General features: G+C 43.9%; 8 protein-coding genes across 14 annotated transcripts; 4 read left to right on the top strand and 4 right to left on the bottom strand.

The window, feature by feature from the left end:
- Positions 1–57727: 57727 nt before the first annotated feature.
- On the bottom strand, positions 57728–61798 carry oard1 (O-acyl-ADP-ribose deacylase 1). 2 transcript variants are annotated; one of them, XM_084462095.1, is made up of 11 exons: positions 61741–61798; positions 61359–61466; positions 61068–61233; positions 60924–60982; positions 60405–60517; positions 60182–60298; positions 59757–59967; positions 59461–59626; positions 59317–59375; positions 58493–58605; positions 57728–58384 (listed from the first exon to the last, which is right to left on the bottom strand). In XM_084462095.1, exons 1-11 carry the CDS (start codon positions 61765–61767, stop codon positions 58273–58275), a joined length of 1251 nt encoding a protein of 416 aa, XP_084318221.1. In that variant the 5' UTR covers positions 61768–61798; the 3' UTR covers positions 57728–58272. The 2 variants fall into 2 exon arrangements, with proteins under 2 accessions (XP_084318221.1, XP_084318222.1); XM_084462096.1 differs by having other exon boundaries at positions 59757–59946.
- A 1233-nt stretch (positions 61799–63031) lies between these two features.
- On the bottom strand, positions 63032–64561 carry guca1b (guanylate cyclase activator 1B; the record flags this gene model as incomplete). Its single annotated transcript, XM_084436044.1, has 4 exons — positions 63032–63156; positions 63656–63770; positions 64088–64237; positions 64364–64561. 4 exons carry the CDS (start codon positions 64559–64561, stop codon positions 63032–63034), a joined length of 588 nt encoding a protein of 195 aa, XP_084292170.1.
- Positions 64562–67925: 3364 nt separating this feature from the next.
- On the bottom strand, positions 67926–72353 carry LOC311330111 (serine/threonine-protein phosphatase 4 regulatory subunit 2-A-like). 6 transcript variants are annotated; one of them, XM_084462089.1, is made up of 10 exons: positions 72278–72353; positions 71958–72039; positions 71180–71350; positions 71002–71095; positions 70734–70771; positions 70290–70364; positions 70117–70191; positions 69697–69837; positions 69225–69526; positions 67926–69063 (listed from the first exon to the last, which is right to left on the bottom strand). In XM_084462089.1, exons 1-10 carry the CDS (start codon positions 72309–72311, stop codon positions 68702–68704), a joined length of 1374 nt encoding a protein of 457 aa, XP_084318215.1. In that variant the 5' UTR covers positions 72312–72353; the 3' UTR covers positions 67926–68701. The 6 variants fall into 6 exon arrangements, with proteins under 6 accessions (XP_084318215.1, XP_084318216.1, XP_084318218.1 ...); XM_084462090.1 differs by having other exon boundaries at positions 69697–69834; XM_084462092.1 differs by lacking the exon at positions 70117–70191.
- A 712-nt stretch (positions 72354–73065) lies between these two features.
- LOC311330115 (eukaryotic translation initiation factor 4E type 3-like) lies at positions 73066–77061 on the top strand. The gene is made up of 7 exons (XM_084462099.1): positions 73066–73445; positions 74226–74298; positions 74386–74480; positions 74632–74692; positions 74790–74856; positions 75094–75249; positions 75357–77061. The coding sequence occupies exons 1-7, from the start codon at positions 73264–73266 to the stop codon at positions 75401–75403; spliced, it is 681 nt and encodes a 226-aa protein (XP_084318225.1). The 5' UTR covers positions 73066–73263; the 3' UTR covers positions 75404–77061.
- A 249-nt stretch (positions 77062–77310) lies between these two features.
- Positions 77311–92588, top strand: LOC311330109 (forkhead box protein P1-like). Its single transcript, XM_084462087.1, has 16 exons — positions 77311–77442; positions 78756–78907; positions 86462–86599; positions 86785–86874; positions 87978–88122; positions 88258–88390; positions 89134–89241; positions 89722–89809; positions 89989–90066; positions 90269–90473; positions 90578–90654; positions 90780–90881; positions 91010–91137; positions 91273–91318; positions 91534–91685; positions 91796–92588. The coding sequence occupies exons 2-16, from the start codon at positions 78770–78772 to the stop codon at positions 91956–91958; spliced, it is 1791 nt and encodes a 596-aa protein (XP_084318213.1). The 5' UTR covers positions 77311–77442; positions 78756–78769; the 3' UTR covers positions 91959–92588.
- A 1483-nt stretch (positions 92589–94071) lies between these two features.
- On the top strand, positions 94072–94873 carry LOC311307246 (myoD family inhibitor domain-containing protein 2-like; the record flags this gene model as incomplete). The annotated part of the gene is made up of 2 exons (XM_084436043.1): positions 94072–94279; positions 94533–94873. The coding sequence occupies 2 exons, from the start codon at positions 94072–94074 to the stop codon at positions 94811–94813; spliced, it is 489 nt and encodes a 162-aa protein (XP_084292169.1). The 3' UTR covers positions 94814–94873.
- A 9973-nt stretch (positions 94874–104846) lies between these two features.
- Positions 104847–111365, top strand: LOC311307245 (2-epi-5-epi-valiolone synthase-like; the record flags this gene model as incomplete). Its single annotated transcript, XM_084436042.1, has 6 exons — positions 104847–104952; positions 105140–105182; positions 109245–109869; positions 110057–110308; positions 110701–110953; positions 111292–111365. The coding sequence occupies 6 exons, from the start codon at positions 104847–104849 to the stop codon at positions 111363–111365; spliced, it is 1353 nt and encodes a 450-aa protein (XP_084292168.1).
- A 290-nt stretch (positions 111366–111655) lies between these two features.
- Positions 111656–135347, bottom strand: mitfb (melanocyte inducing transcription factor b). Its single transcript, XM_084436423.1, has 10 exons — positions 135181–135347; positions 126253–126499; positions 117949–118164; positions 117700–117795; positions 117415–117532; positions 116598–116690; positions 116047–116103; positions 115797–115872; positions 115213–115360; positions 111656–114968 (listed from the first exon to the last, which is right to left on the bottom strand). Exons 1-10 carry the CDS (start codon positions 135282–135284, stop codon positions 114537–114539), a joined length of 1587 nt encoding a protein of 528 aa, XP_084292549.1. The 5' UTR covers positions 135285–135347; the 3' UTR covers positions 111656–114536.
- Positions 135348–144179: the final 8832 nt, after the last annotated feature.

Raw genomic sequence — 144179 nt, 5'->3', positions numbered from 1 at the left:
AGAAGAATGTTGTTCTTACAACCAAGATTGAGCTCCACAGACAGGGAACAGGGAACAAATATGAACAGGTGTGATGTTTCAGTTTCAGTTCATGATTGATGTATGTGTATGTAAATAAATTGTCCTTGCTCTTTTTATGCTTATTGCTTCTACTGTATGTATATTCTGTATTCTGCATTTCCAATCTTTTGCTGTAATTTCCCACTGCTGAAACACCAAATTTCCTCCTACTGTACGCTCATATCTATCTCTGTATGTTTCAGAGGGTTAGGGCTTCAAAGCCATGCTATTCCACTAAGCTACAGCCGCAGACATACAGTCAGACACTATCGGACATACTGTACACTAGACATACACTATCAGACATACAGACATACTGTAGACTAGACAGACACTATCAGACATACTGTACAGACAGACACTAATAGACACATGCTGACTGTGGACCTTGCCATCAGTCGGGAGCAGGTGGATGTGTTCTGATTTCTTTAACATGGGCTACAACTGTGTTAAAGAGCAATCCCACCTGGAAACCTGCCATTGACTGTCAGCAAAACACTGGTCTTCGACCACATCATGAAATATAAAACCTACAGATGGAGACTGCTGTGATCTATGGGTTCCTCCACTCCTCCTGGATACTATTCAGAGAGCATACCAGTTCCCCATTCTACCCTTTCATACACGAGGAACAAAACGCCCTGAATTCAGACTTCAATAATGTATTACCTCCACTCAATACTTCTTCCAGCTCTGACTATACAGGCTGACACATGCTTTGGTTTAAAGTTCACGCAAAAGTATGCCATTCGTTTAAATGACAGTTGCAATATTACTGTAGGTTTACCTGGTGAATCATGTGTTTCCTGAGCTTAAGATCTGGGCCTGTTGGTTATATCTCTTCCAGCACGTTGACATGCCTTTGTTAAAGGCCACAGCGTCCCTCAGACTCCTGAGCTGCAGTAATTATAATAGGTTTTAAAGCACCAGATAAGAATTTCATTTCACCTTGAATTTCAGAATGCGTATTAATTCATCTTCTTGCCAAATTGAACTGGGTGACCCTGGGGTCCTGGATTTGCAATAACTTTGATGACTTCACTATCCCCACAGCACAATGACTGTAATTTGCTTTTGGTAGCCTATAACTGATAAAGGAAAAATGTCTGGGCCCTGTAGTCATTCTGAACATTATAACATTACGAAAGCCTGTCCATATATGTTTGTTTGGAGACTACTAGCCACTGGATCTGAGGATGACTAGGTGATGATGTCACGGATGAGGAAGTCCATGACAATCCTCATGTTGGTGATGATCTGCAATCCAGGCTGTCAAACTCAATCCTCTATGTTGTCATTCACATGACAAGAGAACGGCCAGTTGAATGATTGGGGCAAAACACTCAGCTGATGATGTTACAAGACCCCTACTGCAGGCTCCATATTACAGAAAAACACATGGTAGTTCTGCGTCAGCTTATAGGCAGGCGTAGAATAGAGAACTTTCAGGCAGACAAGCAGACGTCCTAATACACTGTCATATTCTCCTCTGTTTGTATTGTGAAAGATCGGGGAAGCAGAGCAGAGATGTGCTAACCTTTCAGCAGTACGCTGAAGGAACAGACCCTTCCCAGGAGCCAACACTGCGGCTCCACTTCACACTTTACTGTCCCCTTTCTCAAAGATTTTACATCCAGGAAGTGATGAGTTCAACGGCCAAAGGAGAAAGGCCCAGAGCACGGAAACCACGTGAAGGTCAGTAGAACGGCGAAAATGGAAGAATTCATCAGGAAACTGAAGCATTACAGCATTGTAATAACAAAAAGAATTCCAAAAATTAAACTTCTGAAGAAGATTAATCATGATGGCATAACCTAGGAGAAATTCTTATTGGCCAGCAAATACCAGTAAGATCACCGTTCCATATAGATCTGGGTTCACTTGACTGATCTCTGCAGAAGAAACCCTCAGAAGGAAGAGAGGGTGGGCTAGTAAGGACTTGGTGCCTAATTCTGTCTCACTTTGGTAAGCTGTTCTTTGTCATGCTGATATTACACTACTGCATGCTATTACCCTAACCCCCACATAAGAAATCAAAAGAAGTGCATTTTAAAGAGATAGAATAGCCATGAAATGTAATGAGTAGTTTCAAACAAATTATTGGAATCCACAATGGTAAATAATGGGATAAATAATGGTTTGGAAAATAGATTAGCTACTAATAACAAAGAATGTGCATATCACATGATGTAAAGGTTCGAATCATAACCTCCATGGGATTCCACTTCATGTTCTAAAATTAAACCCAGCGACTAATCTTTCATTCATGGTTGCCATGTGAATGCAGGATTTTCTCCATCGGGGGAACGTTGTGGCATTAATAATCTCGATGGCTGTTCCCACAGAAACCATAGAAACTACTGTGATGCTGAGCATGGTGAACGATGCGACGTCAGGTAGGCTAGGTGATATCCATAACCAAGGAGGAGGAGTATAGCCTTGTTAGGGATGCAAGGGTGCTGCTCTACCCTGGCAGTTACATGAATCCAGTCACACACACACATATGGACACACACACACACACAAACAAATGCATGTTCGAAATGTTTGTATGAAATCAAGCGAGCCCCGCATATTCCATGTTTTATGCGCGGAGTTCAGTGATTATCGCGGTGAAAATGCGCTCTTTCTAAAATTATGTGACCCTTGCATAATCATAATCATTTTCCCTTTAAACTCTAAATGAGTAGTAAAGGGAAAATGCATGTTTAGCCCTGTTTTAAGGTTACTTATGATCATATACAATGGTTCATATCAAAACGTTGACAAAACTAGCGCTTTTGAGAAAGTCTGATAATTGCTCTACCACCGTTTTGGTCCAGCCTGGTCTCACCCGGCAGACGTCAGAATTCGACATTTGTCCATCGCCTCCAAACGTCATTTCTTGACAGCATCATACAGTTATAAACGGCGGCAGACGACGTGGGATATGCCTAAGTTTTTGATTGGTTGTTGTCAGAGTTTTGTGGTTGGTTGTTCACATTGGAACACGTGATGGAAGAGGGGTATACATTTGCGAGCGCTTTTGGGGGTGGGTTGAGTGGATCAAACAACTTTGGTGAGACAACACCGAGTGCAAAACTAGCTGGCGAAACTAGCAAACAACAACAACGTTTTACAAGCAACTAGCAAACAACACTAGCCTACTAGCTAGCCAACTAGCTCACATTCTTACTGTCATTATTATTAGCTAGCATTAGCTACTGTTCTTATAGCTCGTGTTCTAACGTGGACACAGGGATCAGGCAAATTTACGAAACTGGACCCAGGAGTGGAGCTACTCGGATGGCGCTTAGTGGGCGCGCTCCGCATATCGCAATACCCCTGCGCGGGCACGCACGCCTATTCTTAGAATAGAACTATTTAGTCGCAGCACATACGTGTGTAAACGTCCCCAAACTAGGTAGCCTAGCAACATAAACAATAACAATAGCTACCGTAAGTAGTTCCGCTTCCTGAATCCCCTCTGCGGATTGATCTACATATCTACAACGGTCGCATCAATACAAGTCAATGGATTCTATAAAATGATCAATAAAACCCTACAGGATTCATACTTTGCGGCAAATTTGATGTCAGAACACCAACGGACACCAATTACCCCCTCGGTGAGCTTCTTGTCTTTGAAATTTAGAGTTTAACATGTTTTTGAAAGATTTCAAAGGTGCCCACCCACATCCATTGTATGACCAAAACGGTGGTAGAGCAATTATCAGACTTTCTCAAAAGTGCTAGTTTTGTCTACGTTTTGATCTGAACCATTGTATATGATCATACGTAACCTTAAAACAGGGCTAAATATGCATTTTCCCTTTACTACTCCTTTAAGATCATGTCAATAGTTTATAGACCTTATTGGGCCGATATTCAAGTTGCTGGTACAAAGCTTAGGTTTACTCCAAATCTCTTCTATCCAGTTATATTTGACCTTATGGCACACTTTCTCCCTCAATGTAGCTACATCTATTTTCTCAGCATTCCCAATAACATATTTACAGAGCATGTCACTCATTTCTACTATCCAGGGTCCATTCTGTTGTCTATCCCATTCAAATATTATTTTGGTTAGCCTTCTACCATTCATCTCAAGTAACCTGTCCCATAACAGGGAAGTACAGATCGCCCCCCCTACCTCACAGGACTCTCACCCCCCCATGTCTCCTGTCACAGCTGGGATCGCTGCATTTTTATGAACACCCAAAAAATACCGAAGGGCCTGGGAATGTACAGATACACTGTTAGGGTAACTCTTGTGACCCCATACCCCTGCACTATAATCAAGGACTGGACAGACAGACACAGGCTTGGTAAAGTTTAGTGCAAGTCAAAAGCCCAATATCCTTAATTGTCTTAATTTTCTCACTAACTTCCCCTAATGCTCTGCCTGCAGACTCAGACCGGACTTAAGTGCCTTTCATGAAATGTATTTGCTCATCAACATAAAAACCTAAGTGCTTATGATTTTACAAAATTTATATTTTTCTCACCAGAATAAAATTGATAGTTACCAAGACGACCTTGTGAGCTTCGAAAATGTATTATTTCTGTCTTCTCATTTATAGTCAACCTCCATTTTTTACACCAGTCATTTGCAAAAGTCAACATTTTTAGCATATCCTTCTTGTGTTCAGCCATCAACACAATATCATCAGCATATAACAAAATGCTTATCATATCTTGTCCACACTGTATACCACACCTTATGGACTTGATTGTAGGCCTACATGCCAAATCATTTATATAAATAGTAACCAATGTGGGAGAATCCCTTTGTTTCACTCCCAATGGGGTCGGGAGCCAATCAGTGCGAAACTCATTTACTCTAACACATGCTACAGGAGCACTGTAAAGAGATTGTATAGACTTACAGAACTTCCCATTCACTCCCTGTTCCATTAGTCTATACAGTAGAAGATCTCTATTTACAGCCCAGTTCACATACAAGAACTGGATTCGCAGGTCGGCTGAAGCCAGCTGATTGAGTCTCAAGAGATTCGACTTGTCCAATTGCAAGCAACAAGTTTTAGAATGTACCATAGTGTCAGGGCCATTGTTATGATTTTCTAACCAATCAGCGACTGAACAATTTGTGCTCGTGTGCTGGCGTGAGCGTGTACACAACAATGTGTCAGGCTCTCTGGGTTCACGCGAGGGCTAGGCTACCAGTTAGTTAGTAACCAGTAACGGCTAGTTCACGTTAACGAGAGGCTACTGTACATTGATTTTAGAACAGAAAAGGCAGACGAGCGCGGAATATACTAAACAAATGCAGACAAAATATAATAATAACGGATTGCTGGAAAAGGATGAGTGACAAGAGCCGTTGTTATGGAAATGGTAAACAGTCTCCGCTCGTTGCTTTGATGTGAATAGTTCAGTTTTAGAATGTTGCAAAGCACAGTTTTGGGTTACTGTTACAGGTGGTTGCAAGTTGCAACCAGTCTCGTTGCGAATCTTGTATGTGAACTGGGCTTACAAAATCAAAAGTTTTTCTAAAATCAATAAAGCAGGTAAAAGTGGGATTATTCTGTACTATTCTAGTCTTGGCTATTGAGCACAGGGTATAAATATGATTGATGCATGCCCTTTCTTTGCGGAACCCCTTTTGTTCATCCACAAGAAGATGCCTTTTCTCCAAATATGACATTAGTATAACATTTAGTATAGACGAGTATATCTTACACACCGTAAGTGGGTCATCACTCTGGTTTGGGGGAAGCGGATTAATAATTGACTTAAACCAGGCTGAAGGTATTTTACCAGTTTCCCAGCATTTCACAAATAAATCATTCAAAACACGATAGAGCATTGGAGCTTTAGAACTTCATTTGGCAGATTTTCTACACCTACAGCCTGGCCTACTTTATCCTTAGTAATGGCCAGCTGGACCTCTTCTAGGGTCATCTACTGTAGAACTTGAGGTCTACATTATTGGCATGAAGGCCAGCTGCCATTTCACTCTCCAGCACATATTTCCTGATAGAATACATTGTCAAAACTTTGTGTCATTATAGAAAATATCTTTGAAATCTATCTCCCATGTGACAGCTCCTTTACCTGGTTACCGTCATGCCCTCCATAGGAATTATTTTTATCCTTTTTGGACCCATCTTGTAAATTTCATTCCAGAACAGTTGTGGATCAGTGGTATTAATCTTTTCAAAATCTTGATTTTATCTTTATATCTTTGATATCTTCTTTTATATTTTCGGTATGTTTTATCAAATATATGCTATTTTTAAAAGTTTTCAGGTGGTCAATTTGATCAAGCCTAGTACCTTTATATTTCAGAAACGAATATTCGGCCATAGGACTTGCAATTCTCTATTCCAATAGGGTTTTGTTGGATATATAGTTTTCTTCCTCAGCATAGTTGTGACTACTTATCTTATCTTTACTTACTTCTTCATGCTTAAGGTTTCTGAATTACAATGTGCTCCAGTTTCATTAAGCTGTATGGAGAAGGCAGATGTGAATGTTGGAGATTAAAGGTAGGCACTGGATGAAACACAATGCCTGTAAAGAGGGGTGTTAAGGCTTTCACTATTCACTTATGTCCTTGAATTACTTTTTGTCCCCTTATGCTGTTTATAGTAACTATGAAATATATATTTTACTTGCTTAACAGTCAGACAACTGTTCTTAATTGCAAACTCTTGACAAGTGACTCAGACAGTCTGAGAGCTGGGCTTTGTAAATAACATGACATTCAGAAGATAGAGTAATAGCAAGCCTTCATCTAGTCTCATTCAGAGGGTTAGGGCAGCATGCATACAAAAGGCAGACAAGGCTTCCCTTGGAAAACACTGAAATAATTTGGCGAAAAGTTGAGTTATGAAAGAGTCAATCAATACAGTACACTGAGCATGGTGTCACCACCTGAGAGGCTGGTTCTCATTAGCAGCAGGTATCAGGAGATGGACGTCTACCCAAGGAGGGGGGGGGGGGGCTAGGAAGCTCACCAGTATGATACTGTCATATCAATGTTAAAGACTTCTCCAAGCTGGCTAGACAAACACAATCTTTAAACCATGTCCTAGAAAATAAATATATCAGGATATTCATGTGTCTACCTAAACATTCTCATTTAAGTACAAGATAGGTTCATTCATGATCTATTAGTAAGATTTTATCAAGACCTAATATTAATTACTTTCAGCAATATCAATATCCAACCATGGGGACAAGAGATGAAAAGCCCTCTTTTGGATAATTTGATAATTGTAGGACATTTACAACAATGTTTATTAATGTGCTGTACGTCTGCTAAAGAAATCAATAGAATAAAAAGTAGTTCTGCAGAGTTCAAATGAACCCCAGCTGCTCATCCCAGACCAGACACTTTTATGTCAGTCGTGAAGAAACATGACCTGCCACTCACACTTGTTTATCCAAGACACCAAAATTAAACCCAACATCAAAGATTGGCAACATCATATTTTGTGAATATAGCACACGTGTTATTGTATGAAAAATAAAATAAAATGCATAGAAATGGCCAATTATCATCTTTGGTCAGCCTGGTCTCACTTGGCAGACTTCAGAATTCGACGTTTGTCCATCGCCTCCAAACGTCATTTCTAGACGAAATCATTAAAGCATTATGGAAAGAGAAGCAGTGCGATGGCACGGATATCGCCACGGCTAGTGGGAGTGGTTAGGCACGACGCCCTGCTAGCCGTGGCGATATCCGTGCCATCCCACGGCTTCGAGTTCCATAATGCTTTTATACAACGGTTGCCACATTTATCCGTCAATATTTCAAAAAGAAAGACAATACGAACTTTAAATACATTTATTTTTAATGGAACTATTTGTTAATACCCCTGTGCGGGCACGCATATACGTTATTTTCATCATAGCCTACTGTAACTGTGATGTTGTATGATGCCGTCTAGAAATGACGTTTGGAGGCGATGGACAAATGTTGAATTCTGAAGTCTGCCAAGTGAGACCAGGTTGCTTTGGTACACGCAGAGCTTGTTAGTGTCTTCCTTCTAAAAGCAGTGGTAGGACGATAGCATTAATGGCCCCCACAGGATGTACTCTGTATGCCTTGTCCTTCGTCTGCACAATGGCCTCCAAAACTCGCAAAGCAACCTTGAAGTCGAACACCCACTCAGTCACTAAAGGTGTGATTCACCTCTCTCTCTCTCTCTCTCTCTCACACACACATATTCTCTCTCTCGTCTTCCTCTCTTTAGAACTCTCCTCACATCCGTCTACTCTTAGTGTTAGTGTTTCTTTAATCAAGCAGATATCCCAGAGGACAGGGGCTTCTACTAGACAGACCAGAGCAAGACAATTCGATCACATCAGCAAGTGCTGATAACTAAGACACATTTGCAGGAAGAGAACAAAGACAGCATTTGCTACAAGAGGTTTGTTACAATCTGTATCCTTTAAAAAAAAAAAATGTTTAAAGACATTGACATAAGCACCACTCACATATTGAGATGGGCAGGACTCGTAACCTGGTAACAATAGAATCTGGCAACTGTGTTCCAGCATGGCCAAGAAAAGCTCATGAGAATGAGCCAAAAACACGAGCCAGAATATCTCTGTATCTCTAAGATACTGGGAAATGTATCCAAACAGCAATGACTTGTTTTGTAAGCATGGGCAGACAACCTCAGCCAACATGCAGTGTGTGTGTGTGCCAAATGCCCTTTGGAGAAGCTTTTAGAGACATTTTCTGTTGTTACCAGGACATCAGGCTCATCATAACACCTTTATATCTCTGTTCACCTGAATCTTGTCTTCTGTGTTGAGGCATCTTTGGTGATCTGCCATACAGGTGCCAGCAAGGCAAGGGGAGGGAGTAAGATATCCATTCCCAAAGCCTCGTTGGATTAAGTGATATGGGGTGCACTTCTCTCTCTCAGACCACTTGTACCATTCTGCGGGATTCATCACTACACCACTGTGTATATCAGCATCCTCTCTCTCTTGTACATGTATCTGGTAACGCTGGAGTTGTAATTGAAGTCAGCTCCAGCTCTCGGGAGAGTAGAGTCAGATTGCAAACATTACAAGCCTCCCGGCTGTGCTCAGGGGGGCTTGGAGGAGACGCCGGGCACATTTCAAGCGCCTGTGTGTTTTCCCTTTGCTCTCATGAAGACGGACGAACACAGGCCCCCGCTAGCCAACAGCAGCAGGCAGATATCTTACAGGAGGGCCGGCACAGTGTAAAGTGTTCACAGTGGATAGGTCTGATTATGATGGGATTGCTATGAGAGCACTCGGCCTCCTTCATTATTATTGTTCTCACTCTGGACTGAGAATATAAACAGCGGAGGCCCCCACACACCCCCCCGAACACAAGCCGTCCGTATTTGCTTTTTAGTGTCTTCTGTTTCATTTTCATCAAGTCTCCCACATATAAAACAGTGCAAGCGGAGGACTGGGTGAGTTGTGTTAGAATGGATGAGATGCAGAGAGACAGCGATGGCTATATTGATGTGAATGGAGGCTCAGGGTGATGAGTGATGAGTCAAGTCAAGGTCATACACATCATACACATCATACAGGTACAATGAGCTGGGAAATGTTTTATCATCAACTACCAGTGTACACGTTGAACCACAAAAGTATGTTCAACAGAGATACATGGCCTTCACGTGAAACAATGCAGTTTTTAAACCACAATAATATGTACAACAGTGCAATAATGCAGTTTAGTGGTCAGATGTAGATACATGGCCTTCGTAAGGACGTGTCATGATATGGATGGACACACACACACACTGAAACATACCTTGACTACTTTCACCCCCCCCCCCCCCCCCACACACACACACACACTCACCCACACACAAACAAACACACTTTGACCCCCCTCCCACACACACACACACACACACACATACATCTGTACAGTAAGTACTAATGCCAACCAGCATGCATAGCTGATGAGAGCCTCTACTGCAGGGAAACAGTGGTTAAAAATAACACTGAAGACAGGAGCGGCAGCTGAGGAAGATTTTCCTGTGTGTGTGTGTGTCAGAGAGAGAGAGAGATGAAAGGCAGCCTCCAAACTCTGTCTCTTATTATGCATAAACACATGCCCACAATCCACTCACATAAGCCAGTGATCCCTGTCACCATCTCAAGATGCAGAGAGCACTGACTGAGAAACACCTCAACATGCAATGGGATGATTAGCATAACCTTGAAACAAACAAACAAACAAGCAAACAAACAACCAGAAACTCCGCCTATATCACTGCCCTGTTGAGAGGTCATTTTGCAGCAGGGTGGGTGATTTCAGCTGGGCTCAGGGTGATTGGCCGTGGGGGCCTGCAGACCAGATGGGACGAGGACGGGGGGCTGGAACGGACGGCTGAGCGGGCTTCCTCTGAATATTCATCTGAGTATACATCCTCCTTCCCTCCCCCCGTCTGTCTGGGTGAACATGTCGGACAGAAACACGTTGGCTCGGGGCCACACTCGCGTTCGCAGCAGAAAGAAAAGGTTCTGGTATTCTGCTCGGTGCTCGGTGTGCCTTCCTAACAGGCATTTCACACGAGAATAGGCTGGCTCTGTTCCAGATCTATTACTGGTCCTGCCTCCACTGCCTCCCTCAGACCCGGTTGGCCCCGCCTCCGGCTCCGCCCCTTCCTCCTCCCCCACCGTATTAATTATGCAGCTCAATGCAGCACTCCGAGTCCCTGCTGCAGCTCGCGCCCGACCACACATCACTACGATGCACACAAGCCACACACACACGCATGCATGGGCGCACACATACACTCGCACACTCGCACACACGCGGCCGCCATTGTAAATAAGAATTTGTTCTTAATGACTTGCCTGATGAAATAAAGGTTAAATAAAACACACACGCCCCTCTCACACAACACTTTCTCTCACTCGTTCTCTCTTTACTACAGCTCACCCATGCTGCTGTACACTCCCGCTCTATTGCACACTATGTATGGCCCTCATTTATCAATCAAACGTAGAAACCAGCGCAGACCCGAGCGCGGAAGTCATGGTATGACAGGGTTCACGTGTGATTTGTGAAACCATTTGCATCTCGCCAATGATGTATGAATGATCAGGCGTTGATAAATGTGGTGGCTGAAAACAATCATTTAAATGTCATGCATGTTCTCAGTTCAGAGGCCTCACCCATGGATGTATTAAAACAACTCGATGCGGCATTTAAAGATGGCCACCCATTTATTAGGGGTTGGGCAGCCAGCTCTTGTATTTCCCATCTGAATCTGAATCTTCCTAGGAAGTCTGACTTCCCATGTATGAAAAATCAACAAACTTTGCACATAGGTCCAGTCCTATGCCAGAAGTCCTCAACTGGAATTATGGGCCAATAGTCCAGATGGTGGCACTACAGCAACCGTCTAAAGTGTAAAACGTAAAAAAAACATAACAATTCAGCCGTACGTGCTATCACTTTGAAACTACCTCCAAAATGTAGGCCAGAATTTTAAGTCTGTCCCCTCAAACTACTGCTGTTCATGCAGGAAAAAATACACTACCCACAATCATATAGTGCAACAGCAATGTCTCCACCAATCAGAGATGTTGTTGGCAACCCCGCCCCAATAGCAGACCCTAGGACTACAACTGGCTAAATTGACTGAGAGGACACCTGTGCCACTGATTGTTTGATAGGTTTCCACCTGTCTTGTTAGTCTGTGTATATATAGCCTACATGTAGCTCCCCTTTTGTTCTTTGTCTGTTTATTATTTGCTGTAGCTGTGCATTGTGCTTGGTGTTGTCCTGTGTCAAAGTATGTAAGCTTTTTCTTTCACTCTCCACTTGTGGAGTGTATACTGTACCTGGGTTTTATTGTTTAGTCTTTGCCCCTCGTGGTGCCTTAATTTTAATAAACATTTTGTGGAAACTGCTGAAACCTCCATGTTACATGCACCTGTGACATTTACATGCAACCCTTGTGATTGTGATGTTTAAGTCGGTGTGAAACCATCTATGGCTTCTCACATGGCCGGTAAGCTCAACAAGAGTTCAAGCCCAGGGAGAAGCAGAATAAAAATGCTAATGCATACTCCATTGTGCTGTGTGACATGATATTTTAATTTGTAGTGGTTACTGTTTCTTTTGTTAATTTTGTTTGCATCTCGTCATCTGACCAGTCTTGTCTCAATCAGTCCCACTTGTGTTCAATCCAATCAAATCAGTCAAATCAGTCAATCTGGCATTGTACTGTTTGAATTTCAGACACGATTTTCAAGATATTTTAATTTAAGTCTTAAAGAGACACTTTCCTCTTCCTTCTCAAAACGCCCGGCCTTGATCCAGTGCTGCGCCACAGCTGTATTCTTCCTAGGAAGTCTGACTTCCCATGCATGAAAAATCACTAAACTTGGCACATAGATCCAGTCCTATACCAGACGTCCTCAACTGGCATGGTGGGCCAATAGTCTTGATGGTGGCTCTGCAAATCATAAATTAGCCGTGCATGCTATCACTTTGCAACCACCACCAAAATGTAGGCCCAAGTGAGCACAAAGTTCCTTATGCTTTGAGCTGGCAGGAATTAAGTCCATCACTCTGTTTTTCTCAAACTGCAAAATCTATCAAACCCTACTTCCCACATTTTTGGTCAATTGATACCCCTATTTCTACACTACATCTTCAGACTGTCCTTCACAAATGATCTTCAGATTTTTGAAATATCAAAAAATTAAGCCCACAGTGCATCAAAATGTTTCACTGTAAACAGTACTGTATGGAGCTACTGCAAATACTTGCTCAATAAAAGTTCAATGTTCATGAAAAAAATGACAATTTTCATGACATGGTAGATGGTACTGTAGGTGAAATTTTGGCAGGTAGCCCAAGATTTCAAGCCCAGGAAAATGCTGAATAAAAATGCTAATGCATAATCCATTGTGCTGTGACTGATTGTTTTAAGGATATTTTTTTTTAATTTGTAGCTGTTACTGTTTCTTGTTTGCATCTCATCTGACCAGTCTTGTGTCTGCTTACATCTCAATCAGTCCCACCTGTGTTCAATCCAAACCAATTAATCAGTGAATCCATGCTCAGTCCAGAGTGCCACAACACATTCCCATCACAGTATGTAGGCCTACTAATACGTTCATGCAGGATTTCTACGGTGTAAATAGCTATGACATTCATACTTTTTTTAAGGTCAAAATGCCAGTTTCTCACTTGGCTCAAACAAGAACATGACCTTCCCTTGATGTCTAGTTGTGAGTTCCAGCCCTGGGTGATGCAGAATAAACATGCCAATGCCTACTCAGGCATTGTACTGTTTGGATTTCAGACACATGATTTTTAAGATTTTTTTAATTTAAGAAGTTTTAGTTTAGTTTCCTGTATTTGTCACCTTCCTCTTCCTCCTCTAAACGGGCCCTGATCCAGTGCTGTGCAGCAGCTGTAGTTCCAGTTGAATGTTGCTCACCCAGTGCATAAAGCAAATTGAATGTGAGATTTTTACTTCCTGTAGGCCACTGCACATGTGCAGTAGTGTTTTCCTTGGCTCTGTGGCCCACAGCGCCTCTGTAGTAGCGCTTTCTGTCCGTTGTTCCTAGGAATGTAACAATAACCGGTTTAAGGAAAAAAACGCAATAACATTTGATTAAATTTATCATGATAAACATTTTATTACATTTATTGCAATAAAATTATCATTAAAACCGTGTTTGATAACAGCACTTTGACAAACTCACTGCACAGTAGCCACTCGTCACTCTCCATGAAGAGATCCCTGCGGTCCCGGGAGCATGAGGTACAGAGCCAGACCAGCCATCGCTGAGATTTGATAACTGTCAAAGCTCTGGTTTAAATAAGTGACGGAATCTATAATACTGCAAATCCGTTACCTTTTTGAATTACTTTTAATAATGTCACAAGTAGCCTCTCAAAATGAAAGCAAAAATTGAAACAACCTATTTATGTTAGGCACACATGGTCGAGGCCTTTACAAAATATATTTTACAAAATATGTGATGTGATGAATATGTGGCTGCATATGCTAAAAATCTCATTAAAAATGGCAGCCTAGCATACAGTAACTCAATGAGTATGTCCTGCAAATGCATAGTACAGTAAGTAGGCCGTTACCAGCAGACTGTTCACACTTAAGTATACAGCTAAGTATCCCAGAATGCATTTCACAACATTGCCGCCATTTGGTGTGTAGTCCAAATCCCTATGGGAAAAGTGAATGAGATTTGCGACTCCCAAAATAGTGTTTTGTTCTAAAAGTTATTTTCTCTCTCTCTCTCTCTCTCATTGTGAACAAGAGGCAAGACCATGCACTCCCATAGACTAACACAATTTCACTTACTACACACAACACACACTCATTGTCACACACATTGCTCATCACTTGGCAGACAGCATTACATATTGCAGATGATGCTAACCGTAGCCTATTTCTTTTGGGGAATTTTCTATCTTAAGAATGCTCCAGAACTCACAGCACTGATGTGCATTGTTGTGTAAGACATCATTTATTACAGAGCCACTCCACGACAGAATAATTACACACATGGCTAGCCAAAACATAAGTGGGCTAGCGCTGATAACTGTCATTTTATTCTTTCTGCCCTCCAATTAATTTGAGGAGGTTAAAGAGCAGCGCTTGACACACAGAAGGCATGTAAGTCGTACACCCATGACACTGCATCAACTTCAAGGCTTCAATCCAAAGCTTTATCCTAATATTAGATGCAAAATAATTGGAATAAGACCTGCTCATTGCTATGTAAATCTGAGACAAAACATTCCTCCGAAATGAGAAGCTTAGCCCGGCGTGGTGCGAACACCCGCCCAGCTGGGCATAGCTGACTCCACAAACAACCGCTGACTGAACACGAGGGCCTGGGACGGACGACTCTGTCAACACAAACCCAGCAGCAGCCCCATGCCAGAAATGGAAGGAGGGAGAAACTGACAGATGGAAAGAGAGCCCTCTCCATACCTCAGCCACAGCCCCCACCCCCCCGGGAGAGGCAATGGGACGGTAACGAAACAACTGTTTACGGAGGCAGACGCGCTTGGGTCCTCCATTTCCCGGAGCAGAGCCCTCACGTGACCATTACAGTTGAGCTCGGCCCTCTGTTTTCACGCTAGCTTGGCCTAGGCGGCAGAATTACATTCAAAAGGAGCTTTGGGCTACTGACGAATCTCTCTGTATCTGATGCATCATACAGTGTGTACCTACACAGTGTGTATGAAAATCGCAGTCACAGTTAGTCACTGTTTTCATCCACGCTCATTCTGTAATTGTAAGGTGGGAGCTAGTCACTGGTGTCTAGAGTGAAAACTGGAGCCACACAAAGAGCATCAACAAACCATCATGCACACAGCACACAAACGCATCAGGGCTCGTGTTGTTGACCAATCCCTTATTGTAGTCATGTCAGCATGTTAATTATATTGTAGGAGGAGGAGCTGTCTGTGTTTACTATGGCTTTACCACTGGCACGAACGCACGGGACTGGGGCAGGTGTTCCCTCCCAGGGAGCAGAACCATGGGACATACAGCGGTGCACATGGTGGCTCTAAGTGTCTGAAAGCTAAATCTGCTCCAGGACAGCTAGATCTCTCTACACCAGGGGTCTCAAACTCCCGGCCCACGGGCCATTTCCGGCCCGCCCCACCCCTCCATCCAGACCGGGACATGATGTCAGAAATATAATGTAATCCGACCCGCAAAATAATTTCTTGTACACGGCGCCGGCAGGCAGGCCTACAATGCGAAATTCAAGTTGTTCAAACGTGGGGCGAAATGCTGTTATTGTTTGAAGAAAGATGGACATTGCAGTATTTTTTGTGGAGTTCAATGGAAATGCTACCTGCCTGATATGCGAGAAAAAAGTCACTGTTCTAAAGGAATATAATGACAAGCATTATTCAATACTAAACATGGAGAACAGTGTGAGTCGTAAGGAGACGAGAGGAAAAAACGAGCCACACAGCTGAGAGGGCTAACGCCTCAGCAGTCTTTCAAGATAAGTGTCTGGCAAGAAATAGAATAGTAGCCTACAAATGTATTCAAGTGTCTGGCAAGAAATGGAAACAAACTTGAACTTTAATAAATGCAAGTACAGGTCCAGGGCAGGCTGACAGTAGTGATGCATCTTGCAGCTAAAATAGAATGAATATAGAATCCGGTTTGAATTTGTATGATGAAAATGTTAGTTATGGAATAGTCTCACAACATTTAAAGACTGACTTGTCAGTCTAATTATGGAAATGAAAAATTACATTTTCAGAAATATTGCACTCTCTTTATAGTTAGTAGTACTTGAATTTGACATTGAAGTGGCCCTCCTATTAGTTGACGATACCAACAGTGGCCCCAAGCCAACATGAGCTTGAGACCCCTGCTCTACACCATATACAGTACCTTTATCCAATCACACTCCAGGACAGTTAGATCTCTCTACACCATGCATATAACCTTTATCCAATCACACTTCGGGACAGCTAGATCTCTCTACACCATATACAGTACCTTTATCCAATCACACTACAGGACAGATAGATCTCTCTACATCATATACAGTACCTTTATCCAATCACACTACAGGACAGATAGATCTCTCTACATCATATACAGTACCTTTATCCAATCACACTACAGGGCAGCTAGATCTATCTACACCATATACAGTACCTTTATCCAATCACACTATAGGACAGCTAGATCTCTCTACACCATATACAGTACCTTCATCCAATCCCACTCCAGGACAGCTAGATCTCTCTACACCATGCATATAACCTTTATCCAATCACACTACAGGACAGCTAGATCTCTCTACACCAGGGGTCTGCAACCTGCGGCTCTGGAGCCTCATGCGGATCTTTAGCCCCTCTACAGTGGCTCACTGGCTTTGACAAACATTATATGGAAATGAATAACTAAATAAATATATTACTATTAAATAAATGTATTTATTACTAAAATAAATTATCATGTTGGCATTCAAGTTAGCTAACTAGCTAGATAGCAGCTAGCCCCGTGAGACCATCCTGATTTTGTGAGCTCACATTCTGTTTCTTTTGCAAATCAGTCTGGATACTCTCCATAAAGATCCGTTTGTGCCAGATCAGAAAACGATCTCGCCAATCAGCGTTGGTTGTGAGGAATTTGAAATACAAACAGGCAGGGTGGGTTTAAGTGTGACGACAGTGAGGAGCGGTTGAAGTTAGCGCATGATAGATGGTGATACACAGATGGTTCATCCAATCACCTGCCAAGTAATTTTGAAAGTGTCTGCCCTTTTCCAAACAATACCAAAGGAGATTTCCCAGATGATTATGTGCAGCAAACTATCTGGCACGTCAGGTTAGATAGCAGCAGACTGCATAGAAATTCAGCAGAATGCCGGAAATGTAGTGTTTGGTGCTAAAGATTTCCCCCTTGGACCCCCAGACACCCCTGCCCCCCTTTATATGTCCCCCCTGGGTGCATATACCACCATGCCTGAAAATAAATCTAAGGGGAAGCATTACCTTCATTTTAAGCTCAAATATGTTTTGTGGCTCCAGTCAGATTTTGTATCCATTTTTTGGCCAAAAATAGCTTTTGATAGTAAAGGTTGCCGACCCCTGATCTACACCATATACAGTACCTTTATCCAATGAAACTGCAGGAGAGCTAGATCTATCTACACCATATATCTTTATCTAGCTCCTCAATTTGCCACTTTTGAATACGGCAGGCCAGTTCAAGTTCCCTATAGCTGACAATCTGATCTGAGGATAGATCACTACCGCGTGGACAGGAGTGTTCATTAGCAGCGGCCTTGTGTGTGTGTGTGTGTGTGTGTGTGTGTGTGTGTGTGTGTGCGTGTGTGTGTGTGCATGCTGCTGGTGGTGCTGCAGGGTTCTTCTCGGTGCATGGAGCCGGATGGTGCATGTGCAGAACAGAGCAGAGAAGAACAGAACAGAGCATACAGCGGCGCAGTGTTCTGCAGTGCTCGCAGCCCAGCTCTGCACACTCACTCCATCATATCCCCTCTTGTCACTCTCTCTCTCTCTCTCTCTCTCTCTCTCTCCCCCTCCATCTTGCTCACTCCTGCTTTCTCTCTTTATCTCTCTCACGATCACTCCTGTTTTCTCTCTTTCTCCCTCTCATGCTCACTGTCTCTCTCTCCTTTTCTCTCCCTCTCTCCCTCCCTCTCCCTTCCTCTCTCTCCCCCTCTCGTGCCATCACCCTTGCATCATCTGGATTATTTTTTCTTTACCTTCTCCACTGTCCTCTATCATTTTGGCCTCAATCCCTACAATCCTCCCTACAATCCTCCTCTTCTGTGCAGAACCTCTCTTCTCTCTGTCTTACACACACACACACACACACACACACACACACACACACATACACACATACAGTACCCTAGATCAAAAGAGTGTGTGATGAACTGCCTTGGTATGGAACACCTGCACTGCAGAGTCCGGTTAATTAGTCATGGTGTCACTGCTCCACCTTCATCATCACGTCCTAGATTCTTGACATCTCCTGCATACAATACCCTGAACTTCAGAGCTCCACCTGGGCTCTGGGCTGCTATTGCTGCCTTCCTTTTTGGCTGGGAAGTGGTGGAGTGGGAGAGACGGAGAGCGACGTCACCCACAAGGTAACCGCGTTACAGTAGATACCGACAAGCTCGGAACATAGATGGATGTTAGCTAGCTTTGTTTGCCAGACCAGTAGGCACTATACGCTGTATTTTGTGTGTATAAAAGAGGTAGCGAACATGTCCTCGGATAACAGTCGGGGAATACTGTGTGTACGACTGATTTAATGACACACAAATAAGGCAGAATTAAGCAAAAAACGCTTAAAAGCTCATGAACACACCAAAATCGAATAAAAAACAACTTCACAGCTCGGGAAATTGAACCATCCGAAGAGCAAACAGTGCTGCACCGGCCCCACGCGGGTATTGGATGGGCAGCGCGGGCTCGGGCCAGCCCGTATATCAAATCCACATATACCCATTGCAGAGGAGCATGCAGAAGGGTTGCGATGCCTCTTAGGCCTTTGTGTTTTGATTGTTGCTATTGTCAGGATTTCCCATGTTCAACTTCCAGACTTAAAGTGAGTTACCTGGGCCATCATCATCATCTTCCCATCCTCTGGTCTCCACATGAAAGCTGTCTTCAATGTATCACTTTCTTATAGTTGCAGCCAGTCAGTCTCCAAAATCCTGGTTGCGCTGCCTAGTCTCAAACTCAAACCTGGTATGTTATTTTGGACTTAAAGCGGCAAAACGTGATTTCCTACCACTCGATGGCAGTAAGCAACTATGAAAGGTTCACAAATGAAAGGCCTAAAAGGTATAATACTGTTGTATGTTTAAGGCACGAAGGCGGAGCAAAGTTACGGGGCGTAATTTGACAACACAGGCAGAAATTCTGGAATAATGTGTTCCGTTTGTATCGGAGTTCGGGTTTTGGTGCCCGGGACGATGTCACATCCCAATTGAATGCCTTCCAGAAACAAAACGTGAAAACCCCACTTTCGCCCCATCTTTGTAGTTCTATTAGCAAGTTAGCTATAGTCTCTCTCCAGACAATATTACGTTGAATCGCTGTGCTCCGCATACTACATAATAGAGTCTGTGCCACTGTGCCACCGCCCAAGCTGGTATTCTGAGGGCGTGTCGACAGTTCAAAATTGAAAGAGTTTGACAATGAGACAAATAATACAGAAGTGCAAATAAACAGTCTTATTACAGCTTTCACTTATTGTTGATGCGCAGTAGCCATCCTGATTGACGTCAGCAGCTGACATTGATGAAGTCGGGGTAGATTTTTTTATTCCAAGTAAAATGGAGGAAATCCTGAGTTCCCGATCAAAATGTGGGCTGACTTTGGGTTCAATTAGGGCAGCCCTAAACAGTTGTGGTTCTGCCCACAGTATACCCACAGTGGGCCAATGGCACACTAACTTCCAAAACTCAATCAGGCCAATATGGGCAGTCCATGCGCAGCCCTGTGGGCTAATGTGGGTTGCCCGGATTGGGCCCTCATTGGCCCGACATATAGGCCTGTTTGCTAATAAAACAGTTTAACTTAGTTACACAGGGAGCTGCCATCTTGTTCACGACTTCCAGAGCGAACTGGGGGTAGGGTCGAGTGGTACGAGTACACGAGTGGATAAAACAAGTGGACAGGGGTGTTCCAATTAAATCTCCGCCGACAAATGCAACACAGCATAGCATATCTAGCACCCACACAGGCTTTGACATTTTCTTCTTTCTTCACTGTGTACTTTCTTCAGTAAACATTTGTCTACTTTCTTCACCCAGTAGCAGTGATTAGAGTTTGGTGTGTGTTTGGTGGTGGGGCTCACTGTGTTCCAGTGGCAGTGAGTAGAGTTAGAAGTGTGTTTGGTGGTGGGTGACTCACTGCGCCTCGTCCTTCTGCTTCTGACGTGTCGTTTGGGCCTACCGCTATGGCGCTGACGCCGTACGTTACTGGGGTGCTCTAAACGCCCGTGTCACACAATCTGGGACAGAGGGTGTCACAGCGAGGGGAGGAGCGATGACAAGGCGCATGTGTGCCCCTCCCTCCCTGGGCACCTACACACTCAAGAGTAGTGTGTGCACCACCACCATACCTGCAGAGGCGCAAGCAATATGCCAAGCACAGCTCAAACGTTCTCATTGAAATTGATTCTAGTATATTTGGTTTGTAATACTGATAGGGTTAAAGTAATCCACTTTAGATTCCAAATCTAATTGTGGTGTGATAGAAAAGACTGCTGAATAAACTCCAATAAATAAATCCCTATTAAATCTAATATTCCTCAGATGCATGATTCGATCACACATTACCTGTCTCTTCGAAAAGAATGATTAGATGGAGTCTGACATTGTATTATATTTCAATTAACAGGTTGGTTGCCCCAGCTCTACTAATACAATGGCTGTAATATCCTCACTGCTTTTCTGATGATTGTGCCAGCAGCAAGAAAGATATCATCTGTATAAGTCTGCCACTCCAACTCACGATTAGGACTCTCATCTCCCTCAGATTTCTCTGCCTTTGTGACTCCAGCTAATACGAGGGTCATTTGGGCCTGGATGATTCTCTCTACCTCATACTGAACATGAATGCGAAGAGACATTAGTAGAGAACAAAACCGCTTTAACATGCATATAAGAGCAGCTCCAAACTATGCAGGTCATTTGATTTAGTGCAGGGACGTTACACTCAATCCAAATCACCCCCTACAGTGAGTATCTCCAGGTCCACCATGTTGCCAAAGTATGTTCTGAGTGCTGCTTGTGGTGCTGACTGAGTTCATTATGTGATTTCATTGTGGCCTCAAACTGGTATCATAAGAAAACTAGGAGACTAACCAAAACCAGAGCAGGCAGTGAGCGGATGGAAAGCAAAACTCTGATTTGAAAGGTTTGGCAGAAGAGGAGTGGTGCTCCTTGGCGTTGAGAGAAAAACTAGTCCCCGCCATGTTCTAGAAAGGGAGAGGCCATGAATAATGAAAAGCCTTTTCTCTCTGGTCTTCCAGCCGCCGGAGTGAGGCAGAACAGTCTGCCAAGATGCTGCACACATGTACCAGGGACATCAGGAACACCCAGTCCACGGCAGGTCCAGGGTCTAGGGTGGCCAAGGAAATTACACTCTATTCACTGTCTTCCCCAAGTGTGACTCTGAAGATGCAATACTTGTGCGGATACACCTGATACAATAGTAGATGTGGTACACAGGCCAGGGCTGCCATATTTGAACTCACCATACTGTACTATCCTGAACATTAAGGCAGATATGAGTGTACAGCTGCACTCCATCTTCCCAAGCTGCTCAGTAATGGCCGACAATATGAATAATGTAAAATATCCGCCACAATGATCTCCCAAAATAAGAAGCTCCCTTCTCCCTCAGTCAGGCTGAAGACTAATGTAGAAAGCTGAGTTATACATCCTCAAAATTCAAAGTGCATTAAAAGATCATCAATCCACCACCCTTATTTAGAGGGAATAAAATAATTTCATTTCAGCTTTTCACCTATAAGCTCTCGTTCACAGAGCTCAGGTTCACAGCTGAAAAGAGTGCCCACTGCTGGCCAGTGTCCATTTTTCAAACAGGAGAAGTGAAGGTCAGAATACTAATGAAAGGATATTATAGCCCCCCCTCCCCCGCATATCTACCAGTATCTATCTATCTATCTATCTATCTATCTATCTATCTATCTATCTATCTATCTATCTGTCTGTCTGTCTGTCTGTCTGTCTGTCTGTCTGTCTGTCCATCTAGAATCCCATAAAATACCCACATTGAATGACACAGAACATTCCAGAATGCCATGTGTCCTTACAAGCGTCATGTTGTGAGAACGCTTAGCTTTCACTTCATGCTGCTTGGTTCATGCATGTGACCCTGGGGGGTGGAGGGTGTCCCCCTTTTCCCCGCCCCCCCCGGACAGCCAGGACAGCTGAGGACCTAATCCAGACTCCTCACTCCCATCCAGCCAATCAAACCAATATCCGGGCACCTCATGTGAGCTTACGTGTTAGGGAGTGTGAACCCCTGTCAGTGTCCCACACTGAACTCGTCCTTTAACAACAGTGAAACTGTCCCATTCTCAGCAGATACGAAGCATATTTACTGTGCCAAAATCCCAGTGCTGTATATGTGGGTGTAGTTCCAGAGTGTGTAGTCAGTCACCCAGACAATTGCAAGTTTGTCCTGAACCAGGACGCCCACGGCCTGGGCTCTGTCCGCGTGCCCAGGACGGTGTAGTAAGGGGGGGCCAGGACGGGTGGGCCCAGGACGGTGTAGTAAGGGGGGGCCAGGACGGGTGGGCCCAGGACGGTGTAGTAAGGGGGGGCCAGGACGGGTGGGCCCAGGACGGTGTAGTAAGGGTGGATCTCGGGGCAGCATGGCGACGGAGCTGGGATGTAATGAGATACTGCAGCACTACAGAACCGTGTGCAGCACAGAAACTTGCCTGGAAGCATCAGGGAGTCCCGCTCTCACCCTCTTCCCCCCTCCATCACTCCCTCTCTCTCTCCTCCCTCTCCTCTCTCTCCTCCCTCTCCCTCTCCTCTCTCTGCTTATCCCGTTCCTATCCCTCCCTCATAGCGCTCAACTGCATAAAAAGATACAATGATATAAATTATATATTTTAAATTATATACATTATATACAATGATATAAATTATATATTTGGAAATTGAGTATTGGAGTTTATCTGTATTGAGCATAATCTTGGAGCTTGCAGCAACATTTCACTGTGACTGTACACCGTACATTACATGTGCCAAATAAAATGAATCTCTCTTTATATAATATGTAAATCTCATCTTATAATTAGTTTCTATTTTAAAGAAATAGAAAATCATATATTATGATAGAAAAATTAACATAACTTCAAAAGCATCCACCAGCCCAAGAGTAGATCAAGACGAACAGCTGCTTACCGTGTATGTGCGGTGTTTCCCTCAGGAGTAACTTCTCCGGTGGCTTCAGGACACTTTGAGATAAAGAGAGAAATAATCAATCCCTTAGAATTACTTTCCCTTTTTCTTCTTAGAATGAATGAGCCTGGACTACAGCATAGTCATATAGACACACCTTTACACCTCAGTCCTTCTGTTCACTCTGTCTCTCCTAGACTCTCTTTCTCACACACATCCGCATGCACATGCACCCCAAGACCGGAGCAGCAAATTGATAAGCATCAGCTCTGGGGAGGGATTGAAACTACACACACACACACTCACACAGACACTGCAGATTTTTTTTCTTTCCCTCTGGTCCACTCGCTCTGCCTCCTTTCTCCTGCTGTATCTCGCTGTGCTGCCTGCTCATTGGCTGAAGCTGCTCTTTAGTAACATGAGCGCTCTTCTTTAATTGGGAGGGGGCAGTTTTGTGGTGCATGAGAACCCCTCCCATCCAGGTCCTCTCTGCTCTGTTTTTTCGCTCCTCTGTTTTTCTTAAGTGCCCATAGAGAAGAATGCTGAGCTCTGCAATTTCATACGCATCGCGTAAAAAAAACAGAAGAGGAAATGGGAATCTGGATATGGAGGGAGGAGGGAGGGAGGAGGAGGGGAAAAAGAGAGAATGAGTGCAAGGAGGGAGAGGGAGAGCCGATAAGGAAGGAGATCAATGAGTTATAGGACGAAACAGGACAAAGCAGGACGAAACGACGGGACGGCAGTCGGGCAGAGGGTGGACAGGTGGCGCTGCAGGGGGAGGGGGCTGGACGGAGATCTGAGGCACGGTCAGGTGACGGAGCCCCGGCACGGTGAGGCGATAGAGCGGGTCAGACTACGGAATTATTGGGAGATCTCCCCGGCCGCAGAACTGATGAGCAGCTAGGACGCGCGCAGCAGAGCTATCTATCTAATGGCCAGGCAAGGGGGGCGGATGCAAAGATTCCGAAAGCCCAGTCTTCCAGACAGGAATACGGACGGAGGGAGGCAGGCAGCCGCATTGCGCGTAGCAGCTAATGCTTTTTCCTCATGAATTATTGAAGGTGCCCCAAGGGGGAGGCATGGAGAGTGGGCGGGGGCGTCGTGAAAGAGGCAGCAGACTCCAAGGCTCAGAACTAGGAGCACTCACTCAGGGGCAGTGGACTGGTCTCGCTGGCCGGGCGTGTGTCGATCACCATAATAATCACATAGCCTATTTTCGGTTCCTTTGCCCTTTTCAAGTGTCGTTCTAAAAGGCAACGTCATCAACGCTAGGCTGGCTGGATTTGGCGCATCTCTAGTTGTGCGGGTAATAATATAGCCTACAGAAGGCATTTTCCCATACAGCAGATGGATGAGCGAGTTTGACTTTGCGGTGTCAGATTCCGCCGCCCCGCCTTCCCCTCCCTTACATCTGCTCGGCCTCCATTGTCTCTCGGAGCACAAAGCGGCTTGAGATCAATATTACATCATAGGCTACAGTACCTCCACCATATCTGCAGCAGCTGCTTACAGGAGTTGGACGGCCGCAGCGTAATGGAGACCCATGATGGATTGCTTACAGAATCAGGAGCTTCAACTAACAAATGAAAAAAAAAACTGATTTGCACTGCTTTTAAGGCAGCCCAGTTCAGAGACGTCAGATGAAGTATGTTTCCCAGCCTATTACCAGGGCTGTGATAAAATGGCCAAATGTGAAAACACAATGTGACACCTTCACTGAATTATCGTGCAAAGTGCCCGTTCAAAATGCACTTGTCATGACATAGCTGAAACCCCTCTTCCATTAGCCTAGACCTAGAGTAGGCCTATGATGATTTATATGTGCTTGAAAGAATCTTGACAACAAAGTCCCCTGTTGCATTTCAAACTTGAAGTAGCTAGTGCTAGAAGTAGCTAGATGGCGGGGGCTGAATCCTGTCCGCCTGTTAAGGCTGTTGGTCTTCAGATCCAGTGAATATATTAAAAATAACTCTATTTCAGCCAATCAAACGTGAGTATGCATACATTTAAAAAAAAAAAAAAAAAAATACTGGATGGACAAATTACTTTGCATTTTATCAGTAGATGTCTGAGTTCTGGTCCAGCTCATGTCCAGGTAGTGTCTGGGGGACTGGGTCACATCTGGGTTCTGATCCAACTCGTGTAAGAGAGGGGTCAGCATATGGTACTGGTCCACCTTCATAAGGCTCTTGTCTTTATACCTCACAAACAGTGCCATAGGCTACCAGTTGTTTGCGTTCAAACGACACTCCTGCTGTCGGTCACTAAGACTGAATACTGATCTTCTATAATTATACTTCTTAAAGGAGTAGTAAAGGGAAAATGCATGTTTAGCCATGTTTTAAGGTTACTTCTGATCATATAGATGGGTTCGCCGCCTACGTCACAGCAGAGTGGGCACGCAGTCTCTAGGCAAAAAGCAAACAAACTCGCTAGCCACAGTAGCCAGGAGCTCCGTTTCATGTACAGTAGGACCCCACTCATCCTATTTGCATTTAAATCTGTCATAATAAACACGTACTGTATCCTACTGTGAATAAAAACAGACCTACTGTATGTAGACCTACATGTTGCCTGTAGGCTGTAGCCTACTGTCACGTTTAATTTCTTTGTTACTTTAATGTCGAGCGCAAAACGCAAACGAGTCTGCTGCGCGAGAGCTGCATTCCTTGGTATCCAGAAAGCGCGTCAGCAACCTGAAGCAGAGGAGTATCGAGTCATTTTTCGTTCCCAGTTAATGGACTTCAGGAACACAGACGTGTTGTAAGCATGTAGATTAGCCTACAGTATTTGTTAAATAATAGCCTACAGCCTAGGCCACGTTAGCCTACATCGGTTGTTTAGGCTGCAATAGCCTAAGACACGACAACTTGTCTGTCATTTCATTTATTTATTTATTTATTATCATTTGCTGTAATTATTCTAATGTTGGGTTGTTTTTAGGCTATACCATTTTGTTCTGCGAATACAATAGCCTATCGATGCAGCGTAGGCTAGGCCTCATTTGAGAATAAAGTACTGTATTTGATCAAAACATGCACTCAAGTGGAAATTCGTTTATTTTATTCTAGGCTACTGCCTATTATAGGCTAGGCTGTATGAGTTTAGTTGGCTATTTGATTGCAATTTTGATGTATTTTCACAAGTAATTAAGGGTATTTATGTCTATTATGAGTCTATATAAAACAAGTATACCACTTATTGAATTTGGTGCATTTTAACATAAGTTTCAGTCATCCGGACATTTCAGAGATACGAACGACATTCGGTCCCGTTGGGTTCGGATAAGTGGGGTCCTACTGTAGCTAATTATGCCTCAAAACTGCTGTGCTGTGAACTGTACAAACAGAATAGGACAAGATGATGGCCTCAGATTCTTCAGCATCCCCTCGAGATGTCACCCTTTTTAGAGAAACCGCCGAAAGCTGTGGCTTAAAGCCATAAAGAGAGCAGATTGGGGACCCGATGGTCCAACAAACACTCACACTTTTTTGTGGTGCTCACTTCATCTCTGGTAAGTTATCTAGCTAACGTCACCTCGGGGGGGGGTTCTCAGCAAATTACATTGATTTGACTGTTGGTTTAGCTATTTATTTGTTTACTTACCGGTAATATAAGATTTAAATATTCACATCTAGGACCCAGCTGGCACACGACCGACCTTCAACTTTGAAATATAGTTGGATTAATGTCAGTCGTCGTTTCAACCTTGACACAATATTGAATGCTCAATTGTTGAAAAAGGTTGATATAATACTTATAAATCAATTACATTTATAAATTTAATATATATTATTATTGATTTATAAATATAAATCAAATTCTGTTGAAGATCTGTACGTTGATGTACAACAACGTCAACATGATGTCTTCAACCTGCCTTATAGCCCTTAAATGCACAATATGGGTAAAAAGTGGCCCAACTAAGGTTTTGCTTTATATATCTTTGCAATAAATTAATTTTATTGGTCACAAATCCTTATTTTGCGCTTCCACAAAGACGTAAATGAGATTCGAACTTCCTTTCGTGGACATCCGAGGATGTCCTATTATGGACACCGTAGTTTCTTTGGAAATTTTGGTGCGGTGCATCATGCGTAATGTTTGTCTCGCACTAGCTGGACGTAGCTAGTATATACAAGCTGAGCAATGTGCCAGTCATTCCCTTGTTGTCCAACTTTTGCTGCTACTTGTAGATTGTAAGGTTAATATATTGTTTAGCTTGCTAGCTAAGTTGGTTTTGCTTTCGCGTTTTAACATAGGCTACATACTGGGTCGTATTGTGCTGCAGAGGTTGTCTGTTTAGAAAGCTAAAAGCTGTTACCAGCCGGCAGATTAACTGTGAGTGCCTTTTTCTGTAGCATTGCTCTATAGAAGTATGTCACAAAATGTGTTTGTGTGTGTGCATGCCAGTGCCACAAACACTTATTTTTCACATTATTGTTGGATTGATGTTGTTGCTATTTGCACAGTTGTCAGTGTTGCAACCCCATTCACTGCTGTTGTAGACCTACATGTGCATCTTGATTCTAATGTAAAATAAAATTGTATTGTATCTTTGTTCTCTGTGGCTACATGATTGAAAAGTAATCAGTTGAAACAAAGTTGCAGTTTCAACAGTGATGCAAAGTTGACTCAAAGACCTTAATTTGCCCATGTTGAAAAGTAAGCCGTTGAAACAAAGTTGGGATTTCAAAGTTGATTCACCTTTCAAATTCAACACATATTCAGCAGTGATTGTAAGACCTTAATTCACCCATGTTGAAGAGTAAGATATCAACGTTAATTCACCTTTAAAAATCAAAACCTAATCCAACGTTGATTCACATAGTCACATGACGTTGAATCACCCGTGAATCAATGTTGAAATGCCAGCTGGGGAGCCAGTTGAAATTAGTTAGTAACGTAGCTACCTACTAATCTATCAGCTAGCACTAGCTAGCGCAGCTGAACGTTAGCTAGCCCTAACGTTTACTATCTGACACCAATTGCAGTGTTTGTTTCCAGTTTCTCTGAATTAGCTAATGTTAGTGTACATTCTTGTGAAGCCCCTTCTCATGACCCACCACTGGTTTTCTTGTCAGGAGAACCATCTGTGAAAGTCCAGATAGATTTTGTCCCTTCTAGATTTTCTTATGCCACCAACAGTGAGCCGTTCTATGCAAGGTAGACATCTATAATGTATATCAAGTTGTGAAATGTTTTTTGCATTTGGGCAATTGGGTTAGCTTGTAGACTATAGTCAAAATTAAATACTAATTTCTGGTTGTGGTGTATTTAGATATGTCAGAAAGCGCACACAGGAAAACCTGGACTCACATGAGCCAAGATGCAACCCTGGAGGTTGATGGTCCTCCTGAAAATCATGAATGTAAGTTTTACTGTCCATATTAGAGGAAACTGTAATGTGTGTCTCTCTCTCTCCCTCTCTCATTCTCCCTCCTCTCTCTCTCTCTCCCACTCTCTCTCCCCAGTCCAGATCCCAGTATATGATGATGATGATATGAGGGTATATATTTACTGGGTATATTACTGTAGTAAATGAGTGTGAAGATCAAAGCCTGGTATGCTGACTTCTGATCTGCTGTGTGTGTGTGCGCGAGCATATACTCGCCTCATCAATTACCTTGACTGTTAGGCCTACATGTTGTAGATATAGCTTACTTGTCCCCATTTGAACTCAGATGTACAGTTAGTCAGCATTTTGTGCACATATGTGAATGATATAATGGAATAGGAATGATGTAAATAAATAAATAAGTATGTGTTGCAGATGAAAACACTGATGTGCATAGAGAACTACAGCAACTACACATGGTCTTGCTCTTCTGAAGCTGTGTCAGTGTCAGAGTCTGCGGTGGCTATGCTGGTTAAAACTGCAGCTTTTGGGAAAATCCCTCGCAACGCCTGGATGTCTTTGAGTGTGATAACTGTAACATTGTAAATAAAACCATCAAAGAAGGCCTATATATTACATTAACTTTCACAATTTCACTCAGAGTTCTGTTTGAACTTTAAGCCTTATCTGCACAGATGATTCAGTTACAGTGAAGTGTTTCAATTACATTGCATGGTACCTATAGATTATTAAAACCATGTTACCTTTTATTAATAAAAGCATAATTATACTTGACAGGTTTTGGACATTTGTAAGAGGTTGATCTGGTAAGGATGTTGCATTTTTAATAAGGCTGAAAACGTTTATGAAGGTGATAGGTCTATTCACCTTATTCACCATGGCAGCCATATTGGTCAGTCTGGGGTGCGGATGCGGAAGTGCCCGTTGACTTAAATGTAAAAGGTTCGCTGTAAAAACACCACTTCAAGAACCAAAATAGTCAAAATAACAGGCTGAATACACTACCGGGATTACAAACTCATCATTACCAGACTCTGTTTTTCACTGCCGTTGTTTTCGCGTTTGGAAATATATGGAGGTGAATGAGCCATAGTTGCATTCAATCACATGAAGCCAACCTACAGGATACATTAGTAAGGTGGCTTTTCATTGTTGTACTTAATTATCTTAGACCAACACTAGCCTACTCTGTCACTTACCCAGCCATACATGTGCAGTTGGCTGTCAGGATCCAGCCAATGTATTTGTGTACAAATTCGCCGCAAAGTATGAATCCTGTAGGGTTTTATTGATCATTTTATGAAATCCATTGACTTGTATTGAAGCGACCGTTGTAGATGTGTAGATCAATCCGCAGAGGGGATTCAGGAAGCGGAACTACTTAAGGTAGCTATTGTTATTGTTTATGTTGCTAGGCTACCTAGTTTGTGGAAGTTTACACACATATGTGCTGCGACTAAATAGTTATATGCTAAATATTTAAAAAAGCCTTTCCAGATGAACTAGAATCTTACTTTATGGTGAATTATATGTCTGAAAGCCAACTAACACCTCGGTGAGTTTCTTGTCTTTGAAATTGAGAGTTTACCATGTTTTTTGAATGATTTTTCAAGGTGCCCACCCACATCCATTGTATGACCAAAATGGTGGTAGAGCAATTATCAGACTTTCTCAAAAGTGCTAGTTTAATCAACGTTTTGATCTGAAACATTGTATATGATCATAAGTAACCTTAAAACAGGGCTAAACATGCATTTTCCCTTTACTACTCCTTTAAAGTCGCACAGAAATGAAAAAAGCATTCTGTCCCATTTTGGTTCATAATTGGTCATAGTGTTCCCCTATTCAACAATGTTTGCCAAAAAAAATTACAAAATTCTACTTTTGTTGTAATCTTATATCAAAGTATATAATTTCTTACTTCCTGGAAAACGGTAGGTCACGTGCAATTACGACACCAGGTACCTTCGATTTTAGGCAAATAATCTCACGACATCCACCCTGTCAATCAAAACGGATGTTCACGGATGTTCATGTCTCCTGCTTGAACAGCTACTGTTTATTGACAGAAGTCAGTTTCAAACATTCCCAATGAAAGTGTGTTTTGTAATAAAACAACAGCCACAAAAATTAAGCAGAAATACTTTTAATAAATAAAACAAATGAAAGGAAAGAAAAAAACAATTGGAAAAAAATGATAAGGAGAACTACGGTAAGGGCGGGGAATGTAAGGAGTTAATTTTGTGCCAAAATAATTTTTGCGCATGAAGGTAGATTTTTGAGTGCATGGCCCCTGACCTGCTGGTTCCACACGTCTGCTCTGTGTGTTCTTGGTGTCTCAAAGCTCTACCTCTGCTAGCAAGGGGACAAAGCTGCAGAAAACATGGCTGACCTCCACAAGAGGTACCTTCACAGTTGACAGGAAATCGTGTGATCTCAGCAACGTAAGTTGGCGTTCCTCGTGTCATTTTTGTGTGAATCTGCATTGCGCATGTAAAATCTAAACTAGAAAGTACATTCCCTGCAGAAAAAGTGAGGTAGGCTAGCTGACGCAGCCAGACTTACAAATTACTGCAAGTAGTACTACTGTATAACTAATAAGAACTATAAATATAAAAACTACTATGCATATTACTGCTACTAACTAACTACTAATACAACTTCTGATAGTTCTACTATATAAAACTACTACTATAAATACTACTGCTAGTACTACTATAGCTACTAATACAACTATTGCTAGCACTACTATAACTACTAACTACTATTAATTTAAAAACTACTATGAACTACTATAAATACTGCTAGTACTATTATAACTACGAATACAACTACTGATAGTACTACTATAAATAGAAACTACTCCAAACTACAAATGCTTGTACTACTACTAATACTACTTCTGATGGTACTAACTACTATAAATATAAAAACTACTATAAATACTACTGCTAGTATAACTAATACTACTCCACTGGATACTGAATATTGAATATATATATATATATATTAAACTCAGCTATTATGTTAAAATCAAATGTTGTGTTGGGTTGTTTTGATTAAATGGGTAGTGTGTTATTTTGGATATTTAGCCTTATTTGTGGTCTGTCTACCATGAACCCGAAACATAGAGACCATCATTTCACTGATCGTTACAGTATTGAGCTAGCTGCAGTTTCTATGCAGGCTCTCAATGGGCTGGGTTAGGGTTAGACTAAGATAGAGAGAAGATGGAGAGATGTGGAGTGGAGGGTAAGACTGAGATATAGAGCAGATGAAGAGTGTGTTGCTGTCTGTCTGCTCCGTTATCAGCCATGCCTCAACAAAACTCCCAGCTTCGCCTGGCCAAGATCCAGTCTGGGAGACGCAAACGCACGCATGCAAAATACACACACAGACACATGCACACACAGAGACACATGCACACATACATGTGCACACACACAAACACACACATACACACATACACACAGATATGACCAAATTTAACACAGTGATACACACCTCTACTATTCCTATCTATATTACCTTGACAGTATTGTACCTAAATCTATGGGCTTGACACATCTGAGAGCCAGTCATGTAGGAGTATCTGCTCCAAGTCTGGCCTCCTGACTGGGTTTGGAGCTAGGCACCACCTAATCAGTTCCTTGCAAGCTACAGGATCAGACATTAGAGAGATGATGTTTGAAACCAACATGGGATTGCCCGATTTTCAGTTCTATGATATACTATCTGTATTGATACAACGTAAGCTTGGCATTTGCTTAGTTTACGCTGTTCCATACTGTTCAAAAAGAGACATCTAAGCTCTCCTTCAAGCAACTCTTACATTTGGACACCCCTTTCTGGAAGCTCAGGCGTCCAGCCACAATCCCGCCCTTAGTCTTGAATGGCAGATCCCCACACACCAGGTGAAAAAGCAGGACTCCCAGGGACCAGACAGTGGCTTTGCGGCCATCAGTCCAACACCGTTCAGTCTCCTGCTTCCCTCACCCCAAAACTCTCGGTAGAGTCCATGCTTCAGCCGATCCCCGCAGCCAAAGTCAATGAGCTTGACCTTCATGGTGTCGATGTTTATGAGGATGTTCTCTTTCTTCACGTCCCGGTGGAGGACACGGCGGTCACGGCAGTGACGCACCGCCAGCACCACCTGCTTCATGATGGTCTTGGCGAGGTGTTCGTCCACCTGGCCCCCTGTCTGCTTGGTGTACTCAGACAGGTCCATGCATGGGATCGGCCTCTCCAGGACCAGGATGAACATCTTGGGCTCCTCGAACCACTCGATGAGTTCCAGCATGTTCTCACAGCTGGGAGGCTCACTCACGATCTGCATTAGGGCCACCTCAAGGGGCAGCCTGCGTGATGCTCCAGGCTACCGGGGGGGGTGGGGGGTGACAGGTGAGCGGGGAGTAGGGGTGACAGGTGAGGGGGGAGGTGGAGGGACAGTTGAGAGGAGGTGGTGGACCAGGTGAGGGGTGAGGAGATGGGAGGTGGGGGTCTACTTATGGATCGATAGAAGCTAGTGTGCATTTCAAGATGTATGGGTGGAACCTACTTCTCTAGGTGGAACTCCAGCATATATATGCTTGGAGAATTTAAATTGGCAACAGGTACTTATGGTGCTGTACGCAAAAATATACTGTACAGTGACCATACTTACAATTCTGATGTAGCGCTCCGATCTCTGCTTACGGACGTACTTAATAGCCACCTGGTTGAGGGGAGGAGGAGGGGCACATATTTGAATATTCAGCCCAATTCTAATGAGCCATACTGACCAGTTAATAACTTAAAAATAATAACTTTATTTGTATAGCGTCTTTCTTAACATAGTTACAAGGTGCTTTTACAGAATAAAATCCAAATAACAATTTAAAAGCAGCAAACAGAATATTGACAATACCTGAACCACAATAATCAAAAAGGAGAGCAAAGGCAACAGTAATAGAATAAATACAAGTACAATTACAAAGTGTAAAAAGCCAGTTGCCCAGTAGGGACTCTTTTACATTTCTGCTGACTTCTTTATTCAGGACAGGACATACTAGATGTACGGTATTTCCAGGCATGTTAATTCATGAAACAACTACTTTGCAAAGGGACTAAATATGTTGCTATTTAGCAAATGGATTTGACACTTGGAGGCCTGGTTTAAACACAAAAGCCGTGGTGTGGTGTGAATGAGGCAGGGGGGTGAGCAGACATGCAGAGGAGGAGGAGAGGGTGAACCTGTTTGCCGTCTGCCGTGCGCGTTCCTGCGTAGACGGATCCAAACCCGCCTTCGCCCAGCAGCTTCCCCACAGAGTAGCGGGAGGTGAACCAGTCTGCAAGACACACCTCCCAGGTTCACTCAATCTCCCCTTCAACCACTGTCATGTGACCTCACATTGATCATCTCCTCATGGAGAGACCAGGATGGATGAGTCTCTCAACATGTGAGGGTGATGGATGGTTGAGGTCCTACCTGTGCATGGAGGGTTGCGCTGGGCCTGGGATGGCTGGTCTGAGGAGCTGGGATCTGAGCTCTGGTTTGTGGGGGCAGGGCCTCTCTTTCCCTTTTTGGAATATTTAAGGGGTTTGTTCTCCTCCTCCCTGGCCCTCTTTTGACCTCTCTTGGCCTGGTTCTCCCTGAGGGGAGGCAGGATGGTCTGGTTCTCCCTGAGGGGAGGCAGGATGGTCTGGTTCTCCCTGAGGGGACGCTGCGGAAGCCTGCGCTGGATCATGGCCATTGCTCTGGTCTGCACAGGTATATTTTAATGTTTGTTTTAATTAAAACAAAAATAAATATACACGTTAGTGTTGATACTTCAGTTTTATATTTGTTCAGTATTATATTTGTTGATCATGTAATTAGCGTAGCATATTACACATTTTAATTTCCTTTTCAATACTATTAATCAAATTGACTCCTCTGACTGATAATACATATTTGCTTTACATACAGACTCACTTTGAATTTAATCAACCTACGCCGGATACAGTGTCCAAGTTCCTTCAGCTTCCTAGCTACGGGCCAGTCAGGGCAAGCCTCTGTCTCTGTTATCCGAGCCTTTTTAGATGGACCTTCACCATCATCCTTTAATTGAGCTCTGCGCTTTCTGTTCATCCTGAACTATTCTACATTCATTAAAACAGACATGATTTTCAATAACATTCTGATGCCATGTTAGATCTGTCATTTGCCATTTCACACTAAGGCTGATCATCAAACATTTTAATTCAAGGTAGACTAAAGGAGTCTACAATTAAGTATTTCTGCAATTTCATATTTTCTTTAGTAGTCTGTTATTATTCATCCCAGACATTTCCTCATATCACTAGTATGTTTTTCTTTCTGATTTACTGATGTCTTATTCAAATACATAGAGAACCTACCATGAGCGCTGTAGATCTGAGAGGTAATATGATCATAATGTGTGCATGTCAAGTTAGACCATCATCATGGAATGTCCACTATTATGACGTCATAATACCCATGCAGCAACATGATCATAATGTGTGCATGTTAAGTTAGAGTAGTAGACCATGATCATGGAATGTCCACTATTATGATGTCATAATAGCCATGCAGTTTGCGTCACCAGTGTCAATCAATAGGCCTACCTGATGTTGATAACGGTTTGGCTTAGCCTAGTCTGTAAATCTGTATGCACCATTAATTTAATTTAATTGAAATAACGGGTAACACAAAAAAAAAGTCACTCTATGTTGAAACATTTCAACCCTATTACCCTGCAGAATTGCTACCAAAAAAAAAAAAAATGTATTTGATGCAAGTTAGCTAATCTCGCGATACCTTATCACAGATCTCCGACCAAGCATCTGAAACTCTTTATGGACGGCTATGCTCTTCTGAACAATGGGTCAAATGACCCAGTCATGGACGAAAGAGTAGGCTGTATCTATGGTGACATGTAGATCATTTCATGAATGTTAATATTTCCTAAAACATCTTCAACATCACAATGCAGACATGTGCAAAGGCCCCATCTGTGCATCGATAAGCGGAAACGTCCGACGCCGGTCCGGAGGCGATCAAGCCTCACCCACGCCGGTCTGGGTAAGTCCATCCCGGGAGGGGAAGGACCGGCAGCCGGGATGAAATCACAGAGTCTGGAGGTGTTTGCCTCCCACTCCGCATACCAGATGTGGTCCGCCCATCCTGTCTCGCTGATGCCTGCATTGCTGCAGGAGATCCCGTGCGGCAGGCACAAAAGTTTGTCTCGACTTGAGATGCCGGGGAGGCTCCGCTGTTGCAGTGACCCTGTCGTGGAGCAGGAGGTTCGGCAGGCAAGACGTGCTGTGGTTCCTGTGCAGCGGAGGCCAGCGGGCTGGATGCCTGCGAGGATGGGAAGGTTCTTCTGCTTCTACTTCTGTTGTGTTCCTCTCTCTCTAAGCTGCTGCTGTTCCTCCACTCTCTCTAGGCTGTTGTGCTTCTTCACTCTCTCCAGACTGCTGCTGTTTTTCCTACATAACAATGATTTAAGTAAAATTTTGATTTTCTCCTGTAAGTAGGCTACCGGCAAGTAGGCCTACCCCATAGGCTAATTACCTGTACAAACACCTACGCTGTCGTGCACTCCACAATACGTCCCCTCTGCACCGTAAGTAACCCGTACCTACCTGTAAGTACCGGGCAGGCTACTTACCTGTACCGGGTAGATTAAGTAGCCTACTAGTAAGTACCCCGTACTTACCTGTAGCCTAAGTACCGGTATACCCCGTACTTACCTTTAAGTACCGGGTAAGTACCGGTACCCCGTAGCCTACTTACCTGTAAGTACCGGGTAAGTACTGGGAAAGTACCCCGTAAGTACGGGGTAAGTACCCCGTACTTACCTGTACACGGTAAGTACCCCGTAAGACACTGATAAGTTATAGTTATAGAGCGCTTTAAAAACAACCACGGCTGCAACAAAGTGCTGTAGTCTACATGAGTAATCATAAATACAATACAAACAGTAACAAAACAATGAAACAATAAAAGACAGTAGGGCAATTAAAACAGGAGCAAATAAGTCTCATGCCAGGTTGAAAGCCAAGGAATAAAAATTGGTTTTAAGACTAGTTTTAAAAATGGACGGTAATGAAGCCTGTCGAATGTGCAGGGGTAGGTCATTCCATAGCTTGGGAGAAGCGACTGAAAAGGCTCTATCTCCCCTGAGCTTCCGCTTTGACCTCGGTACCTCCAGGAGCAGCTGGTCAGCTGACCGGAGGCATCGGGCAGGAGCATGAGGATGGAGCAGCTCAGAGAGGTAGGACGGGGCGAGACCATTTAAAGATTTAAAAACAAATAAAAGAATCTTAAAATGAACTCTAAAGTGCACAGGCAGCCAGTGGAGAGAGGCCAAAATTGGTATTATGTGCTCCCTCTTTCGTGTACCAGTTAAAAGACGGGCAGCAGTATTCTGAACCATCTGGAGACGTGCAAGAGAGGCCTGACTCCAATATAAAGTGTGTTACAGTAATCCAGCCGAGATGTGATGAAGGCATGGATTACTGTTTCAAAGTTCTGACGTGCAAGAATGGGCTTGACCTTTGCCAACTGCCTCAAATGAAAGAAGCTGGACTTGACTACTGTAATGATTTGGCGATCCAGTTTAAAATCAGTGTCCATCTTAAAACCCAAGTTCGAGACTGTTGGCTTTATATACTGCGCCAGGGGGCCCAGGTCAACAGGGGAGAGTTCACGTGCGCCGTTGGGACCAAACACCATCACTTTAGTTTTATTTTCATTAAAACTTAAAAGTGTAGGACCATCCAGGCTTTAATATCCTTGAGACATGACAGAAGAGGTTGTATTGCTGAGGCGTCTTTCTTCTTCAGTGGCACATATATTTGACTGTCATCAGCGTAGCAATGGAAAGAAATACCATGCTTCCTGAGAATGGAACCCAGTGGCAGCAGATACAGAGAGAAGAGCAGGGGCCCTAAAATTGAGCCCTGTGGAACCCTTTATGACAGAGGAGCAGAGGAGGATTCTGATCCAGCAAGGCTGACACACATTGTTCTATCTGCCAGATAGGACCTGAATAGTGTTTCAGGTGGGATCCTGGGAATCCCGGGTAGGGCACCTGTCATTTCCCTCCCGGGAAATGGCACGGGACCAGCCTTCCCGGAGGTTGTTTTTTTGGGCTGGAAATTAACCTAAAACAATTAATAAACACTCAATATATTGTGTGAAATGTATTATTTTATTCTTAGATAAGTGGGCATATGAGCTATGTTTATTTTATTTTTTAAAGTTATGCGCGCAGATTCAAAGAAAAAGAAGCACCGGTTAGTTTAAGCCCTGCTACAACGGTGGATCATAGGCATCAGCAACTACAGCGGTGGATCAGAGGCAAACATGCACTGCATAGTGTGCAGTGTCACTGTCTCACGTAGGCTAATAATAATAATAATAATAATAATGTAGGCTAGCCTATTATAATTGCTGTAGCATATTAACCATGATCTAATAATACAATAACAACAATAATAGTCTACCAATAGCCTGCTTATGAATACAGCAGAGGAGGCTCGTCCATTGAGGCAGGGGAGGACAGTCCTCCTCAGTTTTTGGAGAGAAGAGAGGGATTAAAATATAAATATATGCATTTATTTATTTATAATTCATATTTAATATTGTCTCAGTTTTGTTCATACATCAGGTTTTCCCTATGGATAAAAACCCATTATTGAAATTCTAAAGCTCCAACACTGACATCTATAACATGCAGATGGAGCTTCCATAGATATCTATGGAAGGGAGGCTAGCCTGCCTTAGGGCGGGTTCTTTTCTCTTAAATCAATGTAATGCAATTTTTTCATGCTAATTTGTGATTGGCCAAAACGCTGAAAAATTACCGCAAGGGAGGCTAGTACTCCGGCCCTGAACAGGATTGAGATATTGACATTTTGTTAGTCCAATCACATTCCCGATTCCAGATTTACCACAGTGAAGGCCGCCGATTGAGTCGGCGTGTTTCTCTTCCTTGTGCCATTGGAGACTTTTTGTGTGTTCGTAGCTCCATAATATAATACATCCGAAAGTATTATGGGACATATTATACATCAAACTGTTCGTCTATATGTCTTGATTCTAGCCATCTAAATATCTAAGCTGATATAAATACTTTTTGAGGTAGAGCCGTCTGAACACGACAGTTCCACTGGCAGGCTACAGCCGGTAACGTTAGCTACGATGTGCACGTCAGGCTAACTGTCGGCAACTCATCCAAAACATTTCTAGAGACTGGTATCATATCCACATTCAACCGCTGAAACCGGAATTGTCCAAAAACCTCACCCTGGACTCCGGTTTCAAACAAACATGGTTTCAGGGGCCCGAAAGCGCGGTTGCATGTGGACGAACAGTGCAACCGCGAAGACAAATACACGGTTGCAAAAGTACACGGGCTCGTGTGGACAGGGCCTGGGTCGCAACACCGGATCGGAGAAATGCACTGAACAGCCTGGCTCCTGCTTGCGTGAGAATTGATCGCTTTGTGGTGCTTATTCCTCATCTGTGTTCTGATAATTGTAGGCTATAGAAACATAAGAGTGGCAGCTTTGACAGCAACCCAAATGAGCTAATCCCATAGTTATACCATTGCTAGCCATGAGCAACTATTGGATACTGCATTTGCTGTGCAACGTATTCCATTGTCCAGTTGTCATATCTATTTGCCAACAAAGAGCCAGCCAGGCCCCCAGGATTCGAAATCTAAAGTGAAGCCCTATTGAACCGCGCCATCTTGGCAAATTTTTAGTAATTTGGCTATTTCCGGTGACTTTTGTACTTGCACAGTTGTGCTTTTCTGTCCTACGCGCGTCCACAAACAAGTTCACGTTTATGTGAAATGCAATGAAATGAAAACCGGTTTGCATATTAACCTGTTTTTGTCAAATATATCCATTGGAGACATTATTTTTTTTAATCCAGGCATCTTAGTTTTAACAGGTTAATTATAGCTGAACATGTTTTGTTTGCTAGTAGATGGTATTCATTCCGTTCGCAATAACGTTATTGCAGCCAGGCTAAATTCCTCCAGGGAGCCAGTGACAGGCGAGTTGAAAAGCCTCACTCCCCACCAGCAGGAGCTTTGGCCGATCTCGGATAACCCCCTGAGTTTGTGGCTGCTATTTCACACTCGCCCTTGATCAATCCCAATACCGATCCATGGTAATCCATATTGATTCATTATTACCATGGATCGGTATAGGGATTGATCAAGGGCGAATAGCAGCCACGAACTCAGCGGGTTATCCGAGATGCGGTAGCAGCGGCCAAAGCTCCTGCTAATGCTAATCTTTATTAGCATTTTCCATCCATACAACGACAATACAATAAAACAAAAAACACAATAAAAACTAACAATAACAGCTTATGGGTACTTCCATCAAGTCACAATGCAGCTATTTTCTCTTACTCAAATATTTCAATTTCAGTATTAGTGGTATCATCACACTTCCTTCTATAATCCATCCATTTTTCCATCTCCCTCAAACTTTCCTTCCTGCATCCTCAATGCATGCGTGAACTTCTCCATAACATAAATCTCCTCCACAACACCCAGCCACTGCTCCTTGTTTGGGCGTTCCATCTTATACCAAGCCCTCGTTATTGTCTTTTTACTAGCAACCAATAGTACTTTCACTAGGTATCTGTCCCCTCCTTATACATCATCATGTGTTATGTTTGCCAAGATACATATTCAAAGCTGATAAGAATGAGAACCAGTCAAGACCCCACCACAAAATGAGGACCCAAGCCCTCAGCCCCCTCCCCGTCATGAGGGTTACCAGCGGGGCCAAAGCGCCCGCGCTGAGGTCATGCACCAGCTATGAAGACACAAACAAGTAAGGTTCACATTGTTACCATTTTATTGTCTGTTGGTGAGTGACTGTGTGAGGTGTGTGAGTGCGTTTGTGAGTGAATGTGTGAGGTCCGTGAGTGTGGTAGTGAGTGACTGTGTGAGATCCGTGACAGCATGTGTGAGGGAATGAAGTGCACTGAGGATGTCCTGTTGGCTCTGGTGGTGTAGTGTGGTGACCTCCACCAACTGCTGCACAACTGCCCCAATCCTTTCTGCCATGTCCCTCTGGGCCCCTAGGGTCCCTGTATGGGCCTCCAGCACAGCGTCTGAGAGGAAGCCCAGACGGTTTCCCTCAGGGACCCTTGAGGCAGGGACGCTGGCAGCCGGAGGTGGAGGCGTGGGCGGTGGAAACGGAGGTGCTGGAAGTGGAGATGGCACTGGAGGTTGTGGCGCTGGAGGTGGAGGCTGCAACCGGCTGGGTCACGACCGTCAGGTCAAGGACCACTGCAGACTCCCCCTTCTCTGAGTCCCACCCCACATCAGTGTCATTTTCTTTGAGTTTGTCAGTAAACTTTATTTTCCATTAAACATTTCATTATGTAGCCATATTCATTTGATATGTTTTTCTGTTGGCAGCCAAATAAATGCTTAAGTGTGATTTACCGGGTGATTTAGATGAGAGTCTAAAAAGAATTTCCCAGAGGGGAAAATGTTTAGTGTGGTCTAACATTATGAAGTGATCATCTGTGTTATCGTTCCCTGTTTTTGGTCCTAAATCAATCATAGCCTACCACAGAATGTTTGGAATGTTTGCTTTCCTCACAACCACATAATACAGAATGTCCGTTCAGCTGCTACCTCACCACCTATATAACCCTGTTTGTTCCTGTCTTCTGTGCCTTGTGCCATTCGTTTGTGTGTGCTGCATTTAGTATTGACCCTTTGTTAAATTAGTTGACTGTTTGTTAATCTTAGCCAGTAGCCACACTATCCTTTGTTGTCTTAGTTGTTTGTCTATGTTATGGTCCTTATACTTGTATATTAGTTTTCTGTTAAGTTTGTTAATTATTCCTTGGTTTCGTAACCCGCCCAGGGGGCAGGGGACAGGCAAGCTACCCATGGGTATACACAGCTCACGTAGTTTACATCCTGTAATGTACACCAGGTTAGGAGCGTGTGCCACCTTTGTAAGTTTTCATAGTTAGGGAAGGTTTTTGGTTAGGCAGGTTAGGGAAGTGGATTTTACTGTGTTCTTTTGTTTGCCACCGTTCTTAGTCCCTTTGTTCCCTGTGGAGTAGGTATTTTGTGTTAGTAATAAATATAATTTTTATATATTTATTCTGTCTACTGCCTCCTGTGTCCTGCCTCACTACGCCTAGCACACCACGCCTTCTAGGGGGCGTAACACTTCCGAAGATTTTTTTTTTTCCTTGCGTGGACCTCACCAACAAGCACATGCACCTGGGTGATATTCTGAATTCGGTGCACTTTACGTCCTACAGGTTTACCTCAAAGATTTTAAAGTAATGTAACCCATACAATGCGTTTTAAAGCAATAAATGGATAGATCCATGTGTCTTTAGATTATAACACACACACACAAAATAAAATGTTTTCAAATTTTTTATGGGTTGCTTAGGAGTAGATGACAGCCAAATGTGCATGTCCCCACTGACCAAAGCTACTTTTTCAGTGAATATAAAACGAATAAAAATTGCAATTAAACCTACGTGTTTTCTGCTAATATAATCACTTGGCTGTCTTCTTCAACCAAAATAAATCAGAAAAAAATACATTAACTCTTTATGAAATGGCAGTATTTAGTCATGTCCCCCAGTTTAGTTCAACCCCAAAACAGCATACCAATTTCCCCCCTTTTAAAAATAATGGTTCAGTCCAACATCCTCAGCATTCAGGAAGTGACATCACTCAAGTCTTTTCAAGGTCATGCTGTAAAGAGAGTTAAGTGTTAGCATATTTTCTTACCTATATTTCATTGTTTTTACTGTCAGATTGACATCGTCAAGCTCAACCTTTCAACACTTACATAAATAAATGATAGTTAACTATTGTTTAGGAAAAAACAAAGTGTTGAAAAATATTAATTTCATGATTTCCTAATGCCAAGTGGTGCAACATACCCTAGCTAATTATGGACTTAAGGCTACTTTTAGCTAAAATCTTCAACCCCGTAACATTCAACCCCATAACAAAAAACACTGTTATGGGGTTGAATTATTGTTACGTGGTTGAAAGTTGGACAGTTCTTATGTCCATTCAGTTGGAAAGATGTACAGTATGTGAACTGGGTAACACTTTACATTAAGTGTTTTTAACTACTGTGTAATTACATAGTAATGAATGCATTTATTACATAGTAGTTACAATTAATTACTACGTAAATACTATGCATACTATGAAAATACTATAGTGTAGTCAGTTTTTTCCTCTTGTCTGTTTTAATGAATTCATCCAAATCAATTTCAATTTAATTTGATTAAATGTGTCATTAATTTCTTAGGAAAATAAATCCATACAGAATTGAAATATTGATTCACTTCAACTCTGTTACAGTGAGTTCAACCCTGTTACAGTGAGTTCAACCCTGTTATTTGATAGTTTTTCATACATTTTTGGATAATAATAAGAAATATTAGATAAATGTTTGTTGAACTGTATGTAGAATGTAGAGGACAACCCAAAAATATATGAAAGCCTAATCGGATCCTAAAGTTAATGCATATTTTCATAATATATGAAGACCGTTTTTACATAAAGTTGCCATATCCTACTTGACGGTCAAATATTTTAATATTTAAAATAAAATAAAATCTTTTTCTTATAATAAGGTATTTTAAACAAGGACAGATGATTACCAATATTTTAATTCAAAACAACTTAGGTGACAAAGAAATGCCTAATAATGTTTGGGATTTCATGCCTAAGGTGGGGAAATTTTCCGTGGCGTTTTTCCATAAATGTAATTGTCTTGCCTTTGCTCCACGCTATCTTATTATGTTGGTTCCTTCCGTTGAACCACGTTGTGCATTGTCATGGTTTTAACCATATACAGTATGGTTGAATTTGTGCGTGTAGAGGGTGGAACATGAAGCGCGTTCACGTCCGCACTCTTCTAGGACACCGTGGGAGAGAAATCGGCGCAGCAGCGTGTACGCCATGTTTGATAGATCTGAAAAGCGTGTAAATATTCTCGTCGTAGGCGGCAGTCCGTCCTTTTCTCGTTTTCGTCGTACGCTTTTACACCTGTATTTACACGCTCTTTGATAAATGAGGCCCCTGGGCGGCTGCCCATGTTGCCCATGCCTAAATACACCACTGTGACCCGGGAAGAGGTCAGAAAATTCCCGGGAATTAAAATTGGCTAAATCCGGGAAAATCTGAAACACTAGACCTGAACCATTCCAGAGCACTACCAGAAATACGCACTAGGTGCTGCATTCGGGAAGCTATAATATTGTGGTCTGTAATGGATTTTAACTGATCTAGTCAAAAAAGGATTTACCAAGATTCGCTCAAAAGGTTAAGTCTGGTTTATTGAGGAAACATACGAGCGCAAGGACTTTCTGGACAACGCAACAAGAGTGGTTTATCCAGAGAAGTGAAGCCTCCTGATCTTGGGCTGACTTTTATTCAAGCAAAACACAGGTAAGGCACTTCCAGGATGTGATTGGCTAATCCATTGTACGTCATATGAAATGGCAGGCGTGGCCGAGAATACAGACATGTGACATGAGAAAAGGCGGCAATTTCTTGGACACAAAAGGACAAAGGATGGTTATTCTGGAGTAGACATTTCTAGGTGTGTGGACCTCCTTGGATCCACCGTGTCTATGTGAACGGTTGAGGGAGGTGGTGAATTACAAAAGGAGAGAGAGAACAAAGGTTTAAGGTGTTTGGAATAGGCCAGATGTAAATTCTATAACAATCCCCCATTTGTGCCTGACCAGGCACATAAAAATCTAATATAAAAATCCAAACACAAAGTGTAAACATTCAGCTATGCTTTGCCCTTGAGATCTCTGGTTCGGCTGCATGGACCGTCCTCTCAGCTACTTTTGACAGCTATTCCACACAGGCCAGAATGCCATGGTCCTGATTGTTCCATCTTTGACGGGTAGGTTCACCCCGCTACTTCTACTTCTCTTCCATGTTTTCTGGCCTCTTCTCAGGCAGCTGTCTGCGTGGTGAGTTGAATCTGGTACGGCCCCAGGTCGCGGATCAGGACCCAATGGCCTGGTTGAAGATGATAAGAAGAAGCCCTCTCTGGCATCCGGAATGGTCGCCTTCCCTTAGTGGGGACTTCATACGGGGCAGGTCGGCAATGTCTGAGAGACATGGGAGGAGAGACCTGTGAATCCACAGATGAGAGAGACAGCAGAGACAAAACAGAAGAGCAAGAGGAGAGTCCTCTGGTCTGGTCTGGTCTCCCTGTTCCCCTCTTTGGTCAGGAACCCCCTCTTTGGTCAGGAACGGTTATCAGCAGTCTGTTGAAGATACTCAGAAACATCGTTAAGTGCAAGCCACATTCTATCATCCCCTCTTCCTGGCAGGAGATGATCCTGCTTTAGGGAAAAAACGGTGTTATTCAGTCAGGAAAAACTTAAACAGGCCGTCTGTTCAAGTGTCGTTAGAGCCAGTCGGGCTCGTCAGTCTATGTAGTTTGTCAGTGGGGACCTAGCTTTTGTCCATTTACCGAATCGGACAGTAGCAGGGATCTAGGCTCTGCAGTAGCCTACAGTGACATCAGGGGCAGTGTAAGAATTACTTTAACACGCCCAGTCCCCAGTCGTGATCAAGGCAATTGGATTTTGCTCTTAGAATTTCTCTCGCGATTTTATGAAATAAAAATTAAATAAAAAATATTCTCGTCTCAACAAAATAACACCCCCTAAGGGTGAAAACAAAATTCCTGAAGTCAGGATAAAACAGAGATGGGGAAAAAAAATGCATCACTCAAATAAAATAACACTAAAATGTTCAATTATTATTATCAATTATCCAACAGAGTATTTGGCACGCTTCGGAAAAAATGGTCTCTTCCCTATGTCATACTTATCTGTCGCTCACGGTGAGTCGGTGACATGGCGTTGGCCCTGCATCCCACGAACAGGCCGGTAACCTCCATCTCCACCTCCGGTCCTGTGCCCGTTTCCTGGTTCGGCATTCACCCATCACTCCCGGAACGACAGTTGTCTGTAAAAAACACTCAGAAAAACACTCAGCCCCGATGAATGTGCCTCAAACTATAAACATGAGATATTTAACATAAACATTAAAAATATATAATTGGGTTAGGAGATGCTGTATTCAGATTAAGGTATTTGACAAATATGAACAACCTTCTCTTCATCCTGCACAGCTGTACTATCTGACGGTCCCTCAGTTAGACTGTCTATTCCTGGCCTAGTCATGACTGTTTTGGGTTGTTCACTCCAGCAGGTGGCGCCGAATCCCAGGTTGCAGGATTCTCCCTTTCATTTTGCCTGCGGTAACTGTGACATTCTCTAATCCAGTGATCCGGTTCACCACAATGAAAACATGCATCCTCATTTCTGTCTTCCAGCTGTCTCAACTGAGCAGCTTGTAATCTGGCTGCACCTAGCTTCATTTCTTTCAACTCCCTCTTTTCAATGTGATCACGAAGACGCTCCGCATAGCGGAAATGATCAACAACTTCTTCGAGAGAAGTCGACTCCCAGGTGTGGCACGTCAACCTAACTTGGTCGGACAAAGAGGAGAGAGAGTTATTCATTAATTGTTGTTTCAAAATCTTTTTATAATCGGCGTTCGCTTTGTCCATGCCACTCTATGCGGCGAAAACTGATTCTAGCCGTTCCCAAAATTTCTCGAACTGTTCATCGGAATTTTGTTTGCAATATGTGATACGGTCCCAATCCATCTTTTTAGGGAATCGAGTTTTGATTCTGTTCAACAGCGCAGCGTTTTGGCCATTAAAATCGGCATGAGAAAAAGGCAACGTAATGTCAAACGGATCTTTCACATCTCCCCATTTTAACCCAAGGCAGTGTCTCATGATCATGGCGATTTCTTCTGCGTGAGGCTCATACATTCGAACTAAACTGTTAAAAAGATTCTCGAACTCGTTCATGTCTTTGGTTGGATCGGGCAAGGTTTTAGCTACATCACGCAGTTCATCAGAACGCCACGGTCTATAAACCCTAATCTCTGGAGTCCAGGACGCGTAACCAACTGCATCATTTATTTGAGAAGGGCGAGGAACAGGATTTGGGCAGCGTACCATTGGGGCTAGAAGTTGCGGTCCCTCTAGATTATCACTAGCCAGTTGTAGTTGTTCCAAATTGAACTTAGCCTCAGATATGGCTCTAGCCAACTCTTCCTTCCTTATCTGTTCTTGTTTAGTGTAATATCTCGTAGAAGATGCGATAGCATGGACGGGAGAAGAGGGTGGACCTGGAAGTACAGGTCGGTCGGGAGAAAGGGGCGCGCTTAATTCGTATTGCGGAGGCGCCTGCATGGCCGGGGAAAAAAGATCGGGTGGCGCAGAGGCAATACTGGGAGGGGATATGGCAGAGAGAGAAGGGACGTGGCTAATAATGGCGGGAGCATGAAAAGGGGGGAGAACGACAGCCTGGTTAGGTGGTGTGATCACGGAGCAACGAGTCGAGGGGGAAAAATCTAGGTCAGAGTGATTCGATGGGGGAAGCGGCGGAGACGCCGTCGGCTGTATAGTTTCTTTGTCTCTCTTCTCTGACCTCAAAAACCCTTCCCGCGCTACTGACTCCCAAATTTTAAACGCAGCCCAATCAATGGCATTACCACTTTTCCTGCCCAACTTAGTCTTCTCAAACGCTTCTAGTTGAGCCCTAACGTTGGCCAAAGCTTTAACGCTAAGAGTACCAAATGGAGACGGAAAACTGCTATGCTTATTCCATAGCTGAATCTGCCAACAGGCACTAGCAGAATACTTTAGGGCAACAATTTTAGCTGGACCAGACAATTTAAGAATATCAAGCGATGAGCTAGTAGTGGAACCCATAATGCACAAGAATACAATCTAAAATAGCAATGAAACTCGAATACACAGGAAATAGAAACAAAGACACATTAAACCGCTTAGTAACTCACCCAGCAACTGGTCCTTTGTTGTCCCTCTGGCTCGGGCGGGATCACCGGGAGAGCGGAGTAGTTGTTGTTTCCTTTGTCTCCCAGACAACCAGCTAGCCTACTGGAAATCTAGCAGTTACGATTTAACAGTGTACAAAATGTGAACAATCCCTACCTGGATAATAGGCGCGCTTAACAAACAATACAAGGCAAGAGCCGAAGCTCAAAAATGCAATCAAAAATCCCACTGAGCTGGCGAAATAGCGCTAGACAAACACAAAGACAACACAACCCCGTTCGGGGACAAAAACAGACACTGGAGATTAGCTGGTAATCGCACTCACTGCGAACTTCAACCCTTTTGGGAATCGCACTATCTGCGAACTTCAATTAGGCCTATTTGGAAATCGCACTCACTGCGAACTTCAACCCTGTGGGAATCGCACTATCTGCGAACTTCAACAATTTGGAAATCGCACTCACTGCGAACTTCAACAGGTTCCCTTCTGTGCTAATTCTGAAACATCAAACTAAAACAACCCAAAACGTTATCACGTTTCAACGTTATGCACTCTCACTTCTTAACTACAGCCGAGCCAACAAACAATCTAAACTGTAGTCTACATCAACTATAAGGGAGCGAGTCCCAAAACCAAAATTACACCTCTTCTGAAGAGAACCCCGGTAGCCTAAACAAGGACGAAGTCAGAGAACAATGCAATATCACCAATCCTAAACTGCCACTGTTAAAAACAACGCCTTAGATCGCCACCACCTTCCCCGGGTAGTTTGCTTTCAACAATACGCCAGACCCACAACACAATCCGAAACGAAAACAAGGCAAATACAACTCAAAACCATAAGAGGGTTCGTTCAAACGTACCTGTGAGTTCAAGAAGCCAGTGGAAGAACTTAGGAAATAATCTCAGCGTGCGCTCTGGCGCAAGAGAGAAAATTGACTTTCCGAGCCCACTATGGACCGACACGTCTGTCGACCAATTCATCCACTGGAATCCCGAAGCAACACGCAGGTAGTCCTCCCTTTTCGCCATTTCCGTCGCCAACTGTAATGGATTTTAACTGATCTAGTCAAAAAAGGATTTACCAAGATTCACTCAAAAGGTTAAGTCTGGTTTATTGAGGAAACATACGAGTGCAAGGACTTTCTGGACAACGCAACAAGAGTGGTTTATCCAGAGAAGTGAAGCCTCCTGATCTTGGGCTGACTTTTATTCAAGCAAAACACAGGTACGGCGCTTCCAGGATGTGATTGGCTAATCCATTGTACGTCATATGAAATGGCAGGCGTGGCCGAGAATACAGACATGTGACATGAGAAAAGGCGGCAATTTCTTGGAGACAAAAGGACAAAGGATGGTTATTCTGGAGTAGACATTTCTAGGTGTGTGGACCTCCTGGAGGCCACCCTGTCTATGTGAACGGTTGAGGGAGGTGGTGAATTACAAAAGGAGAGAGAGAACAAAGGTTTAAGGTGTTTGGAATAGGCCAGATGTAAATTCTATAACAGGTCCACTGTATCAAACGCAGCAGTTAGGTCCAGCAGGACAAGAATTACATTATCACCAGAATCATTGGCCAGGAGGATGTCATTAAAAACCCTAAGTAGAGCTGACGCGGTGCTATGCAGTGTTTTAAAACCAGACTGAAAAACCTCCAGGATATTATTATCGTCAAGAAAACACTTCAACTGGGAATAGACAACTTTCTCTAAGATCTTTGAAATAAAAGGCAGCTTGGAGATGGGCCTAAAATTAGCTAACACAGTAGGATCAAGTCCAGGTTTCTTTAACAGGGGTTGCACTACTGCATTTTTAAAGCTTACAGGAACAAAACCTGAAGATAGACTGCTGTTAATAATGGCAAGAGCCAACTGCCCTATACTAGGGAAAACCTCTTTAAAAAGGTGAGCAGGGACAGCATCATGAGGGGAACCTGATGGCTTAATATGGCCAACCACATCCTCTAAAAACAACAGAGTCACACGCTCAAACATATTAAACACAGCAGGGCAGGGGACAGACATAGTTACCATAAGTTCTTCGCCGCCATCATGCTAGCATTCTGATTGGCTGGTACTCTTGCCTTCGTTGGTTAGCTTAGGGTTAGAGTTAGCCAATCAGGGGCTGAGTAGGGGCGGGTGTGTGCGCTGAATGGTCATTTGAATAAAGACACTTGAAAACCACTGCAATATGAAATGCAATAGGGAGGGAAAGTGAAAACATGCGCCCCTAGCGGATTTGTTCCTATCGGAGAGGAGTTTCAATGTAAACTCCCATAGACCGGATTTTCTAATAATTACTACGAAGCCATTTCGGTAAAGTTATCAAAACAAAAACTTGTGAGTGTCTTTACAGTAATAACCTACTAACTGTGAGAACAAACAGTATTTCGCCTTCTTTCAAATTTTGGAAATTGCTCCATTCGTTTCATAAATGGACTACAAAGCCGGGCGCGCTTATGTACGTCACTCATGAGAAAAATGTTGTGCTTTGCAATAGCGTCATACTGCAGCCGCTCGGACGTCACATGATGTCCACCCTCAGGCACGAGAGTTCAGGACCCCTAGATACTGTACTTCCGGCAACTGAACGTCATGTCAACGTCTTTTGTCACGTGGTGGCCTGAGGGTGGACGTCGCCTCTCATTGGTCGCAGACATTCCAGGACTGAGGGTGGACCTTCCGTAGATAGACCCTTCTCGTGCTTTGCGCCAGATTGCTCCCATCGGTATGAGACGAATGGTTGCAAATTCTACTCATTTCCAAGAGATCCCAAAGAGCTGGAAAGATGGATATGAATAATAAGTTGAGTTGAATTGCATATGGACAGTGAATTGCATATGGACAGTACGTTGTGAAATTTCATAACCAAAGCCTCCTATTAACGTGAGCTGATTAGGATGGTATTAGCTGGTCAGACTGGTCTTACCTGGTCTGATCCGCAGGTGCGCCTGGCTATTCTTACTGGTCCGTAACCCTAAACTTAAACTCGGTTAAACTCGGTGAGCTTCTTGTCTTTGAAATTGAGAGTATAACATGTTTTTGAAAGATTTTTCAAGGTGCCCACCCACATCCATTGTATGACCAAAACGGTGGTAGAGCAATTATCCGACTTTCTCAAAAGTGCTAGTTTTGTCAACGTTTTCATCTGAACCATTGTATATGATCATAAGTAACCTTAAAACAGGGCTAAACATGCATTTTCCCTTTACTACTCCTTTAACCCATAACCGTAATAGGCTCACTTATGAGGCTAACTCACCGTAACATGATATGACTGGTCCTTCATGCTAGCCCTGACGACACCTAACAGCCCCCCCTGCGTATAGCGGCATTTTTCTACATGGCCAGATCTAAAATGATTGTCAGCACGTGGGATGCACTTCTTGTTATTGCTGAAATATTCTGCCAGCCATGCAATGCATATCGGCATTTTCGTAGGTGTACTGATTTGTAATTTGGTTGTATTGTGTTAGATGTTAGCTGGTAGAGTCAGCAAGCTCGCAGAGGCACACAAAATTACGTCATGCATGCCGTATGTAGTTCTTTACCACCTTGTTACAAAAAATATATACATAATTAGGGCCCGAGCACTGGCGGTGCGAGATCCTATTGAAATTGTCTTACTTTCTTCTTCTTCTTCTGCTCCTTCTTCTTCTTCTCCCCAAATGCCTTTTTGGCAGCCTAAACATCGATGAAAACGCATGAAACTTTGCAGATACGTCAGTCCCGGTGAAAAATTAGTTATTTCATGGATGACGGAAATGGGCGTGAGAAAACGGCTCAAGAGTGCCCTCTGGAAAAATTTAAATGGTGACCCCCACCTTTCAGTTTAATGTAGGCGAACGAAATTCGGTGGGCATATGTAGTTCATCGAGACGCACTAAAATGTCTCTTGAAGCTATACCCAACATCCAACAGGAAGTCAGCCTTTTTGCTCTTAAAAGAGTAGTAAAGGGAAAATGCATGTTTAGCCCTGTTTTAAGGTTACCTATGATCATATACAATGGTTCAGATCAAAACGTTGACAGAGCTAGCATTTTCGAGAAAGTTGATAATTGCTCTACCACCATTTTGGTCATACAATGGATGTGGATGGGCATCTTGAAAAATCATTCAAAAACATGTTAAACTCTCGATTTCAAAGACAAGAAACTCACCTAGGTGTTAGTTGGCATTCTGACATATAATTCGCCATAAAGTAAGATTCTAGTTCATCTGGAAAGGCTTTTTAAAATATTTAGTATAGAACTATTTAGTCGCAGCACATATGTGTGTAAACTAGGGATGGGAATTTCGACTAATTTTAAAACCGAGTAACCTAACCTGATCCTACTCGAGTAACCGATTACTCAAAAAAAAGATTACTCAAAAAAAGATACCGTCCAGACAGAGCGCATTGAACCCCGGCCCCCTCGGAGGGGAATACGTTTTTTTCCGCCGTTATTACCGTGGCGGTGCTTTCATGTCTCGTCCATGCCCTTGCAAATAAACATATTTAAAAGCTGATGTGTGGTTGGATGCATTACTTATCATCAGATTGAATAACCCATAGGTTTTCATGAAGCTATCGGAATCGAAAAACGCAGCCTTTTAATGTGGATGCACTGCCCAGCTCATAGCCTATTAAGCCTATCGTTAGGCTACTCTGAAAACTCTAAGCCTAGCCTACAATATGCAACCAATTTACTAATATAAATTAAGTATTAAACCAAGCCTTTACTGCCGATGCCGGATAACAAGTGAATTAATTTTTAGCGTTATCTAAAAAGCACCGCGGCACTCACTGCCTATTTCCAATTTATTGGACAATAATGGATGTTTTGGCGTCAAGCCTTCATTAGAGAAATGTCCATGCAAAACTAAATAGATTTATTGAACAACAGGCCTATTCATTCAATATGTATGTATAGCAGGCTGGAAAACTATAGGAGTAGGCTATACGCGCATGGGCCTGTGCTGGTACTCGCTGTCTTTTTCAGCACCACCTCAGGGCTCATTACCAACATGATTAGACTACCGCTAAATGATGGGAGTGCTGCCTGGAGCCAGAGTACAAAGTCCACTCACACCACTGCCTACTATGCACAGTATACAGATAAACAAAACCAGAGACCCGGTACCAGCGTTTGATTGTCAAAACAAAACAAATGAAGTGGCATATACTGTATATAGGCTTAAGTCTATAGTTCTCTCATAGGCTACCTACGCTGTAACAGGTTTGAAAGTCCGAGGCTCGATCCATAAAATGCTTTAACACTATGCAAAACCACGGTGTAGTTTGATCCGAAAATGCTTAACAGTATGGAAAACCGAACCATGGACATCTAGCATTAGCAAGCCCATGGGCTAATTATTGCTAGTTTTTGTGACCACGTAACTTTGCACCCAAGAACTGTGTCCATGTAAATAAATATAGCTTTTAAAACGTAACCAGTTAGCTGGCTAGACAGTAATCAACTAGTAATCAGTCATCACTGCCCCTGACAACTGGCTGCATTTATTATTTTTACGATCGGTGCACTTTCAGATATTCCGTTTAATAGCCAGGCAGGGGTTCCCCCGGGATTCCCAGACAGCTGACGAGTCATGCCCTACCTAATATCTGATCAGGGGGTTCCCCCGGGATCCCCAGACAGCTGACGAGTCATGCCCTATCTAATATCTGATCATTGGTTGCCTGAAAGAGCCGCAGTGACGTTGGCAGCACCTTTCTGAAAAGTTGAGATGGCAATGTTTTCAAAACGCCTGAGCGCTCCGTATACAGCGCTTTTCTCCAGGCAGCCGCCAACGCTCTATCCTCTTTGGTAACAATTGAAAAAGGGCACAGGCGCTCAGAAATGCGCGCTTTCACGGCCAAACATGCCATATTGTATAGCCTTTAGATTAACCGAGTAGTATTTATTTTCCGACTAGCAGATTGCCTACTCGGGTACTCGAGAAATCGGTTAACCGTGCACATCCCTAGTGTAAACCTCCGCAAACTAGGTAGCCTAGCAACATAAACAATAAGAATAGATACCGTAAGTAGTTCCGCTTCCTGAATTCCCTCTGCGGATTGATCTACACATCTACAACGGTCGCTTCAATACAAGTCAATGGATTTCTTAAAATGATCAATAAAACCCTACAGGATTCATACTTTGTGGCGAATTTGATGTCAGAACACCAAAGGACACCAATTACACCCTCGGTGAGCTTCTTGTCTTTGAAATTGAGTTTAACATGTTTTTGAATGATTTTTCAAGATACCCATCCACATCCATTGTATGACCAAAACGGTGGTAGAGCAATTATCAACTTTCTTGAAAATGCTAGTTTTGTGAACGTTTTGATCTGAACCATTGTATATGATCATAAGTAACCTTAAAACAGGGCTAAACATGCATTTTCCCTTTACTACTCCTTTAATGTGCCATTTTTTTCTTGGCTGCGTTCTGAATCGCATACTTCTACTTCTTACTACCAGTACCTACTACAGCTGCCCTTAGAAAGTCCGTACTTTGCAAGCAGTAGGCATCCAATTGGGACATACTACCTTGTCATAACATTGCGTCTTGAAATTTGCCCACATCCGTCGCTGTCCATAACGCGACATTCGTCTACAGCTGTCACGACTCGCACATGTGACGCACATTTCCGCTGCGCACAGGATTGTGGGTCAGAATAGCCAGAAAAGCCTGCTGACTTGCATACTGCAAAATACGACCGAATGTAGTAGGACATCCTGGTATTTTTTCCATACTGCATGTGGCATACTATGTATTGGGACATACTACATCTTGTTTTGGCATACTATATAGTAGGGTAGTATGCGATTCGGAACGCAGCCCTTGTTTTTACCATTTCCATGCCTCGTACTTTAACGAACTCCTACAGATTTCATCCAATCAACTTCATATCCGATTTACACCAAATTGCTCACGCTTGATGAAGGTCGCATCCTGAACACATCTGTGCGCCACCTACTTTACAGGAAGTCCTCATAACTCCTACATACATTATCCAATTTACCCCAAATTGCTCACGCTTTATGAAGGTCGCATCCTGAACACATCTGTAGGTCAGTATTGAGTCATACTTATAGCGCCGCCTATAGGTCAAGCAGGAAGTCATCATAACTCCTACATACATTGTCGGATTTACACATTTCTCACGCTTCATCAAGGTACCATCCTGAACACATCTATGCTTCGGTATTGAGTCACGCTTACAGCGCCTCCTACTGGTGACAGGAAGTTTCTCTCAGTACTGGACACCGAAATAGCACACCCTTTAATGGCACCGCACCCTGACATGCGTGGGGTGTGAGGGCCCGCTCAATGCTGCTCGCAGCCCTAGTTCGGATTGTGATTGAAAATGAACTATGATCACCAGAATCAATAAAGTTTGTCTCCAAGTATATCATATGCATTCTACTAACCTTTCGATATAGACCGAGATATCATTTTTCAGAAAATGAGAAATCCCATTCATTCTCTTGGCATTAGGAACACTACCACTAGGGGGCGATGAGATTATTTTCCCTCCCTATTGACTCATCTTACATTCTATTTTTTTTAATCAAAATAATTCAAACTGAACTCAGGATTGCTTTACCACTTTGCATATTGAATTGCCTAAAATGCATTTTCAAAATGCACGACCAAATTGCACATTGAATTGCCAATTGCAAAATGCATTTCCATTTGAATAAAGAGGCCAAAAAACTTGCATGTTGAGCAAGCACTAGAAGACATGAGATTACTCAAATTGAATAAATACACCACATACTGTATAAACACAAAACGGCCTTAGCTAGCTCAATCTTGTATCAAAGATATCATCTGCTGAAATTATTTTCCATGGACAGCAACAAATACAAATTTTGCATGCTTTTTTTTTAGCATAGCACTAGCAACATCGACAAACTAACATTTTTAATGAAAAGGCTTGTGCTTATCACCCTTGATGGAGAGAATACCCAAGAGTACATGTAGTACATATGTGGTGTGATCAGGTAAAGCATTCATGATGAGTTTTAAAGCTTTATATTAGCATTAGCAGCTAAACTGCCAAAAAATGTTTAATTTCAAATGCCAGTGATTTTCTTTTCTTTTTTTCCAGATAACTGCAAATGCACCAACATGTGCCCTCTTCATGCCCAGTCAATTCAAGTACCCAGATTATTGTTGTAAAAACGTGTGTGGCCAATTATTATTTAAATACCAGTTTCTCTGCTAGCTTAGAATGGATCCTTTAGGCTAGGTAGACATGCACCATACAGTACATGTAAAATTTTGGACTAATCAGACAGTTTATTAGAAGAAACTTTGTATAGGTTTTGCGAATTCGGACAGGAATGTGCAACCTGTGAAAAAATCCATTATGGCTGACTTCTTGAGGCAAATTTGTTCTCCACGAGGAAAGACACAAATAGGCCTATACCAGGTTTCATACATTTTCATCAAATGTGGTGGAAATGCCAACATTTTGAAATTTGCATTTTGAATTGGTTACTGCATAGTGCACCTAGGGACAAATCATGTTTTTATTTCTGGCATAGTCAGTCATGGTCTCTATTTTCGACCTGTGATTTATAGCATTTTGGGTTTGGGGTAGATATTTGGATGCAGGGGATAGGCCTACACACTGACAGAAACCACACAGGAACCATGCAGACACCGTCATTATAGTAAAGATAATTAATTGATGACATGGTATTCTCGATCTTCACCATGGCAACACTGATGAGAACCACGGGAACGCGTAAAACCATATTTCAATGAAGGACAGAGTTAGGCTACACGGGAGTATTGCTTTACAGATACAGTAGATTGTAGATTTCAGTGATACAATAACAGCCCTCAGCCTTACTCAAGACCTCCTGGGTACATTCCCAGAACTCAACACAAATTACGTTCATTTATGAAATCGCTGCTAATAAAAACTGCAGATTGGCAGAATCAGTTGTACATCATCCACTCTGCACAGTAGGCTACATATAGCCTACACTACATGCACTGTTTATGCATACAACTAGAGATTTAGGCTACAGTAATGGTATGAAAATTTCACATCACGATTATAGTGACCAAAATGATCGCGATATTGTTAAAATGTGCTGAAAATATTAAAAAACTACAGATACAGACACGGAAATCATTTCGCCAAGTTTTAGATTGAAATAAAATAAGCAGCACTGTGCACTTTTTAAAAATAAACATTAAAATAATGTGTCTGGGAGACTGTTGCTAACTTCGATGCTGGACAGTATTTACACTGAGTGTTTCAAAGAGCAGAAATCAAACGGTTTTAGTGATCATTTTATCGCAATAAATCTAATTGAATTTTATCGCGGTTTATCATTATACCTGTGAAAAACTCCCTGCTGTGGGACTGACTCTGAGTGCACATGTAGCCTGCATTACTTCATAGACAGAGTTCGTTACTTTCTAAAGATTTTACCCCCCATGACCTGGTTAATCTACTACACTACAGTAATAATAATGAATACTAGTATACTATACTATTAATACTATACTATAATAATAATAATAATAATTTCTACTAGTGTGTTTAGTGTGCTTCGCTGATTAAGTAGGTTTCGTTATATACTTCAGTCTTTGTTGCCAGCATAGTTTACCTTGTAAATCTTATGTTCTTAGTGTTTTCATATTGCTAGCTAACTAGGCTACTATGGAAAGCTTAGCTTTAAGACGATGTTTATGTCTTATTGCGCCACAGACGGTTCGTATGCCTGTAGGTAGCATTTCATTTGTGGTGATAGAGCACCACCGTGTGGTCTTTATGCGTAACAGGATTGTTGCCAGTCTATTTAGTGTTATTTATTTCTCAGGCTGTTATTTCTACAATACACTTATTGGACTACTGTTCATCTCCCTTTCATAGGAAACCGTACACACATTCAGAATTTTATGGATATCTTAAAGACAATACAGCTACTGTACACACGCACTATCCTTCACAATACCAGTTATCGTTACATCCCTACATACAACAGGCTTCTTGTTGATTTGTAAAGGGAGTGGTGCTCATACCATGCATTCTGAAAAGATTTTTGTTTTGAGGGTATGAAATGCAAATGTTGATTTTGAAGTTAGATTTCGTCCCTGCAGGCCAATGTGACTACAGTACCATTACATCAGTCTGGGTTACATTAGTCATTACAGGCATCTCCCCTCTAAACAAGTGACAACACGAGCATAATCTAGTGCCAAAGCCAAAGTGCAAGAGTAGCAAAGTATAAAGCACTTTTCATTGTGAAAACAATCTTTAAGTGCTGAACTATGGTCTGCAATTTCCTCTTCACACAATCATCATCATCTTCATTATGATCAACCATCAACAGCAGATGGCAGATGTTCAGCCCCAGAATACTGTAGGAATTGATATGGCAAACGTTCCTGCAGATATAAAGTAGTTTTTAACATGGCAGAAACATTTAGTTTAATTTATTCATTCAAACATTTTATTTATTTAGGTTATACATGGATTCCGCCTGGCCTCTATTTCTCAGGAAGGCTGTACACGGTGATGTGGACGTCTGTGTGTTGGAAGACCTGCTTTATCATCTCAGACACTTCCTCCCACTTCAGTCGATCAAGTCCACAGCCAATCCTGTCAGGAGAGACACCGGCAAAACAAAACGTGTTGAATCACTATACCAGCCGATTCGAATAATCAAACCACTGGCACCTCTGCTACACAAACTCAAATCCTACTAACCGAGGCATGGATATTCTGGTTACTCCATGTTGACTGCAGAGGGACCTCATGTCCTCCAAGCTCAGTTTGAGGCTCTCATTGGTGGGCTTTTGACTGGCCTTCTTCTTTGTAATCTGCAAGAGAAGATCAGAAGACGAAATCTATATGGCCTTATTGTCATATTTATTTCGGTCTCATCTGGGCTACTATCATAAGATAAGATCATCCTTTATTTGTCCCACAAGGGGAAATTGCAATGTTACAGCAGCAAAGTGGATAGAGATAAACAAGAAAAAAAGAAAGCATAGATAAAATCTTGTTTCATGTCATACACTGTCAACATTAGAATGCAGTCATTTGTCAGTTCATTTCCGGTATGTGTGTGTGGTCTACCGGGAGCAGTGCTGGTTGAATAGTCTGATAGAGGCAGGAAGGAAGGACCTGCGATATCTCTCCTTCACACACTTTGGGTGAAGCCGTCTGTCACTGAAGGGGCTCTCCAGTTCTGTCACAGTGTTGTGCATGTTAATCAATCAATCAATCAATCAAAGCTTTATTTGTATAGCGCATTTCATACCCAGAGGAAACACAATGCGCTTTTCAGAGAACAAGGAAGGTGAGCATACGACCCACCCCTACATATTCCAGAGGGAAGCAAAAAAACAAGTATCACCCGGGGGCCAGATAAGTGAGCTGTAAAAATTCTTCCCTGACCTCTCTCAACAAGGCGATCGAGCAAGCTCCAGGAGTATGTTTGTCTACCAGCTAAGAACATTTATAAAGCAATAAATTACATTAAATTACATTTTCAGAGTAAGAGAGTTAAGTGACCATCAAATCCTTACCAGGTAGTACACTAAACGTTTGCCTCTCCTCAACACAGCGCACTGCCCTGGGGTCTTTTCTGTGAATATAGGACATTATTTCAGATATTGCAAAGAAACATTGTCTGACTGAGGCCAAATATAACTGAATCACACAGGACTGACTCTGCTTCTTCAGCTCCTCTACGCCACCAAAGTGTTTTCTGAACATGACGGCGATGCCGGCCCCCATGCGGCAGTCCTGGCTGATGCAGTGGGCCAGAGCCTCCTGATCAGCGCAGGAGAACAGGTCCCCCTGGACATGGTGGAGCCTCCACACGCATTCTGCAGCCTGAGCAGGAGAGGGCGGCGTTACACCCCAGAGAACAGTGAAAGTGAATCCCAGAGATTTCAGATTTGAAGGCACCAGCCTAGTAGAGTTATGCCTGTGGTCACGCTGTTGGCAAGGCTTTAAAACTTACCTTTGGTGGTCTGTCTGTAGAGTTGGTTTGTTTGTGTGCGGAGCTGGGTTGTTTGTCTGTAGAGTTGGGTTGTTTGTCCGCGGAGCTGGGTTGTTTGTCTGTAGAGTTGGGTTGTGTGTCCATGGAGCTGGGTTGTTTGTCTGTGGAGCTGGGTTGTGTGTCCATGGAGCTGGGTTGTTTGTCTGTGGAGCTGGGTTGTGTGTCCATGGAGCTGGGTGGTTACACAGATTCAGAATACATTTGCATAGCAGGAAGACACCGAGCTCGCTGTGTACCGCTAGAACCGTCAGAAAGGCAGGCGGAGGGTCATGTATGCTTTCAGACAATGAAAAGGTATAACTTAGCTGCTCACATTAACACAAAAAATGTAGATTTACTTATTAGGCTAGTAAGCCAGGCAGTCAGAGAATGTATCAACCACCTACCTAGCCATTTTGTCAGGAAGGCTGTACACGGTGATGTGGACGTCTGTGTGTTGGAAGACCTGCTTTATCATCTCAGACACTTCCTCCCACTTCAGTCGATCAAGTCCACAGCCAATCCTGTCAGGAGACACCGGCAAAACAAAACGTGTTGAATCACTATACCAGCCGAGTCGAATAATCAAACCACTGGCACCTCTGCTACACAAACTCAAATCCTACTAACCGAGGCATGGATATTCTGGTTACTCCATGTTGACTGCAGAGGGACCTCATGTCCTCCAAGCTCAGTTTGAGGCTCTCATTGGTGGGCTTTTGACTGGCCTTCTTCTTTGTAATCTGCAAGAGAAGATCAGAAGACGAAATCTATATGGCCTTATTGTCATATTTCTTTCTGTCTCATCCGGCTACTAGCATAAGATAAGATAATACTTTATCCCACAAGGGGAAATTGCAATGTTACAGCAGCAAAGTGGATAGAGATAAACAGAAAAAGATAAAAAGAAAGCATAGATAAAATCTTGTTTCATGTCATACACTGTAAACATTAGAATGCAGTCATTTGTCATTTCATTTCCGGTATGTGTGTGTGGTCTACCGGGAGCAGTGCTGGTTGAATAGCAGCAGGAAGGAAGGACCTGCGATATCTCTCCTTCACATACTTTGGGTGAAGCTGTCTGTCACTGAAGGGGCTCTCCAGTGCTGTCACAGTGTTGTGCATGTTAAGTGACCATCAAATCCTTACCAGGTAGTACACTAAACGTTTGCCTCTCATCAACACAGCGCACTGCCCTGGGGTCTTTTCTGTGAATATAGAACACTATTTCAGATATTGCAAAGAAACATTGTCTGACTGAGGCCAAATATAACTGAATCACACAGGACTGACTCTGCTTCTTCAGCTCCTCTACGCCACCAAAGTGTTTTCTGAACATGACGGCGATGCCGGCCCCCATGCGGCAGTCCTGGCTGATGCAGTGGGCCAGAGCCTCCTGATCAGCGCAGGAGAACAGGTCCCCCTGGACATGGTGGAGCCTCCACACGCATTCTGCAGCCTGAGCAGGAGAGGGCGGCGTTACACCCCAGAGAACAGTGAAAGTGAATCCCAGAGATTTCAGATATGAAGGCACCAGCCTAGTAGAGTTACGCCCTGGTCACTTGTCAAGGCTTTAAAGCTTACCTTAAGTTGTGCGTCTGTGGAGCTCGGTGGTTGCACGGAAGACATTTGGGTGGCAGGAGGAGACCTGGTGTGAGGCAGAGAGACAGGCGGAGCTCGGGTCGTGTATGCCTACAGGCAATGACAAAGGTATAGCTGCTCACATGAACATAAACGGTGCACATTTAGGCAGCCACCCGCAACCACCGCACCTAGCCAATTAGCTATAACGTTAAATGATGTAGGCCTAGACATAGCTTAAATAGCTCGGTTGTAATAATTCGATTCCTCCTACATTAAAATACAACAAACAATTTAAGCACTTGCTGGGGGTTCCTTTCCGTTTAAATAGCTATTCTATAGGCTATGGTTGATCACGCTTACTGCAATATGTTCAAGAACTAACCATATTTTGACTAGCACTGACTAGCATGACATGACTTCCTTATTGACAATTTCCTTCGACGTCACTGATGTTTGTTTTTTTTTTGCAGTTTGCATGGAACTATGAGTGCCGTAGCGCCCCCGTGTGGAGTCTAGTGATGGGTGATAACTAGAACAGTAAATACATGGGCCTCCTCAATGTCAATATATTCCCTTTTTTGAGTATCACAACTGACTTGATTTTAAATCACTATCCCTGAGCCCTCACAAAGCTGGCTCAGAAGCCTGGCTTTTGCAAAACCTGGAAACTATTAAAATCTGGAACATGGACTGAAGTAAAAAATATCTTTCTGGGTTTTACTTTGTACAGAAATCAGGGTAGCCAGTTTAATGGAATACCAGGTCTGAGAGCCTTCACCCTCAGCTTAACCTGCAGAGGTTGTTGCAATTTAATCATTAGTTTTGGTCTACACATTTCCACATGTACACAATTCATTTATTAAAGTTAAATTTTCAACATACACAAAAAGTGACATTGTGTAAAACAGAATTGCAAAGGGGCAGAATTTGTCAAAGACCAACAGCTTTTGTCAAACATCAGCCGTAGTGATACCCGGTTAGTTCAGCACAAGTTAAATGTCATTGCAACATAAACTTTGTAATCTTAGGGTTGTCTCTCATTTACTAAAGGACATAAAGAGAAATTCCCATTTCACTGCACTCATGAACACAAAGATTAAACACGATGCAATCTGAAGCAGTAAAACACAAGAACACCATGTAAACAGAAACCACATATCAAACACGGAGACATTAGGGACATTTCAAAGAAACAGTTGTAAAATTAGGGGCAGCTGGTGTGATTATATAGGGGATGAGGATTGAGGGACAGTCTGAGGGGTTGGGCAGTTTCACCCTCTGGACAAGAGTACTAAATTCAGGCCTACAGTAGCTCAGGAGTCAAGTCAATGTCAAATTCTCTGGCTTTTCCGACGTTCAATGACTTAGAAGCTGAATTTCTATGACCTGTAACGAACGGGAAAACTGCTGAAGAGCGGGAAGAGGATAAATGGGCGCTTAAAAAACAAGTAACCATAACAACCACTGAAATGTGTAAAATAATGCGAAAAATACTGCACGCAAAATATTACATTTTGATGAATGCCAACTAAAATGTAAACATGCTACAAACAAAATTCCCTCATATTCCATGACTTGGCCCCAAAAAAGATCCCAAATCCCCTGACTTGTCTGGAATAGACATCTTAAAATTCCATGATATTCCAGAAATCCCATGCTCTGTGGGAAATCTGTTAAGAGTTTGTGTTCCGGCGCCTGTCGTTCATCCAGTCACCAGGGTTGAGATCCATATTCAGCATCTTCATCACCCACTTGTCCCTCCGGGCCCCGTCCACGAACTCGTCCAGCGAGAGCTCCCCTGGGAGAGGAGACATGCTTAGAATCACGCTGGACCACGGAAAAACATCAAAGTCGTTTATTTCTAGTCATACAGTGACACACAGCACACGTGCAATGGGTGGCGACACAGAACACACACACACGCTGAAGCAGTCACCAATTAAATTCGTCCTCTGCATTTCTCATCTTATTCTCATCCCATCCAAGCTATCCTCCCCCAGGGACAGCCAGGAGCAGTGGGCAGCCAGGAGCAGTGGGCAGCCTCGTCAGTGACCAGGACCAAGTCCAAGTGCTCAGTCCAAGTCCTGGTCAGGGACTGGACTGAAGAGCGATCTGTTCTTCTGCATGTTTTTGTATTGGGGTTCTTGGGGGGAAACCCTTGTGAACACGGGGGAGAACATGCAAACAAAAGCCCAGGAGAACCTGACAACCCCGGGGAGAACATCCGACAGCGATGCACTGATGGAACCACAACGCCAGCTCTGTCAGAGGCAGCCGAAGATAAAGGAAATGCTCACCATCCCCATTTTCGTCCACAAGCTCAAATATCCTGTCGACCACCTGGTCAGGAGTCAGGAGATTGCACTCCTCATCCAGTTCCCCGTGACAGGCTTTCTTCATCCGGTAGATAGCCTGAGAGAGATGGGGAGGGAAGGGGGGGGCAAGGATGAGCAAAAAAAACAAATAACAACAATCTCCAACTTCAATTTTCATTCAACAGTGTGATCCTTTCACTTGTTGTAAGCATGGTAATGGGTGGGTGATGGTAAATATAAGTGGCTGTGTTTTAGTCATGATGCAGGTTATTCAAAAGTCCAGTGCCTCTTGAATCAGTTAAGACCCACTTATAGCTTATATATAGACTGTACCATTGACAATTAGGCCTGTGCAAGACTGTTGTTTTAAAATAGGCAACTTATCAGCCAGGACTTGAAAACTGTTGTCAATACCTCTACGATTTCAAGCAGCTCAGTCTTGTCAATGCAGCCGTTTCCATCTTTGTCATACATTTTGAACGTCCATTTGAGCTTGTGTTCCAGCTTGCCCCTCAAGACCAGGTTCAAGGCTGCAACATATTCGAGGAAATCTATTGTGTTGTCCTGTGTACAAAATGTTTTTGGGAAGAATTATTATTGTTGCCATAGATCAGGGTAGTTATATCATATGTATTTAAACTAGCTATTGCCTGGCTCTCTCATGACATCACACAGCAATAACCTACTTACTCCATTCTTGTCAAAGGCGCGAAACATGCTCTCAATATAGTCCGATGCTTCCTTGTTGCCTCTAACACCAAAGAAGTTCTTGAACTCGTGCATGAAGAGGGTACCGCTTGGGCACTCCACCACAAACTTCTTATACCACTCCTGCAGCTCCGCAACGTCAATTTCCTTGTCGCTATCTTCACTTAAACGTTGACCCATCTCAAAAGTAGTTCTGAAACACCTGAATAAGATTATTTAAGGTTGACGTCGTCTCTCATCTTTGATTCCACTCTTTGAGTTAAAGATGTCTCTCATGTTAGAATGCTATGCACCAGTTCCAGTCTTCACAGTAAAGGGTCGCTATTCTTTGGATGACCCAAACATGTCTTTGCTCTTCCAGGTATATCACCATAAATATACCACTGTTGAATCTGTTCACCCTGTCTCTAATATCAATGAATATGGTTCAGTGTTTTCCTAAAGACGGGAACAACGAAGCCGTGTGAGATGAGTTGGTGTGACTCAGTTCTGTAGCTTTTCCACTGAGGTGGTGAGATGGGACAGTGGCTGACTGATACGTCTCATTCAATTAGTTCAGAGTGAGATGATGAGAGGATTTGTCTCAGTCCACCTCCTGCACGTACTGGTGGTGTCAGTTCCATCTGCGTGAATGTGTGCTACCTAGTCTTACTAACTAGAAAATGGAAAGGCCAATTATGACAGATGAAGGGTAAATTAAGTGTATCCAAACATTTCATACAAAATTGGAGGTAAACACATGTGCCTGTAGACAAAACACACCTTGTGTATTAAGCAGTAATAGGAACAGTTGAAAGGGTGATATGGACGTGACGTCCAGGCCCCACTGGTACTTCCATGGGTTCTGATGAAACCCTCATTATTCTAACTGGAGTCAATGCACACGCCTTGCGTCTTGCTCTGGTCCAAACTATGACAACCCTCCCAATGCCCCCGGAATAACCAGAACCCACGACTGGCTGCACATTGGAATATTTCAGAGCAATAAAACAGTAAGTCTCTTCACGTATCTGGACCAGAGGACAGGTTCTGAATCTAGCATTATAAGCCATGTTGAAAGGTTATTCACGGTCATATACAACGGCCAATATCAACGTTTTGTCAAACGGTTCACTCTCGAGATATAGCCCGTCGCCGCTAACACACTCAATGGATTCATAGGTGCATAGACAAAATCATTCAAAAACACCATGAACTCTCGTTTTAAAAGACAGGAAACTCACGAGGGGTCACTGGTGCCCGTTGATGTTCTGACAAAAAAATCGCCACAAAGTATGCTTTGGAAGGTCAAGAGCCGCTTCCGGGTCACAGGTCTACCCAACAACAGCAACAACAACAACCAAGTGGAGAAGCCTAGTATTGCTTCGCAGCTGGTATTTCATTGATAGTGTCAGGTAGAAGTGTTTGTTGATCAAAACAAATATGGATGCAGATGAATCTAAACATCTCTGGCTTTGTTGTCAATATAAATCAATGGATATATAACCTGATCGGAAGCATACTTTGTGGTGATTGTTTTTGCCAGATGATCAACACCAGGACACCAGTGACCACTAGGTGAGCTTCCTGTCTTTGAAAACGAAAGTGAAAGAAACGAAAGAAAGTTATGGTGTTTTTGAGGGATTTTGTCTATGCACTTATAGATCCATTGAGTTTATAATGCTAAATTCCGAACCTGTCCTTTAAAGGAGTACTAAAGGGAAAATGCATGTTTAGCCCTGTTTTAAGGTTACTTATGATCATATACAATGGTTCAGATCAAAAAGTTGACAAAGCTAGCATTTTCGAGAAAGTTGATAATTGCTCTACTACCGTTTTGGTCATACAATGGATGTGGATGGGCATCTTGAAAAATCATTCAAAAACATGTTGAACTCTGGATTTCAAAGACAAGAAACTCACCTAGGTGTTAGTTGGCGTTCTGACATATAATGTGTAAACTGTGTGTAAACTTCCGCAAACTAGGTAGCCTAGCAACAAAAACAATAACAATAGCTACCATAAGTAGTTCCGCTTCCTGAATCCCCTCTGCGGATTGATCTACACACCTACAACGGTCGCTTCAATACAAGTCAATGGATTTCATACAATGATCAATAAAAGCCTACAGATACATACTTCGCAGCGAATTTGATGTCAGAACACCAACGGACACCAATTACACCCTCGGTGAGCTTCTTGTCTTTGAAATCGAGAGTTTAACATGTTTTTGAAAGATTTATCAAGATGCCCATCCACATCCATTGTATGACCAAAACAGTGGTAGAGCAATTATCAACTTTCTCGAAAATGCTAGCTTTGTCAACGTTTTGATCTGAACCATTGTATATGATCATAAGTAACCTTAAAACAGGGCTGAACATGCATTTTCCCTTTACTACTCCTTTAAGGAATATATAGCCTATAATCATGTGCACCATGTTCATGGTTATATTTAATCTCCTTGATTTGTCAAAAGCTCAGTTCCACTCCCAGTTTAGTTACACAATGTCCTCCGATGGGTTGTAAACACCTTTTTGTTTGTGAAGATGATGAATCATCCAAGCCAAGCGTTTGGTAATCCTTCAAACCTCAAGCTATTCATAGCACCTCTCATGCCAGTCTTTGCGATCACGTGTATTTCTGCTGCAGTCACACGTCCAGCGGTCTGACTCACCGGATATAGGTTTTGGGCATAAGACTTGTCATTAGTTTATTACTGCCACTGAATAAGACTTGTCATTAGTTTATTACTGCCACTGAATAAGTCGTCATTAGTTGATTACTGCCCAATCAGTGGCGACGGAAGATTTTTCCAGGCCAATTAGATTCAACCCAGACTACTTGAAACAACAACAACCTAGCAACTACTCCGCCCAAGATAAGTGTGATTGGTTTAAAGAGATACAGCGTTTTTATCTCCCCTATCCCCGAATGGTAAAGAGCCCAAGCCAGACCTTTCTCCAGTGCTGGCACAGCCGTAAACGAAGTGTGAAGATAGGTCTGGGTCTGGCTATGCAAGACATGACCAGTAATGTCAAATGCATCAGTTACATCATCTGAAATGATTCCAGGGCCACTGTTCACACTAGCTGCCCCTGTGGAGTACACCATGGGGGGTGGTTACGGTAGAAAATCAAGTTTTTCATTTTACAGTATTTGCCACAGAGCACTCCTTTTGATCGAGATAAAACTCGACACAATGTTATGTTCAGCAACAACAAAAATCTTAGTTAATTCCTCTCCCGCCTCTTTAAGTGAGATACTAGATTTCTGAATGTCCTCTATTTCAAACCAGCCATGTCAAACCCCCGTTACACTGTCCTTTGATAAAGGTGTGTAGAGCTGAATACCTGTATTTTCTGGCCCAGCACAGAACCTTCTCAGCTCATAGAATCTGCTGACAGCTGGTTTCCTAGGGATAAGTAATCATCTTGCAGTATCAAGGCCATGTGAAGATTGATTAAATATCCTAACAAGATTACTCCTCACGCACAAAAAAGATTGAAGAGAACCTTTTCAACGTAAACTCAAACTCAGGGATGTATTAAAAAAAGAGGTTTATTTGTAGTTGCCAAAAGTTAAATCTTTCTTGATACATATTTAAGCATGTACCACACTTAAAATGTTAGCGCTTATTGCTGTATATGAATACTGTGTTGCAAGCCCAAGCATTCAGTTTAAAGAGATATCAATCTGTTTTACAAAGGCAGTGGATTTGTATCACAATCTACAAAATTTACTTTACAGAAATTTAAAAATCCTAAATATAAAAAGGGCAGTTGCAGAAACAGGATACAGATATAGCAACCAGAAATTCCAACAAAAGAAAGACTAGCATTTTGTGCTGGTTTGAAAAAAACGATTTGACAGTGGTTTGACAGCTGTTCTTTTTTTGGGGGGGTTCAGTTTTTTTTATTTTTAGTATTGATTGTGTACTCTTTTTTCATGTTTACTTTTAGAATTTAGAGATGTAGAAACTTACAGGTGAGGGCTTCCAGGTGTCAATGCTAGTATGCCTTACTGTGACTAACAGGGTAGCATGTAGAGAAACTATAAAGACACCATATCTCTTGGGTCGTCCATGTTCTGATTTCAAAAATACAGAAAGGTGAACTAAGACAGGAGCAAGCCTTAGCGTCACATCCTGATGGTAGGAGACCCAGGTCATCCCACAGACCTAGTGGGAGGAGCTTAAAGTGGGCCAATGCATCCACCACAGACCCACCACCATGATCACCCCCCCCCCCCTCCTGTGCTTGGAGATGACAGGTCCACAGTGTTACTGGCATGGTATATCATACAGTGTCTAGTCAGCCAGGTGGTCGGGGGCACCGGGGTTCAGTCCTGCTCCATGGCCTCCTCTCTTGCTGCAGTCACTAGGCTCTCTGAGCTGGCCTCTGCAGCGCCATCTGCTGGGGACTCGGCTGTACTACCGGGAGAGGCGGGGACGGGCTCGTCGCCGGCCGTACCCTCCTCCTCCCCGCCGCTGCTGCTGCTGACCGGGTCGGCGCTTTCCCCGTCCTCTGGCTCCTTCGGGCTTGGATCGCTCCCCGACTGAGCCGGCTGCCCCGACGGGTCTGTGGGGCCGTCGCCTTGTGGACTGCGCACGGGGCCGGGAGCAGCCTCTCTCTCCTCTGTCTCTCCCTCCTCCTCCTCCTCCTCATCACCACCAAGGGGCTCAGTCTGCGTGCTGGTGGGCTCTGAGGGACAGAGCAATGACAAAAAAAAGAGAGAATACCATTACTAATTTTACATAATTAAAAAATGTATTCGGGTGATTTATCATGAGCATAATCAGAATTGCTTCATTTTATTCTGGTAGCTTGAAATGTCAGGCAGCACAACGTGTGAGATGACCTACCCTGGTCATCGGAGGTGACCACATCAGCAGGCTCGCCATCTTTCTTGACGACATCCGTCTTGTCGTCGTCGTCCTCCTCCACGCCATCGGTCGATGACTCCGGTGCGTCTGACGAGCTCTCTTCTCTACTCGCGGGACCCGACTCCCCCCGCCCCTCGCGCTCCGCTCTGTCTTCTTCATCTTGGTCGAACTTGAGCCTCTTGACCTCGTGCCTGTCTGCCTCTACAGTGTCTTCCCCCTCCGGGTGCTTGTTCTTAATCACGCTGCTGTTGGGGGTTTCACCTTCTGACTCCAACGAATCACTATAGAAACAATCAAAACAACACTAGTTGTTTTTAACAACATTAGTGTTAATTTGAGTGCATCATATCTGTATCCCATCTATATATCCTTTTTTTTTTTTCCTTGGTATAACCCAGGATTGGGGAGTTTTTCCTGGTAAGGTTCATAGCGTGACCGCTAGTTCAGTTACCTGGTGTGCCCCTCCCCCTGGTCGGTGCCTGCCCCTTTGTCGTCTGAGCAGTCAGGGAGGCCGTTTGTGGAAGGAGAGGAGGATAATGAAAGCTTTGGTCTGCTGAATGGCTTTGGGGTACCTGGTCCATTCATATTTCTACTGTGAGGAGAATTAAAAAAAAAAATGTTAATGCAAGTTCAAGTCTAGCTCATTTTTATCTGAGACTCCAAGTGGCTGGTCAATATAGTGGCTTGCCTGAGTCACTGAACCCACTCCCCCTCACTCTCTCACTCTGTTTATCTAGGTCACATGGCTCCATCCCTGAAATGACCCAGATTATTGGCATTGACTGCGCTTTCATTGGAGCATTCCGTTCTTGTTTCATAAAGCAACATAACACTTTTGCAAACAGGCTATTGATATGTATGCAGCTCCCACCTGTCTGAATAAACAGATGAGTTGCCAGGGAACATCACTCCATTCATTCTGTTTACACTGGTTACCCCATTTTTCCTTCAAAAGAGGTAGAAAGGGACAACAACAACACAAACATGCCGACTGTAAATGGGCCGCGCCGAGATGTTGAACTTTGACCTTGTTTTTGCACTTACTGGCGTTGTGGTAGAACGGATGCAGACGTTGCTGACCGTGATCCAGGCAAGCTTCGATTAGCGTTAGCCGCCTTGCTAGTAGAAAATATAGGGGACTAGAGCAGAGCATCAAAAACTCCCCGGAAATAAAAGACATGTTTGTAACACTAAGGACATGACTTCAGGTAGTCTATCTGGCCATTGTAGCAATCATTGAAATACAAAGACACTGTCAATCTTAAGAAAAGATATCTATAAAAAATGTACTACTGAGAGATCAATCCGAATCATCTGCATCTTCTACTACACTCCCAGTAAGTGCAAAAACAAGCTTTAATGTTAAAAACTTCAGAGCGCCTAAAAACCTCAGAGCTTTAATGGCACCTACTGATGAAAGTTTTGAAGGAGCTGATCCTAACTAATGTTTTTAATATAAACTATTTGGAGAACAATAGGGTTACTTACTCAGATGTAGGACACACACAGCTGACCACCATAACATTCTGCAACACACAAACAATCCCATCATGAGTAGGATATAAATGATCTACATATGTTTGTGCAATATAGATGTCGGACAGTGTGATAAAGGTAATACTGTATATTCTCTATGCACAACGCTACTTTTGAAAGGCTACCTTCCTTTCATGGGACCTCCTCTAAAGCTTTGCGAGGAGGCTAAGGGAGAAGATTTGGGGAAAGACTTTTTGGGATCCAGCGATGATATGCTCACCTTCTCTACCCCCCTGAGGAATTTTTCTGTTCCTGTGTAGTTCCTCTTAGGATCAGTGAGAAGTTCACAAAGACGTTGGATGGTAAACGGGATCCTGAAAAATATTTATATGTTGTAGAATCAATCATTAAAAAGTGAACATTCTAATTTTTCTACCTAATTGTATGACATCACTCACCCATTGTACCCATTCACAATTTTTAGAATCCTGTCTTTTATCTCTTCAAAAGGAACGCACTCTACGTTGGGATTGACCAGCCCTCGTTGCTCTGGTGTCGAGGCTTGGAAATCATCGATAACTGTTTCAAGTTTAAACAGGAAGTAACTTTTGAACTGTGACCATGGAATCCTGAAAGAGAAAGAATCATGTCAAATGAAGGATTCCACTACAAGGGTGTGGAATGGGGGGGGGCCCTTAAGGTATGTCTTAAAAGTTTAAAACTAAACATTCTGATCCATTACGTCCAAGATTCAGCTGAGGGTCTCCAACCACATTAGGCTCTTTGATGTATCACTTGACTTCTAGTATCACCTCTTCTCAAAATAAGATCACGCGTACTGTTAACCATTGGAGATGAGATGCCCAATGGGCATTTACAAAAAGTTGGTCTTGGTCTGCGATGGCTAGGGTTTGGTGTCATAGCTTTCCCTGGGTCTGGGTGTCAAAAATCAATTAACATAGCTAAAGTTAATTGAAAATTACAAAATCAAAGTGTGCCTTTAAAACATATTGACCATGGACGCACAGATATATATTTGGTATTCTGCCTTTGCTTAAAATTATAAAATAGCTTCATAAACACATACTAAACAGAGAAACGTGATGGGGCTTTGTATTGTTTATAACCAGCTAGCTAGTGTAAGCCAGCTTGCTAAATTCATATAATCGTAGTTCATTGTCGGTGTCTTCTTGCAATTGTTGCAGTCTGTAAATCACACTCGTGTGAAGCACTTACATAGTTTCTCCCGTTTTGGCGACATGGCATAATAATTGGTCCAGGACATGACATGCCTCTCTCTTCCCTTTCTTTTCAAAGTCTGTGCACAACCACGTAAATAATGTTAGTACACAACAAGTTACGCAGGAAATAATAGTAACTGATAGATAGATAGCTTCTAGCAGCTAACGTTAGCTAGCTAGCATGATGCTAACTAGCCAGCTAGAAAGCTACAGAGAGAGGGTCTGCCGGCAGCAATGGGAACGCTACAGTGCAATTGAACATTAAAGCAATGCTGCTCTAGAATACTTATAGGTTTATATAAGACATCAAATGACCTTTGGAAGCCTCCAAAACTGTGTCGATCTCCATAGTTGTAGCCAGTTGCAAATGTCTCCTGGACAGCAGAGGAGTGTGAGCTTCAGTGAACTCAGTTCCGGTAACACTTTTCCTGGGAATTTCAAAATAAAAGTCAAGAAAAATTGTACTTTTCTTTTTTTTCTGCCTGTGAAAACATTTTTCTAAACATGTACACATTCGGTAAACTTTCTGTCACAGATACAGCAGAGAAACACACATTAAATAATAATAATTACATAATCAATATATAATTAAATACTCAATTGTAGCAAATAATGTAAGGTTCAATTGGTGAGGCTGGTTTAACTATAAATGGTGCCCCTCAGTATGGGGATGAAATGGATCCAGGAGGGTAAGAGGAATGAGAATATCATGTAATCATGTCCGTGTAGATGTGGAATTAAATTGACCTATTAGCCTATGGGGTCTTTTCTCATATCCAGTTAGCGAGACTGATTAAAGTTGTGCCCTCCAATATGGGGGCGAAATTAATTTATGAGGGTGTAGGTCTGGCACAATCTATTAAGCCTATAGCAGAGAGTATTTGTCTAAAAAGATGTTGACTGAAATGCATCACCACCCTAGTTGGAATCAGAACATTGAGTGACGATATTAATGCAAAACAGAATTTATTTAAGGCCCCAATTGGTAGGCTATTAATACTTGTACTCTGTGGGATCTAATCTAATCAGGGCCCGATAATTTGTAGCCTACTCTGTGTGATCTAATCTAATCTAGTACAGTAGGCTATATTCGAATGTATCCGGGAAGTTTCCACCAGTGATAAAATGATCTGACGACAAACAGCAGACAGTCGACAGAGACGTCATCTGTTGTTGTGGCGGCGGCAGACACCGGCGAGGCGACGAATGAGTCAGCAGCAGCAGAAGCAGCGAGGGCTAGCCTTCCACACAAAGAGATCTCCAGAAAAGACAACCAGTTGTGTTATTTTTCCGTCGGGGGAATGGCAGTCCCAGCTGCCACTAACATGCAATTGAGCGCATCAAGTCCAAACAGTTTGGTAAACTCTCACGATCGCCGCGACATCCACATTGACGAAAATGAGTTGGAAAGCGAAGACATAAACAGCGATGAAAACGGCACCACGCTCCCATTGCATTCTCCTTGGACATTCTGGCTAGATAGGTAAGATCCGGGCGATTTCACCCGGTCTCGCCAAGACTGAGCTTACTTTGTGACAAAATGATCAACAATTGTGTAGGCTAGGCTAGTTGGGTCCTTGCTAAACAAAGGCGAGTAGGCCTTTCAGTTCCTGTGAATCACTGCGACCATCACCAAGAAATTGTGGATAAAGAGTTGATTGACATTGTTTCTGTATCAACTGCGGCATTTTTTTTTGTTCAGTTGCATGCATTTTTCAATACATAATAAATACATTTATAGAAAAAAGCGTTGTAAAACCACAGAACATTTCTGTAGAACTTCACTTGATCCTGATCGACCTTTCCGTCTATTTATGAACCGTGACAGTTCAGCCTCTGTTGCAGTTAAACCTTGTATTTCTAAAAGACCTTGAACTACAGTGCATGGTTTTCAGGTTTGCATTAGGCATTAAATAAACACTTAGGTGAAGGAAATCAATGTGCCCATTACTGACTTGACTGCAGTGTTTTAACAATATCAATGTGACTTATCCTACTTGCAACTCGTTAATAACGCAAACCTCTGTAGTCCGTTTAAAAGCATGGAAGTTCAAAGGGGGGCCAGTGTTGTTTACTGATACTGTGGGGCAAACGAGGTTGTCACCTGATCTCACTCCCACCCATTTGGTATGAGGCCACCTCAAATCTGTTGATAGGCGGAGTTAACTCCGGCTTTGAAACTTAAGTGATATTTTACTAACTAACAAATTCTAGGTGTAAATGGAATGTTTTATTGATTTGCTATTGTTTACTTGGACTCCAGATCTTTACCAGGAACTACAGCAGCAGAATGTGAATCCAATCTGAAAAAAATCTACACTGTGCAGACTGTCCAGGTAAGTGTTTCTGGTCATGTTTGTAATGCATTAGTCAAAATGCATAAGTAATAAATGCAAAGACGATAACCATATGTATTTGAACAGTGCTTCTGGAGAGTGTACAACAACATACCCGGGGTGTCCAGCCTGCCACTGAGATGCAGCTACCATCTGATGAGAGGACAGAGAAGACCGCTCTGGTGAGATGAACTTGGGTACAGATTAATGAACTTCAGCTGAAGAGACAGTAAAGAACCGTTGGTTTGACCTCTCCACACATACAACCCCCCCCCCCCCCCCCCCCCTTCTCTCTCTCGCTCTCTCTCTCTCACTGCATTTTCCTCTCATTAGGGAAGAAGAAAGCAATGCCAAAGGTGGAGTTTGGAAAATGAAAGTACCCAAAGAGAGCACAGTAAGTGGGCTAAATATTGCCTCTGGTTCTATTGTTCATAGTGCATTCATTTATTCTGCATTGATGATTTACATAAATATGTACCTCTTTTGCCCAGTCGGTTGTGTGGAAGGAGTTACTATTGGCTACCATTGGAGAGCAATTTACTGATTACTGTGCCTCAGGTAAGAATGTGAAACATATAGATGCGGCGTGGGCCAGCAAACTTTCTTTTTTTCAAAACTCAATTCATGTGTTTTTGGTTTGCATCTTTGATGATGTGATGGAATATACAGAACTTTGTGGCCCTAATATATGGTTGAACAAACCCAAATTTACTTGTGTCGTAAATATATTTAGCTATGGGTCAGAAGTGGATATCTGTTCCTAAATACTGCTCTCCTTGTTTGTTTGTTTTGCAGAGGATGAGGTCATTGGGGTCAGTGTCAGTGTACGCGACAGAGAGGATGTTGTTCAAGTCTGGAATGGAAATGCCTCTTTTGCCAACGAAGCCAATGTCCTAGGAAGAATCTATGAACTTCTTCCACAAATATCTTTTAAAGCAGTATTTTATAAGCGTGAGTATTTTTGTAACTTTGTGAGTTTGAAAAGATGGATACTTCACTGCATTGTCTGATAAAGTATCTCGTAGACAACCAATGAGATGTGTTTATTTGTGTTTCAGCACATGAGGAACATCATGCCTTCGAAGGAGGTCGCTCAAGACATTAGTTCACTTTACCACATTTGACACTTTATTTTGCTTTGGCAGTTTTTAAAATAGATGGGACAGACTTTTCTAGGCTAAGCACTACTACTTTTATTCGGGAAAAAAAAAGTTATACAATTAGCCTACTTCAATTTGGTCGGAAAGAAATAGTCAGATCTGAGTTTCATTTTAGACTATGACTGATAAACATACATTTGTGTTGGTATGTGTTTTTTATACAGATAATTTTAGTGAAACATCATGTACAGTAAGATTTTCTAAACACATGTTGGGGCAGTTGGGACATTAAGCCCTAACAAAGAAATGTGACAAGGGTTTTGCCATCAGTTGTTTCCACTGTTTTGTATGTCAAGTATTAGATACTGCTCTTTGAACTCAATAATGAATATGGTATTTTCTGTAAGCCAGTACAGTTTGACAAGAACATTTTGCACATTTTGTTTAGTTTTTATCTTGTTTGTTTGGAATATGTGGAAGGTGTTGGCGTAAAGCTGTCAGCTTCTTACAGGTTGTCTATATAGCATAGGGATTTCAGTGTGGTGTGGTATAAGAAATATATGCAATAGTTTCACCTGGATTGTCTTTCAGTAATAAGAGTGGGTGATTGCACAAACAGTTTTTGTTTCTGACATGTGTTTTTGTAGTGTTATGATGGGATGGTAGAAGTTGAATGTGATTGTGCCAATTTCTGAATCAAGGACATCTGGTTGATGCACACAAGAAGCCTATTTCTCTGTAATTGCCTGACATATGAGGAGTTTGAGGGATATACTGTACATTTGATGATGTTCTCAGTTCTGTAAAATGTTAGCCCTTTAACCACAAGTATATATTTTAATCAGGAATGTTTGTCTCTGTTATTGTTTTAGATATTTCTGTTTCCAGTGACTTGTGTTAGAACCTTTACAGTTTGATCATCAACATTGATCATTAAAGTTAAGCAACCTTTGAAAGAAACAGGTTGAAATTATCCAATTGAATTGAACATTGAGTTGAATGAGTGCTTCATATCTCCTTGCCAAAGAGAGTTATCTAATCCATCTACGCAGTTTCAGTTTGTCAGACACAACTAGCGGCCTGGAACAAGGCGTGTGTGTGTGTGTGTGTGTGTGTGTGTGTGTGTGTGTGTGTGTGTGTGTGTGTGTGTGTGTGTGTGTGTGTGCGCGCGTGTGTGTGTTTGTTTTAACTGCATACAATAGGCAATATGTTGGTTGCATGGCTCCTGCCAAACCTGTAGTGTAACCAGTAGCCTAGTTACAATCGTGTAAAATGTTTAGTGTGCTTTTATTAAATGAATATATGTATTTTAAATTCCAAACCCTGCTCTATAGCTCAGGTCATGTATAGGTCCATGTATAAATGCTAAAGTACAGTAAAGTCTTGAAATTGATTCATTATGAAAAGTGGAGAGTGAACAGAACTTAAACACCTTGCTAGCAAAAATAGCTTTTATCTAGTGAAAAGTTATTCTAAATTGTAGTAGCCCTGAAGCTTTATCAAGATCTCAGTTAAGAACTCACGTTGATTGTCAATCTTTTGGAATGGTGCCTTGTGTTTCCCAGCAGATTAGAATGCTCCGTCTTATTATTGATGAACCTGTTAAAATTGCACAGTTGTATTTTTTGCTGATAGGTTTTTAAATGCTTAAAAAATAAAATGTTAAAACATCCTTAGGCTACTGTCTTACTGTTTGTTCACAATCCCTCTTTTGTAACAGAACTTGCCAGATGTGCAGGTCAAACATCCTCAGAGTCTGTCACTGTTTGTTCACTTTCACAATCATGTTTTTTCAACTGAGGGTCTCGCGAGCCAGATGTGCAGGTCCTTTCTTTACCCCCGCCCCTCCCTGGCTACCCCGGTTTACAAAACGAATGTACCAAGAACCGGATGTTAGGCTGCCGACTAATAGCTCCTACAGTAACGTTAGCTAGCTACGTTAGCTATTGTCGAAAACTAATCTTGTATCTAGTAAGGTAGCTAATAAGAACCAGACAGAGAACGGTTCGCTAGTCTATATAACTAGCACAACAACTGTTTTCCGGTGAGTTGATTTTTATGCTGCTAGCTAGCGTAACTGTTGACTAGGTAACGTTACGTCGTCAGGTTGATTTGGTTGTACGGGGTCAGTTCAATTGCCAAAACGAAAGGGTAACGTAAGTTGGCTAACTGACGTTAGGTAACTTGGATAACTTAGCGATCTAGTAGTAAGATAGCTGTCTAGCTATCTATCTGTAGCTTAGTCCATTTCAAACAGCGTGGTCCTACATTATTACTTGGCTAACGTTAACTAGCTTGCTATTGGGGTGAGGGTGCGGGCGGGTGTCTCACCTCATCCACAGCGTTAACGTGTGTGTGTGTTTTCTATGAAAGCATTGGTCAAAATAATGAACAACAGTAGCCCCTAGCGCCGGTAGATATTCTTATGCTGAGTGAAAATCAGGCATCTAACGTTGGCCAAAGGTCTGTTTTCTCATACACAGGTACATACAGGTGTGTAGAGGTTCAATTGTAGTATGGGGCTTGACTGTTGGAATAATATTGCCCTTATACCCACAACCAGGTGACATACTGTACACTATGTTGTTCTACGGCTAGGCCTATAGGGTCTTGAACAACAAATGTCTGTGTAGGCTGTACGCATATATCTGTGGGGTGCTGTGTAGCTCTGTGAATGATCATTAGTAAAGTTTTGTATACAGCCTGGGGTGGATCAAGTCAGATCCATCTGTAACAGAATTTCTAGGCTGGTTTTGTTCAGTGATCTGTCCAGCCACAAATTCCCACCTTTTCAGAGCCCAAAGCTAGCCCATTTGTCATTTGATGTAAGGTTAGGCTACAGGCATACTTTGTATTTGTCAGCTGTGTTTCTTTAGACTCAAAAACCTCAGGCTCTACAAGCTGTATACACAAGGCCCTCCTTTGTCATTGTGCTACCAGAGAGACAGGGTGCTACCTGCCAAAGTGGTTTATTGCCCCGCCTGGTTAATGGTCAATTTGGAGAAGGAAGGTGTGTTTGTCCATAAACACAGGCTCAGAGCCTCTCTGTGTGCCGTAGCCATAGTAGCAATCAGTCAGGCTACAGGGACTGTTTACTCTTTGTGAGAGCAGCAGTTGTGGGAGAAAAAAATGAAAACACTGCAGAGTAATCTTTCTCGAAAGGGAAAATGTGTCGTGTGTCTTTTGATTTGTAACATGTGGCTGGCTAGGTTATTTTGGGGGGCATTTTGCATCAAACCAGACATATTTTGCTGACATTTAATTTTTAGGAAAACATGATTCATAAGTCCCCGGCTAGCCCAGGGCATTGTGTTTCACCGCATCTTTGCTGATTGCTGCTGCTGTTCTGTTTGTCAGGTCAGCAAGTCCAGATGCATGAGTCTGGGTCAGATCAGACGATCTGCATCAGTCCAGCCAATCAGACGGAGAATGGGAGCAGTGAGAATAATAATTGGCTGAGCAGACAGACTCCATCTCCAGAGGGATCCACGGCTGATCAGCATCATCAGGTTAATACAGTACCACCCCCTTCCTTTGTTTCATGCTACAGCTTGATTGCTCTCATAATTAGACATCATTGGGCTATCACAATAACTGCTGAACATCAAACATATCAACCAAATGTAGGTTACAGATAAACGCCGACGTGTGTGGCCTCCTGTTGCAGTGCAGCTCCGAATCATTCCACTTTCTTTTACTTGTTCTACCTCTTCCATCGTTCCCGCACCATGGAGTCACTAGAACATGCCTTTATCTTCTATCTCCTGTATTGTTATTGCATTCCGTACTAGTTGAGTTGGTTTATATAGTTCTCTATAGGGCTGGGTATTGGCAAGGACCTCACGATACGATACGTATCACACGATACATTGCGATACGATACAATACATATTGCAATACATTGCAATACTCTACATAATTTACAGACATTTTTAAAATACAGCTGCAAGTACAACTCCATCCCCGCTTCCTGGAGGTGATCCTGAGGGCGGAGGGAATGTAAGGACATTTTAAATCCATTTAAAATATCAATAATGTATCTATCTATGACTGAGTTCTATCCTTAATTTTCTATATCTATATCAATTCCCTGTCTTGTGTATATTTTCCTTGTGCAAATAAAAAATACTGTATCGATACTGTACTGTGGAAAATGTTTACATTATCGCAGAAGAAAATATTGCAATGTATTGCTGTATCAATGAAACAAAGGAGGGAAAGAAGCTCTGTATGGGTCCAAGGTGGCTTAATTGGAGGCGGGTGCTCTATAGTGGGGTGGGTAGAAGTATAATGCAAAAAGTTTGAATACCAAAATGTAATCTAATTAAGTCCAGTGTAGCAAGTTTGGTGTTAATTGATTGAAAAATGTGAGATGAGATATGTTTATTCATTTTTACAGGCTTTGTTTACTTCAATATTATCAATTTTCAATCAATTTTATTGCACAGCCCTAGTTTGCTATAAACAAGTCTAGTTTTATAGTTCCCTATGAACAAGGATCACACAATTTGATGACAACAAACCCATCGCCCTGATCTCTGTGGTAATGTAGGCTTTTGAGCGCCTTGTACTGTCCCACTTCAAAACCATCACGGACCCACTCCTGGACACCCTGCAGTTAGACTACAGAGCCAACAGGTCTGTGGATGATGCAGTAAACATGGCCCTCCACTACATTGTCCAGCACCTGGAACGTTTTTATGCCTTTTTTATCCTGTTTATGGACTTCTGCTCTGTCTTAAACCCAACCTCCCTGCCTGGCTGGAGGACGAACTCTCCCAGGTGCGAGTGCCTGACTCCACCTGCAAACTGGATCATTCTGACAGGAAGCAGCATTTGAAGCTGGGGAAACACGTCTTGGACTCCCGGACCATCAGCACCGGTTCCCCTCAAGACTGTGTCCTTTCCCCTCTACTCTTCGCCCTGTATACGAACAGCTGCACCTCCAGTCACCAGCAGTCAAAGCTGAAGAAGCTTGCTGATGACAATACCCTCATTGGGCTTATCTCTGATGGGGTTGCCCTCCATCACCCTTGATTACTCCCTAGTCGACTCTGTGGAGTCCTTCTGCTTCCTGGGCACCATCATTTCCCGGGACTTCAATGGGAGCTGAAGGCATAGCGGAGGATATACTTCTTGAGGTAGCCGAGGAAGTTCCACCTGCCAAAGCCAACAATGGTACACTTCTACACCTCCATCATTGAGTCTATCCTCACCTCCTCCATCACCATTCTGTACATTGCTGCCACCGCCAAGGACCAGAATAGACAGACTGCAGCGTGTCATCTTCTCTGCTGAGAGGGTGATTGGGCTGCAACATGTCATCCCTCCAGGTTCCTGAAGTTGGCAGGAAAGATTGTGGCCGATTCCTCCTACCCTGGTCACAAACTCTTTGAACCACGGTCCATCAGGACCATCAACAAGGCACAGGACCCCACTGACACTGTCTAGTTTTTTGTTGTAGATTGTACTAGGGGTCAACCGAAATTGATTTTTCAGGGCTCATACTGATTATTAGTCATCAAGGAGACTTATAACCGATATTTGGAACCGATATACATTTGCAGAAACATCTAGAATAACACAAACTCAACACAAAACTTTGTTGAAATGCCCTTCAGACTAGAAGTGTAGCCTGTGCTTGTCAGAAAGTGCTGTGGGCGGGACATCGCAGGAGACCACCGAGTGGTGAATACAGACAGTAAGCTGCATCAGAGACAAAGTAGAGCATTTATTGGCGATTGGATAAAGAAAATACTGATAATGGTAAAAATGCTGGATATCGGCCAATAATATCATCCAGGCTGATAATCGTCTATCCTAGATTGCATTGTATAACTTTGTTATGGTGTTTTGCAGTGTCCTCCTGTCTTGTTCTTGCAGTATGTTAATTCTCTATTTTGTACATTTGGGTAGATTGGATCGTATACTGTATTGTCTTCACTGTTGTATTTTGCACTGTCCTGTCAAATCAATTTGACAGACCAAGTCAAATTCTTCGTAGGTGAAAGCCTACTCTGCGGAATAAAAATCAGAATCTGATTTACTTTTTTTTGACTCTTGATTCTTGATTTTATTCAACCTCTTGTATTCTCCCTTCTGCTGTGGTAACACCCAACTTTCTTATCATTGTCTAACTTTTACATAATATCTGTTAAAGCTGTGCAGAGTATGTAACTTGTGCACTACAAGCCTGCTGAGCTAGCAGCCAGGAAAATCGGGTGTCCATCTGGGTAAATTAAGTGTGTTTCAAACTCAGAGTTTGGGTATGCCCATACTCCCAAATAAGGCCGTAAAAGTATGCCCTGTGTTGCTGATTGAATCTCAGCACACGCGCACCCTTTGTACCAGGTGTGGTGGCCACGCCTCTATGGGAAGAGGCACACACAGCTCAAAGTTTTGTTTTTTTTTGCTCCAGTGTAGTTCCCCAACAGTAAATTTCATAATAGCTGTAGCAGAACTATACAGCAGTCTACAATGATGCGGTTTTCTCAGAGGAGCTAATTCACTGAACCCTCATGATTTACTGCTGCAACAGAGATATAAATGTTTAAAATCGTATGGACTTGTTGCTCGTGAACCGCCTGTTCAAGAGACAGAACCCCAGGAAAGCAGCTGGACCGGACTCTGTCTCCCCCTCCATGCTGAAGTACTGTGCTGATTAGCTGTCCCCGGTGTACACTGAGATCTTCAACACCTCACTAGAGACATGCCATGTTCTAGCCTGCTTCAAGACCTTCACCATCATCCCCATCCCTAGGAAAGCAAGGATCACTGGCCTCAATGACTGCAGACCCGTCGCCCTGACCCCTGTAGCAAGGTTTTTGAATGCCTTGTTCTGCGGCATCTCCAATCCATCACAGACCCTTTCCTGGACCCCCTGCAGTTCGCCTACAGAGCCAACAGTCCCTCCTCTTCATTCTCCAGCACCTGGAGTCCGTAGGCACCTGCGCCAGAATCCTGTTTGTGGACTTAAGCTCTGCTTTCAACACCATCATCCAGCTCACTCTGGAGGGCCTGCTCTTCCAGATGTGCGTTACCGACCCCACCTGGATCACAGACTTCCTGTCCTGACAGGAAGCAGCATGTGAAACTGGGCATGCACATCTCACTCCAGGACCATCAGCACAGGCAACCCCCAAGGCTGTGTTCTTTCCCATTAACTGTTCTCCCTGTGCACGAACAGCTGCACCTTCAGCCACCAGTCTGTGATGCTCCTGAAGTTTGCAGATCTCACCACCCTCATCGGTCTCATCTTCGAGGGCGACGAGTCCGCCTACAGGTGGAAGATGGACCAGCTGCTGTCCTGGTGCATCCAGGACAACCTGTAGCTCAACACTGTCAAGACAGTGGAGATGATTGTAGACTTTAGAAAGAATCCAGCCCCCCTCCCCTCCATCACACTGAATGACACCCCAGTGACCACTGTTGACTCCTTCCGCTTCCTGGGCACCACCATCTCCCGGGACCTCAAGTGGGAGCTGTACATCAGCTCCCTCACCAAAAAGGCACAGCAGAGGATAAAAGCATCAGATAAATTGCTGTAATGTAATGAGGATGTACTTCATGAGGCAGCTGAAGAAATGCAATATGCCAAAGGCAATGATTGCATTCTCTTACACCTCCATCATCAAGTTCATCCTCACCTCTTCCATCACAATTTGGTTCTCAGCCGCAACAGACAAAGACAAAGGCAGACTACTGCAGCGCATCATCCGCTCCACTGAGATGGTGATCGGCTGTAGACTGTCATCCCTACAGGACCTGCACGCCTCCAGGACTCTAAAATGGGCCTGAAAGATTGTGGCTGACCCATCCCATCCCGGTCATGGTCTGTGGAGTCCTTCTGCTTCCTGGGCACCATCATTTCCCAGGACGTTGATGGGAGCTGAAAGCATAGCAGAGGATATACTTCTTGAGGCAGCCGAGGAAGTTCAACCTGCCAAAGCCAACAATGGTACACTTCTACACCTCCATCATTGAGTCTATCCTTTGACCCACTCCCCTCTGGCAGGAGACTGCGGGCCATTGGAACTAGGTCCTCACGCCACAAAAACAGCTTCTTTCCCACGGCCATCTAGCTTCTCGTCACCAGGCTCTCCTTGGCTCTCTTTGGCCTGGTTTCTATTCGCTTGGTTTCCGGTCTATAGCCCGTTGGTATCCTGTCACACAAATGCCGAATCGAGCAGCCTAGTCTTGCCAGTCGCTATGAATTAGAATAAAACAACGGCGCACACGCTGTATACATATAATATCGCTCATCTATCACACACTCTGCACACACTGTACATACCTGTACACTCGCCACACTCCATTCTGTATGTATGTATGTGTGTGTGTGTGTGTATATATATATATATATATGTGTATATATGTGTATATATATGTGTATATATATATATATATACAGTATATAAATGATACATAAATTGCTTGTGCCTCCCTTTTTTTCTTTCTTTCTTTCTTTCTTTCTTTATGTATTTTTACATTTTATCGTATTTTGCTTGCAATCGTTTGTCTTTGCACTGTTCTGTCCTCTCCTACACCCTGTCCTGTGTCATCTGAAACAGTGTATGCTTTAACCCTAGTCAAATTCATAGTATGTGCGTACCATATACATGGCCAATAAAATGGATCTTTGCGTCTTAAATACTGTCTTTAATATAGTATATTATAGGCTACACCCTAACGAGTGGTCTACCAACAAAAAGGTTTGCCGAGCAGATGTGCCCTGGCTGTGACATTTTCATATGCAAACGTACTTGTTTTGTTTATCTGTTGTGCTGAAGGATTTGAGGGGGGAGGGGAAGCCCAGCTCAATTTGTTTACAAAGTCTTTCAACAACAGCAATGTAGTAGCCTAATAAGATAAATTAGCCTAGGTATTTATCCTTACATTTCGATTAGCCTACGCTAAGACAGTTGAACTAGACCCATAAAGGCTTGACTTTGTATACTGGTCTGGGTCATATTATTCACTGGAAATATGCTACAGTAAGCTGTCTTGCTTTAACTTCTCTTCTTCTTGTTAAGCCCATCTACCTCCTCTGTGTGTGTTTGTGTGCAGTGCTGTTGTTTTTCTGGTGATGGGGAGAGCTGGAGGGGGTTGGGGGGGTTGCTAGCTCTGAGCTGCCTCAGTGGGGGAGGGGTCCCGCTGGAGGTTGGATCTCTGTGATTGGTTGGATTTGTTTATGCACACAACAACAACACCACAAGTAGGCTACCCTGTCAGACTGCCAGCCAGGCAGTGCGACACTGTTCACAGCTCCCTCTCTCTCCAGACCTCATCTTTATCACGCTGCCAAAGACAACACATCTGTAGATGGACTTTGTCAGGTTTGTCCGAATAATATGTATTATATTTTAGTCTAAGATGTATTGATGTGTAGATTGCATTTTTTAAATTAGGCTATTCTGTTTCTGTTATCTTGCTCTAGTCATGCATTTGTTTGCAGTAGTATAGCTTGGAAAATGTTTCATTAAATTGCTTTAGCTAATACAAAATGCTACTTGCATATTAGCCTATCCTGGGGTTTTGTTCGTCTCAGTTGTCAGATAGTTAAGCTATATTTTATATAATTTGGAAGATTGAAAAAGCTATTTTTTAACAGATCATTCTTGATTTTGTCTTAAAAGCACATTGTTCTATTGATTTGGATTTAGAAGTCTTGTTTTACATCTGTCTTGGCATACACAGACCCTTTTCCTGGAACAGCTCTGTGTTTATACTCAGTCCTTCATGAGTATGTGGCTTTCTGTCACATCGACAATAACAACAACAAGTGCTGTTTAGACTTGTCTGCTGTCATGGTAACAGGGATTAGGTTGTTGTTGTGTTTGTGTCCATAGGGAAAAAAATAGCTTAACTAGTCCTGAGGATGAGTATGTTCATGCACTTTTGTTTATAGCTTACCCTTTTCTTTGTGGAGATTCATGTGTTCTTGGTGCCAAGTAAGTGAAATATAACACAAAGAAGGGTCTTATCAAACACGCAGAGGAGGTAGGCCTAGTAGATATCTGTAATAAACGTACTGTTGTGAAAGGAATTGAATTTGAGTTTCAGACTTTTATCAGATCTTTGAGATAGCATTTGCAGATTGAATGAGACTGTAGGCAATGCAAATTACCCCCCCCCCCAGGGTGTAGGCCTATGGGAACCTAGCCTTCACCAGTGCATGTTAATGGAGAGGACAGACTAACAGAGCAATCCACTATTATTGTTAGCGCCAAGCCTCTGTGACATCCTCCAGCAGAATGTTTACGCCAACCAAAGCAGATCCAGCCTTAAGAAGGGAACTATTTGTTTGTGCTTTCAGACCTTAATTAAAATGCAATCCCAGCAATCTATTTCTGTAAGCATGTATCCCGGCGTATTCATTATTTATATATCTAGGCAACTATTCTGTTTGTGTTTACTGTAAACATCCCCAGAGCTGGGAGTGTTTGACAGACAAGGAGAGGGGGGGGGCGGGGGGCTTGCTGGATGCCCAGCAGTCGATGTTTGTGTTTTTTGCATTTCTGATTCCATGGCCTCAAGGCATAATGTTTCCACTGTGTGTTTGTTTTTTCTTAATTAAACCAAGTCTGTCCTGTTCTCAAGTATGGGCGGCTGAGGCTCAGGAGGTAGAGCGGGCTGTCCAATGATAGTAGGGTCGGCGGTTCGAATCCTCCTCCTGTCCATATATCTAAGTGTCCTTGGGCAAAGACACTGAACCCCAAATTGCTTTCAATGAGCAGACTAGCCCCTTGCATGGCAGTTGCCGCCATTGGTGTGTGTGTGTGTGTGTGTGTGTGTGGGTGTGTGTGTGTGTGTGTGTGTTTGTGTTTGTGTGCGTGTGTGTGAATGAATGGCTGAATGAGAGGCCATTGTAAAGCACTTTGGATAAAAACGCTACATAAGTGCAGTCCTTTTACCATTACCATTTAAGTAGCTCCTCAAGAAATGACAGTCATTTTTGGAGAGTGGCACAGACTTAAAAATCATGAATTGCTCATTTGAAATGTAGACCTGCTGTGCAGTACCCGTGGTCCTCGGGGGCTGATGTCAGTCCGCCTGTGTTCCAGGTCCCAGTGTCGGCGTCGATGATGACCCCACCCGTCGAGCCCCCCCAGCAGCTGCAGCAGATCCTCCAGCAGCAGGTCCTCAGCCCCCAGCAGCTCCAGGTCCTGCTCCAGCAGCAGAAAACACTCATGTTACACCAGGTGGGGCAGAGATATCAGCCACAAGCATCAGCAAACTCGCTACATTAAAATAGGCCAACATGGTGTTGAAACTTTTTTTTTTTCTGTGATCACAGTATTTTCTGGGGCAGAGGAAGGGGGATGCTGAGGAGAGATTTAGTATTCCCTTATTGTACGACATTAGCATAACTTCCTCACTCCTGCAGCAACAAATCCAAGAGATCTTCAAGAAGCAGCAGGAACAAGTTGGTGTCCAGCTCTTTCAACAGAACCCCGCTGGGACCACCGGTCAAGAGGTACGTAGCACCGTGCTGGCTGGCGTCCGGATAAAATTAAGACTTAAGTCATGCCATGTGTGGGTGTACCTGTGAGAGCAGGGAGAGTGTGAAGGTGTGTGTGTGTGTGTGTGTGTGTGTGTGTACCTGTGAGAGCAAGCAGAGATTTGGGCCCAATCCCAATACCCCCCCTTAGCCCTAGCCTTTGGCCCTACCGCTAAATTTTGCGTGTTCACGCGTAGGGTACTGTCCCATTCCTTTTAGCTTCTAGGGCTAGGGGGCATATCGAGGGCTAGTGGACGTTGAAACAGCCCTCCAAGAGGAGGGTTTTCAGATGCTGACTTGAAACTGAGGGGTTGATGAAAACTCACACAATGCTCTGCGAACCGAGGCAGTGATATGAAACATAGCTGCCGATGCTGTGAAAAAACATGAAAGAAGCCTAATATCTTCACAAATAAACATAAAAAAATTTAAAAATCTGTGGAATAGCGTAGTTATGCATGTAGATGCAAAGGAACATGTCATTGGATTGTTATGACACGCATTTCAGAAAAAAAAAAACGCTATTCACGATGTCAACTGCACTTCATCTTTAGCCTAACTAAGTTCTAGCATTTTGATGTTACAGTACAATGTTGAATCTAATCTAATCAATAGAACTTTGTGTAAACAACTATTTTTGAATGACAGTTGATTCCATGTCCCGTTCATGAAGTCCGGAAAATAATCCAGTAGCATATTTTCTGCACTTCTCTGCTCATCTGATATCAGTGCACTTCTGTGGGCATGACTAACGTTAACAGCCGATGTGTAAACATACTTCCTGGCTGTACAATTGATTAATCTGTCTTGTTCTGTCCTGACATTTGGCCAGAATTGTCACTATAATAATAGTAATCATACTGTAACATCCCAGGGAATCAGGCAACTAATAAAATTCCGATTGAAGACGTAGCGAGTGGTGGACCCATTTCTTTGGTAAAGATCTCAACCCCTATCCTTGTGGCTCCATTCGGAAGGGCCACCAGTCGAGGGCAGTCCAAAACTAGGGGCTAGGGCTAAGGGGGAGTGTTGGTATGGGGCCTAAGAGGGCGTGTGTGTCTGTCCCCCCCCTCCCACAGCAGCAGCAGCTGACCGCCCAGCAGCTGACCGCCCAGCAGGTGGTGGCCCAGCAGCAGCTCCTCCACATCCAGCAGCAGCACCTGCTCAGCCTGCAGAGGCAGGGCCTGCTGTCCGTCCTGCCCACCGGCCTCTCCTCCGCCCCGGGTACCGACTCCTCCTCATCCTGTCTCTGTTTACTGCTCCTCAGCTGCTTTTGATTTACCAGCGCGCCGACGGAATAGCGACTCGGGCACTAAAACAAAAAAAAAACTCCCGGTTTGCGTTTGTTTGTGATTCCAGGGTGTGAGAACGGTGGCAAGCCGCCCTCCGACGGAGAGATGCGCTCCCTTCTTCAGAAGGGTCCTCCTCACGGCCAGCAGCCTGCCATCAACGGGCATCACCACGCCTTCAGTCCCCCCAAGAGGATAGACAGGTGTGTGGTCACTCTCTCTTCTGATCCTGTAGCGGTTCTCAAATGGGGGTGCGCGTACTCCTAGGGGTAGGTTGGAGTACTGCAGGGGGTACGTGACAATTTTTAAAAAAAAAGTAGTTATTAACTCATTTAAATAAATGTTAATATACTATTAATAGGTTCAATAAGAGCCTTTAAATGTGAATTTTAAATGTAAGTTTGATAAACCACCTTATTCAATAATCTCCACAAAATCAGCCAAAGCACTCGAGGCTTCTTATGCGGTGTCTTTGCTCGTAGCTGAAGCCAAAAAGCCATTCACCATAGCTGAAGGCCTAATACTTCCAGCCACTGTTTTATTGGCCTAGACTATGCTGGACAAAAATGCAGCATACATTAAAAACTGTGCCTTTGTCAATTGTTACATTTCAAACGTTCAAAATATGTAGCTTTAAAGTGTTTTACAGTTACAGGGTTAAATCAGACACTGATGGCGCTGTATTGTACCTATTTATAGGCATTTTTTTCTATCAAAAATGTTTTGTGCTGGTCAGGGGGTACTTCAAATATTTCAAAGGTACATTACTGAAAAGGTTTGAGAACCTCTGGACTAGGAGACACCGCTCTCTGGACAGTTAGGAGGATCTTATCCTCGTTCCTCATCTGCAGTGTAACTAAATATGATTGTGTGTGTGTGTGTCTGTGTCTGTGTGTGTGTGTGTGTGTGTGTGTGTGTGTGTGTGTGTGTGTCTGCCTGCCTACAGCAATCCTCTGGAGGACCTCACACACAGCAGCCACCCTCTCTACGGACATGGCATGTGTAAGTGGCCGGGCTGTGAGACCGTCTTTGGAGACTTTCAGGCGTTTCTCAAGTGAGTGGCAAAGCCCCGAGCTGTTAACATTCCCATCAGCGATCTGCTATGCTGTCTTGTTTCTATCTGTCTTTGGCATGTGATATCAGAAATGGTATTTCTTCTCTTCACTGTCTATCTTTCATGAGTGCAGACAATGGCCGGGTTTCCCGATAAAGAACCTTCTTAAGGAGCCCTTCTTTAGCAACCCTTTGTATGGGAGTTAAGAAGTACTTTGGAATTAAGTGCTTCTTAACTCGTTCGGGAAACCCGGCCAATGTCTGGTGTGTCCTGTTAGCAGTCAGAGCAGATGAAGGTCCGTGTCCCCATTGTAATAATACTGCCCTCTACTGGTGTCTCCTTACTCTTTGTACTAGTTCCACTACTGGACATTATGTCGGTCAGCAGTGCACCTTTTGAAACCACTATTTACTCTACATTATTTCCTGCATTGTCTGCAATGGATACCGTTGAGTTGAACTGACATGCGTTTGTCTCCAGGCACCTGAACAGTGAACACACGCTAGATGATAAGAGCACCGCCCAGTGCCGTGTGCAGATGCAGGTTGTCCAACAGCTGGAATTGCAGGTACACCATGATTTATTTACATTTAGTACAGACATACGCTAATACACACACTAACCCATCAAGGATTTTTTTCTTCCTTTTTTTTTTTTTTCTTCCTCAAAGTGTGTAACTAAGGTTTATCACCAGATGTGTAGGTCTAATGTTAATCACCAGATGTGTTGGTCCTCTCCCCTCCTCAGTTGAAGAAGGACAAGGAGCGTCTGCAGGCGATGATGGCTCATCTGAAGTCCTCTGAGCCCAGAGCAGCAGCCCAGCCGGTGAGTCTAGAGAACGCTCAGAGCTACACTTTGGTTCACCCATGACCTAGTGTCTGTTTGTCTTTCGGGTTGGGGGACCCCCTGACGAAACACAACATAATCCCAAGTCCATCTTTGTTGTGATGAACCCTTTATGCTCCGTGAACTGACAGACAAAAAGTGCATTTTAGTTTTCCTGAAAAAAATACTCTCACTGTTCCAGGTGAAAATGGTGTCCGGCGTGTCCTTCCCCCAAACCACGTTTCCCATGGTCCCTCCTCTCATGAGCCTGTCCCAGAGCGCCACCGCGCCCTCCACGCCCCTAACGCCGCTCTCGGAACCCTCCAGGGTCACTCCCAACACCGTGTTCAGCGGGAGCCCTGGCCGCAGGCGGTACTCGGACAAGCACGGCAAGCCAATAGGCCTAGGTGAGTCGGTAACCAGCGAGGGGTGTATGTAACTGACATCGAGGAAAGGGGGTGATAATGTCTCCTCTTATTGTTAAAACATTAACATGTTTTTATCTCGCCAGATATTGTTCCGAATAAAGAGTTCTACCTGCGCACTGAGGTTAGACCTCCGTTTACGTACGCCTCTCTCATTAGACAGGTAAGGAACTCTCATTTCTTTACTTGTCGGTATCTAAATAATTATTGTTGTTGTAGAGAAGGCAACAGAAAAACAGGACTGATCTGTGTTTGTTTACTGATTGTTTACTCTGTATTTTCCTCTAGGCAATATTTGAATCGCCTCACAAACAGCTGACACTTAATGAAATCTATAATTGGTTCACGCGGACCTTTGCATACTTTAGACGCAACGCAGCCACGTGGAAGGTATCTATTCAACATTCATTCCCGCGCATACATCTGTTGAACGTTATAACCTTTTCACGTGAACAGATCATATTTATCTCCCTGTTCTTGAATCTCCTGTGATTGACGCGCCCCTCCTCGCCCCGTAGAACGCAGTGAGACACAACCTCAGCCTCCACAAGTGCTTTGTGCGTCTGGAGAACGTGAAGGGAGCCGTGTGGACGGTGGACGAGATCGAGTTCCACAGGAGACGGCCTCAGAAGTCCACCGGCGCCGGGTAGGTGGGACACACCCCGGCTCGTCCGTCACGACCGGCTACTTTGTCTTCACCTCAGCCAGTCTGCGCTCATACTGGAGCTTAACTTGCTGCTGTGAGCTTGAGAAGTAACGTCTGTGGTGTTTGTCGCCGTAGGTCGTCCTCCCTGAAGAACCTCCAGAGCTCTGGCTCTGCCCCTCAGGTCAGTGAAGAGGCTCGGTGTCGATGGCGCCTTTCAATCTCGGATATTTTGAATGTGGGATAGCTGCTCGTTTATCTAGTAGTCGCCATTTTGCTCGACTTGATTTATTTTACCGGTAATGAAGACGATTTATTTCAGTCGAGAGTGAAGCTTTGTTGTCGTTTTCCCCCACGATGCACCGTAACGCTAACGAAGCCGTCTCCGGTCTTGTTCAGGCCGCGGACGTCCTGTACGACCCGCTCTCCATGGGCAGCATCCCGCTGAGCGCCCTGTCCCTGGTGCTGAAGGAGGAGCTGAAGGAGGCGCTCTGCTACGGCGCCGGGGCTCACAGCGACAGCAGCGCCGAGCACTCCCCCCTGCAAGCCACGTGAGTGTCCCGTCCCGCCCGCGCACACGGCCCCCCCGGCGACGGCGGACGAGACCGGCCCGTCGCGCTCGTTTCTGACCCCGCCCCCCTCCTCTTGTGTGTCGAGCCAGCGTGAAGGACGAGCGAGAGGACGAGGAGATCTGCGAGGGCTTCCCCCTGGAGTCGCCCGAGAGCGTGGGCGAGCGCAGCCCCGGCCGAGCGGCGGAGCACGGCGAGGACGGCGGCAGCCCGGGGAGGCCCAACCTACAGCTGGACCGCCTGCCGTCTCTCTGACCAACACCCCCGACCTCCCCCGTCACTCCACCGCAAGACTCCCACACTGGCAGTTAGGATAACGGCACCGCGCACAACATTTCCTCTCGAGAAAAGACTGTTATCACAAGTTTAGTCTCAGTTTAAGTACATTTGGTTTTCAGAAGACGAGAGCACTGGTGAAAACAGTGAGAAGCGCGTGTCAGATACTTAAGCTTTACTTTACAGGTTACAGCCTCAAATAATATATACGTTTGTGTCATTGTGAAGTTGTACATTGAAGTAGAACAACCAAAGTGAAGGGAATATTCACGGTCGGCGCATTGTGATGACTGATTCCCCATCGATATATTTACACTGTGCTGGGTCTCCGCCAGCACATTTGATTATCTTTCCATGTGATATGATATACTAATTCCTCAGAGAAATGTAATTGGTTAATTTACAAATGAACTAAACAAACACTGCCAGCAAGTATGATTTTTATGTGTAATTATCTATAGAATGTTGATCAGAAGAAGAAAGTGTAACCTCTCTGTTCAGATCGAGCTATTTGTGTACTTTTTGTTTTTCACTACCCCAAGTTTTTTGTGGGATTTGGACTTGTAATCTTCTTTGACATCTTATAACACTTATATTACCATGATTGTACACCTGTCTCAATGAATAATACATTGTGAATGATAAATGTGTGAGTCTTTTGGATCATTATCAGAGTGAGATTGTGCATCTATCATCATAGTGCACAGGAGCAGGTGTTTGTGGTAATGGCCTCTCTTCTGTGGGTCGATGCTAATGAGATCAGATCAAACAGACAAGTATCCACCGCACCCTCAGTTTTGGAGAGCTCCACTGAAACTAACCAGCCAGCACAGTACGGGGAAATTCACTCCATAGACATCACGGTAGGTATTAAGGCAGTGCTAGTGTTGGCTAGACTAGGCAGTTGGTCACTGGTGCTGAGAATAGGCTCTTTCTACTCATCATTTTGTACATTCAGTTAGATTGTCATCAATGCTTTTCCTGGTGAGTGCATTCCACAAGCAGCTAGGCTACATCTCTAAATACAGTGTATGTACTGCCTTGCCTCCCATCATAGATTAGTGGATTCTCTTTTCAAGTGTTACACCTTACCTGATTGGCCAGGATCCACGGGGTGGGTTCATGTTGGCAGCAGAGTACAGGAGAACTAGACAACGACAGCGGGAGACCGTTTACACTGCTGGATGGCTGTGAGCCCACGGACAGGTACTGTACATCTTTACTTCAGTTATGATGTCAACACAATCAAGAACCTATGCAAATTAATCTGATTATTTCAGTGCTTGGAATGATCAGTGATTCGATTGAGGGCGAGTTGTTTTAATGCTTTCTGCTTCATCTAAGCAAGTTTATGAGCGATGTACTGAGATTGGAGTACAGGCACCAGGGTCTTTAGATATTAATATCTGTTTTCTGCTGAGTGATGGTGATATCCAGATACCTCCATGAGTACACTCACTGTACAAAGACTAACAGAAGCAACCAAGAGTGCATTCAAAGAAACTGGCCAAACATCTTTGATGCTCCTCTATATCCTTTGACAAGACTATTTGGAAAGAGTATTTTCCTGTGGTCATGTTCAAGGGAGGAAACTGGATCTCAAGAAATGCTAACAATCAAACGAAGCGGATCGATCCTGTCTCCTCCTCATTAAAACTATATGGGCAATTCTGCCTCCATTAAAGCCCTCCACTTTACCTAGGTCACCACTCTAGACATGTTGCATGTGAATAGTTTGTTGAATAATTAAAAAACCTGTAGGGAGATAGTATTGATCTGACTGTTTACTCTGAATCTATAGAATGAGAGTTTCAACTATCTATCTATGGTTAAAGGTTTTTTGTGACACGTATGTAGTTCTTATAGGGGTTTTATGAAGATTTAATGAAGCTTCTATATAAGCTACACTTGATCAAAAGCAAGATCACAGAAATTTGAATTTGGAGTAAATTATGTTGAAATGAATTGCCAATCCCATGAAAATGTTTCACCTGTACACTTTGAAGAGAAATTGAGAAGCAGCTAGTCTGTTTTTGGAAATGAATGTCAGATCCTGAATGTTGTTTTTCTATGTGAAGGAGACCGGTCCAGTATGATGAAGGGGCCGGCTGTGGTGGGGGGGCACCCCCAGGGCTCCGCGTCCATACAGGAGGCTGAGAGGGAGGATACAGATCCCAGTTCCCCCTCTCCCCTGGGGAGCAGCGAGTGGGGCGGATCCACCGATTCCTTGTGTTCAGACAACAAGCACTACAGCAGCGGCCGCTTCTCCTCCACAGAATCCCACCAGCCAGACTCGGGGGGTAGGCTACTGTCTCGCCGCTCCATGAGGATCTCAATGTCATTAGTGTGATGCCTTAAGCTCAGCCTACAATGGCGAAACATCAATTTAACCAGTAAAAGATTACCATGAGGTCATAACTAGGACCAGAAGTTGTACTGTTCAGAGATAAAAAAATAAAAAAATAAAATTGCCCGTTCCTAAAACTAGAATTTCAAGAAAATTCAATTTGCATACGTTTGTCTCAATGTTTCCCTGATTGTCGATGTTCCCAGATGACTGTGCTGCCGTCGTGCTGACCTGCCTCTACTGTCGTTTCTACGAGCTGGCGGCCATGCTGCCAGACACCTGCGGGAAGGCGGTGAGCCGCTGTTTCCCCTCCCTCAAGTACCTCAACGCCAGCAGGGAGCAGCAGGAGGGAGGAGGAGGAAGAGGAGGAGGCGACTGCGGCAGCTGCAGCCTGGAGCTGGACTGGGGCGTCTGTAGGACCTGTCAGGGAGGGACAGCAGAGTTCCTGGAGCTGTCCATGGAGATATCAGAAGTATGCTTTCGCTGACCTGTGTAATATCACGACGATTACTGTCATCATTAGGCTGCATTTTATTAACATGTACTAACACTATTTATCATAATGAATGTATAATATCAGTAGCACAAGAGAATGCATGCACTTTAATTTCCTACTGCTATAATAAATAACTATAAAACATGTTAGAATTATGTGAATTGTCATCTTTCTGAATATTTTGTGACTGTGTTCTTATTTGAAAAAAGAAAATGTAATAGCCTGCTTCTGAAGACTATATTTAGCTTCTTTCCCAACCTTGCCTCAGTTGAGTTGAGTTGTAGCCTACTGCAAGCAGCAGGACTCTCACTCCCAACTTTTTCCACAACTAAAACCTTGTCTGGGCCAGCTGAACATTTTGAAAATACGGAGGGCACCCACTCTGGGGCCTCATTTATCATTGAGGTACGCCATATTTTACACGGTCTTTTTCGCGATTTCAGGCGTACGCCATCCCCCCCCCCCCCACATTGCGATCTATCAAGCCGAAAGGGCGAAAATTTAGTCGCCTTTCTACACGCTTTTGTAGGACACCTCTCAAGTAGCCGTACCGATTTACACGGTTTTCTACACCCTTTTTGAACACAGGGGGAACTGGCGACGCAGGTGGTGCGTCGGTGAATTACAATGTTTGATGGAGAGAATTCCGGCTCACACGCTTGCGTTTGATGCGTCAACTTTGACGGATGCCATTCACTTTCAATGGCCGCAGCCGAATGGCATTCTGGTTCCGTTGTTGTCCCGGTGCGTTGCGTTGCCTGCGTTGCTAGCGTCGAAAGTTAAAGAATTTCAACTTTCAGATGCGTTGCCGGAGCTGCCGACCAATCAGATGTCTTGACGGAGAAAGACGTCATCGCAAGGCGGGATTTCACATTTTTCGATACCAAGATGGAGGACAATCGCTGTTTGAATTGTTTGTTTTCAGGATAGGATGTACCCAATACCTGCGGGCACCACGTTCACGTTGACTCAACCACAATGCATAAACGATCGCCACACGTTCGACCAGATTAGCATCCATGACAGCACTAAACGAAAAGCCGGGTGGGTTTTCAAAATAGTTCGCGCTAGCAGGTTCGGAGAATATACTCGGCTGTTGCGAGCGCAGTTTTGGACAATGTGATTGGTTGTTGTTGCGTGCGGCAGAAACGCCTTCCGCCATCCGTCAATGTTGACGCATCAAACGCAAGCGTGTGAGCCGGGCGGCGACAGTTCATGAACGCACAATCATGTAGGCTAATAGCCCAATTCAGCACAAACATATATCGCAATGCAAGATTAGACGTGTCCTCTAACCGGCGCATTCATGGTCCGATATGGATTTGTTCCCCAAACTTAACCTATGCGCTGTCCCAAACCTTTCCGCGCTATATGTCACACACCTAATGCAGGCACTCCATCAAACGGCAATAATTGACCAATTAGATTGTCATTAGTATGTGATCATGTGGACCTGTTTGCTGTTTGGTAAGCATATAAATGACAGTCCTCCTGTGCGTAATGCGAGCCTAAATGAATCCGGCGCTACTCGGCCTACTGGCCGAGATAGAACTCCAAAGAGGTGACGGCGATGGCAACTGCACCCACATATTGATAAGGGCACCATCAGTGAATGAATACGTCTATGTGAATCGCAAAAATGTGCACACTATAAATACTCAAATCATATGTGACGCCGACATGCTCATCACAAGTGTAGTGGCATGGTGGCCTGGCTCCACGCATGACTCATTCATCCTGGCGCACAGCAGGGTAGGGGCTAGACTGGAGGCAGGCGCTGCGCGTGACGGCTGGCTTGTTGGTGTGTGCATAGCCAAGATACATATTCTTTGCCTTTTTTACTTTAATCTTTATTAGCATTTTCCATCCATTCAACGACAATACAATAAAACATAAAAACTTACAATAACAGCTTATGGGTACTTCCATCCATGCAGCTTTTTTTTCTTACTCAAATATGACAATTTTAATATTAGTGGTATCATCACACTTCCTTCTATAATCCATCCATTTTTCCCATCTCCCTTCAAACTTTCCTTCCTGCATCCTCAATGCATAAATAAATCTCATAAATCTCCTCCACAACACCCACCACTGCTCCTTGGTTGGGGGTTCCACCTTATACCAAGCCCTTATTATTGTCTTTTTACTAGCAACCAATAGTACTTTCACTAGGTATCTGTCCCCTCCTTGTACATCATTCTGTTATGTTTGCCAAGATGTATATTCAAAGCTGATAAGAATGAGAACCAGTCAAGACCCCACCACAAAATGAGGACCCAAGCCCTCAGCCCCCTCCCCGTCATGAGGTTTACCAGCGGGGCCAAAGGGCCCACACTGAGGTCATGCGCCAGCTATGAAGACACAAACAAGTAAGGTTCACATTTCTACCATTTTATTGTCAGTTGGTGGGTGACTGTGTGAGTGCGTTTGTGAGTGAATGTGTGAGGTCCGTGAGTGTGGTAGTGAGTGACTGTGTGAGGTCCTTGAGTGTGGTAGTGAGTGACTGTGTGAGGTCCGTGAGTGTGGTAGTGAGTGACAGTGTGAGGTCCGTGACAGCATGTGTGAGGGAATGAAGTGCAGTGAGGATGTCCTGTTGGCTCTGGTGGTGTAGTGTGGTGACCTCCACCAACTGCTGCACAACTGCCCCACAACTGCCCCAATCCCTGCCATGTCCCTCTGGGCCTCTAGGGTCATGAGCCTCCAGCACAGCGTCTGAGAGGAAGCCCAGCCCTCAGGGACCCTTGAGGCAGGGACGCTGGCAGCCGGAGGTGGAGGCGTGGGCGGTGGAGACGGAGGCGCTGGAGATGGCACTGGAGGTGGAGGCCGGTGCGCTGGAGGTGGAGGCACTGGAGGTCGTGGCGCTGGAGGTGGAGGCTGCAACCGGCGGGGGCACGACCGTCAGGTCAAGGACCACTGCAGACTCCCCCTCCTCTGAGTCCCACCCCACGTCAGAGTCTGGAGAAACAATTTCAGTCATTTTCTTTGAGTTTGTCTGTTAACTTGATTATGCATTAAACATTTCATTGTGTAGCCATATTCAATTGATATGTTTTTCTGTTGGTAGCCAAATAAATGCTTAAGTGTGATTTACCGGGTGATTTAGATGAGAGTCTTAATTTCCTAGAGGGGAAAATGTTTAATGTGGTCTAACATTATGAAGTGGTCATCTGTGTTATCGTTCCCTGTTTTTGGTCCTAAATCAATCATAGCCTACCACATAATGTGTGGAATGTTTGCTTTCCTCACAGCCACATAATACAGAATGTCCGTGTAGCCTACGCCAAATACAGGATGCACGAAATGTACAGTAGGCTACCTAAACTGTAGGAGCAATCAGACAAATGTAGGCTCGTACAAATAGCTTACCTTCCGAAGATGATTTTCTTTCCCCGCGTGGACCTCACCAACAAGCACATGCACCTCCGTCTCCGAAAAGTTTCTCTTCTTTCCGCGTTTTTCCATAAACGTATTTGTCTTTCCTATGCTCCACGCTATATTATGTCGGTTCCTTAAACGTATTGGGTCCTCATTTTGTGGTGGGGTCTTGACTGGTTCTCATTCTTATCAGCTTTGAATATATATCTTGGCAAACATAACACAGGATGATGTACAAGGAGGGGACAGATACCTAGTGAAAGTACTATTGGTTGCTAGTAAAAAGACAATAATGAGCGCTTGGTATAAGGTGGAACCCCCAACCAAGGAGCAGTGGCTGGGTGTTGTGGAAGAGATTTATGTTAGGGAGAAGTTCACGCATGCATTGAGGATGCAGGAAGGAAAGTTTGAAGGGAGATGGGAAAAATGGATGGATTATAGAAGGAAGTGTAATGATACCACTAATATTGAAATTGTAATATTTGATTAAGAGAAAAAAGCTGCATGGATGGAAGTACCCATAAGCTGTTATTGTAAGTTTTTATGTTTTATTGTATTGTCGTTGTATGGATGGAAAATGCTAATAAAGATTAAAGTAAAGAAGAAAAAGAATATATCTTGGCTATGCACACACCAACAAGCCAGCCGTCACGCGCAGCGCCTGCCTCCAGTCTAGCCCCTACCCTGCTGTGCGCCAGGATGGATGAGTCATGCGTGGAGCCAGGCCACCGTGCCACTACACTTGTAATGAGCATGTCGGCGTCACATATGATTTGGGTATTTATAGTGTGCACATTTTTGCGATTCACATAGACGTATTCATTCAATGATGGTGCCCTTATCAATCAATCAATCAATCAAAGCTTTATTTATATAGCGCATTTCATACCCAGAGGCAACACAATGCGCTTTACAGAGAACAAGGGAGGTGGGCAGACATCCCACCCCTACATATTCCAGAGGGAAGCAAAAAAACAGTAATCACCCGAGGGCCAGATAAGTGAGCTGTAAAAATTCTTCCCTGACCCCTCTCAACGAGGCGATCGAGCAAGCTCCTGGAGTATGTTTGTCTACCGGCTAAGAACATTTATAGGGCAATAAATAACATTAAATTACATTTTCAGAGTAAGAGAGGCTAATAACATCATAGGAGAGACATGGCAAACATTGGTGTATGTCTGTGTGTGCATAAATGTGCCTGGGCCCAGATAGAGGCAGGGGTTTGGGTAGGGTGTGGGGTAGGAAAAGGATACGGACCCGGGTTAGGGTGAGGGGAAGGGGATCTGAGCCCAGGACTGGTGTATGTCAGTGTGTGTGTGAGTGTGCCTGGGTCCAGGTAGAGGCAGGGGTCAGGGGTAGGGTTGGGGTAGGAAGAGGATATGGACCCGGGTAGGGTGAGGGGAAGGGGGTACTGGACCCAGGCCTAAGGCCGGAAGTGGACTGTTGTATGTCTGTGTGTGTGTGTGTGTGTGTTAACTAATTTGCTACGACATCTGCAGCAGATACAGGGGCATCCATCGGACTCAGGGTGGTCCATTGGCGACAGCGGGGCATCCACTGGACCTGGTTAGAAGATAGGAGGGAGAGAGAGAGGCACTAGGGAGAGGGGAGGCAGAACAGGGTTAGTAGCACACGGAGCCATATATAGAGCAATACATTACGTCAAACTACATTTTCAGAGCAAGAAAGGCTAAGAGCATCATGGGAGAGGTGTGGCAAACACTAATGTGTGTGTGTGTGTGTGTGCGTGCCTGGGCCCCGATAGAGGCAGGGGTTGGGGTAGGGTGGGGGGTAGGAAAAGGATACGGACCCGGGTTAGGGTGAGGGGAAGGGGATCTGAGCCCAGGACTGGTGTATTTCAGTGTGTGTGTGAGTGTGCCTGGGTCCAGGTAGAGGCGGGGGTCTGGGTTAGGGTTGGGGTAGGAAGAGGATACGGACCCGGGTTAGGGTGAGGGGTAGGGGTACTGGGCCCAGGTCTAAAGTGGACTGTTGTATGTCTGTGTGTACGTGTGTGTGTGTTAACTAATTTGTTACGACATCTGCAGCAGACACAGGGGTATCTATCGGTCTCAGGGTGGTCTGCTGGTGACAGTGGGGCATCCACTGGACCTGGTTAGAAGATAGGAGGGAGAGAGAGAGGCACTAGGGAGAGGGGAGGCAGAGCAGGGTTAGTGGGTTATGTGGGTGCAGTCGCCATCGCCGTCACCTCTTTGGAGTTCTATCTCGGCCAGCAGGCCGAGTAGCGCTGGATTCATTTAGGCTCGCATTACGCACAGGAGGACTGTCATTTATATGCTTACCAAACAGCAAACAGGTCCACATGATCACATATTAATGACAATCTAATTGGTCAATTATTGCCGTTTGATGGAGTGCCTGCATTAGGTGTGCGCATAGGTTAAGTTTGGGGAACAAATCCATATCGGACCATTAATGAGCCGGTTAGAGGACACGTCTAATCTTGCATTGCGATATATGTTGGTGCTGAATTGGGCTATTAGCCTACATGATTGTGCGTTCATGAACTGTCGCTCTTATTCTCTCCATCAAACATTGTAATTCACCGACGCACCACCTGCGTCGCCAGTTCCCCCTGTGTTCAAAAAGGGTGTAGAAAACCGTGTAAATCGGTACGGCTACTTGAGAGGTGTCCTACAAAAGCGCGTAGAAAGGCGACTAAATTTTCGCCCTTTCGGCTTGATAGATCGCGCTGTGGGGGGGGGGAAATGGCGTACGCCTGAAATCGCGGAAAAGACCGTGTAAAAGAAGGCGTACCTCAATGATAAATGAGGCCCCTGGGCGCCGAGGCGGCGTAGGTTAACGTGACAAAACAAGGCCACAGAAGAGACCAGAGAGACAGTCTTATCGGAGAAGAGACGAGGGAGGGGGGAACACTCAAACCACATAAGAACGTTGCAACGAGACCAATGCTTTGATTTGGGTCCAGACAGCATACAGAGAGGTCAACTGTACATTAGGCATGCCATCGTCTTTTGTATGTAAAACCTTCTGGAATAAATCGCTTTTGCTGAGGCTCAAGTCCCGTGTTGGAGAGATTCATTCTGGACTGTGTGGTATTGTGTGAGATTGGGGCCATCTTTTATTGGAAACAAAAAACACAACGCAGAGCTGAAATAAGGACAATAATAAAAGACAACGAGATTCATCAATTGGTGCGGCGTGACCCGGATCGGACATCGGACCCCGGACAGAAAGTCCAAGACTGGTCTTCAGCCAAAGCAGACAGCTACAGCCACGGGAGACGCCTGGCAGTCAGGCTGTGACCTGAACGACCCCGGACACACAATCAGACCCAACTGGGTGAGTGGGTTCAATATCCCGATCATAAAGAACAAATTAGTAAATCTCAACTATACCACACATAGTCTCTCAACACGTAAAACAAAACCAGTGCTGGATGTAAATATATGTCTATATGTAGCTACATGTCTTATGTTTGTAATGCCAAGGTATCTGCCAAGGTGCGTGCATTGTTTTGTTATGTGAAGTAGACCACTTCTCTATATGTAACCTTTAAGGACAGCCTGTGGTAGACAGGGAATTGCCTTAAAGTAGACCAGCAGGATATTGGACATCCTGGGGTACCTTCTCACATGTAAAACTGTGAAAGGTGTACGTAGGCCCTTAGGCTCTACTAGGGAAGACCAGCAGGATATTGGACATCCTGGGGTACCTATCGCATGAAATACTGTGCACAGGTGTATGAGGCCCTTAAGATTTTCTTAAGGAAGACCAGCAGGGTTATCACCCTGGGGTTGCCCGCCCACGCGAGAGATCGGTGGAGGGTATTTCACTTCTAAGGATTGCGCAGTCCTTGAGAAGGCCCCCGTGAAAGACTGGGGTTTTGGATGGGTTTGTGATGTATGTGTATTGTCGCACATGGATTCTAGATGTACATGTATATATGCACAGTCTAGGGAAGCGGTTTGGTTAGGTCACTGTAATAAAATCATACTGTGTGAACCAAGACCTTATCTGCTCCAGCGGAGTGCTGGAGCCGTTCTTTCTCGCTCCCGACTCAGCTCCTCCCTTACACAGCCACAGAGCCAAACTACAGTCAGCCAGTCGCTTGACTATCAGTGAGAGCAGAGTAGGCTTAGGGAGGGGAGTCGGAGGAGGAGATAGAACACCGTCAATGGCGGTCGGAGGTCTGTCTCATCTTACCAAAGTGAGCCCGTCCCACTGCAGGGGGCTGGGCTGACAATGCTGTTAGATGAGGACAGAAATGACGAGAGGTTAAAGGAGGAGCCCAAGTTTTTTCGCCCCCTCCTCACAAGCTCAGGAGAGAGAGGAGGGATCGTACTGTAGATGTAACACTCCCACCAGCTGTTTCGAACTGGCGCCCCCTACGACCGGGGGGTGTTACTGTCAGTACAGATGACAATCTAGAATGCTGGTCGGCTAGTGTAAAACATCCATGCGATGTAGGTGATGTGAACATGGCTCAGGCCAGTCACCCGTTGGTTGGTGACACTCTAACTAAAGCAATCACCACCAAGGTCAAGAGAGTAGAGGAGAAAGCCAGAGCTCCACAGATCCCATTCAGAGCTAGGGATGACAAGAGTGCTGTCATCTTTGTGGGAGCAGAAGCTCAGAGAACAGCTTTCACCCTCACACGGCTCCCCCATTATTCAGAAGCTGATGCTGCTCCGTGGCCAAGGCCGCTCTGTTACAAAAGCCAGAAGGCCTGGGTGTAACAACCACCTTGAACGGAAGCCAAAACATGTAGAGTTTCTCCTCGATGCGAGGAGGGGGGTGGCCACCGTCACTCCTCATCGCTGTCTGGAGGGAACCGACACCATGGTGAGAGAGCAAGGCATGCATGCATTGGTGATGGGGAGGGGAGCCTATTTTTGGGTGAGAAAAACCAGGCCATTCCTGTTGGAATTGGAATCTGTGTCTCTCACGACTTCTGTGTGTGTGGGACCGGTAGGATTACCCCTACTGGGCCTTGATGTGTTAACAAATAGATTCATCCCCTCAGTTCCCACAAGGGAAAGTTAAATGGAGTTGGGTAAACGAACCTGACTTGGCAGAGTTGCCAATATGGGCAAAAGACAGAAGTGATAGAAGGTTTCTGAAGAAACTCACAGGGCCTCCAAAAGCCCAGCGTGGCCTGTGTTGAAACCTTCAGGTGAATGGCGCCTCTGTGTGAACTACAGAGTGGCCAATGAGTATGGGGATAAGATAGAGCCCCTGGTGGAGACCGGTCCACCATTTTCAGTGCCTTGAAACCTGAACACCAATGGGTTTCAGTCATCAACATGACACAAGGCTTAGCATCCCTCTTGCAGAAGAGGTGCTTTCAATATTGATGGAGATCAATATCAGTTCATTTGAATGCCAATTGGGTTTACACAGCTTCCCAAACACCTATCATCAGGTGTTGCGTAATCACCTACGCGAAATGTCTCCCATCACTTTCCACTTAAAGGGCAATACTGCAAACATCCATGTAGTCAGTCGGTATGCACATGGCATGACTTTGGAGAACTTTGGAAAACAGAGAGGTTTCCTGTCAGCATTTAGGGACGCCCATTAAGAAGGGAGAGTTGGTTAGGGAGCTCATGGAGGCCATCAGCCTGCCAAAAGGTGACAGTGATTAAGGTCAAAGGACACTCTCATGGAGTTTGAGTCGAGGTAACACTCTGGTTGACCAAGCAGCAGAACAGACAGCTCGTGACAGAGATACCATACAAGCCCATTTGTCCTCAGCCCAACCTGCACCCCCGTATCAGATTGATACTGTCACTGACCACAAGGTGATGCAGGTAGAGACTGAGAGGGGGGGAGGTGTGGACATGATGGAGAATGGGGCAGAAATGGACTCAGACGAGTGTGGCGACAAGGTCAGAAATTGGTTGCACCACAACGGTTGCTCCCTTATCTGGCAACACAGATTCACTTCACTGTTCTTATCATCCTCAGAGTAGTGGACTCAGACTGAAAGAATGAACCGTGTCATCAAGGGGAGACTCACAAAGTCATCAGGAGGGCGTGATTTGGCCCGACGCTTTGAGTCTCGTGCTTCGCTCCATTCGAGCAACACAATCAGGAGATGGGCCTTAGCCCTTTCGAGGTCATCTGTGGCAGGCAGATGTTCATCTCACTAGTGAGGCGTTGAGTGGTTACTGTGAGTAATTGAGCATGGCTGTGGCCAGGGCCCACAAACAGGTGCTGGCAGTATGGAGTGAGATCCCCAGGGGGGGACAGGCTTTAATCCCAGGCCAGTACGTAATGATAAAGGAGTTTTCAAAGAAGAGAAATTAGATGCAAAGTGGGAGTAGCCTTATCAGATCTGGCTCATCACCCACACAGCAGTTAAGGTAGTAGGGAAACCCAACTGGAGCCAAGCTAGTCAATGCAAGGTGGTAGCACCACCAGACACAGATTAGACTGAGTACACCTCAAAGCAAACACACCCTCGTTGAATTGGATAAATTGCAGAGTCAACCACTCCAGACTTAAAAACATTGGGGTAGAATAGCGTCCAGGCTTAGCACCCCAAAACTAGGGACAGTTGTGGCAGCTGTTGTTCGAGCAGAGTCCTTGAGCTAAAGAACCATCCGTCTAGCGGTGGGGGTCGACTCGGGATGAAGACGACAACTTAGAGAATTACGACGTAATGCTCTATACCTGTGCCCACTGCTCGGATGACTGTAGCGCTGCTAAAGAGACAGGAGAATGGGTGTTAAGACAGCAGGCAGGCTTAAAACTGACCTTCCTGGAAGGTCACAGTCTGGAGTAGGGGGGGGGGGCTCTTCTAGAAATAGGATAATGAAACAATAAGGATTTTGTGAAACCATAACCTCTAGGTCTGGTCTGAGTGAGAGAGAGAGTGAGAGATATGCTATCACAATCAGAGTCGTGGAATGAATGATACTGTCGCAGTTTTCTTGTGTTTTTCTGTGCTAACAGGTGGAGTTGGAGAGAAGGACTTCCGGGTTGACTTCGGACACGGGTGATCAACGTGTGCTGGAGTTCAGCAGGGAGGACTACACTACTCCGGGTGGAGACGTCAACAGACCAAGACGGGACATTTGAACTTTCACACCACACAATAATCACCTTCCATTCACAGCTTGCTGGTCAGGGACAGGACGTGGAGGGTGTAGGTTATTGTCATTCTGTGAATAAAAACTCCAGGTTGCACTTGAGATATACTCATTAAAACGGAGACAGGGGTATTGGGACGTGTATTTTGTTAAAAAGGTCATTTATTTCTGGGTCGGGGGCACTCGGATCTGGAGTAATTTTCCTTTCACAGCAGAGATACACACAGCAATTAAAGATCATCTCTCGGGGAGAAGACACTTCGATTTCGAACTAACAGACTAGGTTTCAAGTTGCTATCATGAAGGGTTTGTGTCTTATCATCCTGTGGCTTTCCATGGTTAGACCAACACCGTCAGCCGTGTTAAACCTTGCTTTGAAATTGGGCTTATGAGGTAGCTACGTCAGTGAAGAATGTGTCACCATGTTTTGTGTGTATGCAGATCCCAGACTCCCAAGCGAGCGGAGTGCCTCAAATGGCACACCCCTTTAACTCTACTTTAATGCTACGATACATCAACTGTTCCAGGGAAGTAGCAGACGCTGAATTAGAAAGAGGGATTGTTCAGATGATGGTTAGATTCCACTCTGGAGGGACCTACAGAGAGCGTGGGGTTAGGACCGCAAAAGTGGGCTCAGATCAGTTCACTAGTGTATCTTCCGCAGAAAACCCAGGGTTGTTTTGTCTACAGAGAGAGAGAGGAGCAGGGAATGTGGGGCGCAGCCAGTGTCTGCATACTAGGCTTTGTACTGCTCCGAAATGTGGTAGATGGAACTTGCGCACCCTAGGGGGGTCTACTGGGTTTGGGGGGAGACGGTCCTACCAAGGAACTGGACGGGTTCCTGTTTGTTTGGGGTTACCTTGCCAGGGGTGGTTACCCATCAGGATTGCAGGACTTACCTGTAGCGGTAGGAGGTTAAAGGGATAGTGGGAGAAAGACCAATTCAACATTCTGAAATCCGCCGTACTAGGAGAGAGACTAGGGCGGGGGTTGTGGACGGCATATTCACTCAACATGGGTCTAGAAAGATAGTTTCTTTTTCAGACCTCTGAGTATGGCTGTCGTCTTGAGTTTTCGGTAAGAAGTGTCCCTCTTCCATAGACTTTCCATAGATAAAGACATTCCATGGCTGGTACACTCTGGGCCAAACACCATTGTTGTGGTTAGAGATAGAGGCCTGTGCGCCGAGGCGGCGTAGGTTAACGTGACAAAACAAGGCCACAGAAGAGACCAGAGAGACAATCTTATCGGAGAAGAGACGAGGGAGGGGGGAACACTCAAACCACATAAGAACGTTGCAACGAGACCAATGCTTTGATTTGGGTCCAGACAGCATACAGAGAGGTCAACTGTACATTAGGCATGCCATCGTCTTTTGTATGTAAAACCTTCTGGAATAAATCGCTTTTGCTGAGGCTCAAGTCCCGTGTTGGAGAGATTCATTCTGGACTGTGTGGTATTGTGTGAGATTGGGGCCATCTTTTATTGGAAACAAAAAACACAACGCAGAGCTGAAATAAGGACAATAAGAAACAACGAGATTCATCACTATGAACACAGGAACAGAGTTTAGTTTAATGCATGTGAACGGGACATGGACTCGACACACCGGACAGTGTGAGAGTGGGCGGATATCATCTTCAAAAATGTAAGTCAATAGCTTTATGAGTAGGCCTAGGCTATTTGTGGAACAGATGGAGATATTATAGGAGATATATTTTGTTACATCTAGGCTATGTTGGTATTGGTGTTTCAAATCATTTCTAGCCTGGACACTTAACCTACACATTAATTGGTCTAATACACGTGCATTCAAATATTCAGAAAACACCAACAAAAATGACTGAGGCATGGGACACATACAGTATTTGATTTGCAAGTTAAAGTACCGTAACATGGTAGTTGTGCAAGTCATATTCATGTCTTGCACAAGACAGGGTGGAATATCTTTCTATTTTTGGCATCGCTGTCATTTGAGTTGTGAAGGGCTCATGTGATAGGAGCAATATCTCATAAGCAGTTGTTTCTGTAAACCCACGTCTATGCTACTATGTGCATAGGCAAGCCTTTGTATAGAAAATAATGTGAGAAAAAAAAAGAGGTGCCCTTGTGGCACCCTTGGCTAAGGATTAATTTGTAAACTAAACAATTCCACAGGAGACACAGGTAGGGATGAGACGGTATGGATTTTTGCATTACGGTACGATACGGTATCTAGTTACACTGTACGGTTTACGGTATTTCACGGGGTACAGCATTTCACCTCCCCAACACACATTAAAAAAAACAAGTATTTTACTTTGAAGGAACTACAGTGCAACACATGATGGAAAATACACACTATTGTAATTAAGCTGAGTTTATTAATAGCAAACTTATATTAAACTAGGGCTGCGAGCAGCAGTGAGCGGGCCCTCGCACCCCATGCGTGTCGGGGTGCGGCGCCGTTAAAGGGTGTGCTATTTCGGTGTACAGTACTGAGAGAAACTTCCTGTCACCAGTAGGTGGCGTTCTAAGCATGACTCAATACCAACGCATAGATATGTTCAGGACACGACCTTCATCAAGCATGAGCAATTTGGGGTCAATTGGATAATGTATGTAGGAGTTATGAGGACTTCCTGTAAGCAGTAGGTGGCGCTATAAATATGACTCAATGCTGACGCACAGATGTGTTCAGGATGTGACCTTCATCAACCCTGAGCAATTTGGAGTAAATCGGATAACGTATGTAGGAGTTATGAGGACTTCCTGTTTCACCAGTAGGTGGCGCTGTAGGTATGACGCAATACTGACTTACAGATGTGTTCAAGATGCGACCTTCATCAAGCATGAGCAATTTGGAGTAGGCTAAATCGGATAACGTATGTAGGAGTTATGAGTACTTCCTGTTTCACCAGTAGGTGGTGCTGTAAGTGTGACTCAATACCGATGCATAGATGTGTTCAGAATGCGACCTTCATGAAGCGTCAGCAATTTGGAATAAATCGGATAACGTATGTAGGAGTTTTGAGGACTTCCTGTTTCACTAGTAGGTGGCGCTATAAGTATGACGCAATACTGACACATAGATGTGTTCAGGACCGAACCTTCATGAAGCGTGATAAATATCGGACAAATCGGATAATGCATATTGGAGTAATGAGGACTTCGTGTTTTATGGCGAAATTTCAAAATTTGGCGGGGCGCCACGGCAAGGATGTTTGGTGAAAACTCAATTATTTTTGATAAGTTGATTGGATGAAATCTGTAGGAGGAGTTCGTTAAAGTACGAGGCATGGAAATGGTAAAAATAAGGAAAAAATGGCACATTAACAGCAAAATGGCTGACTTCCTGTTGGATGTTGGGTATAGGTCCAAGAGACATTTTAGTGTGTCTCGATGAACTACATATGCCCACCGAATTTCGTTCGCCTACATAAAACTGAAAGGTGGGGCTCGCCATTTTAAATTTTCCAGGGGGCGCTCTTGAGACGTTTTGCCACGCCCATTTCCGCCACCCATGAAATATCAAATTTTTCACCGGGACTGACGTATCTGCAAAGTTTCATGAGTTTTCATCGATGTTTAGGCCGTCAAAAATGCATTTGTTTTGGGAGAAGAAGGTAGGAGAAGGTAGAAGGAGAATAATAATAATAATAATAATCCTTACAATTTCAATAGGGCCTCTCACCGCCAGTGCTCGGGCCCTAATTACAAAATTAACTGCAAGCAACTTGAAATGTGAAGTTCCAGCAGCGCATTATTGTGTAATACTGTAATCGTAATACCGTAAACACAGGGAATGTCACGGTTCTAATACCGTGGACATTTTATACTGCGGTTCATGGTTTTACGGTATACCAGCTGTTCACGGTTTTACGGTATACCATCTCATCCCTACACAGGACCAATGTACTGTAAATATTAAGATGTTCCTGGTTCAGGCAATCGTACCTCTCTATTGTGATACTATTATCATCTCCCAGCTTGGAGAGCAGGTCCGAACACGGACGCACCTGGACGGTGGTCAGCCCCGTCGTGTTCACCTACAGAGTCATCCAGTGCCACCACCTGTTGGACGTGGAGAACGACACCCTGTTATGGGGTCATTTAGGAGAGAGTGAGGAGCTCAGAAGCCACGCCCAGCCCGTCAAGCGTTTTGTCGTCATCGATGAAACTGTCAATCAGCTCTACGGCACACAGGTCACCCGGTACCTGGAGGCCAGAAACGTCGTCTACAAGATCCTGTCCCTGCCCACCACGGAGGAGAACAAGTCCATGGAGCTGGTGACCAGGATCCTGGAGGAGGTCCACAGGTTCGGGATCGACAGGCGCTCTGAGCCAATCATAGCCATCGGCGGGGGGGTGTGCCTGGACGTGGTCGGTTTGGCGGCGTCGCTGTACCGCAGACGGACCCCCTACGTCCGCGTCCCCACCACTCTGCTCGCTTACGTCGACGCCAGCGTGGGGGCCAAAAACGGGGTCAACTTTGCCAATGGCAAGAACAAGCTGGGGAGCTACGTCCCCCCGGTCGCTACGTTTCTGGACCGTGCCTTTATCCGAACCCAACCGCGTCGCCAGATCTCTAACGGGTTGGCAGAGATGTTAAAGGTACAAATTGCCGCCCCGAACATAAGGGAGTGGAACTGGTTTGTGACTAATACCACATGCGCATGTTGTACAGTAATCTTCCTAAAAGCTGTGCATCTGTTTTTGAGCTCAGAGTGACTGTACGACCATTGCTGGAACATCTAGTTTCTAAACTGTATGGTTTAACTTGATCCTAACTGTGCCCCAGATGGCCCTGATGAAACACAGAGGTCTGTTTGAGCTCCTGGAGAAGGAGGGTCCGGCGCTGCTGGACTCCAGGTTCCAGACCCCAGACCAGACCAGGGGGGACCGGGGGCACGAGGACGAGGAGGACGCCGCCTCCGCATCCACCCGCATCGCCATAGAAACCATGCTGGAGGAGCTGGCTCCTAACCTGTGGGAGGATGACCTGGACCGGCTGGTGGACTTCGGTCACCTGATCAGCCCAGAGCTAGAGATGGTGAAGTCATGAGAACACACTCACTCGGATCAGAACGAGAACATCATCGTTGTCGGGTGACAGACACTTATCTCCAAAATGGCAAGTTTTCAGAATGTTGAAAAGAACATTCCAATTTCTATGTTGCTGACCATAAAATCACATGACGATCTGTTTAGAATACATTGAATTGGTCTCAGGGCTGGGAGGTGCTCAGAGGTTGTAAAGGGTAGTCCCAGCTTTCTATTGATGTATAAAAACAACATGGAGTTAAGTGGTTTTCACCCGACAACGACGACATGTAATATCTAAAAATAATCTAATAGAATTATATCTGAATGTTACCACAGTAGGTCCGTCGGGACATGACACACGTCCCTGTAACTTCAGACTAGCGACTCGTTCTCTTTCAGAGGGCGCTGCCTGCACTGCTCCACGGGGAGGCGGTGAACATGGACATGACCCTCATGGTGTACGTGGCCCACCAGAGAGGCCTGCTGACCGGGGAGGAGAAGGCCCGGATCACCCAGTGCATGGTGGGCCTGGAGCTGCCAGTGTGGCACCAGGAGTGTACCTTGGCCCTGGTGCAGAGTGCTCTGGGGGAACGTCTGAAGCACTCAGCTGGCTCTCTGAGGATGCCCCTTCCCACGGGCCTGGGATGTGCAGGTCTGGACAGGGAACACCTTTCACACACAGACAGATAAGCTACACACCTCAGCAAAGAAATTAAACTGAAATAACAATTCCATTATTAGAGTTGGAGCAATTCATTCAGTAATATCTTGTTTCAAATGTTTTTGTATATGATTAAGAAGAAGCGTTTGTTTTTTCCCAAACATTAATCTTAGTCTCGCTTTTACTGAATTAGAACTTGATTGACCCCGACTTGACCTCTACACCCTCGTATGTAACAGGTATTATACCTGTTATATGTCTGGTTTATATCTGGTAAATCATACTGTATATCTACTAACTAACTGTGTTATGTTCTCTTCCATGAATAGAAATCTTCCATGATATCAGTAATGATGTCCTGTGTCAGGCCTTCCAGAAATGGAGTGATGAACTTGGTGTTTGACAACAAAAAGCAACACTGCTGATGAGGCCTGACCACACCAGGAGACAACAGACACCAAATGTATGTGTGCAATGTCAATGTTACAGTATGTACCCTGGAATTAAGCATTTATGTACCTTCAAAACCCTTTCATTCAGAATAAACCAAAAACATCCTCACTTATTCACTTTATGTAATTCACTTAGCCAAGTGTTATTAAGAAACTTGAGACATGAAACAACATCAACAAATACTCAGATCAAACTTTAATGCTTTGCATGAGATAGTTTCCACATTTTACTCCAATGAATATCAGTTGGGCTCACTGGTCCGTTTCAGAACAATGTGTAATCACCGTTACCTCCCCCTCTCCCTGGCGACCGAGTAGTAATCACATTACAGTAGCAATATCAGCAGGTTGAGTGTATCTAGACCATAGAAGCAGAAGGTAGAACTGACAGTTTCATTCAACATAGTCCTTTAAATTAGTGGTATATCCATAATGTACCATGGTGGCGTCACAGCTTGAAAAAGTGATTATGACACAAATTTCAATTCACATTAAAAACTAGATTTTTAGTGCTGGCATCGCTCTCAGAGGCAATGTCTGTTCTTATGCGTTCAAATTAAGAATAGTCTAAAACACGAATCGTTCATAGTTCAGTAGCTAAATGACCTGGGTTCAGCTTAAGGGCAGTAGGTGAGAGGAAGACCTGTGCAGGTGTCACTCTGAAAGCTTGAAAATACATTTTGGAAATATTGTGACCGTGAGGTCCACCCTGCAGTACAACATTACTGCAGAGCCTCCTGTTCCAAACATCGCATGGGCGACTGGCAGCCTGATTGCCACTATTCATAAAGGTGCAGTGTGTGATATTTGGCGGCATCTAGTGGTGAGGTTGTAGATTGCAGCCAGCTGAATACAATTACTTGGTGCAACATGGCAGCCTCCATGGAAGGACCGGCTCCCCATGTAGATATAAAGGGCTCATTCTAAGCTAACGAAAAAATTATGATTCTTATTTGCATGGGTTTATAAACTAATTAAAACATATTTCTGAACATTATATTCCATTTCTGCCAAGTCTACACAAAATTCGACCATAATAGAATTCTACACACTGCACCTCTAAGCTATTGCTCTATAACTATAGAAAAAAATAACTCAGTTCACAAATGTACAACATTATCTTAGCTGAAAACAGCCAATTGCTTCTTTGCATTATCTAGACTTCATTTTGATTTTGGCAACATGTTTTGGCGGTCAATACTGTGAGTTACATTCAGACAATATCTACAAAATGGTCACTAAAAGAAGCTGGACATTCTGTAACAATTGGGTTATTGCCTACTGGATAACATAAAAAAAATATACCACACAAAGTGGATGGCCTAGAGAGATCTCTTCTTACAGCCCGGGGTTTCATTATCAAGTTGGCCTGTGGGGTTCCTTGACGTGGTTTTAACCTCTCTGACAAGAGCCCCTTTCCTACTGCTTCCCTGAGGGACCTCGCAGCTAAACAGTTAATCCATGAAACACCAGGGAAAAACAACCAGAACGACAGCACCATACCAGTCTCCCAGCAGCCCTTTGTGTGTGTGTGTGGGGGGGGGGGGGGGGGGGGGCACAAAGACTGTAAGGCACTTCAATGGTCAATCACTACGGTTCAGACTAATCATTACGACACCAGAGATCACCAGCCTACTTTGAAAGAGGCATAATACTGAGCAACAACTGTAATCACTGCATAGTTCCACAGAATGGAGGCTGCACTGTCACCATGCACTCAGTAGAGTGGTGTATTGTACGGTAGATAGTTACTTCTTTAAAAAAAAATCAAAGGCATATTGAGTACTTTTTGTTAAACAGTAGAAATACATTAACAGTACAGCTTATAGTTATTTATAACTACAATCAATCATACCATACATTGCATGTATTTGAAACCCCTAAATATAACCATTAGTATATATAAAAACATTGGTAGTCAAAGCACTATTCAATTTATGGACGTCCTTCCAGTGTTTTGACATCGACATTTGACATGTCATACATTACATACAAAAATCCCACAGCAGTCTCCTTATATTCCTTGGCAATATAAATGTTCACATAATTGAAAAAAAATCCTGAATAACTCCTATCCGCAAAAAAATGGATGGCAAATAATGACGAGAGTGTAACAAAACAATAATAATTTAGGAAACGGATGGACGAGTAAAAAATAAAATGCATGTTTCTTTCTTGCAAAAAATCTCACCAACATTCCATAAATATCGCATTTTGTGCTGAACAAATGGCAACATTTCGAGCAGTGTTACTAGACTGACAGTAGTAGAACATCACATTACATCCTCATGAACAAAAAGGCATGATTTAAAGAATAATAGATTAAAAACATAAAATAAAAATAATCATGAATTCAGCCTTGCAACTTGCATTAGGCATATACAATAATTGGGCAAAAGCTATGATCAAATATGCCAAGTTCAAAATAAATAAGTCATAGGTGCACCATCATACCCTAACACCCTCTACCACGGATATATTATAATGTTAAGCTAATGGCCAAATATGTAAATTGTACGTATAGCTGATGTTTTCAAATCTTTTTACTAAGGCATTGGCACATTCAAGTTCATTCTACAGTAACACAGTGTAAAGCACAAAAGTAATAAATATGGTATATGCCTATATCTTTTATTGATCTACAGTTTTAAAAGATAAAAAAAAAGACAGCAGGGTTTATCACACCACAAGATATTCATATTTCTGATCACGATTTCAACTTTCCACTCTAAGGGAACTGAAATTACAAGTATTATTTGAATATAAGCATTTCAATCAAGCCTGAATAACTTACATACCATGATGAATGCAGACATATGTATTTTAAATATTCCGCTAACGCCACTCTTCAATTCATTGTCATCATACAATCTGACCAAAATGTTTAAAATCTTGTTTGAGGGTATATAAGGCAGACGAGGGATATCACATAATATACAAAGAATAGGGACGGAAAAACATGTACACACTTGAAAACAACAACAAATAAACAAACAAACAAACAAAATAACAGACTGGTTGGGCCTCTCCAGTGGCTGAGAGCGTGTTAGCTACTGACACCAGTTGCCTGAGGACTCTGAACACAGGGTGGAGGGAAGGCGGGTGTTGACCAGCAGGGGGTGCTAACAACCGAGATCGTTCTCCTCCATACTAATGCTGCTTTTCCGGCTGCTGTCCTTAGAGGCCCCGGGGGAGACTGAGGAGAGCAGGGGGTCTCCGCCTCCCACCGGCGACAGGGTTTCATCCATCAGGATGTCGTTGAGCTTGGAGCCCACCTTGGCGTGACCGGCGTAGGGACCTTGGTGGCCCGCCGTGATGGCCCCCTGGACCTCGGTGAAGGTGGGGAGGCCTTTGTTGAGCTCCAGGCCGCAGGGCTGGGCTGGTTCTGGTGTGCAGGCAGGGTGGTGCTGGCATTGGGGGTGGAGGGCGTACAGGTCCGGGTGACAGTCGCCCAGGGCGGACTCCTGCTTGATGGCCCGGGCAGAAAGCTCCGCAGCGCAGAGGGCCGAGGAGGTGATGGCCAGGCCGTGAGCACGCGCCTGTATCTCCAGCTCCTGCTCCCCCGTACGGGGAGAGAGAGGGGAGGGACAGAGAGAGAGAGGGCAAAGGAGAGAAAACAAGTGTTGTCAACCATACCTATTGTATATTTTATTGTCTTTTTTATCCTGTACGGTGACCTTGAGTGACCTGAAAGGCGCCTTATAACTATGTATTATTATTATGATTATTATGATTATTATGATTATTATGATTATTATTATTATACCTATAAGACTGAAACTGGTATATATACTTTACCTGTATTCTCAGCATCAGGTGTCGGTTGGCGTGCTCCAGCTTCTTCTGCCTGTTCTCCAGCTCCTTGGCCCTCTGCTGCTCCCGCTGCAGCTTCTTGATGTAGTCCACCGACGCCTTGAGAATGGTGCCTTTGTTCCAACGCATGTCCCTGGGCAGCAGCACAGACGGGCTAGCATTCTTAGATTCTATCATGCTCCACTTTCCACATTCTGAACTCCCAAACATGATCGTGTTCTCTGTTCACTGAATTATTAAGGCTGTGTGTGTGTGTGTGTGTGTGTGTGTGTGTGTGTGTGTGTGTATGTATGTATGTATGTATGTATGTATGAATGAATGAATGAATGAATGAATTTATGAATGAGTGAATGTATATGTATGTATGTATGTATGTATGTATGTATGTATGTATGTATGTATGTATGTATGTATGTATGTATGTATGTATATGCACTCTTGAGTAAATCACCCTGTCATTTTCATGTCAAATATCAAGTATGGCCGAGGGATCCCTGCTCTGACCCACGGTCGCTACGCTGACCTGCACTGTTATCTAAGTCAGTGATGAGTCAATATTTCCAACTTACGGATCGTTTGATTTTGGAATTAAGGTTCCCAGTTCTTTAATTCTGTCGTTGATGTTAAACCTCCTTCTTCTCTCAACTACAGTGGAGGAAAAGAGGACAGCAATAAGACATACACAGACAGTCAGTTACAAGGGTAGGTAATATATCACTGCATCAAACACTCAGCGCTTTGATGCACCAAAACAGCGTTCCATAACAATCACATGTCATATTGTATTCTCAGCACCCCAGCAGAGTTAACACAACTCACTCAGGTTATGGTTGTCCTTCTTCTGCCTCTCCTTCGCTAGCGCTCGAACCTCCGTCCCTGGAATTAGACAGCGTGATGTTACAGCAAAGCAAGGAAACATGACACAATGACTTGACAATCTATCCTGAGGAATCTTCAATCTCTTAACTGAGTATATGGTGTACAAAGCAACAACAACAAAAAACTAGAGATAATGCAGGTTCGTAACGAGATAGCATAAACAAACTGACGTCACTACATTTTAGAAATGTCATCTAAAAGTACAGTGGCAATTTGACAAATTGACACATTTTCAATATTAAGACCTTAACAATGCTAGATTAATGAGAATGCTTGTAGGCAGCAATTATATTTAGCTCTGCTATGTCCAATCTACTATGTCAAACAACAATGAAAAACAGCCCTTGATACAAACATTCATATACGGCATAGCACGTCGGATGACACAAATTAATGTGCATCGTTGGGGGGATCAATGAGGCAATGAAATTTAAAGACAGTTCAACTCAAGTGAACCTTTGAAGTGCGGGACAGTAAGCAGACATACACACCTACAGGGAAGTCTTCAGACCTTTGGTAGTTGTCAAACTTGCCACATGATCCAGACTTGTCCAGCATGTGCATGATGGCTGGCGATTGGGAAACTATTTGAGACAAATTGTTTACAATGTATTTGTTTCCAATTGTATCGTAAAATATACCAAAATACACAGTCAACGATAATCCAAAACATTTCCTTCTACAGCACATGTTCTCTGGTAATCAATCAATTACCCCGTTTTAGATGTTATTGTGTTCCTGCTGTGGCAAATTGTAATTGATAACCCCCAAAATAAAGGTGATGTATATAAAGAGGTTTCTGGAGATCCATGATGAAATGCAAGTTCTAAAGGGGAGCGCAGGTTTAATTCATCAGTGTCATCTACTGTAGACAAAGGCCTGGAGAGGAGAATTTGAAACAATATACTGTACATATACGTCTGCAGGGAGGTGATGTACAGTAGGACATGCTAAATTAGCTGAATCAGAGGGATGCCTCTATGTTTCTGATCACATGTTTGTGTTCCTGTGTTGTGACAGTAATCACACTATGGAGTATAATGGAAGGACTCTGTATTGTCTGTCTGTAGTTCTATCGGTCTCTATTTTGATTTCCTCGAGAACCAGACGCTGTAGGTTGGACCCCATGAAGCGCAGTGTCAAGGTCGAAGCTGTTTGTTGACAAGCGGTTCTCGAGAAACGCCGCAAGCAGCAACACCGGAGGCCGAGCGATCGGCCTGTTGCGACCAGGCGCGTTTTGAACGGGCACCGCGCTAGTATCGGTTGACTGTCAGTGTATCAGCTAGGCATTTGGGACCTGCCGCTCACCTGAGAATTCCCTTTTGATGTTGGGGAGGTTTGCAGGGCAGGAATTGCTGATCGTCAGCCCTGGAGGGGGCATGCCCTGGTTCCCATACATGTCCAACAGGTTGGTATTCACAGGGATCTGGGGAGACAAGTTCGCCAAACAGCAGTTGTAATAATTGTACCTTGAAGAATTGTACCTTGAAGTCGGAAACTATGCTAAACAAAAGTATACAACACTTTGGAAGTAATCTCGCAGGTAAACAGAACTGCGAGTGCCGGGCTGTGTGGGTGATGATGTCAGCGTACCGTGCTGGCCATCTGAAGCCCTGGATCCATCAGCCCAAGGATGTCATCGTTGTAACTGGACTCCAAACTAATAATGTCATCAATGACATCATCCATCTGAAATGAGAGAACACCACGTGCTTAGTATTTGCAATAATCAATATTAAGTTTAGAATATGGATAATTGCCCACTCTCAGGGAAAACCTGGCTCTGCTTGTTGGGGGGGGGGGGGGTAGGGGGGTGGGGTCATTCAGAATAAGGGGGGGTACCTCTTTCTCGCAGTTGGAGTTGAGTGTCAGGAGGGCCATGGGGCTGTTGGGGGCACTGTTGCCCGGCCCCGGCTGCATGCCCCCGTGCTCCGAGGGCTGGTTGGGGCAGGGTAAACTCACCACCTGAGAACCAAGCTTGCCCAGGTACCTCTTCACCTGCTGCTGCTGGGACTGCTGGATGTGGTACTTGGTAGGGTTCTCCAGGTGTGTCTGGACCTGCGTGTGAAAAAACCCCAATAGGATAGGGGGAGAGAAAGGGGAGAAAGAGGAAATAAAAAGAGAGACTCATGCGTGGGAGTGAGAGGGTATCCTAAAGCCCTGTCGGAAACGGCACAAGTCAAGCCTTCAATCTGTCCTGAGGAATCTTCAATGTCTAACCGAGTCGATGCCTTATGAAGTAAAAAATAAAACAAAAGCAGAGATGCTACAGGTTGAGATAGCATAAACAAACTGAAGTCACTATAAATTGCACAAATTTCATCTAAAAGTTCAGTGTCAATTTGACATAAACTGGCACATTGTCAATATTGAGACCTTATCAACACTCAAGCTCAATCACGAGGCTGTGTGTGAGCAACAGTTACATTTACTGTAGCTCTACTATGTCCAATCTACTGCATGTGTCAACAACAAAATCAAGAAAGCCATTGATGCAAACGTTACAATGCTACTTATTGTATAACTGTTAATGCAAATGAATCAATTCAAATAGAAGTTGTTACATAGGCATACATATTTTCAAATTATAGGCTATTCAAGATAATACAATATGACCAAAAACAGTTCAGATTCTCAGCTCAGTTCTAATTAATTTCCTACCTGCTGGTGATTGTGGTATTCATCATCGTATTCAAGCATCTCTAACATTTTGCAAGTATAATCCAACATGATTGAAATGCTAAACTAGGACTGAGATTCCCATGCAGGGCCTCTACGGGACTAATGACAGAGGCTCTAGACTGAGGGAGGGACACATCCAGCCCTGCTTATAACAGGCAAAGCAAATCATTAGTTATGCATGTTAACACTTTGGGGTAAGATAGAATGAATCTTTTTAAGGTTGTGTGATTTTATGTAAAATATGAATTTCTGCCTTTATAGTCCCTCTCTTGACGTCAGGATGAGTTTCTTACAAAGAGGCTCATTCTGCTGGCAGGGCCTCTTGTAGCCTTGGGCCAGCTAGTGTCCCATTCCCTCTTTAACCCCATCTATGCTTAGCCTGGGTCCTCCATCCTTCTCTTCATGTGTTAGAATCACTTGTCTTCAAAGTATAATCGGTAGTGCTAAGCATGTGCGTATCCAACATGTGTGGAAATTGACTACAGCCAAGCCAGCAAAGCATTGGACAAAGACAGTCTGTCTTACCACCAAGTCCAAATGTGCAAGTCGGTAACCAAATAATCAGTAAAAACATGCCTTAGGTCTCATCTTCAAACTATGTAGAGGAGAGCAAATCCTGGGCTATTTTGGGAAGGTTTATGGCATTTGAGACTATGAAATCAATCTCAAACTCCATAAAGGCCACGGACAGGGCAATTTAATTCAGAGTTGACACAATATTATCGGTAGTTAAAGGAGTAGTAAAGGGAAAATTCATGTTTAGCCCTGTTTTAAGGTTACTTATGATTATATACAATGGTTCAGATCAAAACGTTGACAAAACTAGCACTTTTGAGAAAGTCTGATAATTGCTCTACCACCGTTTTGGTCATACAGTACAATGGATATGGGTAGGCACCTTGAAAAATCATTCAAATCATGTTAAACTCTCAATTTCAAAGACAAGAAACTCACCGAGGTGTTAGTTGACGTTCTGACATATAATTCGCCACAAAGTAAGATTCTAGTTAATCTGGAAAGGCTTTTTAAAATATTTAGCATAGAACTATTTAGTCGCAGCACATACGTGTGTAAACTTCCGCAAACTACAGTAGGTAGCCTAGCAACATAAACAATAACAATAGCTACCGTAAGTAGTTCCGCTTCCTGAATCCCCTCTGCGGATTGAGCTACACATCTACAACAGTCGCTTCAATACAAGTCAATGGATTTCATAAAATGATCAATAAAACCCTACAGGATTCATACTTTGCGGCAGATTTGATGTCAGAACACCAACGGACACTAATTACCCCCTCGGTGAGCTTCTTGTCTTTGAAATCGAGAGTCTAACATGTTTTTGAATGATTTTTCAAGCTGCCCATCCACATCCATTGTATGACCTAAACGTGGTAGAGCAATTATCATACTTTCTCAAAAGTGCTAGTTTTGTCAACGTTTTGATCTGAACCATTGCATATGATCATAAGTAACCTTAAAACAGGGCTAAATATGCATTTTCCCTTTACTACTTCTTTAAAGTATATCCCAGTGAAAGTATATTTTCTGTAGGGTCATGCTGTAAGAATGTCAGTCTAATCTAATTATGAAGGCAGGAATCTGTCTGTGCTGCAATTACCTTGAGAACTAGACACTGTATGAAGCTGAAATCTGGCAAGTGTATTGCTCAGGAGCCATTGAACCGAGCATCGAGTGTGAGGTTGTTGAAACAGGCACTGCACTAGTAGAATAAATAGGCCTGCCTACCCATCTCTATTGAAGAATGCTCAAAATTGCACACAAGTAACACAATCATTTTCCATTGTGAACTTAATAACTTGCACTTCAAAAGTGACATAACGACAACATAACAGAACGAGTGATTTGGATGTACTTGTTTCACTGGTGATGAGTTGAGTATGTTTGATGGTGTGTAGGACCAGCACGTGTTGCTCCCAGTACTCCTCTCAACACCACACTGACTGTCCAAACTCATGGTTGATGATCGCCGTCAACTAAGGTAATCTGACTGTCCCTCCCTGACTGGATCCATTCATCCAACCTGCCAGAATAGTGCAGCACAAAGCAAATAATGACATCACCCTTCTACCTATGAGGATGACCATAGGGTATGTGCTTATCAACTGGACTATCTGGTATAACACACAACACTGATTAAACAAGCACCGCTGAATACACCCCAAACACACACTGCATTTACCCATAATCCTTTTCTTTCACCAAAGAGATGGGAGACATACTTAGACAGACCGATTCACATGCAGCACGGTGGCGCAGTACTTAGTCGCCTCACAGCAAGAAGGTCTCCCAGGCCTTCCTGCATGAGCGGGGTTTCCATGATCTCCCTGTGTTCGCAAGGGTTTCCCTCCCAAAGGACCCAATACAAAAAACATGCAGAAGAACAGATGCTCTTCAGTCCTGTCCCTGACCTGGACCGAGCACTTGGCGTCCCCTGGAGATGGACAGTTTGGATGGGTGAAATTCAGAGGACAAATTCCACCGGCGACCACTGATGTGTGTGTGTGTGTGTGGTGTGTGTATGTGTCGTGTGCGCTATCACCCCTCATTCACGTGTTTGTGTGTGACGTGTGACCGATAAAGACCCTCGAGGTCCAGAAATGATTACTGGGACAGAGCTTTGTAGCCCTCTGGCAGTCATACTGTACATGGTCAGTGGCACACAGTCATACTGTACAGTAGGTGGGAAGTCAAGGACTTAACTGAGCGTGAGGTCGGCCCTGCGGCCGTGGCGTCTGGGGAGACTTAACCAGGAAGTAGGGAAAGTGAGCACAACTCGAAAGTAAACTCCAAGGACACCAGTCTCCTGGCGGGCGCACACACGGTCTAGAAAGTCTTCTGTATACGAGTAGAAAGAATCCGGCACTCGCGGACGTATCACACACAAGCGCTGCGACGAAAGCCATGAGGCTGAAACGTCCATCGTCGCCGCTGCCTGGGCCTTTGAACATTTAAAATAATAATCTTTTGCGATGCGTTCGTGAGTGCTGGATTGTTTCTACTCAGAGACAAACAAGCTGAACAAGCTGGTGAGGAAGGCCAGCTCTGTCTTGGGGCAACGACTGGACAGCCTGGAGTCTGCGCTGGAGAACCCCTCTCATCCCTTCCATGGCGAGCTGTGGCAGATGGGGAGCAACTTCAGCCACCGGCTCATCCCACCCTGGTGCAAAACAGAGCAGTTCAGATGCTCCTTTGTGCCAACGGCCATCAGACTATAACAGTGCCTGAGCATGGATGTGTGCATGCATGTATGTACTGTATGTACTGTATGTATGTATGTATGTAAGTATGTATGTATGTATATTCTATATTTATGCATACTGTATTTGTATATTTATTGTAATTTAATTTAATCTATATGTATATTCTCTATGTATATTCTTTATTCTGCTGTACTTTTTCCCCCACTGCTGCTGTACTTTCCCACTGCTGAAATGCTGAATTTCCCCCTCGGGGATTATGAAAGTATATCTAGTGTATCTATCTAGATGTGGGACCTACTGTACTAACAGTGAGTCCAGTGTTGTAACTGGAGTAGGAATAGAGAACAGGACAGTGCTGCCTCTGATCAGATGAGTGAATGTTATTTTCTGAGAAAATCAACTGATAACTGCTGTTAGAATACACACATGCCTGCACTCCACATACCGTAAACACACACACACGCACAAACACGCCCCTCAGAGAGAGGATGGAATTGCCTTTTCCTGACTAAAGAGTGTAAAATTAAGAGTCCATTAAAAGTCCAGGGCAGCAGAGAGGAGGATAGAACAGGTGAGAAACATATTTTAAAGACAATAATCAACCAGAAACAACAGCAACAGTTGCTACAGCACAGCAAGGAGGCAAAAGTCCATGAAAACAGAATCAAACTGAGCCTATAGGTCACAATATGCATACCGTAAGGTTTCAGAAGCTAATCTTTCTACATCATCAACACTGTAGTGCTACTTTGCTTTCCTACCAGGGAATGTCAGTCTCCCACAGTATGTTCTTGACCTGGTCAAATTCCTCTCACTACTTTGGAATATCTTCACTGTGATCTCCATTAGAGTGTGTAAGTAGTGCTTTTGTTATAATTGTTCTTACACTGAGGCGACTTTCATGATCATACAGTACGTACTTGAATCAGAAGCAACTCATTCATATTCTACAAACAGCTGCACAATGCAAATATTTTAAACCTTTCCCTGTTGATTTCAATTCTTACCTCATCTGAATAAAGATTAGCCACCTTTATCAAATTAATAAACAGCAATAAACTGTGGTCTGAGAAAATAAATGATTGTGAGTAATTGTATACAGTAGCTACCTCAAGTAATATATTGGACATTCCTCAATAACTAAAGGAGGGGTAAAGATAGAACATGGCTTGAACTTTGCCTCACATCAGCGTTTACTTAACAGGCTCTAGAATGAAAGAAACTCCAAATCCACCGCTCTCTCGCACAGCGAAAACTACACGGACACGACGACAAGACAGTTGTCCGTTTACAGGCGCCTGTGCAGCCGTTAGCACGGCGACGGTCATGATCAAACCCCGCCCAGACGTCAACGCACCATTCTGGGAAGTACTGTGTGTACTCAGTATCCTGCGTCTCCGTCCGGGGACGCCGGCGAGGAGGGCAGGGGCCGCAGAAACAGACAAACAGATTTGACTTTTTGGACTTGTGTTATTGTGACATTCTGCAGAGCCCCAAGCTAGATACATGAACAGGAATGTTCCTTCCCATTGGCAGAGTCACAAAATAAGGAGCATTGTCTACCAGTTTAAGCCCCTTAGCCTGGCTTTTCACTTGCAAGCACACACTACGAATGAGAGCAGCTGAAAACCAGGACGGTGAGCGCTATATCACAGTATCTCTATTGAGACAGGCCAAATAAGGTCATCCTTAATCTGTCTGTCTGAAATTATACTGTCTGATGATCTAATGCAGTATTTGTATTCATAATACTGTTTGTCCTACTCTTAGATAAACACCTTTGGGTGGATGTTAAAGGTGCTGTGAAAAACCCTAACATGATAAGCATTAAGTATAATCAAGTAAATTAGGTGACGTTAATAGATAAATATTGGACGCTCACACACAATAACCCCCACTACCACCAATAACCCCCACTACCACCATAATGTACTGTGTAATCCAAAAGGATCTTTCTAGACATATTTTCCTCTAAGCATTGTATAAGTACTTTGTTCTTTTATTAGCACTGTAAATCATTTCACAAAGTCTAATGATGTTTTAGGAAATGATCCTACGTTTCAAAGCAGTGTTTTTTCCCTCTTAAATATGCCATGGAATGAAAGCAGCGGGGACTAATCACCAGCATTCTTCGCTGAATTAGCGTGGGGTGTGTGGTAAGACTGTGCTTGCCTTTGTCTTGATCCCCAAACCGATCCCTTACTTATTCCTCGGAAGGTCAGAGGTCACTTGGTTAATTAGGGGTCCAATCGGTCTTTAGACAAACTCATCTGAGCTTAATGTTTGCAGTTGTAAGGTCCAGCAGCTCTGCCTGGTACCCCTGAGCTAGTTCTGGTAGCTTTGTGTGGACCCTGCTAATCTATCCACAGACAGGCGAGGAGGTTAACACTGCTCAGCAGCGCCAGGAACATGCCTTTCATTTGGAGAATTCAGTGAATGAAGAATGCCTGTAAGCTCTGCTCAAATCTGAGAAATGTCTCTAGCTTGTCGTACTGTGCTCCTTCACCGGGAATATCCTAAACAAAGAGCTTATCCATGTTTATGCTGCATGTGTAGGGTAATGGTTTCAGTGAATGTGTTTGTCTTTCATGTGAGGCCCATGCCACACACATTCAAAGTGATGACAAGATCTCAGAGCCGGCTAACTAGAAAACAAGTGAGACCTCAGAATTCGAGGGCTTGCTCTGGTCTAATGAGCTTTTCATCTGTAGTTGCTCTTTGGATCGTTAATTACATTCAAGTTGGTAACACTGTATCTGCATTCTATTGCCAATCATAAATAACTTTTACTGATTTGTGTGTAGGTTAATATACAATACTGTTATTTAAAAATTGGTCTGTATCATTACCTACTGTACTCCTATAAAGTACATATACAAGCTGACGTACAACAATTGTGAAATACTGCATTGCCATAAACACATAAATAAAATATTACCATGTGTGCCTAAATTTCAATAATAACAATGACAGAAATCACAGTTAGTAGCAGTGATGCATACTTGCGCTGTTTCCAGTAAACAGAAAACAAATCACTATGTTGGCTGATCTGTTCAGAATGAGCGTGAGGCTTAACAATGCAGGAGCAATTTGTTTATTCTTAGTAATAACTGTGTGCCTGATCAAATGTGTTCATGCTGTTTAACTAATGTAATGAGTATAACGTGTTCTTCACATAAAACTCTTACAGGATAGTTCTGTCCATGTTTAAGAGGTATCATACTTCATATTCAAATGAAATTGTGTATTGTGTTTTATTTTTTTAAATGATGAAACAATGGAAAATTAGAAAATGATCAAAGATCTTACGGTATATATGTGTGATCGTGCGTCCTGCTTTAGCTATGAAGCCGGACTCACACCTCAGTCCAGGGTACTCCTTCCTCCGTTCGCATGTGCACATTCATGTTACTAATGCCATTCTAAAACAAATACATAACATAAATGCAACTGAATTCATGAAAACTTACCAAACTTTCTTTGCCGGGGTGTACTCTCAGAAAAAAAAAAAAAAAAAAAAAAGTATGCTGTTTTAAACAGAGACAATTATCACACTCGATCTGGCTCCAACAGCAAAAGAAAATCTGCAACAGTCTCTGGTCACTCACACTAACAAGGAATCAAAGCTATGAAAAGATGTGAATGTAGCTGAGCAAATAGGATTAAAGATGGCTAAATCCAAATGGCTGGAGGCACAGCATGCATTAAAGAGGAATTCTCTGGGGAAAGATAATCCCCATATGCGTTTTAACTCACTTCACTCACCACCACCTTTTTCTGGTTTGTGTGTGTGTGTGTGTGAGAGCGAGAGAGAGAGAGTGTGTGTGTGTGTGTGTGTTTATCCACCAATATCATAGTAAGCCATGCTTGCTGGACAGTCAGGAGATTGGTTCTTAATGTGACGCTGCCAATAGTAGTTACATACAGTATAAAGATGCATAAAGCAAACAAGCTCTGAGGACGCAATAAACCTGAAAGGCGGCAGGTTCAGAGCAGAGTGTGAGTGTGTGTGTGTGTGTGAGAGTGTGAGTGTGTGAGTGTGTGTGTGTGTGTGTGTGAGTGTGTGAGTGTGTGAGAGTGTGAGTGTGTGAGTGTGTGAGTGTGTGAGAGTGTGAGTGTGTGAGTGTGTGAGAGTGTGAGTGTGTGAGTGTGTGAGTGTGTGACGGCCCAACAGAGGAGGGACCCGTCTCGGACGCGAGGGCCGGTAGATGATGATGATGGTGATGATGATGAGGATGCCTACCTTGAGCACTTCCATGGGCACCTGGGCGGCCGGGGGCATGGCGGGGGGGGCGCTGACGTTGATGGCGGGCGTCTGGGCGGCGGCGGTCTGGTGGGGGTACAGCGAGGCCTGGCGTCTCTGCTGCTCCCGCCGCTCCTGCTCCTGCAGCTGCTCCCTCATCAGCTGCTGCCGCAGCAGGATCCGGGAGCTCATGGCCGAGGAGGAGCTCAGCGGGGGCTTGGAGGAGCCGCGCTGGTCCGGTGGGTTACTGGAGGAGGAGGAGGAGGAGGAGGAGGAGGAGGGAGGACACGGGAGCGGCCGGTCAGCGTCAGTCACGGAGCGGACGCAGAGAGGAGCAGGGCGTCGGTCACAGACAGGAGGGCAGGGAGAAGATGGAGAGAAGCAAGAGAGAGAGATGAGTCGTTATGGAGTGAGGGCGAGGACTGGGTTAGGAAGTGGCTGTGTGAAACGGAGGAAAAATTAGCTCAGTTAACTGTACTACTATTAACAACTTACTATACTATAACTATACTACTATTAACAACTTACTATACTATAACTATACTACTATTAACAACTTACTTTTGATCTGTTCAATGATGACTTGATTATATTAACTGGATAACTGGATAATATATATATATATATATATATATATATATATATATATATATATAATATTATATACACAACGTTGAAGAAAAGAGAAACTATTTGTTTCAGTTCTCCTTATGTGTAAATTTAGAAGCTTGCTCTCCAAACGCAGACCTGCAGGCCCAGAATAGACAGGCTCTGCTGAAGCAGAAGTAGTTAGGATGAAGCCTTTGCCCGAGTGAGTGATCCTTTTGATAAAACCTCGCTAAAACGTCTGGCCAATCCAGCTGTGCAGTAATCGCACTAATTAGCCGGTCCAGTCAAACGCAGCCTCCGTGCCCTGGTCCACTGTCGAAAGGTTTCCACATACCATAATTCCTTTTACCTCATATAATCTCATTGTCTGACACCCAAACCCTTCTAAAAAGAAAAAAAAACATGAAAAACATGCTCTTATGGTAGAGTTAAATCTCTGACCGACTAGAGTTACATAGTACATATCTTATTATACTACTGCAAATAATGTAATACCTGTATATATGTGAATAATGCAAATAAATTAGATTTTCCAGAAAACTGCAGAGATCTGCCATCAAATGAGACATCTACACTTTAACAACACTGAATGTCTGATGTCTACAGTATAACAACATTGAATCTCTGGAGGAAGTGGAGTCCCATTTAAAAAGGAAACAAAAATAAACAGTTATGGTTTGTCTGTCTGGAAGATCTGATGACGAACTTACACAAGACCAAAACATTTCCAAATCAAATCTAAATACATTTCGTTGAGCTTCTCCAATGAGCCATCCATGCTGTACCTTTCTATCAGAGCCATTAATGCTGTATCCTTCTATCAGAGCCATCCATGCTGTACCTTTCTATCAGAGCCATCCATGCTGTACCTTTCTTTCTATCAGGGTCATCTAACCTTGACTCGGGAGGCATAGAGCCATGTTCATTTCAGGCTCTTGCAGTTGGGTCTCATTTCCATAAAGACGTCAACACGACAGCTTGACACAGGAAGGTGTTTGAGGACTGAAAACACATCTCATAGTTAAATTAAATGCCAGCACCTTGCACAAATGGTGTGATGTACTCAAATGAGCAAAGCTGTATAGTTCAGTAGCAAGCTCAAGGTTCTGTCCGTTGTATATTATACCGGGTATGTTCATCCCCTGTTGACTGCAAGATGGCTCTCTGCCCAGAAACTCCTAAGCAGAAAACTGTATCACATAAAAAGCCCTTTTGTCCAGTTTAACTTTTCTCTATTGTGTGTGCACATCTCCTGTGTGTGTGTGTGTATGTTCATGTGTGTGTGTGTGTGTGTGTGTGTGTGTGTGAGCTACTGTAGCAGGAAACACAATAGTTGCACAGTCTTGGCAGCCATGCCCCCCCATCGCTAGTTGTTCTGAGTTAGGGTTGTGTGACCTGGGGTTGGTCCAGGAAGGAGGCAACTAGCCCTCCTCACACACACACACACACACACACACACACACACACACACACACACACACCTTAGTGACCTGCTGGCCAACACATCGCTCTGTCCAGCGGGACAGTGACCAAAGACACTGCGCAATGAACAATAACACAGCTCAATATGCATTCAAAAACGAATGACACATAGATGTAACTGTCAAAACTCAGGTCTAACACACACACACACATGCACGCATGCACACACACACACACACACACACTCTCTTTCTCCCTCTCTCTTTCTCATATGTGCATATGGCACACACACACACACACACACACACACACACACACACAACATCCCAAAACATACGCCCAATTGCATGTACACTCGATCTCTCTGATGTGCAGGTGCCGTGTACTCACAGACGCAGGTTAGTGTAAAAGGAGCAGGGACCGAGCACTTGGACTCCCAGGGCTTCCATGTTTATTTGTTTTGCCTGAAGGTGCAACGGCCGTCCTTGGTTAGCTGTGAAAGTCATGCTGGGTATGCAGGGCTGTAAGGGGGAAGGAAAGGGGGAGGCTCTGGGCCATTCCTGGAAACTCCAATCGCGACATAGGGCCACAGAGAGAGGAACGGCCCAGTCGCGGTCAAGCTTAATAATCAAGAGGTTTTATTTGTCCGCAGTGCACCGCACAGCGTTGTACGTGTTATGTCTACACCGCCAGGCATTCAGATAGTGTCAACATAGTGAAAAAAACTAAAACGATAAATGCTCTGTGAGTTAAAATGCTGCAGGTGGGAAAGCAGCCTAGCCGGAAACAGAGCATCTGCATTACTGCATCAAGGTCTGGATTGCGGGGGGGGGGGGGGCTCTGGACAATTAGAGAGGGTTTCGAAAGGTACATTATGGAGGCTGGATATCAAAAGTGTGTCCTTTTCCTCCACCAGAGGGCGCTCTTCCGTGTCCTCTGAAGCTCACCTTCACCATCACCAGCGAGCCACAGACAGTGCCCAGGCCACAGGTGGCGCGCCGGCAGGAGATCGGCTCTTCCTGACAGCGTTACACAGCCTCCCTGCCGGGGAACAATCCGGCGCTGTGCTAATGACACACTGAACACTGATCCTGTCAGACACCCCTCCTCTCCTGCTGCCGCCATCGGCCCTTGAGCTCCGCCTCTACTGCTGGTGTAGCCCACAGCTCTGAGCCTGGAACAGGCCAGGACTGGCGTTTAAATCCATAGACTTGTTACACAGTTACATCATCAAAATGTTTTGAATGTGGAGCAATGCTTCTTTCACAGCACTTAGTTGTACAGAAAGAGTAGCGATTTAAAGCAACTTCAAGGGAATACCGGCTACATGTTAATGCTGCAAGGCAACAAAACAGGGCTAGCTGTTCAAAACCTCACGAAAGATAATGGGGTTCTTTGTTGTGGTATTTACGGGAAGCGAGGGCTGGCCGGGATAATTTGAACTTGCCGGGTCCTATTTCTGTAATTAGGTTTCATGCCTTTCATGAGTGTCTTCACTTGTTGACAGTAGTATGGCCTACCCATGCTCATGCTCTCTGTGTGCTACAACCGTGATGGGTGGACATTCCAGTGCAAACGTGAAACGGCCACCACAAGCTACGGTACATTCCAAGCATGTGTTAAAAAACCATTAATTCAAGCTATTACGAAAATATCTGGTATCAACGGTGAAGAAACACCATCTTATGCAGTCACAAATGGGTTGTGCCTTACTCTCATACTTTGAACACAATCCTCTGTGATTGTGTGAGTGAACAATCTACAGTAGCCTATGGTCTACTGTATTCCTCAGAGAGAAATATGAACATTTAATGACTCATCAGTTACTGTACACAGAGAGTTGTCTGAAACAAGGCCAGGTCCAGCCTGGCTTATGTGCGTGGTTTCTTTCTGTTCAGGACTGGTAGGACGGAAGCTACTGTAGTCATGCCACTGAAATAGCTGTGAATTGACATGAAATAATGTCTGATAAATTAAGATAGGTCCATTGGCCCTAGGCTTATGGATTTCTATTGCTAAATTAACTTAATCTGAACATTTTTTTCATAGTCCCCTAATTACTAAACATTTACCTGGTAAATACATGCAAAGTATAGCCTAATATATAATGGGTAATTACTGAGACACCTATACTGTAGGTATAATTTAATATGTTCAATTACTGCACATTAATTCAATAACTGACATAGCACCACCAGGTAACCACATTTTTACATAACTTCTATAACATCCAGTGACAAACACAAATTATTAATCTGCAAAACAGACTGTACATTTCCTTAAAATAAAATAAAAAAGTTTTGTTCCCATGGGATCTCTCCCGTCCGTCTGATAAAAGGGGGCAGTGAGGAGAGGAAGAAATGTTGTGGCTAAAGTTAAGAATCAAACAGGTTCATCCTCAACCGGGGATCAAACCCTGATCTCCCGCATGGGAGCCGGACACTTAATCAACTACACTACCGAGGAACTTGATAGTGTGGGATGTCATAGTGTTTTTTTTCCTATGGAATCTCCCCCGTACTTCCCAAAAAAAGGGGAAAGGAGAGCGAAAGGAGGGAGGGAGAGGGATGGAAAGGCCGAAAGTAAACATAGGCATAAACCCACAGGCTAGCAGAGGGTGTGGGTATGGTTTCCTAAAATCATCCCCACCGGGACCTTGAACCCCGATCTCCCGGGTGGGAGTCCGATGGTTTCACCGCTACTCTACTTGTGCAGTGGAGATCGGCGGGTTGATTTTGGTGTCCTTCTTTATTTTGGTGTGCTGGGACTACTGCGTCTTGTGGTGCCAACAGAGAAATGCAGGTCAAAATCCAACAGAGTAAGGGAGGGAGGGAGAGAGTGACAACCCGACAAACGCTATCTATGGTGCGCTGGTTTACAGCCACGCACAAAAATGAGTCCATACTGTACTTCATCCTCCCGCATAGTAACTGAGCCCAACAGACCTCTGATCACAAAGATAGATGATAGGGGTGAGAACGTTTTGGATCGTTTGCTTGTAAGCTCCGATGTATTGCAGGGAAGTGTAGAGGAAATGTACAAAACTGAAAAGAGTGTGTGTGTGAGATGATTACGCAACCATTGGACAGTCCAGCCCCTGTCTCCTAGTCTGTACAGCACCTGTCAGCGTCACTCAGCTTGCTAGTGTCCTGTCCCCATCCAAGGATCAGCAGGAACACCCTGCCCTCTCTGGCCCCCTGGAGGAGACACCCACGACAGGAACACCCTGCCCTCTCTGGCCCCCTGGAGGAGACACCCTGGACAGGAACACCCTGCCCTCTCTGGCCCCCTGGAGGAGACACCCAGGACAGGAACACCCTGCCCTCTCTGGCCCCCTGGAGGAGACACCCAGGACAGGAACACCCTGCCCTCTCTGGCTCCCTGGAGGAGACACCCAGGACAGGAACACCCTGCCCTCTCTGGCACCCTGGAGGAGACACCCTGGACAGGAACACCCTGCCCTCTCTGGCCCCCTGGAGGAGACACCCAGGACAGGAACACCCTGCCCTCTCTGGCCCCCTGGAGGAGACACCCAGGACAGGAACACCCTGCCCTCTCTGGCTCCCTGGAGGAGACACCCAGGACAGGAACACCCTGCCCTCTCTGGCCCCCTGGAGGAGACACCCTGGACAGGAACACCCTGCCCTCTCTGGCTCCCTGGAGGAGACACCCAGGACAGGAACACCCTGCCCTCTCTGGCCCCCTGGAGGAGACACCCTGGACAGGAACACCCTGCCCTCTCTGGCTCCCTGGAGGAGACACCCAGGACAGGAACACCCTGCCCTCTCTGGCTCCCTGGAGGAGACACCCTGGACAGGAACACCCTGCCCTCTCTGGCCCCCTGGAGGAGACACCCAGGACAGGAACACCCTGCCCTCTCTGGCCCCCTGGAGGAGACACCCTGGACAGGAACACCCTGCCCTCTCTGGCCCCCTGGAGGAGACACCCTGGACAGGAACACTCTGCCCTCTCTGGCCCCCTGGAGGAGACACCCAGGACAGGAACACCCTGCCCTCTCTGGCTCCCTGGAGGAGACACCCAGGACAGGAACACCCTGCCCTCTCTGGCCCCCTGGAGGAGACACCCAGGACAGGAACACCCTGCCCTCTCTGGCCCCCTGGAGGAGACACCCTGGACAGGAACACCCTGCCCTCTCTGGCTCCCTGGAGGAGACACCCAGGACAGGAACACCCTGCCCTCTCTGGCCCCCTGGAGGAGACACCCAGGACAGGAACACCCTGCCCTCTCTGGCCCCCTGGAGGAGACACCCTGGACAGGAACACTCTGCCCTCTCTGGCACCCTGGAGGAGACACCCTGGACAGGAACGCCCTGCTTCCTTTCTCCAGAGAACCCACCCAGCCTCCTCTCAGAACCCCTAGAGCACTGGGAGTAACTCAGTGTTCAGTAAAATGTACTGCATGAGAATAACAGTGCTGAGGTGATGCTTTTCGTTTGCCTGGATGTGTTTGAACGCATGAACTACATCTTCTACAGACGACCCCTGGAATATTTTATGTAAATAAATAAATAATAATAATAATAATAATAATAAATAAATAAATAAATAAATAAATAAATAAATAAATAAATAAATAAATAAATAAATAAATAAATAAATAAATAAATAAATAAATAAATAAATAAATAAATAAATAAATAAATAATAATAATCACTGACATCTGGGTTGGTATAGTGCCGCACCTAAAAAACCCTTATAGCCTCTCGCTGCATCAAAGTTATCACATCAACTGCTAAATTTACACAGCTAATTTACACTGCATAGAAGACAAGTTTCACCGTCTGTCTCATGTCTATATTAAGAACACACAGTCTGGCACAGAGTCTGCAGGGGTTCGACTGCTCTCTGCCGAAACGCTTCTGGGACCAGCAAGAAAACACATGTCTCTCTAAATAACAGATAAGCCAGGATGTTACCACCGTTATCATAGCAGATTTAGGAGAACGGCACTTGAAGATAATTAGACCAGACATTCTACCTCTGTCTGGAGGAAGGGACTATAGCCGACATCAGTCTGACAAATGAATCCACAGTGGTTACTTTGTCAGAGTCACTACCAATAATACTGTATGTAATACTGTATGTAAGGGGGATATATCCAAACTACTGCACTCAGGTCCCAGCTTCTTTTAGTCATGGCCGAAGGCTCCATCTGATACTGGATGTAGGTTACTTTTAGTAGGTCATTCTCACGCGATGCGGAAGAGCCATGAAAGGCAGAAATTTGTTTGAAACAAGTCAAATCGTTTTGGAGACTAGACTAGCAATTCAAATCTCATCTTGGATTTGCCATGACAAGTCCTTTTTTCAGTTACACTAAGAAAACTGCCAAAATACCAAAGAGATGGCAATGGCTCTAATCCACTGACGTACCGTTCCACTGAAATACCATTCAGCTTTTTAGTAACAATGTAATTACATTTTACTAATCAAGAAATCAGTTTAACATTATGAATTAAGTTACAGGCTGGGGCAGTCCAAGATGGTCAGGGGTCTTTTTACCAATGTTTTGACAGAATGTTTCAAAGCAGAGAAGAGGGGGGGGGGCACTACATCTAACAAATTCCTGACAAAAATGCCAAGATCTAGAGGGGAAAACTGCTTGGGTCCATCCCCATAAGAACTCTGTCTGGACACAGAAGAGTAATGTCATTTTAAGGTTGTATTAAACACACAAGAACACACACACACACACACACACGCAAAAGCACACACACACACTCACACACACGCACCCGCACACACATCATTTAAGGGAACATCTTTATAACAAGGTCACATGTTTGCACCATCTAACGCAATAATGAAGAGGTAGCTTAAGTTAATAAAAAGAGGAGACAATATTACTTGCTTCATACAGCCCTGGTAACTTCAGGTTTACAGTGAGGGGGTGTGCCTATTCCCACATGGCCAAATAAGTGGCCTTATAATAAAAACGACTAAACACCAAGAGAAAGGGATTGCTAAAGCTCTGAACAACAACATATGAGAGCAATGCTGTTGCTGGAGTGACTGCGTCTTTAGGGTGAGAAGAGACACAACTATAGGAAGAGCTATTTAGCAGAGGTCTGGATCATAGAAGTTGAAAGGTCACATCAGACTATAGACCTGGCTCCCTGCTCGCTGGCCAGCTAACCAATAGAACCCACAATACAGCTGCACATACTGTGGCTGTCTGAGGAGCCTGTCGTCTGTTACTTCATGTAATATCAAATATTTGCACTTTAAAGGGGTTATTATTATATTATTGTTCTCCCCCAAGCCTATAATGTGAAGTATAACTTTATGGAATCAACTAGTCTGTGTAAATGCATAGTTATCATAGAAATTAAAGCACACAGCAGCTTCAACTAATATTAGGTAACTTACAGTTAATTGTGCCGATTCATAACTCACACGTGGCACTAATGCACACCAGCTGGGTTAATGTAATGTGGCACACATTTACACGTTACTGTTCCAAGCATTTAAATTATGGACACTATGCAGCACATTGTTGCATTCAAGAGTCATTCATTTTACAATGAATTGAGAACATAGTTTATACTGTTCTGGTTCCTTATCCTTAAGATCATTAAATAAGCCATATGACTTTCAGAGGCTAATATTTGAAGTTGATGTTGACAAGACAACACCCAAGTGTTGCATAACTTCAGTGCAATAGAAGCATAAGGAATGATAGGCAAACAGATCCCTCCTAGAAAGCTCGCAATGACCCGTCCCAACGGCATTACATCCTGACGATGACGAGTCGGGCCCACTTTATAACTACTTTGAAAAAATAAATGCTGAACAATAATCTAACTTCTGAAACATAGTGCATAGTGGCCGTTATTGGCGTAGAAAATAACTGTCCAGGGGCAATAAGGCACTGACCTGTTTTTCAGGGGCTGACTCTTCAATTCGTAATACGTTTTTGCTTCCTCTTGAAACTCTTCTCCAACCTCGAAGTCGGGAACTATTCCCGATTCCGATTGCATATTTACAGCTGTCAACCCTTGACAATATAAAATAAAATAGAAACCAACGCTACAAATGACCACTGTAGAACACACGCAGTACCAGCTACTAAAAATGCAAGCCTGCTCTCTCCACTATCCAGAGCGCAAACACCGCACAAAATCATGTAGTTCTCTAGAGTGGAGAATGGTCCTGTGAAAACGGGCGTTGGGGTAACAAAGAACTACAAGCCCCAGCATACCACGAGGCATACGTTTGGTTAGTTGATCTGTCAATGTCAGCAGCTTTTTCATTGGTCAAAACATCCGTGGGATGCTCCACTTACTGTAAAAGTTTTGAAAACCTATTTTCTGTTACCAAAGCTAGCTAGAATATTTATTTTGGCCTCAAATAAAGATTCTGAATCAGATTTATTGTCAGGTAGCCTCGTTTTACACATACTAGGAATTTGTTCTGGTCAGTTGGTGCATCCAGAAAGTATTCATATCCCGTCACTTGTTTCCACATTTTGTTATGTGCGTTAGTCCAAAATGGATTGAATTCATTTTCCCCTCAAAATTCTACACACAATACCCCATAATTACAAAGTGAATATAGTTTTGTCAAAATTTTGCAAATATATTTAATAAATTAATAAATAAAAGATCACATGTGCATAAGTATTCACTCCCTTTGCTATAATACTCAAAACTGAGCTCAGATGCATCCTGTTTCCACTGATCATCCTTGAGATGTTTCTACAACTTGATTGGTGTCCACATGTGGTACATTCAATCGATTGGACATGATTGGACAGGCACACACCTGTCTATATAAGGTCCCACAGTTGACTTAAATAGAAAAAGTTTGGAACCACGACTCTTCCTAGAGCTGGCCGTCTGGCCAAACTGAGCAATCGAGGGAGAAGGGCCTTGGTCAGGGAGGTGACCAAGAACCCGATGGTCATTCAGACAGAGTTCCAGCATTCCTCTGTGGAGATGGGAGGACCTTCCACAAAGACAACCATCTCTGCAGCACAACACCAATCAGGCCTTTGTGGTAGAGTGGCTAGATGGAAGCCACTTCTCAGTAAAAGGCACATGAGAGCCCGCTTGGAGTTTTCCAAAATCTAAAGGACTCTAAGACCATGAGAAAGAAAATTCTCTGGTCTGATGAAACCAAGATTGAACTCTTTGGCCTGAATGCCAAGCGTCACATCTGGAGGAAACCAGGCACCGCTCATCACCTGGCCAATACCATCCCTATGGCGAAGCATGGTGATGGCAGCATCATGCTGTGGGGATGTTTTCCAGCAGCAGGAACTGGGAGACTAGTCCAGATAAAAGTAAAGATGAATGCAGTAATGTACAGAGAGATCCTTGATGAAAACCTGCTCCAGAGACTCTGGAACTCAGACTGGGGCGAAGGTTTACCTTCCAACAGGACAACGATCTTAAGCACACAGACAAAAACAGTGGCTTCGGGACAAGTCTGTGATGTCCAATGCCCAGCCAGAGCGCAGACTTGAAGATGGCTGTGCACCTACGCTCCCCATCCAACCTGATGGAGCTTGAGATAATCTGCAAAGAAGAATGGGAGAAACTGCCCAAAATAGGTGTGCAAGCTTGTAGCATCATACTCAAGAAGACTTGAAACTGTAATTGCTGCCAAAGGTGCTTCAACAAAGTATTGAGTAAAGGGTGTGAATACATACAGTATGCACATATGATATTTGAGTGTTTTATTACCTGCGCCCGAGCAACAGAGTAGGGCAAGAGGTTATGTTTTCGGTGGTGTGCGTGCGTGTGTTTATATGTGTGTGTACGTTTGTTAGCAGGATTACACAAAAACTACAGGACCGATTTTGACAAAACTCGGTGGGAAGGGTGTAGCATAGTCCAACTGAGAACCCATTACATTTTGGAGCGGATCCGAAGCACGGGTCGGGTCCACGGGCCACCCAAACATGGCCGGCCATTCAGCTCCATTAATTTTTTGGACTAGGATTACACAAAAACTACCTGACTGCTTTTCATGAAACTCTTCAATTTCGGCATAGGGCCACAGAATGCATTCAGGGACAGAGGCCTGTGCTCTCTGAGCACCATTTCTAGTTTTTAATAAATAAGCAAATATTTCCCCCCCAAAAAATCACTTTGTCAATATGGGGAACTGTGTGAAGATTTTTTACTTTCCGGATGCACTGTTGACAAAATGGTGTGTGATGTGTGTATATACAGTATGCGTACAGTGTTTATGTATGATGTTTTTATTTGATTTGATCAGATTTGATTTATTTATTTGCTGAGGGACAGCGCAAGTTAATGAACAATCACTATATGATTTTAGAAATACAAACAGACATTGTAAACTAGCCAGGTTGTAGCCAGAGGCTAATTTCCACCTGTATATACAATGTATGTGCAGTGCGAGCCTATGTACAGTACAGTCAGCAGCTGTGTGCAAGTAGTGCAAAAGGGACAGAGGGGGGAGAGTCAGAGGGGGACACAAGCCTTATTGATGAGGCTAGCAGCAGTCGGGAATAAGCTGTTTTTGTGGCGTGAGGTCTCAGTCCTCATGGACTGCAGCCTCCTGCTGGAAGGGAATGGTTCAAAGAGATTGTGACTGGGGTGGGAGGGGTCAGACACAATCATTCTAGCCCACTTCAGGGCCCTGGAGGAGTGCAGGTCCTGTAGGGATGGCAGGTTGCAGCCGATCACCCTCTCAGCGGAGCGGATGATGCGTTGCAGTCTGGCCTTGTCCTTGGCTGTAGTGGTGGAGAACCAGATGGTGATGGAGGAGGTGAGAATGGACTCGATGACAGAGGTGTAGAAGAGTATCATCGTTGTCTTTGGCTGTTTGAATTTCCCCACCTTCCTCAAGAAGTACATCTTCTGCTGTGTCTTCGTGGTGAGGGACCTGATGTTTAGCTCTCACTTTAGGTCCCGGGAGATGGTGTTGCCCACGAAGTGGAAGGAGCCAACAGAGTTGACTAGGGAGACATTCAGAGTGATAAGGAGTGGGCTGGAGTTTACACCCATCTCCAATGTCAAGAGCGTTGAGCTCCAGGTTGTTTTGGTCGTACCAGGACAGGAAATGGTCAACCTACCACCTGTAGGCGGACTCATCACCCTCAGAGATTAGTCTGATGAGGGTGGTGTCGTCCGCAAACTTCAGGAGCTTGACAGACCGGTGGCTGGAGGTGCAGCTGTCCGTATACAGTTAGAAGAGTAGAGGAAAAGGATGCAGCCTTGGAGGGAACAGGTGCTGATGGTCTTGAAGTCAGAGACGTGTTTTCACAGCTTCATGTGCTGCCTCCTGTCAGACAGGAAGTCGGTGATCCACCTGCAGGTGGAGTCAGGCACGTGCAGATGGGAGAGCATGTCCTCCAGTCAGGGCAGGGGGATGGTGTTTAAAGCGGAGCTGAAGTCCACAAACTGGATCCTGGCATAGGTACCTGCAACCTTGTTACATAGCTGCCTCAACACAAGCTCCCTAGACCTTGTCCCCTCCTCTCTCCTTCAGTCTATTGAGCCCTAACTCCTTCCCTTCTTAACCCACCTCATCAACACATCTCTCATAACAGGGTGCTGATTCCTGCTCTACAACATCAGGAGGATTCACCTTTTTCTCACTGACAAAATGGCGCAGGTGTTCATTCAGGCCCTTATCTCTCGCCTGGTCTACTGCAACTCCATCTTTTCTATCCTGGGCCTGCAGTGGTGGAATGTACTTTTGCAGCAGGCTCAAAACGCACCTCTTCAAGAAGTACTAACAGAATCCTTCCTCTTAAGCACCTATTGTATTAATATTTTGCTATGCATGAAGTGATTCTGCACATGGTTACCCTTGTAACTGTAACACCATCTAAGTACACACAGAGCTTGATAACAATAATGTAACCTTCACATATTCCCATCACTAATGATATACTGTATATGGGATTAAATATCATTGGCTAAGTACAGTATATGCAAATGTCAATGTTATTGATAATGTTGTTATATTGTTTATAATGTTGTTTATAATATTCAAGTAGTTCCTTACCTCACTGTCCTTATCATCCTCTATGTTCATTGTGTATTTAAACACATGTATAAATACCAGTTTGTGACCTAACTTTGGTCTACAGTAGTTAGTCTAGCCCTCCAAATGTAAGGCTCACAATCACAATCACAATATACCTGGGTATATTATACATTTCCTGAATCCTTAGTGTCCTGTGAATATTCCAGTTTTTGTGTTTTGTGTCCCTGGTGTTCCTAGATGCCACCGGGCTAAAAGAAAGTAGGCTATATAGTTAAGGCATAAACTGTGGAAAAATGTGTGCCATTGACGGCTTGAATGAAAGCTAAGAAGGTCCCCTTTAAATTGATACCAAACACAATATTATAAAACATTGAAAATTACCATGAGCCTAAACCAAGATATGCACCAGTGTCTACAATGCATTTTACTTTAGAGGTGGGTCACTTCATGAGCTGGCTACTGTGACACAGCTACCACTCAGGAATGGTTATCATAATCAAAATACCATCTACAGACATGGATCCAAAATTAAAAGTAAGTTTCCCACATTGAGTGATACTGACAAAGTGAAATTTTGGGCTCTGGCCCATGGACTATTTATGACGATAGTGAATGGTAATGGTAGATGAACTGCACTTATATAGCACTTTTATCCAAAGTGCTTTACAATGGCCTCTCATTCACCCATTCACATATACATTCACACACCAATGGCGGCAGCTGCCATGCAATGTGCCAGCCTGCTCGTTGGGAGCAATTTGGGGTTCAGTGTCTTGCCCAAGGACACTTCGACATTTGGACAGGAGGAGCCGGGATTCGAACCCACGATCATTGGACGACCTGCTCTACCTCCGGAGTCACAGCCGCAGATGCCCTACAGCCTACACTAATGAAACAAATAACCCAAATGGTAAATCACATTGCATACATTGCAACAGCATAGCCTATTCAATGTTATTGCAGCCTATCTTGTTTAAGTATACAGGACTATCAGTTCTGCATCTTTCCTACAGTCTGCTGTCTCCAGCAGTGTCTCTCATGAACTGCTAGAGGGCAGTGTGAAACCATAAAACAGAGGGGATCTCTCCAACTCGGATCTCTGGAAGCCGCGGGGTTACCAACCTCTCGCGAGATTGGGCTACAGGAATACACCTGCCTTGACAAACCACGCCAAACCCAATATTTGCATTAGTCAGTCTCACCCTGCAGGCTCAAAGACTTACATTGCACCGTGTAAATCAGATGCCAACAGATGGCTCTTGAAAAGCAACGTCTAACCAAACAATTACAACAGACTCTTCACCTACATTCATCAATATCATTATCCTGCGATACTTTAGACTACATTGGAAATTCATCTTGAACTATTATCCATTTATCATAAAAATGTCTAAAATTATGGTATCATAGTCTGTTGTTCATACAATGTGACTATGTTCCCTTTAAAAAAAAAAAGAAAAAAAAAAAAAAAAGGGGGATTGGACAGATGGTTTTGGGGAATCGAGTCTAATGAGCTGCTTTATTCATGTCTGGTGGCGGAAACCCTAGAGCCTGCGGGATGAAGCGCAGCATCCCCGGGGGGAGACGCATTTACAGTCGGCTTAGGATACAGTAACACACCTCCATCCCAGTTCATCAATCATTCTATGGACACGAGGATTTTGTATTTGCACTGTTTATCCTATTGCATTTGCACTGTCATGTCTTTGCACTGTCCTGTCCTGCACCCTGTCCTCGTCTGCAACAGCATGCCTTAACCCTAGTCAAATTCCTAGTAGGCCTATGTGTGGACCACCATATAGCCTACATGGCCAATAATCTTGAATCTTGAGGAAGTTAACACAACAAGGCACATATTTGCACGAATAACATAATTACAATTACGCTATATTGAATAGCCTATCTTAAAAAGTAGGCCACGTGGTGTTCCACGAAAAGGTAGCCTACTGTTTCTGCTCTGTTTACTTGGAAAATTGTTTAACTTAACAGTTAAGAGAATATTAAATATTTCAGGAGCTGCGTGAATCCTGAACATGAATTAATATTACATGTGAAATACACACCAATAGGCTAACTGGTCCATTCTCAGTCCCCTAAACGATGGAGTCAATAGCCTACAACTGAATCCAATCTGGCGATTAGGCTACAGCTAGCCTATGCTACACTTTAAATGTCCAGATGCAGCATTGTTGTTTTTTTTAAGTGCGTAAATGGCATGCCTTTCAACCTCATCGCATAACACGTGTAATAATTCCTGTATCATCTATTCTCTTCTATTCGGGGGGAAAAAAACAGTCGATCGTGATGATTTCAGTGGATGTAGCAGAGCATAGCGCAATAGCCTACACCACGTCTGAGTCGTCTGGATTCAGCGTTTATCATCAGGGGTGGCTTTGCCTTGTGAAAGTACAGTTCCGTGGAGAGGCTACAGCAGCTGCCGCTGTGGGCAGGGACTGGGAGGGACCAGACACTCCTCTCGCCTACTGATGCCCGCGGGGCGAAGGCGTGGTGAGGGAGTGTGGAGGAAGCGTGCGCCGTGTGCGAGTAGGTGAGCAGGGACAGTGGACCAGCGACACACTTCACCGGCTCTCCTCCTAGGAAGAAAACACGGCATGCAGTGAGAGGATAATGATGAACTGAATGGGTTTCCAATATGCCGGGGGAGACCTACTCAGCAGATTCAAGACACCGAGCTGAACAATAAGGAAACGCCCATAGGAAAGGTAGGATATCCCGGTGTAATGTGACAGCTGGTGATACGATAAATGAACCGTGGTGACGGAGACGAAGTATAATTATGTCAGTCGCGTATCAAAATTGGAATCAATTAAACCGGGTTTCAATATCGCTATGGGGTTTACTGTTAGGCTACTGTTACTACCATTGCTCTCTCATTCAACAAAAGGATTGGGCCGATTGCCTTGGCTTATTGCCTTGTCTGACACGCTGTGGGATTCAGGTTAGAAACCACATATACTGTAGTCATTGTCTCTGGTCATTGTAGTCAAAGGTGCTTCTGATTTTATCATGAATTAATTAAATGGCAAAATACGTATATTTCTTCTTTTTAGCCGGGACATGAGTTGGCAGATCAGGTGGTGCCTAGCCTACTGACTGAATACATGATCTGACACGCTGACACACCCACAGTAGGTTACCTATTAACTAGCTGGATGTTTTACATTCGGGGCAGTGCCATGGCCCACAAGGGCCTCTGTGAGGGAGCAGGCTGGACAGCATTTGCATCCTTTATTTTGCTTAGCATTGTGGTCAGTGACTAATGTAGCCAGCAGGCACTTCCCAATGCTGCTGGTTTTCCCATAGATGGTTGACATTACAACAGCAATGGAAGTAGCAGTAGAGTAGATGAGAAAGACCTAGTACAGTGATATTAATTGGCTATGTAGAGGAAATGTTTACTTCTCAGGCTCTTTTATGTAGTTATTTATTTATTTATGTAGTAATACTGTACCTTGTTACCCAGCTGGGATCTGGAACTTCTTACGAGTCTTAAGAGTTTTCAGTTGATTTTGACTTTTACATCAGATAACTCGTTACATATAACATTTGAAGAATGATATATACATATTATGTCTCAAAGCTGTTTTGTTTTGTACATCTAAATGTCTGGTAAGGAGAGAACTCTAAAACTGGAAATAGTCAACATTTGTCATTTTCCCAGAGAGACTCAGGAAGCGACTGGAGTGTCGTGACGTAGTTCCAGGTGGTCAGTATGGTAAACAGGATTTGTTAGTTTGATGGGTGTTTTTCAGATATGGAAGTCTCGTATCTAAGGACTTGGCCCTGCTCTGCGTTGGCCCCTATAGTCACTGGGCAGGATATCCTGCTGAAAACAGTCTCTGACTAATGTGAAGATAGCATCCATTGTTTCAATCCCAAAGAAAGAAACATCTTTAGAAAATGAGTGGCTACAAAAGTTATTACTCCTCCCTAAAACATTCAAATATTGATCATCAATCATGACTTAAACACTTTTTCATACAGTCTACCCTACTTATCCTTCAGTGTTATTGTTGTTGTTGATGCCTACACATCCTGCAACATGTCTTCCTTCCTGGACATCTCAGCATGATATATAGTAGAGGAAGAGGCTGCCGTGGTTGTTTGATGTTGAAGAGCAACTCCGCGGGCCCTCACCGGGCAGTCTCCTCTCCAGGAACCCTTAAAGTCTCCCAAAAACCTCCACGAAACTTGCCACAGGAAGGAAGAAAGGTTTATTTTTAGAGACGGCAAAGTGTATGCTGCGTTTAGACATATCCTGCGACATAAATACCACTGCAGTGCATTGTCTGTCGTCAACACTTTCACTAGAGCAGAAACATGTTAGTTGCAACACAGTGAAAAGGCCCTAACTGACACACATGATCCGCCCTGCAGCGAAAGCTTAGTAGCAATGCATTATCTTTGACAGAGGGCTTGTCACAGTCACTGGTCACAAGGTGACTTTCAGAGTTTTAACGTGGTCCCATTTACTCTGTCCATTCACAGCGGACCCTACTGCTTCTATCCCCCAGGGCTCTGCAGAGTCACTGCAGCTCGCCTCATGATAAGGAAATTCTGCATTCCCCTTTACTAGACAAAACCCTTCTCCACAGCCCTGCAACACTGGCGTGTAGAAACAGCTTTTAATTGCACAGCAGTGGCACTGGGAGCGTCACAACAATGACTCCTACTGTGGCTAGCACTATGACCACACAGCTGCCCTGATAAGAGAGTGTTGGCAGACGCAAACTATATCTAAATAAATCCCTTCTCTGAGACGGAGACTGGCATTGCTGTTTTTTTTGTCTGTCTGCCTCCTAATATCCTGAACCTTTTCGTTATTAAATATTATAATTCTCTCTCACATCAACCTGAAAGGCTCTCCGTTATCTGGTCGACGAAGG

The sequence above is a fragment of the Borostomias antarcticus genome (assembly GCF_949987555.1).
Source record: "Borostomias antarcticus genome assembly, chromosome: 3".
Taxonomy (NCBI): domain Eukaryota; kingdom Metazoa; phylum Chordata; class Actinopteri; order Stomiiformes; family Stomiidae; genus Borostomias; species Borostomias antarcticus.
This window is presented reverse-complemented; position numbering and strand designations above follow the sequence as displayed.

Bases quoted from the DNA above. Each gene is read 5' to 3' on its own strand.
- LOC311330115 (XM_084462099.1), top strand. From the start codon at position 73,264: ATGGCAGTCCCAGCTGCCACTAACATGCAATTGAGCGCATCAAGTCCA. The intron at 73,446-74,225 runs GTAAGATCCGGG...CTTGGACTCCAG, and splicing joins TGGACATTCTGGCTAGATAG to ATCTTTACCAGGAACTACAG. The intron at 75,250-75,356 runs GTGAGTATTTTT...TTTGTGTTTCAG, and splicing joins TAAAGCAGTATTTTATAAGC to CACATGAGGAACATCATGCC.
- LOC311330111 (XM_084462089.1), bottom strand. From the start codon at position 72,311: ATGGAGATCGACACAGTTTTGGAGGCTTCCAAAG. The intron at 70,192-70,289 runs GTAAGTGCAAAA...CCTCTTTTGAAG, and splicing joins TCCGTTCTACCACAACGCCA to GAAAAATGGGGTAACCAGTG. The intron at 69,064-69,224 runs GTAGGTCATCTC...TCTGTCCCTCAG, and splicing joins GGTCACCTCCGATGACCAGG to AGCCCACCAGCACGCAGACT.
- oard1 (XM_084462095.1), bottom strand. From the start codon at position 61,767: ATGCTAGTCAGTGCTAGTCAAAATATG. The intron at 60,518-60,923 runs GTAAGGATTTGA...CTTCTCTTGCAG, and splicing joins AACGTTTAGTGTACTACCTG to ATTACAAAGAAGAAGGCCAG. The intron at 58,385-58,492 runs GTTAGTAGGATT...CTCTCCTGACAG, and splicing joins ACCAGAATATCCATGCCTCG to GATTGGCTGTGGACTTGATC.
- LOC311330109 (XM_084462087.1), top strand. From the start codon at position 78,770: ATGCATGAGTCTGGGTCAGATCAGACGATCTGCATCAGTCCAGCCAAT. The intron at 89,810-89,988 runs GTACACCATGAT...TCCCCTCCTCAG, and splicing joins TCCAACAGCTGGAATTGCAG to TTGAAGAAGGACAAGGAGCG. The intron at 91,319-91,533 runs GTCAGTGAAGAG...GGTCTTGTTCAG, and splicing joins GCTCTGGCTCTGCCCCTCAG to GCCGCGGACGTCCTGTACGA.
- mitfb (XM_084436423.1), bottom strand. From the start codon at position 135,284: ATGCAATCGGAATCGGGAATAGTTCCCGACTTCGAGGTTGGAGAAGAG. The intron at 126,500-135,180 runs GTCAGTGCCTTA...CTCCTCCTCCAG, and splicing joins AGTCAGCCCCTGAAAAACAG to TAACCCACCGGACCAGCGCG. The intron at 117,533-117,699 runs GTACGCTGACAT...TTGTCTCCCCAG, and splicing joins GGCTTCAGATGGCCAGCACG to ATCCCTGTGAATACCAACCT.